At 34.6% G+C, this 121478-nt stretch overlaps 14 protein-coding genes and 2 pseudogenes across 16 annotated transcripts; 5 read left to right on the top strand and 11 right to left on the bottom strand.

Annotated features, from left to right (window-relative positions):
• Nucleotides 1-15871: 15871 nt before the first annotated feature.
• LOC110682589 lies at nucleotides 15872-16912 on the bottom strand. The gene has a single exon (XM_021858944.1). It carries the CDS (start codon nucleotides 16910-16912, stop codon nucleotides 15872-15874), a length of 1041 nt encoding a protein of 346 aa, XP_021714636.1.
• Nucleotides 16913-17813: 901 nt separating this feature from the next.
• Nucleotides 17814-19148, bottom strand: LOC110682588 (glutathione S-transferase T2-like). The gene has a single exon (XM_021858943.1). It carries the CDS (start codon nucleotides 19146-19148, stop codon nucleotides 17814-17816), a length of 1335 nt encoding a protein of 444 aa, XP_021714635.1.
• Nucleotides 19149-21447: 2299 nt separating this feature from the next.
• Nucleotides 21448-24876, top strand: LOC110682343 (probable WRKY transcription factor 15). The gene is made up of 3 exons (XM_021858672.1): nucleotides 21448-22362; nucleotides 22461-22586; nucleotides 24367-24876. Exons 1-3 carry the CDS (start codon nucleotides 21617-21619, stop codon nucleotides 24524-24526), a joined length of 1032 nt encoding a protein of 343 aa, XP_021714364.1. The 5' UTR covers nucleotides 21448-21616; the 3' UTR covers nucleotides 24527-24876.
• A 2453-nt stretch (nucleotides 24877-27329) lies between these two features.
• On the top strand, nucleotides 27330-33969 carry LOC110682340 (tRNA-dihydrouridine(16/17) synthase [NAD(P)(+)]-like). The gene is made up of 4 exons (XM_021858671.1): nucleotides 27330-28132; nucleotides 29329-29435; nucleotides 29763-30501; nucleotides 33501-33969. Exons 1-3 carry the CDS (start codon nucleotides 27704-27706, stop codon nucleotides 30472-30474), a joined length of 1248 nt encoding a protein of 415 aa, XP_021714363.1. The 5' UTR covers nucleotides 27330-27703; the 3' UTR covers nucleotides 30475-30501; nucleotides 33501-33969.
• On the bottom strand, nucleotides 30572-33486 carry LOC110682341 (annotated as a pseudogene).
• A 229-nt stretch (nucleotides 33970-34198) lies between the features above and the next one.
• Nucleotides 34199-37063, bottom strand: LOC110682587 (probable 2-oxoglutarate-dependent dioxygenase At3g50210; the record flags this gene model as incomplete). Its single annotated transcript, XM_021858942.1, has 11 exons — nucleotides 34199-34796; nucleotides 34973-35062; nucleotides 35159-35239; nucleotides 35408-35454; nucleotides 35548-35567; nucleotides 35675-35836; nucleotides 35934-35990; nucleotides 36154-36221; nucleotides 36382-36445; nucleotides 36567-36685; nucleotides 36857-37063. Coding segments are annotated over 11 exons (1107 nt in total), but the record flags the coding sequence as incomplete, so codon positions are not given.
• A 1461-nt stretch (nucleotides 37064-38524) lies between these two features.
• On the bottom strand, nucleotides 38525-41285 carry LOC110682586 (protein DETOXIFICATION 19-like). Its single transcript, XM_021858940.1, has 7 exons — nucleotides 41091-41285; nucleotides 40164-40711; nucleotides 39982-40068; nucleotides 39742-39798; nucleotides 39429-39667; nucleotides 39224-39342; nucleotides 38525-38650 (listed from the first exon to the last, which is right to left on the bottom strand). Exons 1-7 carry the CDS (start codon nucleotides 41283-41285, stop codon nucleotides 38525-38527), a joined length of 1371 nt encoding a protein of 456 aa, XP_021714632.1.
• A 3978-nt stretch (nucleotides 41286-45263) lies between these two features.
• Nucleotides 45264-49577, bottom strand: LOC110682585 (probable 2-oxoglutarate-dependent dioxygenase At3g50210). The gene is made up of 6 exons (XM_021858939.1): nucleotides 49408-49577; nucleotides 49271-49290; nucleotides 46298-46344; nucleotides 46059-46139; nucleotides 45857-45946; nucleotides 45264-45680 (listed from the first exon to the last, which is right to left on the bottom strand). The coding sequence occupies exons 1-6, from the start codon at nucleotides 49575-49577 to the stop codon at nucleotides 45552-45554; spliced, it is 537 nt and encodes a 178-aa protein (XP_021714631.1). The 3' UTR covers nucleotides 45264-45551.
• A 67-nt stretch (nucleotides 49578-49644) lies between these two features.
• LOC110682584 (probable 2-oxoglutarate-dependent dioxygenase At3g50210) lies at nucleotides 49645-53054 on the bottom strand. The gene is made up of 6 exons (XM_021858938.1): nucleotides 52588-53054; nucleotides 51561-51676; nucleotides 50433-50551; nucleotides 50111-50174; nucleotides 49842-49909; nucleotides 49645-49735 (listed from the first exon to the last, which is right to left on the bottom strand). The coding sequence occupies exons 1-6, from the start codon at nucleotides 52616-52618 to the stop codon at nucleotides 49645-49647; spliced, it is 489 nt and encodes a 162-aa protein (XP_021714630.1). The 5' UTR covers nucleotides 52619-53054.
• Nucleotides 53055-55539: 2485 nt separating this feature from the next.
• On the bottom strand, nucleotides 55540-59672 carry LOC110682339 (probable 2-oxoglutarate-dependent dioxygenase At3g50210). Of its 2 annotated transcripts, none has more exons than XM_021858669.1 (12): nucleotides 59530-59672; nucleotides 58732-58847; nucleotides 58025-58143; nucleotides 57865-57928; nucleotides 57586-57653; nucleotides 57208-57266; nucleotides 56944-57109; nucleotides 56815-56834; nucleotides 56691-56737; nucleotides 56481-56561; nucleotides 56310-56399; nucleotides 55540-56219 (listed from the first exon to the last, which is right to left on the bottom strand). In XM_021858669.1, exons 1-12 carry the CDS (start codon nucleotides 59561-59563, stop codon nucleotides 56091-56093), a joined length of 993 nt encoding a protein of 330 aa, XP_021714361.1. In that variant the 5' UTR covers nucleotides 59564-59672; the 3' UTR covers nucleotides 55540-56090. The 2 variants fall into 2 exon arrangements, with proteins under 2 accessions (XP_021714361.1, XP_021714362.1); XM_021858670.1 differs by having other exon boundaries at nucleotides 57208-57271; nucleotides 57586-57645.
• Nucleotides 59673-62748: 3076 nt separating this feature from the next.
• On the top strand, nucleotides 62749-68346 carry LOC110682338 (probable inactive receptor kinase At5g67200). Its single transcript, XM_021858668.1, has 2 exons — nucleotides 62749-64289; nucleotides 67260-68346. The coding sequence occupies exons 1-2, from the start codon at nucleotides 62882-62884 to the stop codon at nucleotides 67826-67828; spliced, it is 1977 nt and encodes a 658-aa protein (XP_021714360.1). The 5' UTR covers nucleotides 62749-62881; the 3' UTR covers nucleotides 67829-68346.
• Nucleotides 68347-70503: 2157 nt separating this feature from the next.
• LOC110682337 (SUMO-conjugating enzyme SCE1-like) lies at nucleotides 70504-73903 on the top strand. Its single transcript, XM_021858667.1, has 5 exons — nucleotides 70504-70691; nucleotides 70809-70892; nucleotides 73016-73168; nucleotides 73261-73374; nucleotides 73502-73903. Exons 1-5 carry the CDS (start codon nucleotides 70623-70625, stop codon nucleotides 73562-73564), a joined length of 483 nt encoding a protein of 160 aa, XP_021714359.1. The 5' UTR covers nucleotides 70504-70622; the 3' UTR covers nucleotides 73565-73903.
• Nucleotides 73904-75466: 1563 nt separating this feature from the next.
• LOC110682336 (soyasapogenol B glucuronide galactosyltransferase-like) lies at nucleotides 75467-77819 on the bottom strand. Its single transcript, XM_021858666.1, has one exon. It carries the CDS (start codon nucleotides 77118-77120, stop codon nucleotides 75672-75674), a length of 1449 nt encoding a protein of 482 aa, XP_021714358.1. The 5' UTR covers nucleotides 77121-77819; the 3' UTR covers nucleotides 75467-75671.
• Nucleotides 77820-78864: 1045 nt separating this feature from the next.
• Nucleotides 78865-90061, bottom strand: LOC110682582 (annotated as a pseudogene).
• Nucleotides 90062-92870: 2809 nt separating this feature from the next.
• LOC110682335 (RNA binding protein fox-1 homolog 3-like) lies at nucleotides 92871-104814 on the top strand. Of its 2 annotated transcripts, none has more exons than XM_021858664.1 (10): nucleotides 92871-93348; nucleotides 93805-93867; nucleotides 102273-102357; nucleotides 102483-102554; nucleotides 102844-102919; nucleotides 103150-103201; nucleotides 103323-103435; nucleotides 103554-103623; nucleotides 104151-104236; nucleotides 104439-104814. In XM_021858664.1, exons 1-10 carry the CDS (start codon nucleotides 92986-92988, stop codon nucleotides 104479-104481), a joined length of 1023 nt encoding a protein of 340 aa, XP_021714356.1. In that variant the 5' UTR covers nucleotides 92871-92985; the 3' UTR covers nucleotides 104482-104814. The 2 variants fall into 2 exon arrangements, with proteins under 2 accessions (XP_021714356.1, XP_021714357.1); XM_021858665.1 differs by having other exon boundaries at nucleotides 92872-93348; nucleotides 102847-102919.
• Nucleotides 104815-105093: 279 nt separating this feature from the next.
• LOC110682334 (plant UBX domain-containing protein 2-like) lies at nucleotides 105094-107080 on the bottom strand. Its single transcript, XM_021858663.1, has 2 exons — nucleotides 106894-107080; nucleotides 105094-106778 (listed from the first exon to the last, which is right to left on the bottom strand). Exon 2 carries the CDS (start codon nucleotides 106755-106757, stop codon nucleotides 105261-105263), a length of 1497 nt encoding a protein of 498 aa, XP_021714355.1. The 5' UTR covers nucleotides 106758-106778; nucleotides 106894-107080; the 3' UTR covers nucleotides 105094-105260.
• Between the last annotated feature and the right edge of the window lie 14398 nt (nucleotides 107081-121478).

The raw sequence follows: 121478 nt of genomic DNA, 5'->3' as shown, positions 1-121478 counted from the left end.
TTAAAGTTTGTCTCACTTAAAATGTTACATTTTTCATGACTAAGGGTCTGTTCTCATACGTTGAAATTCAGTTCAGTTCAGTTTAGTTCAATTAAATTCAGTTCAGTTCAACTCCTAATTTCCTTCTCTTATAAAATATTAATTTCAATTCAGTTCAGTTCAGTCAATGAGAACAAGCCCTAAATTGAATCAATTTCACAAAAAGGTATGGGCCTCTAAAGAAAAATATTGGTCTAGTCTCATCGGTACGAAGTACAATTTAATATTTCTACTATTTTGGTAAGAAGAGGAGTTAGCGAAATATTTGATTTGAAAAGGCTAAAAAGGAAAATATTTGCAAATGTGATAGTGAAACATTAATTTTGTTTGAAACTTAACAATAATCATTCTTTTTAGTTACATAGCTACAGTGCCTACAATACATATTATATTATTATGCCATAATGCCAATGTCCTTAGCCGTATTACAAATGAAGAAAACTTTAACCAACAACTATCTACCATATACACAAGCAATGAACTATGCTAATTCATAACTATTAATTGCCAAATAGATCCATGTTTATTTTTTTTATAAGCTCGAAAATATGGAACAAAACAAAATCTCAACTAACTAATAGAAAAATCTATTTAAACAACCATCGGTCAATCATAATCATAATCACAATAACTTAACATGAATACACTTATTTAACTTTGCTTAATTATTATCATCCCCTCAAAATATACTTGTACACCAATTGTATTGAATTTACATTACTTACATTATTGATAACAACCCATTAGGGCATATAACTTAAGAAATTTTCAATCATCATAATCAATATCGCACTTATCTTAGTTCTAAAGGCTTTTTAATTTATGTGCTGGTAGGAAAAAGGTGAACATGTAGAAATACAATATTTTATGATTAACTATGTAAAGATTATAAACAAGTAGTACTAATATATGATCAACAACTAGAACGAGTAAGAGGTCTACTTATTCAACGGACTGGGTCAGAGGGATGGGCCGGCCCTGAATTAGCCACATAACAGCCCAATCAAGTAATGGGCCCATTTAACTTTTTTTTTTAGGAAAAGCGGATGGTGCCTTATATTATTAATTTGTCCATAAGAATATATGGGTCAACCTTACAAGGACTATGGTTTTTCCATATTTGTTCGACACCAAAAGGCACAATGCGAGCTAAATTATGAGCAACCGTGTTGCCGTCTCGCTTAACATGACACCAAGAAATAGAATCAAACTTAGAGCTAAACCATAAGACATCCTCAAGTAATGCGTCTAAATCAGAAAAGAAAATAGACCCCTTGCAAAGCCTTCCTATGAGAACCTCACAATCGGACTCCAGTATTACGTGAGGTAGATTGTACCGTTTCGCCAGCCGTAAAGCCATAGCAGCAGCTTTACATTCTGCTATCACAGGGGGCCAGTAAGCTCGAATCCTTCTTGTTGCTGCAAAGATTACATCTCCCTTCCAATCTCTCGCGACGACGCCTAATCCTATCCAACCATCGTCTCGGACAGAGGCGTCACAATTTAGTTTTATGGTACCTTGAGGAGGAGCAACCCAAGTCTTGGAGCTTCTGCTTTTCTTCTTAACTGCTGGTCCGTATATTTAACTTGACACAACCAAGTTCTTTTTGTTTGGATTTGATTAAGAAAACAGGCAAAGTACTTCTTATGAGTAGTGATCAATTTTGTTCAGGTGGAATAGGATGGGCCATGAAAGTTTATATAGGGTCCATTATTCCATGGGCCTGGTTTACCATGATGTCATATCGAAAGCTTACGGATTTTTTTTTTATTATTTAATTATATGCAGCATCCAAGATGTATGTCAATCTAGCCTTCTTCCTCGTTACTAGTAGTACTCAATTTAGCCTTCATTTATGAATATATGCAAGAAGTAAAACAAGTTAATTAAATTATAAAATTAATTAAAAGTCAACTTGTTGCGTATATTGAGAAATAGTGAAAGTTACTAAATATCAATACCGATCGAGAGTATGTGACACGTGTTTGAATTATCTCTCTATTTGTAGTTGTAATTAGAGGTGTCTATTCCGATGTTCGAATCGAGATTGATGTAGTCGGATCTGGTCAATTTTTAAAGTTGAGTCATACCAAATTACTATATGCATAGAATTATTTTAGGTTGATTTCGAATCGGATTAGATCGGGGTGTGCTTTTGACATCTCTAGTTGTAATGCGTTAAAAAAAAAGTTGAAATGAGAAAAATAAAAAGAATTGAAGGACTGTTGTTTAGTGATGCCATAACGTTTATAATTCATATGTAAGGAAATACAACGATGTACGAGTAGTTACATTAGATTTTGTAAAATTCGTCTTATTAGAGGTATTTTGATTTATAGAACTGATTTGAACTATATTGTTTATGAGAGAAGGTTTTTCAAGTTCAACATGTCAGCTGCCACATGACATTATAAACATGACATGTCAGGACTTGAACTCAAGACCAACAAGTTTTAACTTAAGAGTCTTACCATTTTAGCCATTTATGAATTGTGTTTTTTTTTTATCCAACAACATTATAGTTAACTTGAATTAGTTAATTTGTGTCTTATATATACTATTTGTTTCCATTATGTAATAATTGAGTTTAACAACTAAAAGATGTTTATAGCAAGTTTTAATTTGAAACCAATAAGGGCCTGTTCTCTTACGTTGAAATTCAGTTCAGTTCAGCTCAGTTCAGCTCAGCTCAGCTCCTAATTTCCTTCTCTTATAAAATATTCATTTCAATTCAGTTTAGTTCAGTTCAGTTCAGTTCAACCGAGTTCAGTCAATGAGAACATGTCCTAAGTCTTACTATCTAAACAGTCGAATTTGATTAGCAAATTAAACAAATACAAACTAGCAAATCGAGGCATCGCCCGTACCACACACTAGTTAAGTTTTTAAAATTCTACATTAATGGTCAAAATTTGAATATAATATCATATTATCAAGCATGTAATATAAACAAATAGTTAAATCAGTGCAGTGTACAAGTCATTCATATTAATATTCCATCACAATATTAATTAAGGAGAGAGACAGATGATGTAAGCTTATTTCTTGGATGAAGAATGCCAGTTCCACTTGGGTTAAGCAAGCATATTAAATATGAAGTGACCTACTCATAAAATAAATGTACAACATTCGACAAAATTGAACATGATGCATGGTGTTACACGAGTAGCCAACTCCATCACGTATTCTCTTTGCGCGCTTTTCCAAATTCGGCGGCATTTCCACGACGACGACGAAGACTTGTTTATTAATCTGGCACTGCCATCGTATAAATACTCATTTCCTTGAAACAAAAACATATGCGAGCAGTTTGAAATTTCACAGCTTTTGTTTTACGAATGCTTTGCCGTCTTTGACTTGAGATTTTTGTCTGATGACCAAATACAAAGTTTAGTTAAGGCAAGTTTTGTCATGTTTATAGTGCATGGATCACGTGGACCTTTTGGTCATATCTATTACACATTTAATTTACACCTCCCTCAATCTCCATCTCGATGTCAAGGTTGAGCCACCCAACATGTTGCGCACTTGACTACGCCTTTCACACACTTGATTAGTTTATTCACGGGGCCCGGGGACCATTATTTTTAATTACTCCGTATATTAGTACTCTGTATATGATATAATTAGAACAAAGAAAAATATAATTAGTTAGAAATAAATCGATTACATAGTAATAGATATTAGAGATTTAATTGTCGTGATGGTATGTACGATGAAAAAGTATGATTTTATATTTATGAAAAAGTTTATATCACATTTGATAGCAAAATTATTCTTGAACTCGATCTTAATAGTTTATTTATATAATCTAGTGTAATGTGTTAGAATAATTTTTGAAAAGACAAACACTTATTCACGGTCTATAATACAATAGTGATGTATTTCTTTTGTTACTAAATATCGTTACTTGTTTTCATTTCATGGTATCTACTTGAACTGAGTTGATCTGATTGGAGCTGAAGTGAAACGAATTGTTTATAAGAGAAGGAAATTAGGAGTTGAACTAAACTGAACTGATTGGATCTAAACTAAATTGAACTGAAGAGAACATACCCTTAATATATGTATCTTTAATTGTACTCGTAAAAGATAAAAAAATATATATTACGAAGATATATGTTGATTATTAGACGAATCCAACAATTTTCATTTGTAAGTAATTTTTTTTATAATACCCCGCGCGTGTATATATATATATATATATATATATATATATATATATATATATATATATATATATATATATATATATATATATATATATATATATATATATATATAAGAATCTTCCCTACTAATGTCTCCCTTCTTCGGCACGAGAAAAGCAAGAAGTCAACCATATCATACTACTAAAGCTAAATATGCGCTGTAATAGTTGCTTTTCTATTCACCAAAATGACAAATGTTATGAGATGAGGCCAATGCTTAGTACAAATAAATAAATTTCGGCTTAACTAGATAATCTATAAATCTAAAATCAAGAAGGTTTCTAATAAAGCAAGTTAACTCCTTTCCTTAAGCATAGCATAAGAGGTTCACACTAGACATTGGCGCATCTACTTTCCTCAAAAACAGAGTAAATCAATTTACTTGTGTTGTTGTGCAAATGATATTAAGAAGTGTAGTCTAAGAAATAAAATTAAAAGTCGAAAATTAGGTATCAAGCGTCATAACAAAGAAAGGTATAAAAATCAAAGTTGCATATATATTCAATCAAATGATTATACTTGTTGAAAATTGATTATTTAAACTTGTATGTATGTACGAGTAAAAAAAAAAAAAAAAAATTGTTAAAATATATCGTAGTCCATATACAAAGTAAAGTAATAAGTTTAATATCCACACCTAAAATTTTAAAATCATGTATGATATTCTCTAGTATAGAATGTGTTCGCTTTGCTTCTAGAAAAACGAAAAATAACACTATAATCCCATGCAAACTTCATAATTTTGGGGAGTATTATAGTGCATGATTATAATCCCATACAAACTTCATAAATTTAATTACAGTAAAATTGCAATTAATTATAACATGTTATTTTACTTTGATATTAATCCCAAGTTAATTAGTCTCATGCATACTTTTTCTAAAAAGGGGAGCACAGGAATTCAAACTCTATAATAACAATAGTAGCTTATGCTATTTGACTTTGATATTATTCTTGCTATCCTTCCTTCTAAATCCCAACTACAAAAATTTCATGGGTTGAAATGTTGAAGAGGTTCAACCAACCTACTATAAATCGATCAATTAACCAATCTGCCAAACCTAATAAAACAATAAAAAATAATAATAAATAAATAAAATTGACTTTTGTTTCAGAACTCTTCAAATATCTCAAAGCATGAGGATTGAATATACTCCATTATTTCCATATAATGGCCTAATATAGTAATATCTGAAATGACTAGAATTCATAGTACATGCATTAAAACGAATGATACATTACGGAGTACTAGTCTATACTCTATAGTAACGCAAAGAAATAGCACCAGATGTCACACTCTGATCTTTTACTTTTTTTAACCTAATTTTTACTATATACAAGTATAATAAAAATAGGTAGTGTTTCGGGTGAAAACAATGGGACCTTGTCGAAGGTCCGATGAAGTGGAGAAGACTGGATTCGGTCCAAGTGATGTTGGGCCGAAGGTTTTCTGCACAGTAAACACACGTAAACTAGCCTCGGGGTGTTGCCGAGGAAGGCTCCTCCGATGCTAAAGTCAGTACAGTGTGTAGAAAGAGAACACTATGCAAGAGAATTAATTGCTTGAGGCTTTGCTTGAATGAATGTAAACAAATGTAATATTGATGACTTTTATACCTTTGCATATATGGAGAAGTTGGGCCTTAGCCCAATTGGCTTGCCTTGAGGACTGATCTTTGACTTTAGCACAATTGGAGAGATGAACCTTGACCTTGGGCTTTTAATTGGATCATTTAATGCCTAGGCCCAATTGGACTAAATTGGACCCAAACAACTTGCCCCCCATACCCGATTTGGAAGGATGACGGGTCGGGTTTGATTTAATCAGAAAAGGAGGGAAGTGAATGATTTAATTAATCCAAAAATTTGAATTTAAACCGTAATTAATGAGATAACAACAGTTAAGGCGGATAATTGTGGAAGTTGGACGGATAATGGGCAGTTTAATCGCAAGGTCGTGTGTTTAACGGTTACTTAGTGGGGTATTTAAGAGAAATTGAAACGTGGACTCCCCGTATTCCCATTTCTGGAGATATAATTAGAGGCGCGTCATCTCTCCTCACTTATTCACCAACACAAACCCAGAATTCTCGAGAGAACCCAAGAACCCGCATCAAAACTTCGCAAATTCCCCGAGCATTAAGCTTAGAAACTGAGACTCGCCACTACCAATTCGTAAATCGGCAACTTTCGCTTCAGATTAAGGTAAATTCCTTTGATTTTAGTTTATTTTTCTTCGAATTTGAACTCCTTCCCCTTTTTTCGACTTTTTTCTTCGAAATTATCAATGGCGAGAGGAGTTAGGGGTAGAGCCCGTGCTCCAAGAAGAGCAAGGCCAATTCCCGATCCCAGGAACAGGATTGGGACCTGGAATGGACAAAGAGCAGAGTCTGACCCTGCTGAAGGGATTAGGGCGACTCCAATTTCCTCGGCTCCTCCTCAGAGAACGGAGGGGCCGAGCGCTTCTGGACGGGACGATGAAGTTCCCGCTGTCCTTTGGGATATCCTTCCCGGGTTTTCAGAGTGGGAGGATGCCGAAGTAGCTTCGGCCATGATAAAGAACCGCCCCTACTCATGGTGGGTGGAGAATGCCGAACAGTATCGGTTTTCCGAACAAATTGAGTTGCATTACGGCATCCTTGAAGCTGATGGGTATTGGTGCCGAATGCCCGTGGCATCCGATAGAATCCATCGTCCACCCCCGGGGTATGTGGGGGTGTACACAAGACAACTTCAGTATGGGCTGAGGTTCCCTTTGGACGTATTCGTCCGAGACTTGCTGATCCATTACAATATTTCCCTATGTCAGCTAACTCCTATTAGCATCCGAAGGGTGATGACATACTTATGGGTCTGCAAGTTCTTCAGGTATGTGCCGAACATGCACTACTTCAAAAAGCTTCATCAGCTAGTGCCAAATATTCAAAGTGGGCACGGAAGTCATGGTTCTAGGTGGTACCGGATTGAGTCTCGGCCCCAGTACCTAACCATGTGGCCGAACGAATCTTCAGACAAGGACTGAAGAGGTCAATGGATTTGGGTTAGGGCACCCACGGACCCGGGCCACCCTTGCGTCTTCAGCGCTCCCCGGTACCTTGCTGAGCCTGATCCCGACATGGGAAGTTTAGGTCCCCCCGCAGATAACGGCCTAGATCCGAACCTTAATCAACAGAATATATTCGGCAAGCTGCCGAACCGGGGGGGCAGCGGCAGAATGCAGCATATCCCGGAGACTTGGCTCCCCGATACGCATTATGTTTTCCAAGAGAACATGCTAGCAGCTGTCGGCCTCAGCCGAAAGTTTAAGGATGGTAAGCTTCTTCGGCTGGGGCCGAGGCCTTTTAATTATCTCTTTTTCTCCTCTTTCACTTCGCTTTTTTATGCTGTGCCGACCTAACTGAACTGACCTTTCCCCTTTTCTTTTTCAGAGCGGGACGAGACCAACGTCGGCATTAACTACGCTCGTCTTGGCGTCAACCGAGAACGAGTTGTAACTGATCGGGCCCCCTCTATCACTGAACCGAGGCATAGAGAAGTTCATCTAGACTCTTCCCACTTCCAAATTGAGGCTGTTGCTCTGTATCAGAGGCAGAAGCCTTGGTGGAAGAAGAGAGATCCCTGGTTTCAGCTGCTGGACGAAGAAGCTGAAGTTGCCCGTACGGCCGAAGAGGTTGCACGGGTTATTGAAGCTTGTGAAGGAGGAGAAGGGTCCTCAAGGGCTGCTGAAGAAGAAGCTGCAGCTAGGGCAGCTGAAGAAGACGAGACTTTGCTGAAGACCTCGGTGAGCTTTCAGACTTAATTTTGTCTGTTTCTGTTTGTTGTTTTGTTTTGTTTTTTTTTTACTCACATTCTTCCTCCCCCCCTGTCTTTTACAATCTGAAGAGAGTAATAGACACAGAGAAGGGAAAGCCCCTGTTCGTCCCGAAGACCAGATACAAGAAGAGTCCTCAGACTCAGACATGGACGAGCAGCCGCTTCAGAAAAGGCGCCCCCATGACTTTCAGCGGAGGCCGATGACCATCGGCGTCGAAATAAGGGAACCCGAGGAAGGCAATGGATCGCCGAGGGTTCCCTGGACACCACCTCAATCACCTCCAAAGACCCCTCCGCCACCTCCCGAGATGGAGGTGGATCAGAAAACTCCCGAACCTAAGGGAGGGGTCCAAGAAGAAGTTCAAGAGAGTGCTGCTGAGCACAAGAATGAGGATGTCGTGATGCCCAGTGCTGAGGGTTTCACGGCAGACATTGCAAGAGAAATTGCCAAACTGAGCGTTTTTGGAAAACAATTTCCCAAACAAGACGCGTGGCAAAATTATTTACCAAACTAAGCTTCCAGGGTAAAACGCCAACCAGGGTGGCGTTTTACCCTGGGCAATTTTTTTTTTTTTAATTTTTAGTCAAAGGTAAAACGCCATCAAGGGTGGCGTTTTACTGCTGGGCAAATTTTTTTAAAAAAAACATTTACACAAAAACGCTAACACCGTTGGCGTTTTACTTTTAACACAAAAGCGCTAACGTCGTTGGCGTTTTAGAGTCGGGTATTTCTAACAGCATATATCGTTGTTCTTCATTATTCAACCAAACCCCCAAATTGCAAACCCTAACCCCGCGCATACCAACTTCCAATTCTCCATATTTGAAGCAATTTCATCACATTCCGTAGCTTAGTTTTGCATCATAGTCAATAAAAATTAATCCTCCTTCTTTGTTCAACACTGTTACGCCCTACTTTTATCGAAATTGAGGTATGTCTTGAATTTAACTATTTTACTTGTGTATGATGTTTTTTGGGAATTTATGTTTGTAATTTACAATGTATGTACTATAGTGTTGTTCAAGTATGCGAAATATGTATAACTACATAATACATTGTTGTTTAATTATTGAAATTAAGTATAGTTATATGTATGTTGTATAATTTCGTATAATTTATATGAAGCATTTAGTTGTTGAACTACATATATGAAGCATTTAGGGAATTACGAACTACATTGTTGAGTTAAGTACATTTAAATGTATCTTACATTGTTAGATTAAGTAGTTAAGTTAGTATGTTGTTGAACACTGCTTTGTATGTACGCTTTGCTTGGGGATTTATTGGAATCATTGTGGTTTTAGTTGTGCATATGTGTCACCTAATATGTGGTCTGATGTTATGTAGAACATGGCTTCACAATTGATTGTTTTGTTATGCCGTTGGAGGGGTGAAATTTTGTGTGTCGGACCCAATGTCGAGTATAGAGGAGGAAAAATGGAACCGCTAGCATTGAAACCTTGTATGACTTACAATGATTTGTTGAAGAAAGTTTATACTATAATTGGTTCAAAGCCAACAAGTGTTGAAGTGAACATCAAAATGAGGTTTGAAAGTGTTAGCGGGATTCAAATCTTACCTGTTTTGAATGACGACCATTTGGAGGTTTTGAGGGGTGTCGTTGCAATGAGGTCTCTTCCTACAGATTTGTATGTGGAAACGGTGCTTGTATGTACTCAACAACCAACATTTCTTCCATCATACAATGCAAGCTCTCTACAAATGCTTGCATATAACATTCCATCATCTGAATATGGACTGGGTTCTTTCAGTAGAATGTTACACAACGATCAATTTGACATTCCATTCAGTTCACAATTTACGGCGTCGGGGTCAATGCAGCAACCTGGTCCATCTACCTCAAACAATGACATTTCATCATCGATGCAGTTGCAAAGTTACTCTCCCACGCAAGAACATATTGAAACACCACCGTTTCAGACTTTGGTGAATGCTGAACTTGTTGTAAACAACGAGTTGTCTGTTCTTGATATGTATAATGACACAAACGACGAGGGTGAAGACGGAGATGAAGAAGATGTTATAAACAACGATTTTTCTGTGGATGATGTTGTTGCTAGAACTCCATTACCTTGGTTCAGTCAAATAAACGAGATGGTCCTGGTTTCTAAGCTGCATTCGGGTTCATGTTACTGATCGAGAGGGCCTATGTGTTATATCTGACCGACATGCGGGGATTATTGCTGCGATGACTAACCCGGATGTTGGATTTCATGAGCCACGGGCCTTTCACAGGTTTTGCGTTCGACACATGGCCTCTAACTTGAGGACCCATGTGAAAAACAACGACATGAGAGACAGATTCAAGGCTACTGCATACCAACACCAAGAAAAAAAATTGGTTGAAGATATGCGTTCTATCGGCGAAGCTTGTGTTAAGTCCCTAAAGTACATCACGGATGTGCCGTTTCACAGATGGTCCTTGTTTCATGACGCTGGTCGGAGGCATGGTATATGTACTACAAATTTCTCAGAAACTTTTAACAATGTGTTGAAGGGAGATCGTTTTCTGCCAATCATGTCCCTTGTCGAGTTAACTTTCCACAGAGTTAACAAGTACTTTAACAGAAGCAGAGATAGTTCACTTGCTAGGCGTGCTCACGGATATGCATACTCACCTAAGGTCACCGCCATTTTGGAGAAGAATAATAGAAAGGCAAAATACCATACAGTGGATGTTTATAGCCGTCAGCTTGGTATATACCAAGTAAAAACACACCGAGGAGAAAGGATAGGGAGAAAAGGGGGTCATAAGCATACCGTTAACTTTAATTTAAGAACATGTACATGCAACAAACCGATGATATTTCACCTACCATGTTCTCATGTTCTAGCCGTGTGTCTTAAGTATTCAGTTTCTGAGGAACCGTGGGTGGACAGTTTCCTACGATCAGAGGCGTGTGCAAATACTTATGCCCCACAATTCTGGCCTATTCCTTGTGAGACGACGTGGAGGTCATACAGAGGGCCTAAAATCATTCCTGATGAGATCATGGTCCGAGGACACGGTCGCCCACCGTCGAAGCATATACGAAATGAAATGGATGAGACAAACCGTCCACCAAGCAAATGTAGTCGTTGCCGTCAGGAAGGACACAATAAGAGATCTTGCCCTTTTCGAACGGACGGTGACTGGTAGTGGTGTTAGTTTATGTATTATTTTTATACCATGTTGTGTGTATGTGTTCAAGTAGGATGTAGCTGACTTTTTGTTTTACATTGTACGCTGAACAGAGATCATGGAGGGACAGGATCAGGGGCAGACACGACATGACCCTGGACCAGCTGACCCTTCAGTGCTGACACTTCAGGATACCCATCGTAGCCGTGACATATGGGAGCAGATAGTAAGTTTTCATCTACCAAATATTTATTGTGTTTGGCATTTATTTGGTTCACTGATCAAACAATTTATTTTTTGTTCTTGTACAGGGTGATCCAGCACGTTGCTTGGTTTACAGGCACCACGTTGCCACCACGGTGGTAGATTGGGTGGTCGACCCCCGTGTGCTACAGTACATCGATTTTGTGGGTTTCGGCGGATTTCATAGGATGGCCTTCATACCGATCGATCGAGCGCTTATTACTGCGCTCGTTGAGAGATGGAGACAGGAGACTCACTCCTTCCATCTACCAGTTGGGGAGGCCACCGTCACGCTCCGAGATGTGGCGATACTTACACGGCTCCCAGTGCATGGTAGGGCAGTTACAGGACCGATTATACAGGACCCTCGTGGCCTTGTTGAGAGGGTGTTAGGGGTGAGGCCTGAGGCGACCGATGTTAGAGGCACAGGGTTAAGACACATATGGTTACGAGAGATATTTGGGGTGTTGCCTCCTGATGCTGATGATGGGGTCGTCCAAAGATACGCTCGAGCGTACCTGTTCATGTTGATAGGATCATTATTCAGTAACAAGAGTGGTAGTCACATACAGTTGATCTACCTACAGCTGTTAGAGAACAACTGGGAGGGTATACGTGACTACAGCTGGGGTAGTGCGTGTCTGGCAACCTTATATAGACATCTTTGCAGAGCATCCCAGCGTAGTAGATGGGAGATCAGCGGTCTCTTGATTGTGCTTCAGGTAGTCTTGTACTTTCATACCATTTTCTACCTATTACGTACTAAACATTGTCTAGACTAAACTTTTGTTTTTTTTATTACAGTTATGGGCTTGGGAGCACATCCACGTTGGTAGGCCAGCTATGCCTGCTAGGCGTCGACGCGAGGAGGAGGAGGAAGACGATCAGGAGCATGCATATGAGGCGCCGCCACACCCACCACCGGACTTAGCATACGGTTGCCGGTATGTATGACTTATTGTTAAGTTATCCACATATGGTTTTAATTTTCTATTAATTTTGTCATGAACACTGTTATTATACATGTAATCAGGTGGCTAGGGCGGAGACTTACTCGTGTGCATGCAGCAAGGGGTCTGCCGTATTATAGAGATGCATTCGACAGACTGAGCGAGTCTCAGGTTATAGTTCACTTTAAAAACTAATTTAACACCGTGTTCATTATTTTAATAAGTTAATTATGATGTTAACGACTGCTTGTTAATGCAGATGACGTGGGATCCGTATGTCCCTCACTTAGTCGATGCCATGCCCCAATATCTTCTTGATCACCAGATGGAGTGGCGTGCCATGACAGTGCTCATCTGTTTTGAGTTGGTGGAGGCTCACCTCCCCGACAGAGTCATGCGACAGTTCGGCCTTTGTCAAGCCATCCCCGCCCCGTGTGACACGAGTGTCCAGTTGCACAGGACAGACCGACGAGGAAAGGGGGAGGTTAACTGGGCAGTTCAGCATGCCCCTTACATTGACATGTGGGACCAGCGGCTGCAGCACGTCGCGGATGGTGCGCCTGTCCAAGGCCTGATGGAGTATCACGATCCATACATGGTATGGTACAGGAGCATTACCCGACGCTTCATCAACCCTAACTACACCCCACCCTCAACGCATTACCACCCAGCTTTTGGAGACATCAGTGGATATGTGAGTTTTTTGTCATTTTTTCTTTTCCTCCAATTTATAGTTTCTTTAATTATTAAAATGGCTGATTGTTGACTAATGCAGGCGTCTGATATGCTTGTTATACATGATGCACTAGAAGTCTTGAGCATATCATATCCCACCATACCGCAGTTGGATGACATTCACGCAATGACTGTGAGTAGCTTACAGAGACATGGTCATGGCCATCTTATCCCCCAGGGCCGGAACCAATCACACCGCCGTTCACACCGTGAGGTAGGCAGCAGTAGTAGGGGACAAACTCACACGTCCCCTACAGGGTCCCCCTGTTTTTTGATGATCAGGAAGATATCGCCATCCACATGTCTGCGCCATACTCATCTCAGGAAGGACCATCTTCCAGCCAACAGACTCCTCCCCAGACCTCTGCCCCAGATCCTTTCACAACGGTATCTCAGTACTACCGTCGTAGAAGACCGCGATTGGATAGACAACACTTACATACAATAGATGAATCGGGATCTTAGAACTTCTTTTGTTAGTTGTAATCAGATTCTATAGTACATTGTATCCAAATAAATATTATCAATTTTACTAACCTTTTTAGTTCATTTTCTGTACATTATCAACTTCACCATACGCATTCATTCTTTTCATTGTATTGGTTGCTGGTGTTGTTGTTGTTGCTGGTGTTGTTAATGTTGCTGATGTTGTTGCAGTTATTGTTGTGGTTCCTGTTGTTAAGGTTGTAGTAGTTGTTGTGATTGTTGTTGATGCTCTTGTTGGGGTTGTCGCTGTTGCTCTTGTTGGGGTTGTCGATGTTGTTGTTGTTGTAGTTGTTGTGGTTGTTGTTGCTGTTGTTGTTGCAGCTCCTGTGGTTGTTGCTGTTGTTGTTGCAGCTCCTGTGGTTGTTGCTGCTGTTGCTGTGTAGCTGTGTTTGTGTGCAGAGATAAAACGCCAACCATGGTGGCGCTTTAGGGGGGTAAATTATTTTCAAAAAAATCACTCAGGGTAAAACGCCAACGGCGTTAGCGTTTTTGTGTAAATGTGTTTTTTTAAAAAAATTTGCCCAGCAGTAAAACGCCACCCTTGATGGCGTTTTATCCTTGACTAAAAATTAAAAAAAAATAAATGCCCAGGGTAAAACGCCATCCTGGTTGGCGTTTTACTCTGGAAGCTTAGTTTGGTAAATAGTTTTGCCACGCGTCTTGTTTGGGAAATTGTTTCCCAAAAACGCTTAGTTTGGCAATTTTTCCTGTTGCTGAAGTGCTTATAATTATACTCTACATAACTTTTTAGATCATACTGTTAAGTTGAACAAAAAAAAAATATATATATGAATATTATGTTATTAACGTGGGCACGTGGCTAAGGGTTACTCTTTAGAGTTTCTAAGTAAAAAAGAGTAGAGGATAACATGATCGGTAAAGCAAAGCAGAGAATATGTCAATAATTTAGACTAACAAGAATATAAAAGAGCACAACAATATAAGAAACACAAGGCCTATTTTTTTATGCAGATAAAACCATTCAATGCCCACCCTAAGCTAATGCTTATGTATTTTTAAAATTATATTTTTTTTTTAAAAAAAAGACAATTAAATATAAGCAAAAGACAAGTAAGTGACTATTGATTGCCAAATACACTAGAATGTGTGAGGTTTTACAAGCTCTCAACAATATAGACAACTAAAATTATATGTAATGTTTATATATATCCCTTATACTATAATTTCCACCAGTTTCCTATGTTTTGGAATTGATTTTATTTGATAATTTCGCGATTCATTTAGTCAACTGCCATAAATTAGTAAATTTTATTAGGAAAATGCTATATATAGCCCTTAGGGCTACATATAAGCATTATATTTACACTTGAAAATCGTAAAAAGTTAAGAAATCATCAAAATATAAACACTAATTACATTAATTTACACGTGTTTTTGTCATGAATTTCTAATTTTATACAATTTTTAAGAGTTTATTTAATGCTTATATATAGCCCTTAGGGCTACATATAACATCCATTTTATTATTATCATTCAATTCAGTTTATTTGTTTGGTAATAATTTTGATTTGATACTTTTTTTTTATTTAACGAATTTTCCTTAATTATTATTCCGTAGTTTATTACCCATGGTTCAATTAAATTTTTGGTAGAGACATTTTAAAGTACAATTTGTCACACTCCCCCTTTTTTATTTTATTTATTTTTCATATTTGTATTTTAAAATGCTTTTTATTTGATATCGATTTAGGTAATCTACTCCTCTTTATTTCTTTTCCCATAAATAACTAAGGGCATTAGAGCATACACAATGGTTGCCCAACCCCATCTTGGTTATTGATTATTTTATTATTTTATCCATCTTCCACCTCACTTATAACCACTCTTATAACCATTTAATAACCAATGTATGCCAATAGTTAACCATAATATTTTGGTTATACATTTTCTCTCTCCTACTTTTACCCAACCCCACCACACAATTTATTACTTAAATTCTATTATTATTAAATAATGCATTTGGTAATAATCATTCAAAATTAATAATTATTTATTAGCATACATTAATTAGATAAAATCTCAAAAATTTAAAAATAATGCAATTTTGATATTAATTAGTATGTAATTAGTCGTTAATTAAGACACAAACAATAATTGTAACCCTACTACATTCCACAATAATAAAAATCATACATATATATTCTATCAAATGACAAAAGTCTTTGAAAGATAATAACGAACCGCGAACAAGTACAAACACAATGATATAATATTGCGATTACACATCTATTAATGCATATTATTGTCCCTACTTTGAACACCGAATTTGAGCCACATATGTTCAACTAAGTCTTTCTTCAATGCTTTATGCATAGCTTCATCACGAACACGTGCTCTATTAGACATGTAAGTTTCCAAACTTGCAATTCGGTTGTTGCTATTTTGGAACTGAAAAGGCTCTTCATTATTTTCATTACTTGAAGACGCATTTGTAGCTTGATCATATTCATTTGGATCGTAATACGTTTTATATGTATCTCTTTCATCCTCAACAATCATATTGTGCATAATAATACACGCTATCATTATTTTTCCTAACATTGATGCGTCACGAGCTAGCGCTGGATTCCGTATTATTGCAAAACGAGCTTGTAATACTCCAAAAGCACGCTCAACGTCCTTTCGTTTAGCTTCTTGTACTTTGGCAAATAGACCTTCTTTTTCATTTTGTGGTAGTGATATTGTAGGAATGAATGCCGCCCATTTAGGATATATACCATCAGTGAGATAATATCCCATATTGTATGTGCGACCATTCACAACATAGTTAATAGAGGGTGCACAACCTTCAAAAACATCATTAAACAATGGGGATCTATCAAGAACATTAATATCATTACGACTACCTGGTGTCCCAAAAAAGGCATGCCAGATCCAAAGATCATATGATGCCACAGCTTCCAAGATTAATGTGGGTTTACCTGGTCTTCCAGAAAACATACCTTTTAATCGAAGTGGACAGTTTTTCCACCTCCAATGCATACAATCAATAGAACCTAACATGCCAGGAAATCCACGACGTTCACCAATCCTTAGTAGTCTTACTAGATCTTCTTCATTGGGCTTTCGAAGGTATTCATCACTAAAGTAAGAGACTATTCCTTCCACAAAATGCTGAAGTGAATCTCTTGCAAGAGATGCACTAATCCGAATGTAGTCATCCACAGAATCAGCGGAGGTGCCATAAGCTATTAGTCTCATAGCCGCGGTGCATTTTTGTAATGCAGAGGCACCAGGTAAAGTAGTCATTCCATAAACGACTGTGTCCATCCTCACGATCCCTTGGAACGGGAACCCTTGGTGGCCTTGGCACTTGATTAAACATTTGATATACTTCAACTGGATTGGACATAAAAACTTCATCCATCATTCGATCGAACTGGCGATTGGCTTGCCTTCGTCTTTCATATCGTTGGGTTTGGCTATTTTCTGAATTGGAAGAGGAATTAGAAGAGTTGGAGCTATCGTCAGATGACATGTTTTAAAACCAAATTTGATATGAGAATGGAAGGTAGAAGTATAATAGGGGGAAATGGATGGTTGTTCAAGGGAATCCCACTCTGATGTATCCATCTTATAGAACAAGTGTGTATGATATGTAGTAATTTTTTTGTCTTATATGGTAAATTTGAAGTCTTGCATGCATGCAATGATTCATAAAGTAGTTAATAATTTTTAAAAGTAATGGAGATGCATGCCTTTGCATTGTCACTATCACCTTAACATTGTTATGTACGTCAAAGCAAGTGATGCATGCTACTATTTCCTTTTCAGTGTTAAGTACATCAGTGAACAAAATTCACTATTACCTTTTCAGTGTTAAGTACATCAATGTCTAGTATTTAATATTTGCTTTTCAGTGTTGGGTACATCAAATACTTTACAGTGTAATGTAAATCAATGTACATCTTTTGCAGTGATATATCAAAGTGAATCAATAGGTTTAGTCAGATCAATAATAATTATATGTTATTATATAAAAACTTTAATGTATTGAATAATATTATTAAGCTTATAATACGATTATAAGAAGAGACATGTAATTTAACTTAATAACTCCATAAGTATTCAAACTACAAATCAGACCTTAAGTACATAAAAAAGAACAATAAAAAAGGAATTATTTGAAATCAACCAACATTACGACAATAATCAACCATACACTAATACATTAGTCTGAGGGGAACAACTTCTTCAACAAAGTGCTCCTTAATTCTTGATCTTCCGAAGATAAGTTTGGCTTTGAATCGAGGTGTTTAAATAACTCCATATTAATTTTTCTTTGCTTCCTTGCTTCTTTCTCCCTTTCTAGTTGCAACCTTGTAAGTTCAACTTCATTTTCTGATTGCCTTAGAAGGTTCATGTTCTGGGCAGTGTCCAACCATTGTTGCCATGCTCCACTTGGCATGTTTGGCACCTTGCTCTTTCCTTTATTTTTACTAGATTCGTTGCTAGAAGGAAAGCCTGAATACCCAATATCACCACTGGTTGGTGTTTCTGGGTTTGATGAAGAGGAGTAGTTTCCAGCTTCATTGATACGAGATCTCTTTGAGTCACTTCCTTGAGTGGATGTCTTTTCCTTGCATTTTTTAACAACATCTTCACTTGGTTTCCATGCTTCATGTTGTTTTAAGATGTCCCAAACATGCTTGTCTTGAAAGGTTTTAGAGCATAATGAAGACTTTGTTTTGTCGTTAGCATATATACTATATGCTAATTTCATAACATCTTCATCATTCATACCACTTCCCTTTTTTGATTCAGCATGAGCATGTGAGCCACAAAATTTAGAACATGAAGCATTAATCCTTCTCCAACGGTTTCTAAGTTGCTCCGTACCCCTCATTTTCAACAAATCTTCTCGTGTTACCCGATCAGTACCTTCTTCGAAACACCTTTGTTTGTATAGTCTAACATTATTATACATTTCTTCAATTTTCCTCCAAAAAACATCCCCCTTTTGGTTAGTGTTAGTTTTTTTATTTTGACTAACCTCAAGCCAAGCCTTCACAAGAACCACTTCTTCAGCTTTTGACCAAAAAATTTTCCTTCCATCTTGATTGCCTCCTTCATTACCTCTTTCATTACCTTCGCCTTCTTCAACTTCTGGTTCATTTTCGTCATCTGATGCATTCGATGTGTATGAACAATCGAAACTCGAAAATGCACCATCACCTTGTGACATAGAAAAATGTTGAGACATGGGAAATGTTGAATCAATTTGAGAGATTTGAATATTTTCAAAAGATGGGATAACATTTGGAGAATTTGAATAATTAGGATTTTGTGGTGGTTGAAAAGGAAACGGAGTGAAAGTACTTGGATTTGAGAAATTGAGATTTTGTGAACCGTAATTCGGAAAATTTTGAAAATTTGTATCTAAATCTGAGTTGAGATCAATTGGAAGATTAGAATAGTAAGGTTGAGGATTTGGATTATTTTGGGGCTGTGATGAGTTATGAGATTTTGTGGATTTTTTTTTTCTGTTAGATTTTGGAATGTTCATCTTAACACAATTTGCCAATAAGAAGAGTAATTTTCACTTAAAAAAAGTTGTTTCAAAATACTTCAATATTGGGCTCATTTTATAGAGAAAAATAAAATAGAGCCGTTGGTGTATTTTTTTTTTTTTTCAGAATTGTATTTTAAAAATTATGGCCGTTACAAAAATTACAACGGTTATAAATTCAGAGCAAATCTCAACCATTGATATTTGTATTACGTGTCAAAATCTTAGCCATCCATGTCAACCAAAAAGCAAAAAAAAAATTGCATGACCAAGCTATGATAACCGGTTATTGAAATAACCAGGTTATTAATATTTTCCACCAAAATTTTCTCTCTCCTCATTATTTTATTATTTTCTCACAATCTCTCTCCTAATAACCACCCCAAGTGGTTATTTGCTGTGTCTACTCTTAGTGTTGTTTTATCTTGCCTTAATAATTTGGTCAAATGTTGACCTTTTATGTTCAAATCTTTGTGGGTCATTTGGCGGAATAAATTTTGTCTTTTAAATTTATGCACTCTCTTCGCGTTTTAATAAGTGTTATAGTTTGACTTTTTCCCCTATTTACATAATTGTTTTAACTTGATTAATTTACAAATATTAGAAAAAAAAATGTTATTGTATAATACATTGTTGGATTTGTAAATTTGTTATGATGTATGCTTTTATAATATCAATTTTCTTATAATTTAATTCAGGAAAATGCTATACATCAACCTTAGGGCTTTACTATATAAGTATTAAATACACACTAGAAAATCATATAAGGTTAGAAAATAAAAAAAAAATATAAAACTAAAAGGACTGCTTTTATTTACTGAAGTGAGCTGAACTGAATTGCTTGAAACTGAACTGAATATTTTATGAGATAAGGAAATTAAGAACCGAATCGATCTGAAAATAAGCTGAAAAGAACATACTCTAATTACAGCGATTTATGAGTGTTTTGTCATGAATTTCTAATTTTGTACAATTTTTCAATAGTAAATCTAATACTTATATATAGCCTTGGGGCTACATTATCCGCATTTACTTCTAATTGATTAAGCAAATTTCATCTGGTTTCTTAATTGATAGTATATTTTTCAGCTAGACACGCTTGTTGACACTACATGACTCTACCTGTTGATATCATTAATTGTTACCAATCAGTTCCTTATTGCCTTCCTTTTTTTCTTACCGTTATACTCATAAAAAAAATAGAAGTTAGGAGGACTACTCCCTTCGTTTGCAAGTGTTATACTTCCTCGTTTTTATTTTATTGCACCACTAGGATTTTTACACTATTCACTTAAACTTCTTTGACCATCATTTGTGATTTATCCATTCGGAAAAATATAGTCATGTGGGATCTAGTTAGATTCGTCTCGAAATCTTCTTTTCAAATATCAATTTTTTATAATTTTTACAAAAGTATAATTGAAGCTATTCATAGCAAAAAAAAAAATGCGTTGGCAAGCGTGAAACCCCTCACGGTGCAATAAAAAAAAAACCAGAGGAAGTATGTTTTTTAAGGATCTATTCACATTTACTGTACTGCGCTAAATTGAACTGGTTGGAGTTGAAATGAAGTGAACTGAAATGAATATTTTATGAGAGACAAAAATTAGGAGCTAAACTAAACTGAAATTAAGCTGAAATGAACAAACTTTAAATGCGGCCCCTTTTTTTTTTTTTTTTTTTTTTTTTTATGTGTTACAGTCTTACAAAGTTACAAATGCATTTTTGACAAACAACAATACATTTTTAGAATTATATTCCGCTCAAACTCATTCTCATTTTCTTCTTATTACTCCCATTTCTTCCCCTTTAATAAATACTTTATTATTTCAATAAAACTTTAATGGAATTATCTTATTCTATAAATTTTTTAATATCTCAACTAACTCACTTATCACATATATTAAAGACAATTAAATGATACTCCATATTTTAAATATTGTCAAGTCAAAGTATAACGCTTAAAGAAAACGAAAGAGTACAAAAAATTAATTTAACCACGGAATATATATATTTTTTTTTCAAAGTCAAAATATGTCATTTAACCAACTATAATAATAGTGGAAACAATATCAATTACTCCGTATGAAGTACTCCATATTTTATATACCGTATAAAAAATATGGTACACCGTATAAAAAATCAAAAACATAGGGATATGATATGAATCTGATCGTTGATAATTCATACCTAAGTTTGACAAAACCAAATCAAAATTGGTCTTAAAGTATGAGGTCAGTCATCCAACAGTAGACCCCCCCTTCTTTTTGCCTTTTTTAAACATAGCCGATGGCATCTAATTTGACCAAAACTTAGGACAAACACATATCCATCATCAATAAAGAAAAAACAAACTCCATCAAATACTCTCCCTTTCTTCCCTTTTTTATCATCAATCAACAAACACATAAACGTTACTCTTCCTTTTTATTTATTCATTTTTTTGAAGGAATGGTTTTTGAAAAATGGCAGTAGATCTAATGCTGGGTTCATCTTCTTCAAACCTCTCACTTTCTCTCTCCTCTTCAAATCATCATCAAATGGAAGAAGCCATTGCTCATGAAACTTCTGCCGGCCTTCAAAGTGTTCATAATTTCCTCCATCTTCTCTCTCCTCCTAATAATAATAATGATAATAGTAATATGGAGAGTGATTCGAATTATCAAGCCGTAGCAGACGACGCCGTTTTCAGGTTTAAGAAGGTTATTTCTCTTCTGGGTCGGGCTCGGACGGGCCACGCCAGGTTTCGTCGGGCACCCGTTGCTGTTGACCATAAACCACAGCATCCGCATCAAAACGGTGTCGTTTTATGTCCAAAGCCACTTCAGCAAATTCCTCCTCCGCCGATGAAGATGAACGCCTTGAACGGGTATGATTACGCGACCAAGGTGGTAGCACCGACGGCTACGATTAATTTCTCGTACTCGGCGGGGAACTCCGTTAAGTCAACGTTGACTGCTGACGTGGATAATAAGCAGGATATTTTGATGAATAATAATCACCATCATACAATTAATACTCCTCCGTGTGCTGCTGCTGCGAATAGTACCAACACAACGACGTCGTTTCAGATGACGAATTATTCCGGGATGGTTTCGTCGGTGGGAAGACCGCCTCTTTCTCATACGTCGTCGTTTAAGGTTAGGAAGTGTTTTTCCGAGAATGGCAAGTGTGGTGGGCCCTCTGGTCGTTGCCACTGCTCTAAGAAGAGGTAACTCATCTTTTAATTTTTTCCTAAATTAAAAGATTATAAAATTGTATTTTTGTTAAATAAATTAATGAATTAATTTATTGATTAAATGGAAATAGGAAAATGAGGCAAAAGAGAATCGTGAGAGTACCAGCAATAAGCGCGAAGATGGCAGACATACCACCCGATGATTATTCATGGAGAAAGTATGGTCAAAAACCTATCAAAGGATCCCCACATCCAAGGTACGGACCATTATATTCCCACTATTTTTAGTGTTTTTAATGCACATCTTTGAATACCAATATTCGATTTTCATTACAAAACGTTCGTATTTTCATTGATGTTGAATTGTACTTATACTCCTTGTGTTAATTGTTAATTGTCAATTAAGAGTATGTTATGGGAGACTTGTGCAAATACAATGTACATTAATACTATAAGATTGGCTAATAATTTTATTTTAATTTTAAAATAAATGGGTGCTCAAGAAAATAAATAATGATCAAAGTTCGACTTTGACAATAATGGACGAGGGGCTCGACTATAAATTTTGGTCAAACTACAATAAACAAACATAAACATAATGTTTTTTTTTTTTAAAATAAATAAATTAACGGGGTACAGTAATAATTTTTGAATGGGAGGAATAGCTAAAGTCTAAAGAAAATGCAATGTCTAGTGATTGGTATCCAATGTAACTTTACCTAAAAAGGTGTACTCCTTATACTACAATCATTTCCAACAAATTAAATAATATACAGTACTCGTAGCATTTCAATCCTTTAAGACATTGTTAAAGGTTATACGAGTACCACTTTTGTACTCGTAGTTTTGTTCCATGTTATTATTATACAGACCTACTGCCTAGTAAATATAATGTCTTTAAAAAATACGTAATTAAGTATGCAATTTATGTGTCTTACTTGTATGCTCGTAAAACTTATTATATTTTTCGTGAACATTAATCTTAAATCAAATGAGTATAGTTCTTCTTTGTTAGTCTATTTGGTAGGTCCTATTTTTGTAAAATAATTTCATGCTGATTAACAAAGCCACAAAGTGTTTGGACTCTTATCAATCCAAAAAAACCAAAAACCATTACATAAAGAGAGAGAAAGAGCGAAAGAGATTGATTAATTTCAACTCTTCCAATCAATTAGAGCAATTGTTTACGAAGAAATCTTTTTTCTTGTAATAAAAGTCCAATATGGCTGCGAACGTAATGCTTGGAGTACACACGAAAGTCTGACCAACCACATATTCTTTCTCATCTGAATAATGACGGGTTTGACCCTTCTTTTCACAAGGACAAACGCTTTGAATTTTAGCAATTGTTGTTTTGACTTGTTTACCATGCATCTTGATTCATCGATTATTCAACACTCTTCGACATTATATCGTAACTACACTTGACTTTTTTTTTTTTTTTGATCAATTTCATTTGGGTTGCTTAGTCAACTTTGAATGGCTTATGACCCACCATGCATGTATATCATGTGCTGATTGTCCGCCGTTTCTTTCCATCCAAAACTAATTGTCATGTAATTTAGATGTGCTAGATCGATTTTAAATTAATTGTTACCTTTCCAAACATACGATTGTGCAATGTAACACACAACTTATCTTGTACCAAAAGATGTGGGATGTGCTGTAGAGAGACTCAGAAGTTATATGGTTTTGAGTCTTTTATTAACCTTTCTTTAATGATTTTTTTTTAGTTAAACAGTTCGATCCTTAATTATTTGTGACTAAATTAAGGTAGTTTATGATTTATATATGACAACTAATCTTGAAAATGCGTTTACAAAAGTCTTCCCAATCCAATTTTCATAGGGCTATAATGTTTCATTATTGAAAATCATCTTTTTATTTTCCTCATAGTTTTTCATGAGGTTGTTTACTTTATAAAGTGCATATTCCTAAAAAAAGCCAATATTGTTTTATTTAATTATCTTTAATACTTCATTTTTTGTATGTTCGCTGTTACTGATTAATTGTACTTTTTTTTTGTGTGAATAACAGAGGATACTACAAGTGCAGTACAGTGAGAGGGTGCCCAGCGAGGAAACATGTAGAGAGGGCTTTGGATGATCCAAATATGTTGGTGGTAACCTATGAAGGGGAGCACAACCACTCTCTTTCCGTCGTCGAAACCTCCAGCCTCATCCTCGAGTCTTCTTGAAGATTATTCATTTGATCATAGCTTAGTAATTATGGAGTAGTTATCAATCAATTGAACAAGATAAAAAAACGATGCATGGTAGTAAACTCTCAGATCTATAGCATAGCTGAAGTATTATCTAGTCATCTTGCTATCATCTCGAAGGAGATTATAGTGGATTAGGTTAATAGTAAGTATGTAATACTTTACTTAATTGATTGATTACTTCTTTTTTGTACACATTTGCATGCATGAGAAACTTCAACTCCTCAAGTATAATATATAGACACAAATATGGTGGGTTTGGTAGATTCTAATTTAAGATAGAGGTGAACAAAAAAATAGGGTTCCTTGGCATCTTGTGATAATTATTTTTATTTCTTTTTTTCTTTTTGGCATATTGTATTTGTTTATATATTGACTAGTACTTTTACTTAGCTTGTAGTCTATTTAATTTAATTATATTATATTATATTTTATAAGAAGGGAAGATGTGAGAATGTGACTTGTGAGCTTGAAAATAGACCAATAATATTGACTACGTACTTATATAATACGTGGTTTGACCAATTCTTTATTTGTTTTCCACGTGTGATTTTGATTAATGGGTAAGATTTGTTTTAGGGGGTGTTATATACCGCCATTCAAAATGATCAAAACCGCCAGCATTTAGTGTGAATTGACTACCATACCCTTAGTACTTCACCACTATCTTCCCTCTTGCCAAACACCTTGACACCACCACCCCAATTGATGACTAACACCACCACCACACTGACCGGCGACGACGACCACCACCACAACCACCCTGACCGGCGACCTACCACATCCCCCTCAAAGATGACCCACCACCTTCCCTCTTTGGCGGAAAGGTGGTGGTTTTTTTTTTTTACAATCGTACCAACCGGAGCTCAAAATCGGTTACCGGGCACGATAACCGGTTTTGGGCTCCGGTTACCATGGAATCGGTTAAAGTGCACGGTAACCGGAGCCCAAAACCGGTATCCGTGCGCAGTAATCGAAGCCCAAAATCGGTTACCGTGCACGATAACCGGTTTTAGGCTCCGATTATCGTGCACGGTAACCGGTTTTGGGCTTCGGTTACCGCGGTTTCCTGAAATAAAAAAATATATATATTAAACCACCATCTTCCCGCCGGTGAGGGAAGGTGGTGGGTTGTCATAGAGGAGGGTATGGTGGGTTGTCATCGCCGATCAGAAGGAGTTGTGGGTCGCCGAGAGGATAAGGAGTGGTGAAGTAATAAGGGTACGATTGTCCATTCACACCGAATGCTGGCGGTGATGATCATTTTTGTAGGCGGTGTTAAGCAATTCACTTGTTTTAACCATGGTCATACCAATTGTATCAACGAAATCCCCAAAATTATAGAACCATAGTTTGATTTCACCACCAAAAAAAAAAAACCTAGTTTGAAAGAAATAATTTATTCAATTTAACTCTTTTTGCTTGTATGTTGAGTCACACTTTACTTTGATATCACTTAAAAATTGTCTTCTCCATCTATTATAATCTCTTAATAATTTTTTTTGAAGTTAAAATTAAAGTAAAATTTGAAAATTATACGATGTTTACAATCTAAATCAAAATTTAACAAATATGTAACATAGTTCATTCCATAGCACTTGTATTAGAGTTACTTTTTCATGTCCTCTTTTACAATGTTGTTTCATAAACATTTCACCCACAACTCTATCAAAATGTTCTGGTTTTCAAGTTTTTTTTTTATTCAAGTAATTATAAACATAAATTTGACATATTGTATATAGAATGTGAATACGCAGATGAATTTGTATATAATTTAATAGAAACAACAAGTCAAATTTGCACAACGAAGTATATATTAAGACGCGATTGAGATATTGTAGCCCTACGTTTAAAATGATGCTATTAGTACTCGTAATTACCTAGCTTATTGCTCGCCTATACAGCTACATTCCTACTCCAGCAGGAATCTTATTTAACGGTAAAACCATTATTATTTGGAGTATGAAGAAATGAAGTGCATCAAATTATGCGTAGGGCTTTAGATAATGTTGATTTAAGTCAAAAAGGGAGAGAGTTGATGCTTTCAAGGATGTGATTTATGTCTTTTGCTTTGGCTTTAGATAATGTACATTTTGCTCTCAAATGATTATCTATAAAGTTCCATTACCTTCATTCATACTACTTTTTTTAAAATATGATTTCCTCTAATAATTTGAGGGGTTTTAAAGATTCTTCATGGACTCTGGAATTGACTCAGGGTGTTGATCTTCTTTCTATGCTTTGCATTTGCTATACGTACAACTAACAAAAAGAAAGTTCCAAGTGTATATAACACATCAACTAGTAGGGAAAAGTATGACTACTTGAATTATATTATTGATTTAAAATAATTATTACGGTCTAATTAGATTGGTTGTTCTTCCTCCAATTCTTTATAGTTGTAACACATATTTTATCAAGTTATTTTAAAAAAGTAAACATCACATGATCTAATACACTTAAAATGAGGTTAAGAGATTGCTACTTGCTAGGAGGATAATCAGGTGGGCCATGAGTTTTAAATAAAGGTAATAATACTATTTTCACCATAAAACCTTTCTTTTATGGTGTGTTGCAACTATTGTGACATTTTCATATTACGGAAGTATTGCAACTATAAAGAACCGGAGGAAGTATACTCTATCACGTCCCCTTACATGAGCTTGAAATATGGATAAAGCTTGGGCTCCCTACACGGCGCAAAATAAATCCATTTAAAAAGAAGAGCGAATGAGATTTGAACCCTTGGTCTCAGGTGGATGAGATTTGAACCCTTGATCTCATTATTATGCTGACACTTAATATCGTGTTAAAATTTTTATCTCAATCATGAATATCTTGGGGTCAAAATATTACGGCTAAAAGAAAACAAATACTCACTGCACTTGTAAGTTGTAAGACTTGTACTTCTCAAAAAAAAAAAAAAAAAAAAAAAGTTGTAAGACTTGTAAGTGGACCTTAATATTGGGCTTAGAGGTGAGTAATGAATGTTGGGCTTTCTTTAATGGCTTGTACACATGATTGGGCTCAAAACAACCTATTGGAAGTTGAAAAATCATCAAAGAAAATCCCTCAAAAAAAAAAAAAACAAAAAAATCCTGAATAAACCGCTGCTTTCCCCCGCAACCAGAAACTGCCGGCAATGATCTGGTAATGAGATTCTCTCTCCTCCGCCATTACCATCACCTTGTTCAACTTCCAAAGCTCTCATTCATGGCTTCTCTAACCACTCAACCACCACCGCCGTCAACGTCCCAAGAAGAGAACCACGATGAGCTCCTCTGCTCTTCCGGCCCAACACTGTCGGAGGTGAGAGAAGATAAGGTAGAGGAGAAGGGATTCTCTTTGGGCCAGCCCAATGGGTACTTAACCGGAGAAGCTCGGATAGAGCGGGCTTGGGCCCATTGGAAGAAGTTGGGCCGGCCTAAATTGATAGTTGCTCCCATGGTTGATTGCTCTGAGCTTCCGTTTAGGATGCTTTGCCGGAAGTATGGAGCTCAGGCTGCTTATACTCCAATGTTGCATTCTAGAATCTTCTCTGAGACTGAGAAGTATCGCGCTTCGGAGTTCACTACTTGCCAGGTTGGGGTTTTTCTGTCTCTCTATAAAATTAGGGTTTTAGTGAATTGTTGAAATTGATAGTTGGTTATGATTTAAAGTTTGTGCAATTTATCACGCGATTTGCAGAAAAAAACTAGTTCAATTTGATGCAATGAGTACTTGGTGAAATTTAGGAATTTGATTGATTTGTATCATTGGTGCTTTACTGCTTTGTTAGAATTGGCATTTGCTAAATGGTTGATTATTGTAGGATAATATGTAGAACTTTTTGTTGCAGTGTTAAGCAAGAAATTCTTGTGAATAAATTATGCAGAACATTGTTTCGAAAGAAAATTATGCAGGTTTCTTAATTAGAGTAACTTGCCAATTTATGAAGTATAAAGGATTTTGAGAACTTAGTTGTCTCAATTTCTGTAAAGGAAAGGTCTTCAGTACTTGGTTGATCCGCATTGTTTCTTTCGGATTAGTTGCCGGACTTTGGTTTATATGTTGCTTATCTAGGAAGATCAACATGTTTTGGGTTCTATCAACTACACTGTTATGTAGAGGAACTTATTCGTCAGCCTTGTGATTCGCATTTGGCAGTTGGAACTTGTTTCACCGAGTTTATTGCTGTATTAGCGTAATATGCATGAACTTTGCACGCGTTGGTCTGTTCCTCTTCTATTTGTTGTCAGATTGGTATGATTGTCTCATTTTCTCAATGGTGCATCAGTGCTTGTCAAATTTTTTAAGTTGTTGACAACTTTCTATACTTCTATTTGCTGTTCTTGTCATTGGTAAAAGCATCAAAACTATTGTGATCATCTTTGAAATTTTAGAAGCATATAAATTCTGACAAGTACTACGTATTACTTCATCATTAATACCTTCTAAAAAGACCGCCTATCATTCTAGTCAGTGAACTAGTGAAGTTACCCTTCATGAAATTTTAGAAGCATATAAATTCTAACAAGTACTACGAATTACTTCATCATTAATACCTTCTAAAAAGACTGCCTATCATTCTAGTCAGTGAACTAGTGAAGTTACCCTTCATGAAATTGACTACCAAATCCATATACTTGCAGCCATTCACAATCATAGACTTGTAGTTCTTAGTCTTCTTACAAAGTTTATTTGTTGAAATATCAGAGGGATTACATTAGTCACTGACCTCACAGTTTTCAAATTTTACTTAAATTCATTCACTAATTTGCGTTTGGGTATACATGTAGGAGGACCGCCCATTGTTTGTCCAGTTCTGTGCAAATGATCCAGATGTTTTGCTTGAAGCTGCCCGAATGGTGGAACCTTTTTGTGACTATGTTGATATCAATTTGGGGTAAGAATTGTTGATTGACCACTGCTGGGTTTATACTGCTGCAGGAATGATTATTTTGTGTTCTGTACGCTTATATGTAACCATATTTCAATGAAAGGGATTATCTCACTCCTTTTTAAGTATACTTGTAGCTTTTTTTGGTTTTCATTTTTTGAGGTATAGTTGTAGTTTTTTCTTTTTACTTCAATATTTCATTTTATGGGCAATAAATGCCTCCACAATTTGGAAAAATTGAGATTTTGCTGCTCTAAAAGAGTTTAGTTATTGGACTTAACATGTATTAGCGTAATTTTCTCAGTGAAACCTCAATGTGTGCTTTGTATGCAGCTGTCCTCAGCGTATTGCTCGAAGAGGTAATTATGGAGCATTTTTGATGGAGAAGCTACCTCTTGTAAAATCTTTAGTGGAAAAACTGGCTCAAAACCTTGAAGTTCCTGTTTCTTGCAAAATCAGAATCTTCCCAGATTTGCAGGATACAATCAACTATGCAAAGATGTTGGAGGAAGCTGGCTGCTCTCTTCTAGCTGTTCATGGTCGAACTAGAGATCAGAAGGACCAAAAGAAAATCCGGGCTGACTGGAGCGCAATTAGAGAAGTCAGAAATGCAATCAGAATCCCAGTTATTGCCAATGGGAACATTAGACACATGGATGATGTCCACAGCTGTTTGGAGGCAACAGGTGCAGAAGGGATACTCTCAGCTGATGCTCTCCTTGAAAATCCAGCCCTCTTTGCTGGCTTTCGAACCCCTGAATGGGTAGATGAAGGTGAAGAAAGCTGTAAAGATGGAAGGATAGACCAGGCAGAACTGCTAGTTGAGTATCTGAAACTTTGCGAAAAGTATCCTGTGCCTTGGAGAATTGTCCGAGCACACGTGCACAAGATGCTGGGGGAGTGGTTTCGGATGCAGCCGCAGGTTAGAGAAGATCTTAATGCACAATCTAGGCTTACATTTGAGTTCCTATATGGCTTGGTGGATCGGCTTCGGGAGCTAGATGTTAAGATTCCACTGTATTTGAAGGACAGTACTAATACATGATCCAAATCCATTGCAAAAGTTCAAGGTGCGTATTTATTTTTGTAAGAATCCAATTCATCTCTATTATACAATGTGGCCTAGGAAGAAAATGGAGGCTCAAATGTTTTTTGTGTAACATTAGCTTACAATAGTTCACTATGGGGAATAATGTCATTAGATTTTCTCACATTGCTTGATGTATCTAATCAAAACATTGATTCCAACAATCCTATTTACAAATGTTTGATTATGTAAGATATTGTGTTTTTTTTTTCTTCCCCGTGATTCTAGTCATAGAAACATATTCATATACTTGTATTACCATCGTCTCTCTTCTCTTTATTAATTTTGTGCAATGAGCTGGGCCATAGTTTTATTAGGTTGGCACTTGGCCTGAAGTGGTTTGGCTTTGGGCATACTAAGCCCATTCTTGACATTCATGTCAACCAATTCAGGACTTGGTCTTTCCCACTCAAAACACTGCAGTAGCAATCCCAATGTAAGCCCAACCATTCGCATGGCCATGCCCTCTCCCGGGCAAGCTCTCCTTCCTAACCCAAAAGGCATAAATTTATACTTCATTTTTTCTTCATCCTTTTCCACCCCTTCAAACCTCTCGGGCCTGAACTCCTCAGGCTGAGACCAGTACTTTGGATTGTTATGTATGGCCCAAATGTTTAACAATAGCATAGTGCCATGTGGAATAGTATATCCCCCAACAACGCACTTCTCTGATGACTCGTGAGGGACCAGAAGTGGAGCTGCAGGGTATAGCCTTAGAGTCTCATATAATGCAACGTAGATAGGGAAGATGACTCAAGTCCGATTCTTCAATAAGTTGATCATATCCTATTTGTGTAGCAATCTCATGTTGTGCTTTCTTGAGAACCGGCGGATTGTTGAGCATTAATGATAATGCCCACTCAATAGTCCCTGCTGAAGTGTCTGTGCCCGCCAATAATAATACCTAACTCACCATGAAAAATGTTGACAATTAGTCTTTTATATTGTTGGAAAGTGGTATTAGTACCATATAAAGAGTGCAAGAAAATGGATTGGATATGCCAAATGGACATATATACTTGAAAAAAGTTTGTAGTGAGAGATTGCTATATTGCTAGTATTTCATCAGCAATTTCAGCTATTATCCAATGAATTTATCTATACTTAGTAGGGTATAGTTTACGTGTTGCCTTATTCTATATTCTCTTTGTTTCATAGATTTAAGTAATATATACTAAGGCATATGGTCAAGGAAACGGAGTTGGAGCAGTGTTCCACTCCGTTAGCTACCAGATGGGGTACCATGGTTGATCTTCACGGGGCCCACCTGGGAGAGAAGGGGGGGGGGGGGTGGAATTGCTTATTCATGCCTTTAAATTAATTTTTAAGTGTTAAATATAGTATTTGGACCTGGTTCATTATGCATCAGCTGGAAGTATAGGTGATGTTTATTGAAAAAGAAAGGATTGAATGCAATCTAACATGATTTAGTAAAGAAGGATTGCTGTGCAATTTCCAATGTTTTTTGTGCATGCCATTGTGTTATTTCCGTTAATTTAAGTTTTATATTGGACAGTATAGTAGTCCTGTTATCTTATTTACTGTATCTTATTTTAAAATCTGCTCGTCATGAGAAAATAAATAGTACGGGAAGGGAACTCACTTGAAACAGGCCTTTGATCATTTCATCTGTGTAAAACTCAGGCTCTGTTTTCTGTAACAATAGCAGAACTTGAATTAGTGTCTTCTTCATTCTGTTGGGCGAAAAACCTAAACCTGCAGAACTTGAACTGAGAACAGATTGTTTGTTTTTCTTCATCAAATCATTCAAAAACTTTTCTTTCGCTTCAGCCAAACCCCTGAATTTCTCCTGATATCTCCTCTTCATCCCAAAAAGCTTCAAAAATGGAAACATGTCAACGACGGTAAGACTTCCTTCAATCCTCATTATCTCCTCCACTACCTCCCTAAACCTTTTCCCTTCACCTCTATACCCTTCCTTTGCTAAAATTCTCATCATCATTTTCTGGGTCATCTCAAACAGAGCCTCCCCAATATCCACCACTTGATTATCTCTCTCAGATTCTGTACTGATCCGACGCATAAGGGACTTCACCTCCTCAGAACGTATTCCTGAGGAGAGCTGCATTGATTGGAGAGAGAAAATCTGGACAGAGGAAATTCGCCGGAGATTCCGCCACAAATTTCCGTAAGGTGCCCATATCAAAGTTTTGCAATTGTAGCCGAATATATCACCAGTCAGAAGACGGGGGCGATTGGCAAATATAACATCATTTTGACGGAGACATTCCTCTGCCCCTGATGGTGAACTGACAAGGAGGACTCTCCGTTGTCCGAAGTGGAGGAGAGTGATTGGCCCCACCTTATGGGAGATTTTGGACAAGGTTAGATGAAGTGGGTCTTTGAGGTGGTGAAGGTGGCCGAGAATGGGGAAAGAAAATGGGCTGGGAGGGAGGTTTCGGAATTTGCTGACCATGCATCCGACAAATAGCCAAGAGGCTAGTAAAATGGTAACAGATGAGATTACAAAAAAAATACTCATGGTGTTGTGACTTGTGAGGGATTGTGGAAGGAACTGGAGATAAGTGGTGGTGTTTTAGAATATACAAGTTAAGTGGAGGATGATGTATGTACAAAGTCTTCACTCTTAAATGGCCGTGGGTGTAAGTCAGCAATTAGGAGAGTTTTTAATCTTGTTTAATCGATAATTTACAGATTACAAAGTAATTCCTAGATTTGATTGATTTTTTGTGAATAAATTATTATGTGTGGAAGTTTGAATTAATGGGAGTTGGTTTCAGTGTATATACGACTATTACAGTGAGTTGAACTGGTAATTGCTTGAATTAAGAATGACTGTTTCTTTTCTTCTTCTTCTTCTTCTTCTGCTTTTGGCAACTTTTCAGCCTCCTAACGGACTTTATCTTTTTTCCTTTTAGGAATCCTTCGTATCCAAGACATTTTTGTCCACAACGTCAAAATTTCTGATTTTGACGTGTTTGTTTACTTGACTGTTTTCACAGATTTTTTTTTGAAGAGGGAGTTGGTGGCTCACACAAGACAATGTCAATATTATGTCATCCTTTGGCTAGATCTCGACTGCATCCTTGCGCTGGTATGTACGACTGCTCGCTCATCTACTTGAAAGTTGATCCATGGCTTATCTCCTTGGTTTGTGGTAATGGATGCTGAAACTCACTTGATAAATCCTATAACTGAACAATTGCGGACCTTGAAGAATTTTGTGAAGGAAATAGGGGCCAAATTTATGTAGGATACAGACCTCTTTGAGAGTGGGGATCTTTATTTACCCTTCCCTCTCACTTTCAAAGGTTTTGACTCGTAAGACCGCAAATACTAGATCAAGAAAAACTGTGAGAGTTAGCAGTAAGGTCTGATTTTAATTCTTTTTCTTGGCCTGATTTTAATTCTTTTTCTTTCCTTAAAAATTAAAATAATAAATATATACAAAGTGTGCACCTATCTTTTTCATATCCTCTTCTCTCACTTGACAAACCTTGACATGCATCTATCATTTCCCCTTTTTTTTTTTCTTGACTCGCTTCCCCTTCCCTTGACGCCCTATATTCGCATGTCTTTGATATTAATTCAGATAGAAAACGTATCAATTCGCCACTCTTGATTATTTTATCAGGTTTTTGACGCCCGTTACTCCTAATCTAAGTAATTAAGCAATAACCCTTGTTCACTCATGGCACTAAAGTTTTGAATGCGACTCCTAACGCACAAAATAATTCCGAAGTATATTTTTATGTATCAACTTTCTAACCCCAAAACTATCCCAACTTATAACACTATGTAAAACCCACAACCTGGAGGATATTGGTATTACCATGGGCTTATTTTATTACTCCGTAAGACTGTAACTAATAAAACAATTAAGCGTACGATAAAAAGCAAGAATGTACGCGTGGCTAATTGGCTATTCAACTAGCAAAGTAGTACAACATAAAATCCTTGTTTTTCCACAAATAAATAAATAAAAAAAAAAAAAACAAAAAAGCAAAAAAACTCGTCTTGATATACTCCGTATGTTGAGAGTGAGGGATAGCTCAAATGGTTAAAGCTCCCCTCCCGATTTCAATAGATCTTGGGACCGATTTTCATCACCCGCTCTTGTGGCTCTCTAAACAACAAAAATAAAAATAAAAAATATTGTACTTCATTTGTTGAAATGGATAGGCTTTTTTCAATTTAGCAACAAGATAGTCTCCATAAATAGCAGTGCCAAGTTTCTTTTTTCCACCACTTTTTTGCACGCAAATGTCCAAGGCCTCAATAGGTTCTTCATAATTAGTCTGCCCATTCAACACAAAATTCTTCATTAGTGTAATTGTATGAAGACTATGAATACAATAATTAGTCTCCACAAAATTCCTCATTAGTCTGCTCATTAGTGAAAGTCTATGAAAACAATAGTTTTTATGCATTAACATTGTGTAAAGAATCTAAAGATGATTAAATAGAGGCTAACCTCATAGAAGTAAACTGCACTAACACGATATTTTGGGGACGCGTTGATTATCCGATGAAAAGCAGGATTGTACAAACCATTCGACAAAATCTGCAATTGACAATATTGATAGAAGTAGTTTTTTTTTTATAAGTGAGTTATATTTCAATTTCAGGCTTATATATTAATTAAAAGATGATTAAGGACCTTTAGCATATCACCAATAATGCAGATAGTTGCTCCTGGAATTGGAGGGGCAGAGATCCACTCTCCAGAATTGTTCATAACCTTCAATAACATTTGATGTTATTTTTATTTTTTTTTGTAAAAAAAAAATAATTTTAAATAACAACTACTCCGTAATAATAATAAAAAAAATACCGAGTTATATTAAGCAACGATTTTACTAGTTTGATCTCTTATACGATAATTTTTCACGGATTATAATTAAAATACCTCTATAGCTGATATACTTTCATCTTGATTGACCAATCCTAAAAGACCTGTCCATCAAGAGCATTATGAAATATGAATCAATGGTTTGATTGCTGTCACATATAAGCCAATAATTTACATATTCTCAAACAAAGACGTACCATAATCTGTGTGAGCTCCACTAAGGTCATGTACAGGATCATTATAGTAGAAGGTAAATGTTAGTTAATTTAACAAAATTAAAATGAAATTCAAAACCCAACAAGAAGCTAAGATCAAGTTATGTACCATCCCATGCATTGTACTTCTCCACCTGACCCCTTAGAGATCGAAGGATAACCTATCAACCGTACAATCCAAAATGGATCACCAGCAATCTTACCTTCAAACTCGTTGCCTAATCCACCCAAAGCCAATGCAATACCTCTCATAATCTTTCTACAAAGTTCTGTTGTTATATATACAAAGCAAATGAGTTTAAAACTTTAAGTCAAAGTCAAGCAAATATACACAAATTTTTATCCTATATAGGGGTAGAAACATGCATGTGGAAACATCAATATACTGCTTCAACACCTTTTTAAAGTCAGGAGGATTAGATGGCCTGCATTAAAAGGAGATGTTATATTAGATGATTATATAGAGTGATGTAAATTAAGTACATATCTAATTCAGTTTTAAATTATCATTAGTCATGATGAAGTTGTTTAAGCAACTATATGTAACAAAAACAAATCCAAGGTATATGTATATATTTTGCCACATACCATAAGTTAGGTCCTTCCATTGGTTTCCCCATATCTCCATACGTTCCATCTGCAAATTCTTTGTAATACTGTAATAACAATTAAGAACTTAAGATAATTATTCTACATATAAAGTAGCTATTAGTAAATAAAACACAAAGCTAACTCCTATCCATAAGTTTGATAATCTTTGGTTAAGCACATTGCTCTTGACCAAACAACATAACTCGACGATCAAAAGTTACTTACATCAATAGCTTCTTGTACATCAGGAAGACCATTGGTATAAATTTTATCAAGCTCTTCATATCCTCTGCATTCAAATACCCGAGTCACGATTAATAGCTAAGTGGGTATATGCCTTTGATATGATGAAACTAGCAAGTAAAGACCATAAGTGAATGAAAAAAGCTTAAGTATGTATGTCACTAAACCTGTATCCAGTAGCTGCACTCATCTTGATTTTGTTTTTTTCTTCAAGAGGCATTTCAAAGAATTGGCGTGTGACATCTCTTACTTCCTTTAAATGAGAGTCCGGGATGCCATGACCTCTCTATTCACCAAATATAGAACCATTCAATACTTCATATAAAATAATTTAAGTTCAACAAAAAAAAAAAAATTAGGTGAAGAGTTAAGGGCCTAATTAGATAAGACCGATGGTTTAATAAGCCAGCAACAAAATAAAATGACGCTATTAAAAGACTACTAATGGAGTACCAACCAAGTAGAAAAGGCCATGTTCTCTACAAGCTTTGTCCAACTGTCTAACAGCTTCGCGTACACCAGCATCTTGAGCCATATTTGCATCATCAGCCTTTGCAACCAAAGAACTAATATCTGCATTATACGGAGTATAATTATCAGCCAATATAATAAGCAAATTTAAACTAAAACTTCCACTTTGAATTAAGAGAATACAAACACATCTTATAAATTATACTACCATTTTAACTAGGAATTCAAATAACACAGATCACATTGCAGCTATTGGTGAACCCGATCTAAATATATATGGTAGTAACGTATTTTTATGGAGTACAATTTTAGCAATATCATACGTATTACGGAGTATAATTTAAGGTTATAAACGTCGAGGTTTTTAATATAAAAAAATGCAACTTTTAGTAACAGTGAGAATCCATATATATTCCTTTTTTGACAAAATTAACTTTTATTAATAAGCTATCGATTGATATTTTCCTTTTTCCTTGGAAATTACGAAGTATTCAATAAAACCTTTTATGAAAAGTCATTGCGGTAACGGTAATTTTTTAATCGTTGTTAAGGTGACTTTACTCTCTCAAGTAATAGGAGTAAACACTTAAAACCTTTTATGATACAACAACATTAAAAATTTGGGTTAGTCTCAAAATAATTTGGAATTGGCTATACTATTATTTCTTATGATTATAAATATTAAAAAAGTTATTAGAATTGCTATTTTCTTGAAAACTATTAGAATTGCTATTAATCTTAAAAATCCCTCTCAATAAATTACAAAAACAATTAATTGACCATCAAAATATCAATGACGGATTAAAAGAAAAAAGGTTTGTACTTAAAATAAAGCAATGAATATAATACTCCGTATTATCTATAATAGGGAATAGATTAAGCTGGAAGTTCATGATTGACTTTAAATGCAAAATTTTCCAATCAAAGTGTGAGACCTTGAGAGTGAGAGATCGCACGACTCTTTTTATCGTACACGAACAATACAACTCTAAGTTGTTTATAGTCTCAGCATCATAAGCCTTATCCACAACACACTCGTGGAAAACATGTGCTTTTATTATGGGGAGAGCTAGAAAAATCGACATTATAAGGAAATTAAAGCCAACCACTTAATTTTAAATACAATTAAATACATAATAAATGAATTGTCGTCAAATGCACAAAGTTTGGCATGTGTTACTACATAAAACAATACTATACAAAGACGCAAAGTATGGTGTACCATCATCTATGCAAAATATAAAGGTACCTATTATGTACCATAATAAATTTAATCCACGTTCCGTTGGACCTCTATGAGGACATAATCGTATAGTTGGAGTGGCTTTGTCATGTTCAGTTGTTCTTGTTTGTTTGTAAGGGGTTTCCCCACTTTTGTACCACCACCAAAAAAAAAAAAAATCCCATTCCAAGAGTGGTAAATTTTTTTTTTTTTTTTTTGACGGGAAGAGTGGTAAAATTTTACTAACATAACTGTGTTCATACAAAAAGATTGGTAACGGTGATTCCTTAATTTGGTGCATGTCATTAATTCATTTCAGCAAATACACGGAGTTTAGACCTATATTTTTGATGAGGACAATTCATAATTGTAGTTTACATTAAGTTCATGCTATAATCATACCAAGTACATAATTGCGTATTCCACAGGCATTTATGGAACTGAATTCTCATTGCCGCTAGTTGAGAGCTCAAATGGTGTCCATTTCCGGAGTCGGGTAACCAGGAAAAGCGAACTAGATTGCAAGACGAGGCCGCATATTAAACCAATCCAAAGGCCCTAAACCACAGATTTGTGACAAAGAAGATATGGGGGTGAATCATTAATCTTCGCTCTACCTTCGTATTTTTAATTGAAATGTTTTGACTCCTTAAATCCAACTTGACTAATGTTTGTGATTTAACATACAATAATTTAGTATTTTGTAGGTATTTGTTGAAATCGTCTTAATGAATAGTTCATTAATATTCAATTATAATAAATTTAACTTTTTGATAATTAAAATTAGGGTAATGCTAGATGTAGCCTAAGAGCTATATATAAGCATTAAATATACTCTTGAATTATATAAAATTAGGAATTCATGATAAACACGCGTAAATCAGTGTAATTAGTGTTTATATTTTGATGATTTCTTAACTTTTTACGATTTTCAAGTGTAAATTTAATGCTTATATAGTTATATGTAGCCCTAAGGACAATATATAGCATTTTCCTTAAAATAATTATTGTCAAAGTTTTGTATTGACATGGGTGTAAAAGAGAATCGTTTCATTAAAGAAAAATAAAATGGAGTGAATTAATAAACAAAAGCAGTTGCAAAGGAAAATTGTAAAAATAAATGGTAATTACCTTGACATAGATCTGAAACTTGAAGGCAACTAAGTATGCAACGGGCATACCAATGAGGTAGAATGTCCCCAAGTTTATGTACATGACTAAATGCTGCCAACCACATCCCCTGCATACCCCTGTTTGTGCACAAAAAACAGCATAAAATATGGATGAAATAAATGAAGGATGAGGAAGAAAATGTGTAATGAATCTAAAGATCGACCTGATAGTATGCCTTGAATCGAGTCCAAAAAAATCGAAATACAAAGCAGAGGAGTCAAGGAGGCAAATGCTTTGATTATACTGGCATCGCCACTAAAGAAGCCTGCCCAAATATCATGTCCCAAGCCTAGAACAAGAACCACAAAAGCGGCTAGGAGAATCGACAACTTCAGTGTCACACCCATTGCATGTTTCGCTTGATTTGCTTTCCCGCCTCCAAGCTCGTTAGAAACTCTCGTACTATCATGGTAATTGTTAAGAATTGTAACTTTAAAAAAAAAATTGAGAAAAATTTATATTTTTTGCATTTATACCTTGCTGCAGCACTCAGCCCGTAAGTAACCATGTAAGCTATTGTTTCCGTATTCACACTGTTTAGATGAGATGAGCACAACTATCATACTATAATGATTCATTCATACTCCCTCTGCCCCTTATTTTTTGCCCCATTTGACTTATCACAGTCTCCAAAAAAACGTCTTTAACAGAGGGAGTATATAGCAATGACTCTTATATTAGAAAGAAAAGACAGAGAGAATAGAATCAATTTGTACCAGATTGCGACGAGTGATGTGGTTGTTTCAGAATTTGGCATGAGGCCAGCCAACAACACCAAGATTTCAAATGCCCAATACTCCAAACTGAGGATTAAAATTGGTGTCCAAAATAAAAACATCTATAAATCTAATTGTACGTAAGTTGCAACACAGGATTATTAGAGCAATAATGTACTCACCAAACCATAGCAGCCGAAGGTAATGCCAATTTCAAGTAGACGAAGACATGGTGAAACGATTCCTTGGACAACCCTCTCCAAGTATGCTCGAATTTTTTAGCAAAGCTCACGTATATGACCAAAGTTATAAGCGATAACCAAAACGTCAAGAAGGTTGCCAATGCTGCTCCCGTATATCCAAGGGTTGTGAAATGAACCAAAATATAGTTAAGGACACAATGTAACAGTAACGGAACGAGTGAGAATGAAACCAAGGGCAAAACCACAGATTGTGCTTGGAGGAACCTTAAGATGTTTTGTAAAAAACCAAATGCGAATATTCCTGGTATTAGAAATCTCATGTAATGTGCTGCTTCTTTAGAAATGTTAGGATTTTGATGGAGTAGTACATTCAATATAGGCTCAGTGAACCACCATATTGTAGATATGATTATGGAGAAAATGAACGAGATCATACATGATGCTTGAAGATAAATCCCTAGCATTTTGTACAAGTTTGCACCAAACCCTTGCCCACATAATGTCTCTAGTGCACCACTTAAGCCAATCTACAATATAATGGCAAAGCTAACATTTTTAAATGTGGTTCAAATCAATTAAAATTAACTTTTAACCAAATAAACAAATCTATTATACTAAATCATTAAAAAAAAACATATATATACGATCACGAAAGGTTTGAGTAAGGGAAGATTACAATTAGTCTTCCATAGGACCTCTCACCATGAGACCGGAAGATTAATGATAAATTATTGCTGAAAAGGCCTTAAGATTATACCACAAATGTCATAAAAGCTTCTACTTTCGTTTCAAAATAATTGGAACACTTTGACTTAAGTATATATATTTTACTATAGTTTCTAACAATGTCAAAAAAAAAACGTTAATTAATATTCCAAGAATCAAAAGAGAGAAGGGAAATCTAACCATGAAAGAAAATCCGGTGACAGTAGCCCAAGAATTGGCAAGAGTAGAGCTAGCCAGTTGTAGTTGACCGAGATGACCAACAAACATAACCGAAACAATTGGAACCAGATTGTAAAACACATTTGTGAGAATCATTGGCAGTGCAAATGATATTTGTTCCTTGGCTTCCTTCACATCCACCACTTTCTTCAACATTTTTCTTACATTTTCTCTCATCTTTCACCCTTTAGTTTCGGCACTACGTACTACTCGTACCGGATCGGAGTTTATTGCCTCAATTATAGTTTAATACAGAGTAGATCATAGTCGATTCATGTTAATGTTAAAAGAAAAATAAAACAAAACTTGAGATTTGATTTGAATACATACGTAAAAAGAAAAAAGTTGTCTAATTACTACTACAAATCAAGTCACTAACATGGAACTTCTTGGAACTATTTTATGGGTGATTGGGTCAGGTTTGGTGAGATCAAGTCGGGTATATTCTAAATTAGAGTCATGCATGATAAATTACTGTGTGCATACAAGAGTTGAAATTTTAACTTTTTTTTTGGTAAGCTTAGAGTGGGTCAATATTGTAGAGCTAAGTAATCCACTTCAAGCACTACATACTCTTCGGGCATGTTTACATTACTGAATTGAGCTGAGTTGAACTAAACTAAATTGATTGGAGCTGAACTGAACTGAAATTAAGCTGAAGTGAATAGACCCTTAATATTGAATCTCACATTATTAATAATAAGAGTTCACATGATTATTTTATATATATATATATATAGATATATATATATATAACGATCAAAGATAAGCATATAAATATATAGCCGTACAACATAATATATTAATATGGGTTAAGTATTAACACAAATATGCTATTTATATGGCAAATAATAGCATGAAAAAAGACAAAAGAGTGATGAAAAATGTTTTTCTAGTGGTATAAATAAGTATATAAATTGTCATTAAATATTAGTATACCACTATTACATATAATGACTATAAATAGTAGTACTACAACAATCTACTCCGTAATACTCTAGTAGTATAAAATACTTATCTAATATTTCGTAGTACATTATAAATACTATTACAATGATAAAAAAATTACTATAAATTATATAAATTATCAGTTAATCCTCCTATATGCATCCCAAATAAATACTATAGCAGTTATGCGCCTACTCGTCTAGTGGCACTCCGTAATATGTAAGGCAATTTGTCTGTCCAAATAGTCAATAATCTAATTGAATCAAATACGAGTATATATACAACGACAATTGTTTTGTCAATATCTAGAGAGACAATTTAATACGTACAATCTAATATATATATATAAAGGGGAGTTTTTTTCCCGAGTTTTTAGAGAGCCACGTAGGATTTAATTTTCTCAGCGCGCCATGTAGGATTATAAATCTTAGTAGTAGCCAATTAAATAAGAGATTATTAATTTATTTTAGAATTAAATAATTTAAATGTCATGTAAGCAAAATTGGCGAATGAGATTTTTAAGTTTAAATTAATTAAATATTATATATTATCTTTTAATATTAGGAATTTTATCTAAATATATAACAAATTTTAGGCTCATAAATACACAAAAAAAAATTATTTAAAAAAATCAAACAAATTGTGCATCGCACGGGCTTCATCTAGTATAAATATTACATAATACTCGTATAATGTGCAAAAACAAAATGCATGTTATAGAAAAAGACAAAAAGTAAATAAATTTTCATTATTTAACAGTCACCACAATATTGTACGGCAATCTGACAATGAGGTTTAGTAAAATAATTAAATAAATAAAATTAAAATCTGGCAATAAAAAGTGGATCACCAATTAAAATACAATAGGAATGAAAAGTAAAATAACGTCCAGTGTATTTATCAAGTAACGGTGGTATATTAACGTGACTTTACAAACATGCCCAATATAAAATGAGGTTATATAAACGGAGGGTTGAGAGAGATTTAGAAGTGTCTCGCAGGGGTAGGTTGGTCATTTCATGCGGGATTTAAATTTTGTCATTTTAGATTCAGTGGTACAAAATACACTCTCAGTGGTACAAAATATAATTTTAGTGGTATTTAAAAAAAGGTTCAAATGTCTAATTAGGTTGTCAAATAATACCATTACATCTCAGTGGTACAAAATACACTCCCAATGGTACTCAATGCGGTTTTAGTGGTACTTATAAAAATTCTTAGTGGTACAAATATACTCTAAGTAGATGTGGTGCCAATTTTTTTTTTGTCGTTTTTGCACGTGAAATCATTTCTGACTCCAAAAGTGGGTCCTACCTCACCTTTTTTTCACTCTCTCTATCTCTCTCTTCCTTTCTCCCTCTTGCTAGTACATTTGCTATATTATTTTATGTTGTGAGATATTTTGTTTTGTCTCACAACCCTTGAAATATACTCCCTCGTATAAAATATATGGAGTACCTTATTTCACTTTTACTTTCTTTAACTACTCTCTAACTTGTTACTTCACCACCCTCCAAACAACCACCACGTCATTTTTTGTTAAAAAAAATTGCTTTACTCTTCACTAATTAGTACAAGCTAAGCGGTGAATGGACGAGTTTTAAGAAAGCAACAACGACACTGGAGAGGTCGTAAGAGCATACAGAGTCGATGAATGCTCTAAATTTTTATCTTTTTTTTTATAAGAAAAAAATATCGTAATTATAGAAGGAACGCCTGAAATTTTAGAATCACTCTTGGAACATTTTAAAATTTTTGGTGTTCAGGGGGCGAAACACCTAGATTTTAGAATGTTTTGGGGAAAAACGTCTGAAATTTTAGAATGTTTCGGAGGAGGTTCTAAAATTTCAGGTGTTCCTTCCATGGAACATTTTGAAATTTCATATGTTTGTCTTGAACAACTGGAAAAAAGGGTAAAACAAGTACCTAATCGGTAGTCGCAACACCCTTACCTTTCCGATTTTCCGACATCGCCCCTTATAGTCGGTTGCAGCCGCTAGGGATAAGGAATTGTGGTGGCTTTGCTTAGTGGTGACAAAATTGTGGTGGTTTGCTTGGTGGTGGTGGTTTGATTGGTAGTGGTTATAGATTAAATTCTTAAGGTGAAGAGAGAGAAAAGTAAAAGTGAAAATAATAGAGAGAAAGATTGAAGAGTTATTTAAGAAATGGTTACTAAAGGAAGTTTATATAGAAGTAACGTAAAGGTGTTATTCGGTAAAAACTGGACGGATTTAGTTTTTTTTTTTTTTTTTTTTTTTGAGGAAAAGTAAAACACTTATTTATACGAAGAGGTCGAGAGGGTATGTATTAAAAATAGATCATACATATTCAGATCAAACAATTTCATAATTTGACAAAATTACATATGATAGTGTTTATACGATCAGAAGAATCTGCCAAAATCAAATATGATAGTGTTTATTCCTTTTATATTACGAGTAGTATATATTTTATGCAAATATATAATATATTACAAGGGTTATTTTGCTCTTTACAAGCGGTCACATGGTATGGTCAATCGCACATAAGACTCGTTGCCTTATGAAAGATTTTGGACAAGGCTAGATGAAGCGGGTCTCTGTGATGGTGAAGGTGGCCGAGGATGGGGAATGAGGAAAATGGGCTGTGTGGGAGGTTTTAGAGTTTGTCCACCATGCATCCGATGAAATGTTAAGAGGCTAGTAAAAGCCTAATAAAAGGTAGCGAACGAGATTGCGAAGAAAATACTCATGGTGTTGTGACTTGTGAGGGATAGTAGCCGGAGATAAGTGGTGGTGTTTTAGAATTTAATTTACAACTTAAGTGGAGGATGATACATGTATAAAGGTTTGAATGTCATTCTCTAAAAAATTCACAAAGTATACTTTTCGTTAAATTAGACAATTATATCAGATCAGACCTAATAAGTTTAAATACTCCGTATAAGTTTAGATCATATCAAATAAACAAAAATAAGGTAAACTCAACAAGCCATGAGATTAGACAGGAAGACAGTTCTCATTTATCTAGTACGCTTCAATAAATAGAAAAACATAATAATATCCATTGGATCTAAATAGGCTCAGATTATAACATGCTCCATGCCCTTTTTCAATCTTGACACTAAAGTTTTGAATGTCACTCCTAACCCACGAAATAATTCACAAAGTATATTTTTATGTATCAACTCGCTAACCTTGACTGAGGTAGACACCTTTTATTTATACTAATATTAAATAGAAAGCATAATATAGTAGTATCCATTAATTCCAAAACAATTCCAACTTATAACACCATGTAAAACCCACAACCTAGAGGATATTGGTATTACCATGGGCTTATTTTATTAAGTAATAAAACAATTAAACGTACGATAAAAGCAAGAATGTACGCGTGGCTAATTGGCTATTCAACTAGCAAAGTAGTACAACATAAAAGATAAAACTCTTGTTTTGCCTAATAAAAAAACACTTTTGTCTTGATGTACTCTGTATGTTAAAATGGATAGGCCTTTTTCAATTTAGCAACAAGATAGTCTCCATAAATAGCAGTGTCAATTTTCTTTTTTCCGCCACTTTTTTGTACGCAAATGTCCAAGGCCTCAATAGGTTCTTCATAATTAGTCTGCCCATTCAACACAAAATTCTTCATTAGTGTAATTGTATAAAGACTATGAATACAATAATTAGTCTCCACATAATTCCTCATTAGTCTGCTCATTAGTGAAAGGCTATGAAAACAATAGTTTTTATGCATAAACATTGTGTAAAGAATCTAAAGATGATTAAATAGAGGCTAACCTCATAGAAGTAAACTGCACTAACACGATATTTTGGGGACGCGTTGATTATCTGATGAAGAGCAGGATTGTACAAACCATTCGACAAAATCTGCAAATAATTATTAAAACTTAATCAACAACATTGAAGAAACAAGAAAATTAAGTGAGATCGATCTATTTCTGTTATAGGCTTAAATTTTAATGATTAGATGATTAAGCACCTTTAGCATATCACCAAGAATGCAAAGAGTTGCACCAGGAATTGGAGGAGCAGAAATCCATTCTCCAGAATTGTTCATAGCCTTCAACAACATTTGATGTTAATTTTGTAAAAAATTTAAAAAATAGCAACTAATAATCAAACAAAATATTGATTTGTATTAAGCTATGATTTACAAGTTTGATTCTTATACAAAAAGTTAAACTTCGGTACTTCACGAAGTATAATGAAAATATATACCTCTATAGCTGATACATTTTCATCTTGATTGACCAATCCTAAAAGACCTGTCGATCAAGAGCAATATGAAATCAACGTTGTCACATACTTCTTGTGTCTTTATGTTTTTGGTTTATTTGATTTTTACGGTCTCCAAGTAGAGTCTTAAAACGTATATATTTTTATGGAAAATTATTATTGGTACACCTCAGGTTTAGACTTTTATCAATGAAACATTTGCTTAGTTATAATTATCAGTGGTACACCTGTATTTGCAACTAATTATCTACCGTAAACATTTTGTTAATTAAACATTTTTTTTGGTGTTTAGAGAGCCACAAGGACGGGGGTGAGAATCGATCCCAAGATCTCCTGGAATCGGGAGGGAAGCTCTAACCACTTGAGCTATCCCTCACTCTCTTAATTAAACATTAATAATAAGTTAATGATGCAATTTTGACCAATTTTAACCCCTTTCCTTTTTTTTCCCTCCTATATTTAAAGTAATCCACCCACCTTTGTTATTATATAATGAAACACCCTCATTTGCTCTGATTTATGAAGCTTCTTCTTCATTTGGCTAATTTGAGTACCAAATGAAAATGAAGAAGAAGAAGAAAGCTGCATATATGAGAGCAAATTAGAGGGCTTCGTTTATATAATGACAGAGGTGGGTGGGTTACTTTAAGGGATTTGTTAAACATCGCCCAAAAATTACTACATAAAGCCCACAAAATTCACTTGGTTTGACAAAATTGCCCTTGACCTTAAAAAAAAAAACACTCACACTCTCATCACTCACACTCTCATTGCTCATCTTCTTTCAACCTCTCTTAAAAAAAAAATATTTCAAACAACGGCAATGTCGAGGCGGAAAGGCAAGGAATTGGCGGCGGCGGCGGAGGGAAGGATGTCCCAAGGAGGCAAGGTACAATTTGTAAAAAAAAAATAAAAAAAAAATAAAGGGAAAAACCGCCGTGACGGCGGTGGGGCGCCCTGGCTGGACGCCCAGCAAGCGGTGGTGGCGCCAGCTGCAGACGCCGCCACCAGTTGGCTGGCGCCTGGGCTGGACGCCATAGCCACGGTTGTGGCGTTTATTCAAGGCGCCGCAGCCGTGGCTGTGGCGTCCAGCCCAGGCGCCAGCCTACTGGTGGCGGCGTCTGCAGCTGGCGCCACCACCGCTGGCTGGGCGTCCAGCCAAGGCGCCCCCCCCGTTTTTTTTTATATATTTGTTTTAAAATATTGTTTTTAATTTTTTTTTTTTGTGTAATATATTTTTGAATTGTTTTTATATTTTGTTGTTTATTTTTATAAATTTTTTCAATTTCGTTGTATTTTTTCTATGTTTATATTTTGTTTACAATTATTTGTATGTTTTTAGTTTATTTGATTTGGGAGTGGTAGCTATTTTTCGTATAAATTTTTGTATGTTTATATATTTTAAAATTATATGTAGAATTCACTGGGTCGTCATGGTGCGGGGAAGAATGTAGAGCTTCTTAGTAGAAGCTATTCAGTGGAGAGGTCGGGGCATAGACATGTCAGATCCCGTGGTATTTCGGCCTCAGCTCGTAGAGAACGGATCCACCGTCGGGATGAGGATGACGATGACGATGATGATGCTGAGGAGGGTGACCAGGAGGAGGAGCAGGAGGAGGGCGCAGATGAGGATGAGGATGTGGACGATGGAAGTGGACCGTATGATGATTACGGTCCATTCAGTCAGAGGGTTGATGACATGTACGAGACACATATGGTGGAGGTGCGTAAGGGTAGGGGTGGTAGGTTTGTTAGTAGATCTGGCACATCATCTGCGTCCACTGTATCTGGGGCAAGCAGGAAACGGTCGAGGGCAAGCAGGTTTGTTACAATAAATACATTTAACGGATAATACATTTAATTTCTATATTTACACAGAATTAACACAAAAAAAAGCATAATTATATATAATCAAACTTAATTTTTATAAAAACCCAATTCGAATTTTCAAACTAAATTTAAAAATATACCATTTCGAATTTTCAAACTTAATTTTAAAAAAACCTATTTCGAATTTTCAAATTTAATTTAAAAAAAACCCATTTCGAATTTTTTTAAAAAATCATTTTCGATTTTTTTTTTTAAAAAAATTAAATAAAAAACAACAACAAAATCAAAAAAGAATAAAAAAAAAATTAATTTATAAGGGTGGCGTCTGCCAGGGCTGCCACAGCCACTGGACTGGCGCCTGGCAGGGCCGCCTCAGCCAGTAGAGTGGCGCCTGGCCAGGACGCCAGTCTGGTGGTCTGGGCGTCTGGGCTGGACGCCACTCTGGTGGTTCTGGCGTCTGGCTTGGACGTCCAGGCTACGGTTTAGGCGTCCATCCTAGGCGCCGGAGCCACTCCGACGGTAAACCGTGAATTTTAACGGTGACTTACCTCGTTTTCCGTCGACGACGACGTACCTCCGGCGTCCCCCGCATCTCCGGCCTGCCCTCCGGTCTCCCCCGGCGAGCCAGTACGGCTCCACATTTTTTAAACCGAGATTATTTCAATTTTAGAAAATGGGCATAATGGTCACACCAAATCATATTTGTGGGCTTTATATGGTAAATTGCGGGCGATGTTTAGCGTTTCACTACTTTAAATTTAGGATGAAAATTAAGGATGGAGTCAAAATTGCAAGTCATTAACCATTACTAACGATTAATTAACGAAAATCTTACTATAGTTAATTAGTTGAAAGTATAGGTGTACCACTGATAATTAAAACTAAAGGAGGTGCATCATTGATAAAAGCTCAAACCTAGGGTGTACCAATGACATTTCCCTGTCTTTATTTTCATACAGACAAAGTTTATAAAAATGTGATATTAATAAAATATACAATGAAACGAATCTAACAAGATTCCACATAACTATATTATTTCTTATTACATTAACGGTACTAAAAATAAAGGAAGAGGATGAAGTGGAAGCCAATAATTTACATTTCCTCAAACAATTAAAGACTTACCATAATCTGTGTGAGCCCCACTATGGTTATGTCCGAGATCATGTATATATGGTAATAGAAGAGGTAAATGTTAGTTAAATTAGTAAAACTAAAATGAGATTCAAGAATCCAACAACAAGCTAAGATTAGGTTTGTACCATCCCATGCGTTCTGGTTCAACATCTGATTCTTTTAAAACCGGTGGATAACCTATCAACCGTACAACCCGAAATGGATCGCCAGCAATATTACCTTCAAACTCGTTGCCTGACCCGCCCAAAGCCAATGCAATACCTCTCATAATCTTTCTACTAATTTCTGTTCGCATTGTTATATATACAAAGAAAATAAGTCTAAATCAAAGTCGAGCGCATACATATATACAAAATTTTATCTTATATGGGATAAGTAAGGGTAGAATTCATGCCTGTGGAAACGTCAATATATTGCTTCAACACATTTTTAAAGTTAGGAGGATTAGATGGCCTGCATATTAGAGAAGTTAGCGTTGCATTAGATCAATTACTATATAAAGTGTGTCATGTAAACTAAAGTAAGTTAATCTTGAGAATGTATACAATTCGCCACATACCACAAGTTAGGTCCTTCCATTGGTTTTCCCTTATCTCCATACGTTCCATCTGCAAATTCTTTGTAATACTGTACTGACAAGAATTTGAAAACAATCATTCTACAAATGAAATGTAGCTACTAGAGTTGGAGTAGTAGACATAACGCAGAACTACTTTTTTAACTCCTATATACAATCTTAATTATATTTTATTAATCACATTGCTTTCAACTAATTTAACAACATAATTTGACCATTAAAAAGTGAGTAAGTATGAAATATTTACTTACATCAATAGCCTCCTGCACATCAGGAAGACCATTAGTGTGAATTTTATCAAGTTCTTCATATCCTCTGCATTTTAAGACCCAAATCATGATTAATATAGTTGATTAAGTGGATATATATTATTTATTTATGTATAATATATTCGCTTAATTCTAACTTTAGTTTACATTTTTACATATATATATATATATATATATATATATATATATAATATATTATATATTTATGTATAATATATAATATATAAATATATCAACTTAATTAGCAAGTAAAGATCATGCATCAATGAAATTGAAAAGAGCTCAAGTATACATGCCATTAAACCTGTATCCAGTTGCTGCAGTCATTTTGATTTTCATTTTGTCTTCAAGAGGCAGATTGAAGAACTCGCGTACGACATCTCTTACTTCCTTTAAATGAGAGTCTGAGATGCCATGACCTCTCTAATCAACAAAAATCGAACCATTCAGTAGTATAAAATACTTCGTTTAAAGTAGTAGTCTAAGGGTCTGTTCATATTTATTGAACTGAGCTGAATTGAACTGAACTGATTGGAAAAATTAAAAGCATAAAAATATATGAAAACTTTTATGAAAATTAATGATAATATATATAGTGGATTGTGGAAAATATAAAAGTGTTATAAAAATAACTCTGTATTTTAAATTATTAAATTTTGTAATATTATATTATATTATATTATATATATATATATATATATATATATATATATATATATATATATATAAAGTATTCTTCAATATTTTACTGTGACCATTTAGAACGACGAATATAATTTAAAATAATAATAATAATAATAATAATTATTATTATTATTATTATTATTATTGTCATTGTAATATGCTAAAACATCTAAAACAAAAAATTAAGAACTGAACTGAAATGATCTGAAAATAAGTAAATATGAACAGGCCCTAAGGCCTTGTTGTTTAATTTGCAGCTTAAAAAAAATAATATTTAGTTAAAATAATTTTCATTAAATAAAATAAATACAACATATGTATATTTCAGCAATAAGTTAAATACAACAAAAAATTAAATGATCCCCGAATCCGGATTAGCCCAAAGGGTGAACAGGGTAGAATACCAAAAAAAAATAAAAAAAAAATAATATTTCAGCAATAAGTTAAGTTTCATGAATTTTTTAACTTTAAACAACAAATATAATAGTGAATAATCAATATATATAGTGTAATTTTACTAATAATTTTAGTTTAGCAATAATAATATTTTTTTTTGAAACTTAGCAACAATAATTTAATTACAGTAACATAAAAACAGCAAATCTAATTCAAATTCGCAAAGGAAATATTAGGTGAATAATTGTGCTAGGGCCTAATTAGACACGATCAAGGGGTTAATTAATAAGTCAATAACAAAATGAAATAAATCTCTTGCAAGACTAGTGCATCTAAATAATGGAGTATGTACCACATAGAAAAGCCCATGCTCTCTACAAGCTTTATCCAGCTGTTTTACAACTTCGCAAACACCAGCATCTTGAGCCATGTTTGCATCATCTGCTTTTGCAACCAAAGGACTAATATCTGCATTATCATTATGTATGTCATTAGAACTATGAAATCCTCTACTCTCTCCCTTCTTTATTTATAGGCTTATTGCTCTGTATTGTGTGAGTAATAAATGAATTTTATTACAAATTAAACCAAAGTACATTTAAATTAAAAATTAAGAGGATATTACCACATTCTTTTTAAGGGATACAAACATTTTAACTTGGTATTCAAGAACACAACACATTGCAACTCTCTGGTGAATTAAATCTACAATTTAGAAAATTAAAATGATTGTTCTAAATCACAAATAAATAGTTCTGTCGTAAACATGGTTTGTTTTGCTTTTCAATGGCCAACTTTTACAATAAATCTCTCTCAAAGTATAGTGTTAGTTAATTAATTAAATTATACAAGTATTAAAGATAACATTATGATTATTTTATTGTTATGTATATACAAGTAATACGACTATACATAGTATATACTAGCAACTTACTTTTATGAAGGACTAGATCAGCAATATAATAATAGTATATACTAGCAACTTATTTTTTATGAAGGACTAGATCAGCAATATTATATAATAATTTGAGGTTATAATGTCGAAATTTTTTATTAAAAAAGAAACGTTAAGTTTTTAAGTTAGACATGGAAAAAAATGCAAACTTGTAGAAGCAAAAGAGTATAAACTCTAAAAAGCTTCGGAATGAATATTTAACATCTTCCTTTGAAGTATAATGGTATTACGATATAGCTGTGTAAGGGTAATTTTTTTATTTTTTTATTTATCATTATTAAGGTGACTAATAACAGTACTTTCTTAAATTCTATACTGTCAAAATATCAAGGAAGGATGAAATTAAAACAAATGAACAAAAAGAAAACCTTGTACTTAAAATAAAGTAACAAAAAAGAGCAATGAACATAATACTTCGTATTACCTATAATAGGAAATGAATCTAGATGGAACATGATTGATATCAATTCCAAAATTTTGTACTGGGAGTGTGATTGTGATTGTGATTGTGATTGAGAGCGAGAATGGAGTGAGGGTGAGAGAGAGAGAGAGAGAGTGCATGAGTATTACAACTCTAACTTGCTTTTATAGCCTCGCCTTTATAGAGTAAGTACTACCCACTACCAGTATGGGTAATACTACCCAATATCACAATATATTTTTTTATTTTTTTTCTTGTCCCTTTTTTTCCCTTTCCTCTTCATCTTCTTCCTCCCTTAAACCCTTTCGGCCTTTCCCCACCTTCATGGATAGCTCTCATTGCTGGCCAAACCTCCGCCCACCACACCTTCACCTCCAACGGCAAGAAACCCACCCCACTAGCTACTACCTTGGTCGAACATCCAAAAACACGCAACTATCTCCGTTAAAAATCGCTCAGTTATTATTAATTTTTATACTGTTATTATTGGTTTATGTATCGTAATTCTTGATTTGTATATTGTTATTCTTAATTTGTATACTGTTATTAAGAGGAGAGAGACTACATTTTTACAACATGGGTAAATAACACCTGAAATTACATTTTTGCCCCCTGGTTTGAGCCCAACGAGCCCATGCCTGGTAGTGGTCTATCACTACTCTCATAGTATACTTGTCTTATTTTTGGTAACGTGCAACAGTTTGTGCACATTAGATAATTCAATTAATTCATTATCTATTTAATGGTATTTAAATTAGGTGGTTGGTTTTAATTGCCTTACTGTCCATTTTCTAGCTTTCTAAGCTAGAATAAAAGCACATGCTTGTCATGTGTGTTGTAGATAGAATTATTGTAGATAAGGCCTAGGGAAAAGAAAAAAAATAAAAAAAGTATAGTGTGGTATTGGGTAGTATTATCCATACCTGGTAGTGGGTAATACTTACTCGTATTTGAAGGCACGATGTAATTACATTACATGATAATAAAATTATCATAAAGTAATCGCAATCGGGCAATGAGGTAAAACTTTTAATACGAGTACAAACTTTCATATGTGGCTGGCTAATCACAATTTACTTAGTCAAGGGTTATTAGGTCGGTTAGGGGTTATTTGGTCAAGAGCTGGTTACTGGATTAGGGGTTACTAGGTCGGTTAGGGGTTACTCGGTCAGGGGTTTTTTGGTCCGTCAAGGGTTACTCAATCAGAGGCTATTTGGTCCGTCAAAGGTTAGTTGTGTGTGAGCTGGACACACACAAAACCTGCTAGATTTTTAAAGATGAAAAAAAAAATTAGAAAAGTATATTAAAATGGACTTTTATTATTATTATTATTATTATTATTATTATTATTATTATATTATTATTATTATTATTATTATTATATTATTATTATTATTATTATTATTATTATTATTATTATTATTATATAAGCCTTTAATTAACTTATTGTATGGTACACTAAAAGTATTTAGTTCGAGTTGCCATTATATAATACGAAGTATAAAAGTTAACATTTTTATAATTCAATTTTGTCCTTAAGGACACTTATAATATATAGATTAATCATATTTGTCTCATGTATCCATTAAAATCACCAATTATACATAAAAATACAATTATATTCATTATAAATTAAAAAGTTTCCTTATTACTACAAGTACTATAAAATTTAGGAAAAATATACTTTAATAATATCAACAATAGGCGATTTACTTATAATAATCCCAACTAAGGTTTATAATCTAATAATCCTAACTATGGGGTTGTTTGCAAACAATAGTCACAATGACCGATAACTTGCTGAAATAGTTTTTTTTTTTTAAATAACCACGTGTCAATGTATCACTAGTGCAAAAAAAAAAATTAAAAAAATTCCTAGCCACCCCACAAACCCTAACCTTGCCGGAATCAGGCCAACCACCAACTCATGACCACCAAAACCACCTCCCATCCAACTCACTGTGTTTGTGGTTTTGGAGGTCGAGGATAGGTCAAAGGTGGTTGGTTGTTCGGTTTCAGTGGGTAAGAGGGGTGGTCGGCCGGTTTCTGGCGAGGCTATGGGTGGGGGTTAGGGTTTGACGTTGGGGATAGGTGGATGGGATTTTTTATGTTTTTTTTTAAAAAAAATTGGACCAATCACATATCGACACGTATCATGATAATCTGTTATAACAGGTTGTTGATTTGGTGTTGACCAGTTAGGATTATTAGATAATAAACTTTAGTTGAGATAATTCAAAGTAAATCGCCCATAGTTGAAATTATTAAAGTTCTTCAAAAAAAGTTAAAAAATTATTAAAGTGTATTTTTCCTAAAATTTATTAAATTTATTTCAAATTGACTATTAGTGTAATTTATATTGCTTACCTTACTCGGCATCGAATCCTAGGAAGATCCAAAATCTATGCTGCCACCAACAGCCCAAGAAGAGAACCCCGATTACCTCTTTTCACGTATGGGACTTATTGTTTGTAGCTCCTTTACAAAAGTCGGTTTTGTTGTTGTAGGCCATTTTGCCTTTTAAAAACAATTTAATTTAATTAATTGCTACTTAATATAATTCTACCGCCATTTTATATTATTACCTCTATTTTATATTATTTTACAACAAAAATTTATGAGATAAAAATATTTTTTTATTATAAATAATTAATAAGAAACAGAAGTAATGTTGATAATGATTAAACATCTTTTGATACATCGTATATCAAATCATTGTAAATAATATAAAATAAATGTAGTATTCAATATTCTAGCCATCGTTTAAATCGCAACATGCACCCTTGATTTTAATTATAATTTCTGTTGTTATGAGCACATGCATTAAACTATGCTGCTGAGTGCACACGCCTTGGTACTATTACTACTATTACGGCAAATATTGTCTAATAAAAACGATATTTTCATCTGAAAATTAAACTTAAAAAATTCATACCAAATCTTGAATGAAAACAATTTGTGAAGAGAATTATTAATCCAATTAGATCACTAGTACAGTAACAATTTGTGAAGAGAATCATTAATCCAATCATCCAGCCCAATAACATAAGATATTTTTTTTTTCAACACAAAAGAAGCATGGATTACTTGGGCAAAGCCCATAATATATTCCAACCTAACATTCAAAGAAATGAATAACATTAAAACTTTTTTTTTTTTGGTGTTCCACCCGTTTCATCCTTTGAAGGGCTAATCTGGATTCGGGGATCAATTCTGGATGGTTAGGTTCCAATCCCCTCCCGATTGTTGTTGTGGGGGATTGAACACGAGTCCTTCCTACCAATTGTAGTCTCAATCACCACCACACCAACAACCAATTGGTATGAATAACATTATAAGTTTATAACATAAGATCATACTTGTAAATAAATATCAGGAACTCAGGCTATTTGTTACGAGTACCTCTTTTTGGTCATTTATCAAATGGGATGGCACAATTTGTTCTTTCTTTAGGTACAATATGACCATTAAACTCTAATTTTTATTCTGTACCTTTTTTTTTTTTTTTAGTACCGAAAATTAGTTGTGACTTTACCAATTAAATGTTCCCCGTAAACAGCTTGCCCAAGTTTTTTGATCCCCCCGGTCTTCTGTACACAAATGTCCAAAGGCTCAATTGTTGCATCATAATTTGTCTGCGAATACAGGCACACCATCATATGTTCATTTAGCTTTCACTAAACAAGATAGAGAATAGCATATAGGAGATATAAAGAGAGTCCAACCTCATAGAAGTAGGCAACACAAACACGATATTTGGGAGACTTGTTGATGACCTGATGTAAGGTGGACTCGTATATTCCATTGGTAAGAATCTGCACAAGCCTACGTATTCAAATTCGATATAATAGATCTGAGATTCCATGACCACAAATAACAAAGAGAGGGCAATATACCTTCAACATATCGCCAATGTTGCAGACAAATGTCCCAGGAATCGGAGGAGCCCAAATCCATTCTCCTGAATGATTCCGAACCTTCAACACATTTGAGGTGGAACGAGCATAAGTAACACACAAACAAGAGCTTAAAATATGAACTGGGAATTATGTAATCATGTTAAGTCTACAAGTTTGAAAGGCTGGTCCCTTGTACACTAAATGTACCTGTAGTGCTGTTATGCCATCATCTTGATTGACAAGCGTCAAAAGACCTATTGAAAATCATGCTGAGATCAATACCATCACATAAAAGCCATAAGTCTCTAACCTTTGCAAAGAATAAACTTACCATAATCTGTGTGAGCTCCACTGAGGTTTCGTTTAAAAATTGAACACAATAACAAAACAAAGACATTAGACAGCAAATAATGAGTGAAGAAATGCAAGAATCCAAAGTAATGTTATCCTAATAATTTACCATCCAATGTCATTTTCAAGTTTGTTATGCCCATTTTCCCTCGAGATCACAGGGTAACCGATCAAACGCATGACCCAAAATGGATTGCCTGCTATACGACCTTCCAACTCATTGACTGATCCACCTAAGGCTAGGGAAATACCTTGGATAATCTTCCTAGAAAGTTCTGTTTTCATGCCAATAAAAAGAAACCTTGGTTGGATCGAATACAAGCAAATGCACAGTATTGGTCTCGAGAGGAGAGATATGAGATAGAAAACATGCCTGTGCATAGGTCTGTATAATGCTCCATCACTACTTTAAAGTTCTGAGGCTTGGATGGCCTGCACTAAGGGGAGTAAATCCATTTGTCTTACAATACCTCGAGTAAGAGCACAAAGCTTAGAAGTTCAATCTGAGCTGATGGATATTTGTGATGGATCCTCAAGATTGTAAATATATGATCTTAATGCACTACTCTGTACTAGAATACTCAAGCTACATGCACGTTCAGTCACTTCCACACAACACACAACCCGTTTGATTCCGAAATCAAAAGAAACATGGAGTAAACCAATGTCGAGATTAAACTTATATAAGTACTATCTATGCATTTGTCATAGAAGACAAATTTCAAATAAAAACCATGGTGTTTGCACATACCATAAGTTTGGTCCTATCATTGGTTTCCCCATGTCTCCGTACATTCCGTGCTCCAATTCTCTGTACAACTAGAACAAAAAGAAAATTATGAGAAATGAGTCCTCCAATATGTCTATTTTCACTTCACAGTACATAGAAAATCACAATTAAAAAAATAGAATGAGTCCATGCATTGAGGTATAGTCAAAACGAAACACATTCTGTTAAGCAAATTCCAATTAAGAGTAATTATATTGCTCGATTGCTTCATCAACGAGGGATTATAGAACATTGACTTACATCGATAGCTTCGTGCACATCAGGCACACCCTTGGTTATATTGTCTCCAACTTCTTGATAGCCTCTGCATTTTAAGATTCAAAGTAAAGATACTAGTACATTGAGTGAAGCTCTTTACAAAGCTGAAAAGAGTAAGTATACAATAAATGAAATTTATAACCTGTAACCCGTTGCAGCAGATAACTTGATCTTGAGTTTTTCTTCCAGAGGAAGTTCAAAAAACTTATGGGTGACTTCTCTGACTTCCTTTAAAAGGGAGTCCGGGATGCCATGGCCTTTCTAATCAGCAAAAAAAACCAGAACCATTCAAATATTCAATACTGTAACATAAGATTGTTTGTTGTAAAAGCAAATTTCCGACTCTGATTGTGGTAAAGTTTTACTAACATCGTGCTCATACAAAAAGATTTGGTAACAGTGTAACACAGAAACCGGTGATTCCTAATTTTGGTGCATGTCTAAAAGCGGAAAATTCATTTCAGCAAATACATGGAGTTAAGACCTAATGCCTGATGGAAATTTTTGATGAGGACAATACATAATTGTACTTTACATCAAGTTCATGCCTATAATCATACGGAATCAATAAGGACATAATTGTTCCTTAATGAGGATCATTAGGTTCATGTTGATAACATTAACTCATCTTATCTGCAATCACACATTTCGACATAGTAATTACAGTTCCCTGGACATTAAAAGGAATTGTTTGGGATCATCCAAGTCTTTGACTTCTCGGCAGTGTGATCATCTATCACATGTGCACGACACGAAGTTTTGGCAAATTGGAACAAGTCTAAGGGAAGGCAACAACACTAAGCTAATCTTATAAAAACTACTCGAGGAGTGTATACGAAATTTGAATACCACATAGAAAAAACCAGCCTCTCTGCATGCTTTATCGAGTTGTTTCACAACCTCACATACACCAGCATCCTCAGCCATGTTTGCATCATCAGATTTCGCAAGCAGAGGACTAACATCTGCATTGTGTCAAAGGGAAAAAAAAAGAATCACTGAAATTCAAATTATGATCACTGACACTTAGATATGATAATATCTCTACCACTTTATACTCATAAGCAACTAGCAGTCTACCATAAAGATCAATTATAACAGGGCTCCCTAGTTTAATCTATTTCCATTTCCAAAAAATTGATTAAAGTTGTTTGTCCCTTATAATCTACTATCTTAATTACTCTGTTCATCCGTTCCATGAAGTTACTATCGGTTTTTTTTTTTTTCTTGATCACACAACTTTAACCATTAATATCTTTATGTACATGTTGCGTGATATTGTGTGCTTTGCCTTAGACATAAATTACATAGCAAATTTTTTATTTTTCTATGTGTAATTCGCGAATGATGAATAAAACCTTGTAAAATGGATGGAGTACGCCCACAAAATGGACATATGCACCACCATTGAAATTATAATTTAGCATCTCAAGTATGCCATTCATTTCATATACGTAGTACAAGTAAATGAAATGGTTTCTTGTGGACAATTTAAATCGAGAATAATTCTACTCGTATTATTCTAACAATAATTTCATTCATATGACAGAAATTACTGTACACGAAGTATATAAAAAAACAAAATAAATAATAAATAAATAATAAAAAAGAGTAAATTAAGATAGAAAGAGTGATGAAGGAATATACCTATGACAGGAATTGATTTGAAGTCAGTTGCCATTGAATTAAACTTAAAACGTCTTTCCTCTATCTGCGCTGCTGATTATGTTTGTAAACAAATCTATATTATTGGCAAGGTAGCAAGCATCGTTCGTATCGTCAGCACTCGATAATGCTATCTACTATTGGACACGTCATCGTCTTTTGCAAATAATTAAGCGTCTTTTTTAGGTTGTTAATCAATATAATTACTCTTTTTTATATTTTCTATTAACAACATACAAAGTAATTGTAATTTTTAGTGGTTTGACTTGGCCGAATCACTACTTAAAAAAAATGTACTCCGTAAGTGTTTGGCAAAATAGTGGTTAATGTAGTTTTTATGAAAAATTAGAAATATTAGTTTTTGAAATTAGAAATAGCTTTTGAGGTAATTGTTGAAAATTTAATCTACAGTGTTAAATATAAAATATTGATTTTTAAATGTAACAGCTAGTCAACCGCTACTTTACTGAACACTTATATCTAAATTATCTATCTTCACAGCTAACAGCTTGTTGACAGCTGACAGCTACCTTCACAGCTATATTTTGCCTAACACGTCCCCTCAACCTTTCAAATGCATCAATTTTTTTTTTTTTTTTTTATACAAAAGTTTTAATATAGATATATCACTTTTCTTCGTAAAAAAAAATCTATCACTTATATGAGTCCGTATTTTTTTTCTCTTTAATCTCCAAAACTTGCTTAAAAAATTTGTGATTACAATTAGTATTATATACTCCTGGAGTACAATGGATCATGATACTCCTTACAAATATGTTTGAGTTATTTTGCGTACACTTTTTGTTATTTTGCTTAAATGTTGTGTTATTTACTTATTTTGTTACAACAATATGTTATTTACTTATTTACTTCAACCTCCATTCATGCTATTTTTAATTTACAAAATAACAAGTACTTATTTATAAATAACATGTATATAAATTGAAATAATAATAAGTTATACATCAAAATAACATTAGCAGCTTTGAGTTTAAAGAGAATCGAACACTTCAAGAGGTATTAAATTTCTTGACATGAACACATTTGAATCCTTAAATGGCTTCAAATCAATTAATTTCTAAGAAACCCAGATTATTGGAAGAAGAAAAGAGGAGAAAGAAAGTGTCTTTGATTTAGAATTGGAGTAGTGAGAGGAAGAGAGAGAGTGAGAGGTTGATTTTTGGGAAACCCAGAAAATTGGATGAAAAAGGGAAGAGAATGTGTGTGATTTTGAATTGGAGTAGCTGAGAGAGGAAGAGAGAGTATGGGAGGAAGATGACTGAGAAAAAAAAGCAAAATAACATACATTTATTTAAAAATAACATATATATAAATTGAAATAATAAGAAGTTAATATCAAAATAACATGAATTTATAAAATCTGAAGTACCATGTGCACGGTACTCCAGGAGTAAGATAGAAATTGCGTCTACGAGTATTAGTTAACAAATACGAAGTAAAACTTAAAAGGACCCCCTTTTTTTTAAAAAAAAAAGACCTAATGACAATAAGGATATTGGTGTATAGTATGGCAATTTATTCATTTTAGGTCATGTAAATTTAAAAAGGACATAGGTAGCTCACAGCCTCACAATCATTCACTTTTTTTAGTGGGTTAGCAACTTAACACTTCAAATGGAGCTAAAGTAATTATAAGGCAATGATACTTTATTTCTTGTCATTATGTAGTGGAGGTGGTCTTAACCTTCAAAGATTAGCAGCTAGAAAGTTGAGTAGTAACTTTAATCTACTTTGATTGTTTTTGTAAACTTTACTCTTATTACTAACTTTTGCTTTTCATATTGCCCATGTACTCGTAGAAATTGCACAAAGTAGAAGAAAAAAAAAAAGAAAAAAAAGGTGAGACTTGTGTCTTATTAGCTCATCATAAGTATACAATTAGTTAAATGATCACGAGTTGACGATGTGATTTCTAGAGTAAGAAGCAATAAAAAGTAAAACTCTATACTGGTAAAATTGCAGACTTAGATGAGAGTGATATGACCAAATCATAGACATAACCAAAAGATAAATACATACGAGTTATTTATGGTGCAAATAACAAGAGACGGAAGGAGTTTTAAAACACGAGTTTAATACTCCAAGGTCTCCAACACTACGTAGTCCGTATTGTTTGTTTGCACATTAGATTGAGTAGCGGTGGACTAATGCAGTGGTGTGTGTTTTTTGGCCCAACTTGAGTCTAGTACTCTACATGAAAGAAACCAATCTCAAAATCAAATCAGCTCTGTGGTAGCATCATTTTCAACTGCGTAATCCTAGCAAAACAGTGTTATGTTTGAAAAACAAGACTAGTTTCTAGTTTAGTGTAGTGTAAGTGTCAACAAAGTCTTGTATTGTCATCCCATGTGACTCCTCTAACCATTTCAGACCCTTCCAAAAACTGTGTTCCGCCAGCTGCTCCCCTCAATCTCCTCTTTCTATTTCCAACCAACAAACTCTCACCTCCTCCCAACACTCCCAACAACACTCCAACCTCTCCAACTCAAAGTTACCCGCTTCCCAATTTTTTGTTGTCATTAGTAAATCTTGGACACCGTCTAGACCGTGTAATTAGATTTATCTCAATGTATTTTCAATATTTTTTTATTTTTATTTTTTATACTTTATATTTTACGAGAATTAATACAGAATGGTGTATATTAGTTAATGTATCAGTCAAACCGTTACAACAAATATTAAAGGAAGTATGACACATACACAAGAAAGTACTACATCTCCTATTTGTTTGCCCTATTACATTTAGATAAGTCAAATTTACAAAACTTTAACCCTATCATTAATATATAAGAAATAATATAATCATATGTAATTTGATTGAATTTGTATAAGTACACACATAGTACTTTTATAGTATTATGGCCGGTTCTGATTGACTGAATTGAGCTGAGCTAAACTAAACTGAACTGATTGGAGCTGAATTGAACTGAATTAAATATTTATTAAAAACTAAACTGAAATATATTTAAAATAATCTGAAGAAAACAGGCCCTTAGAATTTACCCATAATGAAAATATTTTTGTTTAAAATGCATCTTAAAAAAACCATAAGTTGAATGAAGCAAAGATACAAGGATGCCTAAAAAAAAAAGAAAAAGGATAGAGGAAGTAGCAATAAGATTATTTTAATCATCAAACATGCACATTATTATAGGACGAGAAATTCTTCTCAGTGACTCAGTCCCCACACCCCCCATACTTCTCTGATAGCCTGATATACCAATACCAGTACTATCATCTCCTCGCCTTTCATGGCTTTAACATCCCAACATTCTCAACCTCATCTTTCTCTCTCCTAACCTTCCAAGTTCCAATGCACCCTCTCACCCTCACCCTCTTCCTCCTCCTCTCTCTCTCCTCTCAAACCACACCTCAAGCAGTCCCAGTCCCCCCAAACGACGCAGCCTCCCTGTTATCCTTCAAATCGAAAGCCGACCTCGACAACAAACTCCTCTTCTCACTCCACGAACACTTCGACTACTGCCATTGGCAAGGCGTCAAATGCCAACAAGCTCGCGTCGTCCGCTTCTCCCTCCCTAACTACTCCCTCCGCGGCACTTTCCCCCGCAACACCCTCTCCTCCCTCGACCAACTCCGCGTCCTCGTCCTTCGCAACAACTCCCTCTTCGGCCCTCTCCCCTCCGACCTCCACTCTCTCTCCAACCTCCGCTCTCTCCTCCTCGACCACAACTCCTTCTCTTCTTCCCTCCCTCCCTCCATTTTCTCTCTCTACAAACTCCGCGTTCTCGACCTCTCCTTCAACAACTTCTCCGGCTCTCTCTCTCCTCTCTTCCTCCACCTCGACCGCCTCACCACTCTCAAGCTTCAGTTCAACTCCTTCAATGGCTCTCTCCCCAACTTCAACCAGTCCGCCTTGCTCTTCTTCAATGTCTCTGGTAATAACTTCTCCGGGAAGATTCCGGATACTTCCACTCTCTCTCAGTTCACTCCTTCTTCGTTTTCGTTGAACCCTAATTTATGCGGCGACATTGTTAATAAACCCTGCGATTCTCGCTCTCCTTTCTTCGATTCTTCTTCTGCTATGAACCAACCTTCTTCTTCTCCTTCAAATTCGTTAACTGCTTCCGAATCACTCCTCTCTCCTCCAGGAATGAAATCACACCGGAAGAAAACAATCATGATTCTAGGGTTTTCATTAGGTGGTTTACTCCTAATATCGTCATTGTTCTTCATGCTTTTAGCCGCGAAGAAGAAGACGACGCTGATTCCGAAAACAACCAAAGATTACGCCGGAGATTTATCTTCTTCCGGCGAAGTAATGACTGAACAATCGGAAGTAATTAGGGTTAGATTTGATTCACAAAGTAACGAATTAGAAGATGAAAAATGTATGAAGAATGAACAAGGTAGTGGTGGAGGGAGGAGAGAGAAGAGCGGGAATCTGGTGTTTTGCATAGGAGAAGCACAACTGTACACCCTAGAACAGCTGATGAGAGGTTCGGCGGAGATGTTGGGAAGAGGAACAATGGGGACCACATACAAAGCCAAGCTGGATAATCAGTTAATCGTGACCGTTAAAAGGCTTGATGCGATTAAAATGAGTGGTGTTGATGGTCAGATGTTTGAGAGGGTTATGGAAATTGTTGGTGGTATGCGTCACCCGAATTTAGTACCTGTTCGAGCTTATTTTCAAGCTAAGGAAGAAAGGTTGATTATCTATGATTATCAACCTAATGGCAGCGTCTTTAATCTTATTCATGGTATGATTTTCAACTTAATTTCTCTAATTTTTAATTAGGCATTTGAATGATTTAATTAGGGTAATGTTTGTCTGATTTGTTGTTTATTATTGTTGTTACGGTATATACCGAGTATATAGAATACAGAGTATTTTGTACGGAGTACTGTATAATTTTGTTTGTACGAGGGAGGGATGAGGGGTCTCATAATCTCATATTGTTGATTTGAATTTTGATATACATGTATAAAAAAGATCAACGATTCAACGTGGTACGAAACTAAAAAAACAAAAGTATGATGTAATTTTAATAATTTTTATATTACGAAGATGTGTATAATTTTGTCATTAGTAAATAAATTAATACTCGTACTTTTGGTGTGGTCTTGTGAGAGCTGTGATGAGCCTGACGATAAAGTGTTAGTTTTTTTAAATTAATATAATTATTTTACTTGTTGTATTAATAATCTGTCATAAGCATATTATAAATTAAAAATTTTGCAAGGTAACACAGGTGGCTTTGAAAGTTGAGAAAGTCAGATAGTGGGAGGTGGTAAAATCGGAGAGTGACTGACAACAGTTTTACTACTAGCGTTTTGATTTGAAACTCGTGAATATCAATGCCTAGTGCCGTTGATCGCGCTTCTCTTTTCTGACTTGTTTGTCAACTTGATTCCTAAATTTTATAGACTAACAGTTTTGGGTGGCTCAATTAATTTGCATTGTGTATATAGTCCCCTTCGAGTGAGTGCGCTTCTTATTATCTTGAAAAATCTAGTACTACGTAATTTACTTGTATCATTATCATTAATCATTATGTAGTTAAATGGAGACAATGGAGTATGTCAAACATACTCTGTTTTATAAGAGGAAGTCAGGCCCATTCGGATGACAATCAGTCTTGTTCGGATTGTCTATTGTGCATTCAGGCAAAAGTTACCTTAGTTGAAACTAACAATTACTGTGCTCATATCATCATATGTGATTGTGTTTGGACTGTTACGCGTTACTCAAATTTTACAATACAAATATATGGTAACATTGCTACTTGAGTCAAATTTTATATTGAAGGTGGGCTGTTAAGTGCATTGTTGTAGGTAAAAACTAAGCTAACTGTTAAGGTTGCAGAACAAGTTTTGAGCAATTGATTAGTTAACTATATCTTTCTGATTAGCTGAATAATGGAGATTTTTTAATGTGTGAGAATTGCGGGGGGAAAGGTTCATTAGTTGGTAGAAAATTGGCACTCATGCAAGGTCTTGTTTGTATCCCATAAGCTAGTTTTCTTAGTATAATGTCTAAAGCTGATTATATCTCAAGCTATGTAAAACTTTTGCTGTGGAAAGTTGCATTTATTAGCCAATATTCTAGACTGGCCAAAGTTTGTTTAGTTTTTATCAGATATCTCTGATTATGTTATAACTGACTACATTTTCAGCAAAATCTTTGTCCAACACATACAGATTTTGTTTTTCTCCAAATATGGTGCACTTAAATTGATTTTTTAAGGTCAAGTCATAAGTGAATCTTAGGCTTTAAGCTAGCTTTTTGTGGTGTTCTATCAACAACAACATGAGGTATTCTTAGCATAAAGAGCATTAATGATTGGTCTTATCAAGGAAGTTCATAAGGTATGACTACAGGCCACACAAAATGTGTGGTCCCTTCCCCTATTCCAATAAAATATTAAGTTATTTTTGAAATAAGGTCTTACTCCAATAAGTTAAATCATAAATGGAGTTAGTTAATTAATCTTTCTCCTTCCCCTTAGATTGGTTATGCTTTTCCATGAATAGAACCCGTAATATATTGACATCTTGTCAATCTGCCATGCAGATGGTCTTGCCGTTGATCTTGGAATAGCTAGTTTTTCAGAGTGAAGCTGAAAATTAGATCCAAGAATATAACCCAAATGTGAGAAATTTTGATACGAAAATCATGTGTAAAAATAAAAAAAGGGTGGGTTGGTTGTGGTCTTGTGTTGTTTTGTTCCAAACAAACAATTTATTGCTAACAGCCAATTGAACATCAGTGTAGCAACGAAAAATTGTCAGTTGTATCACTGAATATTGGGTCTTATTTTAAGCTCTAGCTAGCAACATGTTAAGCAATGAAGGAATTGAAAGACATTGATTAATGGAAAAGATAGGACTGATAAGTTAGTATTGCCTCTATTTCCGATAAAGATGACTATGCCATCATCAAAACTGGTACTTAAGTAGGATAAATAGCAAATGAAATCAGAAGGCTCTTCTTTTATTAATTGAAGACTTAATTCATTGGCTTGATCAGAAGAAAGGTACTTGATCCAAATGATTAAATCGTTGACTCAATCCCTAAGCTCATTATTGTAATCGACTTGTGGTTTGCTCTTCTCCAATTGTATGCTGATGTCACTTATGTTTCTGGCCTTGTTATAATTGTGGATAGTATCTCTTGCTTCCTCTCTTAGCCATTAAGTGTTTCCAATGGGTTGCTCTTTGTGATCCCTTTGAAGTTTTTTTTTAGGACCATCTCTTTTGCTTTTCTTCACTTCTGTATTGATCCTCTATATGTTGGAGGCCTTGGAAAGCTTGTTGTCTGGTACTTTTGATTGGCGAAAGTATCTATAAAAATGGAGGAACTAAGCTGAATATTTTGTGACATTTTGTGAGATTTTGTTCTGCTGTTTCTATTAGGAAGCATGATAAAATTATTTTTGTGCATTTAGAAAAATGCAATTTAAGCATGTTAGGGCATTGATAAGATAAATAATGGATGGATCAATTTCCTTTACTGATTATGTTTACTGTTTTTTTTTTTTCTCCTTTACTGAAATTTACTGTTCTTATTTTTTAATTTATCATTCTACTCTTGTTAAGTGTAGTGCTAGTAATAATGTTGCTGATAACTTGTTTAGTACATGCCTCATGCCTGATTGGGTCTTGATGATACAGAAATCAGATCTTTCTGTTGGTCTATTTTGTTACTTATAGTTGCTGGAATTCTGCAGGGTCAAGATCACCGCGAGCAAAACCTCTTCATTGGACATCTTGTTTGAAGATAGCTGAGGACGTAGCTCAAGGCCTTGCTTACATCCACCAAGCATCCAAGCTCATCCATGGCAATATCAAGGCCTCTAATGTCCTTCTAGGCACAGACTTTGAGGCCTGCCTGACAGATTACTGTCTTGCTTCACTATCAGCATCTTCTGATGATGAAGATCCTGATTCTGCAAGATACAGGGGTCCTGAGGCCCGGAATTCAGCCAGGAAGGCAACTCCTAAGACAGACGTTTATGCTTTTGGTGTTTTTGTGCTTGAGCTTCTTTCAGGAAAACCCCCCTCTCACCATCCATATCTTGCACCCCATGATATGCTCGATTGGGTGAAGTCAATGAGGGGCGATGATGACTGCTTTGTAGACAACCACCTTGCAATGCTCGTTGAGGTGGCCAGTTTATGCAGTTTGACATCTCCGGAGCAAAGGCCCCCAATGTGGCAAGTGTTGAAGATGATACAGAAAATAAAGGCCAGTGTTGGCTCTGATGATACTGTTGATTCCACACCAGGATATTCATAGTGATTTATACGAAGTAATCTAATTATTAGGTGAAGTTGGATGAGCTTGTGGGGCAAACTGCAGACTGAACTATAGAACTGAAGAAAGTCGAACTGCAGATTAAAGACTATAACTCAAGAGACTTTGACATCCAAGGGGGTATGTATTTTTTGCAATGAAAACTCGATAAGGTCAGTAGTGGTTCAGATGTTGGAAGATATCAGACATTTTGATGAGAAAAGGATCGGTAATACCAGTACAGAAATGAAATGAAAGGTTACGCTGCCTTGATTGTCAAAAACATTAAACTCCCCCACCCACCCAAAAGAAAATGAAAGAAATGTTGGATAATTGAATGTATTAGTATCAAATTTTGATTTAGCTATTAATCTGTAAGATTGACCGATGAAAGCATCCTGTATCTGCATTTTTGTACTTCCCTGTGGGAATAACTGAATATGATCATGATATTCAGCACATTTGTCCATGAAACTTACATATAACTGGAGGTTTAATATATAGTTCGTGTTAAATTGTTACTCGTAGTACTCCATCTTTGTTAACAATAACTCGTGGAAAAAATTAAGTCGATATTCTCCATACTTGTATCAAATGATGAGCGCTGAATATGATGGTTGTCTAATGCTGATTTGAGTAATAGTGATAAAGGGTGTACGAGTACATTTTATTTCCATCATGCTTTCAAAATAGTCTCCAACCAAAATTAATCATAAAAATGAAAAGGAGTTCAGTCAATCGAATATCATGGGCAAATTTACAAAGCATGGAATATTAGATATTCGGTACAAAGAATATTGTTACGGACTAGTTTTGTTTTTGTCTAAAAAAAAAAAGAATATATTAAAAGGCACTAAGATAACAAGAACAAGTCCATTTGATCACGTGAAACAACCAATTAGCGTAATTTCCACGCGAAAGAGCTACTGGTACCCAAAAACAAAAAATAAATAAATAAAAGTTTTTTTTTTTTTTTCTTTTTGACGAAAAAATTAAGTAAAAGTCTACAGCTACTATCCACTAAAAAAATTAAATAAAGTGGAATATACTTAATTTATGGACCAACAATTACGTTGACCGGAAGAACTCATACAACTTCTTCTAAAAGTACTCCATACAATTTTATTATGGATTTTTATTATTATAATATTATTTTATCAGCTTGTGTGACTGGTCACACCGATCCCTAATTGAATAACTTCTGATCAATAATTCCGTTTAGCCAAGTATGTTTAGTGGAGTTGATGGGGAATTCACCTTGTGATTTAGAGGTCACAAATTCGAGCTTTTTTAGGGAGATAAAGTGTGAACGAGTTACAAGTATATTACGGAGTACATTAGGGTATATATGCATACATCATACCCTTATTTTATGCCACTAGGTCAAGACTTTATAGGTAACTAAAAATCAAGACTTTATGTGTCGTTAAGTATTGATCGTCTTTTTATTCCTACATGTGTTTATCTAATGTTAAGGACTATTTGTGTCTTTTTGAGCCCGAGTTAAGGTATGTCAAAGGTTGGAGCTAGTCTCTTCTAAGTAGCATAGCGAACTTATTCCATCTTCTGTAATCTTTACATTTGATTATTAAACATATGTAAAATAAAAAAAAAATAAAAAAAAAACACACCCACACAACCTATTTTATTAACCACATGGAACTCCACATAATAGATTAGAATAATGGTCAATTGTTCAATTTACAAGTATCAATTTAGTATGATATGGTAGCCCGCATTTTATCACTCCATATATCATAATGAAAAATTAAAAAAAAATGGTGACAGTTTTCGCTCTAAAATCTAGTCACAAACAACTAATTTTATTTTAAACTCTCCCGTAAGAATATCTTCAATGGTTGCATAAAAGAATCTGCTTGTAATTTCTAAATAATATATAGGTATATGCTAACCATTGTGGAGCTACATAGGTTGTAACTAAGTAATACCAAACTATATAGATCAGTCCCAATACACATATATTGGTTTGTTTAATATTTTTGTATTTATTTGTTTTTTTTAACAGTTTATTTATTACTCCATCCGTTTTTAAATACTTGCTTCATTTTTATTTTTTGCACTATTCATTTGTTCTACTTTGACTAATGTCTGTGATTTATACATAAGAAAAAATATAGTCTTGTAGGTACTTGTTGGAATCTATTTCAATGAATAGATTATTAATTTTCAGTCATTAGAATTTATACTTATTGGTAATTATAGATATTAGTGATCAAAGATCAGCATCGACATGCGTGTTCAAGAAAAATGGAGCAAGTATTTAAAAACGGAGGGAGTACAAAGGAGCTAGATTGCCATTGTAAAAGTTGTAGCTTAAATCATCATTTAGGTTGAAGATTAATCATATGACAACTCAAAACTACATGTAACTAGCCATTGTAGATGCTGAAGGCCTACTCACATTATTGATCTGAACTGAAATTAAGATGAGTGAACAAGCCCTAAATCAAATATAAAAGATAAGTTTCTCATTTATTAATGATATACTTATACTCTAATTAAAATAAAAATTACACTCCCTAGTTGATAAACCTTTTGGATTCTTATTAACCTTTTTAAATTCCTTCTTAAAAAAAATAAAAAAAAAAATAAATGGTGAAAACAAATCTGGACCGTACAAAACGTAGAGGTAAGCTAATTAAATAGGGTCGACCTTACAACTTCCAACAGAAGATTAAAAAAAAAAAAAAAAAAGTCGTGATTGTGCCTCCCTTTCTCTTTCCCTATTCTCGTTGTTGAGAGAAGAGAGAGAAAATTAAAATTAACAGTATTCACTATGTCTGGCGGCATTGCTCGTGGTCGTCTCGCTGAAGAACGAAAACAATGGCGGAAGAATCACCCCCATGTTTGTCTTCTTTCTGTTTACTTTCTATTTTTAATTTTCTTTTTTTTAGGGTTGATTTTTGTTTTTTTTTTTTTAAAATTTTGTGATGATGAATAATTTTAATTTTTTTGTAATTAGGGTTTTGTGGCGAAGCCAGACACTCAACCTGATGGTTCCATGAATTTGTTAATTTGGCAATGCATCATTCCTGGAAAAGCTGGGGTAAATCCCCTACGTCTTCCTGTTTTATTATTTTCTGCTTTTCATTATTTTTTGGTTTAAAATCAGTTGAATTGATTCCTCAATTTTATTATGTTTCATACTTTGTGAATTTCGAGGGAGATTTGTGTTTATTACTCCGTATATGGCATTTTTTGGATTTTTTTTTTTTGCTGTTTATTTGGCGATTGATATTTACTGTAGCGTATCATAACTTGTGATATAATTCATGATTTTTGTATATTGTTTGTTTGATTTTCTATGTAAGGAGTGAAATTGTGATGTTAATTGCGGAAAAGATGAGGTTAAAATTTGGATGGTCACCATATAAATCTCACCCCCTAATCACTGGAGGTTTTTCAATAGGCTTGTTTGATTTTAGATTTCATAGGATCACAGTTTAAGGGTGGTTGCAGCCCAATTTTCCGATATGTTTATCACCGCCGTTGATACAATTACCACCCCACTTCACTCAACCTTTGATCAATTCATTGTAAAGCTTGATGGCAGTTCTTTGAGTGGAGCTATGTGTGGAATTTCAGAGGTTAAAGGGAGACGAGTAGAACAGGTCTAACCTTAATTGTGGAAAAAAAAATTGTTTGGGTTTGGAAATGTATATTTAATTTCCTGTAATACCTTTGATGACCGTATCCTGATCTAAATATCGAATCATAGGATGTTGAGGACATTAGAGGAAATTAGGGGATAAAATTTGGAAGGATTGCTGTTCTTAAAGGAGGAGATGGTTACGAAGGATTTGAAATTAGAAGAAGGTGCTGGCATATTTGGTTTGTCATGTGAGAAAACGAAAAAAGTGACGGTGGATAAGTGGATGGTTGTTTTGGAGGAGAGAAAAATAGGTGGAAATAGTGTATGGTAAGTGATGGAGGGAAAATGAACCTAAAGAGATGATCTACCTTTGTAAACGATTTGTGTCTGGTTGTTTTCTGGCAAATAATAAGCTTCATCTTTGTTCTTGCTTCTTACTCCATATTAGTTATCAACTTATCATTGCCTTAAAATAAAACATTAGTACTTGGGTTTTCATATGTGAATAAATAATAAGGCTAATCCTGCAAGTAGCAAGAGTGAGGTGGTTTTTGCAACATCTTAAAGTGGACAGTCCAAGAAGTCAGGAGCTGGTGCAGTATTCTTTGTGTTCATATATACTCGCTCATCAGATATTTTGTCAAACACACAGTTCTTAAGGGATTTACTGGCTTGAATCTGTGAATTCATAGGAGCATAGTTCCTGAGTATAAAATCTTTGAAAATCTTATCCCTTGACTGAACAAACATGTTGAGTTAGTGACACCTGAAGGGCTTGTATCTTTGAATAATTGTATTTCATTTGTTCGAGAGAATCCAACTGTCAAGCAAGTTAGTCCTTTGAACCTTGCCAGAACCTCATTGAACCCGTTTCTGAAGGGATATTGGATCTTCAATCTTGTAGCCACCTGTGGATCATTGAAGCTGTCATCAATTAAGCTGTAGCTCCATTTTTTTATATTCACTGCCTAAACTCCTAATCCTGTTGGAATATGTATAATTTATTAAGGGTTTGCACCTGTTGATTTTATATTCACTGTCCTAATATTTAGGTTTGCACCTGTTGATTTTATGTTTCTGAAGGGATATTTGGTGTTTTACCATCCCTATGACTGGTCTTTCCTATGTTGGAGGAATACCTTCCAGGAGGTGTTATGTATTCTTTCAATATTTTTTTGTTGTGATTTAGTAAAATTGTAGCCTTGAATTGAATTTTATTCTCTTTCATCTTTAAATTCTTCGTAGTTTAAACAGGTTTTTTTTTATTAATTTTTTTTATTTTTTTATTTTTTATATGGTCGGTTTTTCCCCTTTTCTATTGGGTCAGTCTTCAACGAAAGCTTCTTCCATTAACAATTTTCCTGCATTTTTTATTATTCACTTTAAAACTTAATCCTTGGCTTGTGATTTGTGGTTTTCCGACCACGTGTTTGCTGTCTGTGAACTTCTCATTGGTTATTTATGTGTATATGAAGATTGCCGTACTTGTCTAGGAATAATTGATAAAGATTGAGATATGCCATTCTTGCTATTTTTGTCATGTACTGCCTTTTCTTATCATAGCTTTTTTATTACAGACTGATTGGGAGGGTGGCTACTATCCGTTGACTATGTATTTTTCTGAAGAGTACCCCAGCAAACCACCTAAGTGCAAGTTTCCTCCTGGTTTCTTCCACCCTAATGTTTACCCATCTGGGACAGTTTGCCTATCGATTCTGAATGAAGATTGCGTGAGTATTGATATTCTTGATTCTTTGTTTAGCTGATTATTTGATCTCTCTTAGTATATCTGGTTTTAATGTCGCATTGTCTCCCATATTAGGACTGGAGACCTGCAATTACAGTGAAGCAGATTCTGGTTGGCATTCAAGACTTGTTGGACCAGCCTAATGCTGCAGATCCTGCACAGACTGAAGGTTATCACCTTTTCATCCAGGTGTGTATATCATCTTCTTTGTGTGTCTTTAGACTTGAAAGGAAAGATTAAAATTTTTGGATGAAGTCGTCTGGTCTATGTTTATCATCAATGAAATCAAGTGAAAAAAGAGCTTTTGTTACTGCAGGACACAGCAGAGTACAAAAGAAGGGTTCGCCAGCAGGCTAAACAGTACCCAGCTACCATTTGACAATGGACTTCATACTGGTAGAGGATAGTTGGTAGTCGTATTGTAACTCGTAAGGAGTGGTAATTGCAATTCAAGAGCTGTCCTTTTCTAAGCATTATGTATAAGTTATGACTTATGTTCATATGTAGTGATCCTGGTAGTCCTTATTTATGAACGTCGTTTGGAATATTTTGTTTCCTTTTGGTCAAACTCTTAACACCTTTTACTACGGTGAATGCTGATGGTCTTTGTGTGGTTGCCGATTGGATTCGGGGATATCATGATATTCTGCGTTTAAATGTGATTAAACATGTTGGATCTGCTCTCATTTTAAAAGTGAAAGATATTCACTCTTTATAATTTTGTTGTATTTACATATATACCTTATTTTGTTACTCTCAAGTCACGTTTATATTTACAATTCAGTTCATCCTTTTAAGTGGATGTTCATATGAATGAAGTTCCTCCTTTTTCAGAGGTGAGGGCCTTTTAGGTGCTTTGGCCCATGCGCGGGAGTGCATCGATGAGTGCAGCAGTGGTGGAAAAAATGAAGTATTTTCATGCATGCAAGGTGATGGTAGATTCTATCATTCTATGCTTGTTTGATTTACTTATGAACCACCCCTTCTGCCTAGCAATGCTCTTTTCGTTTTTTCGTCTATGGCTTCATATACTCTCTCTCTCTCTCTCTCTATCTCTCTCTCTCTCTCTCTAAGTAGGGTTCCATCGTATACAATTAATTAGCTATTCCCATTCCGTTTATTTTGTACATATCACTGATTTAAAATTTGTAGTACTCGTAGTATGAATTTGAACAATTCAGTATTCACCTTTGATATGCTTGTACTAACTTTCATAAAAACAAATTTTTTTGTGTAGAATGTTGTTTTTTTTTTTTTTTTTTTGGAATGGTGTAGAATGTTGTTAGATTAGGCTAAATGTGTTTATTCAATTTATCTTCTTACTGCAATCATTACAAATGGAAAAATTTAAAAAAATTAATGGTTTAAGTTGTGTGTTGACAATGAAATACAAAGAGAATACTTGTTGGATCTTGAAATACAAAGAGAAGTATTAGGAAGCAAAATTGTCATAAGAATGTACTCCTCATATGTTGTAGTTTCTTTTTGATATATTGTTTTATTTGGTTTTCTATTTATTAAATACTTTCTCTGTTTTTTAAGTGCATTTGTTATAAATAATAAAATAATTTAAATGGGGTTTAAAATAAGAGAGATAAATAATAAAATATATATCCCATAATGTAAAATTACTAAATATAAGTGATGCATTTCATTAAAAACACCTATAAAAAGAGTGTGATACATTTAATTAAAAAAAAAAAAATCAGAGGAGAAGTACAAGTAATACTTATCTTTAATACGGAGTACAATACTATGGAGTTTTATTTTTTGGTCAAATCCTTCCCTCAATTCTTTGTTTTGGGCAAGGATTCTGTTTTCACACGATCGCACCATTTGTCCTCCCACTAGTTATATACTCGTACTTCGCAAGTCTTTACCACTTTGCAAGCTGAAAACTTGTTTTCTTGTCCTCAAAAATTAATATATTTTATGATAGAGACATGATAGAAACTTTCCTATATCTTAACTTGGAGAAGCTAGGCTGAGCTTCATACAAAAATTACTTTTTCTACTAATTAGTAGTCTTCTAACAGTTGAATTTAGAAAGAACACAACCAGTCTTTTCATTTTGGCATGTTTGGTAAATGGCTTTTTGGGGTTTTTATGAGGTCAAACAGCCAAAAAATGTGTTTGGTAATTAACTTTTTAGCCAGTAAAAAAGCTGGCTTTTAAGCCAAAATGAAAAAGCTGCTTTGAGTAGCTTTTTTGTTGGCTTTTGACTTGTTAGCCCACAAATTATCTAATAAACAACCAACTACCAATAATTAATTTACCAAACACTTTTATAAACATCCAGTTTTAACAGCCAATTTCAAAAGCCATTATAAACAGCCAAACATACCAGCTGGTCAAACAAGCCAACCGCCAACAGCCAATTGCCAAACAAGGCCTTTACCAATCTCATATCACTAACCCCATTTGAGTGATAATCTCTCACAAAACGACTACGAATGGGGGTGACGGAGGAAGTGATTAGACAGCAATTACACTGCCTTGGAACGTCTCGTTTTCAACTCATCGAGGAAGGCCAGTAAGTTAGCCTGAGACGAACCACCATTCTTGACAGCTCCTTTAGATGTTTCGCTAAGCTTCTTTGCTCGTTGCCTCATCTCCGCTGCGATCTCGCTACTGTCCATCACAGCTCGAACAGCCGTCTCCACTTTCTCTCTGCTTACAAACTCCTTTCCAGTGTCTTCTAGATTGCACCACTGAGTCACCCCTACAGCAACACCGATCTTCAGCACATCCACCACCAACCTCTCATTGTAGAATTGCTCGGCGAATTGCGGCCAAGTTATGATTGGTACACCAGCAATAGAAACCCCTTCTAGTAAAGTGTTCCACCCACAATGTGTTACCATCCCCCCAATAGCTTGGTGTTGTAATATCAACTTTTGTGGTGCCCAACCTTGTATGATCAACCCCTTGTTACTTGCTTCCATTTTCTTCCTGAACTCATCAACTGACCACTGCTCATCTTCATTACTCTCCTCTGTTTTCTCTGCTTTCTTTTGCTTAACAGCCCAAATGAAGTCATGGCCTGATGCTTCGAGCCCGGCCGCGATTTCATGAAGCTGTTCATCAGGAAATAAGGTCAGGCTACCAAAACTGATATACAACACTGACCTTGGTTTCTTTTGGTCTAGCCAATCGAGGCAAGTCTTCCAACAATCAAGCTCAGCCGAGGAAGCCTTGTCATCTTCCTTCTTATTGCAGAAGAAAAGCGGGCCAATGTTCAATACCTTGATCCCAGTGAGTTTGTTGTAGCATTCTTCATACTCTTTTTCTGCTTCACCAAAGGTGTTAGCCAACACCCAAGTGCTCTTGAGCTCGGCCTCTCGGATAACATTCATCAAGTAGGTAAATCTGTTTGGGATCCGAACCCATAAAGGGATTTGAGATTTCCTCATCTCTATTTTGTGAGGCAGTGAAGGCAGCGTCACGAAATCATCATCATTTTCAACTTGTTCATGTGGTGCATTGAACTTAACACAGAGACCACAGCACGAAGAGAAAATGCTGCTAGTCAACTGGAACACCCTTGGCACCCCGATTTCAGCAGCGAAATCTGAGGTCCAAGGGTAAAACATATCAGAAACAATGCAATCTAAAGGCAGTAAATCTCTGATCAAGTCTTGAGTTGCACTACCAAGCATGTGAATGCCGGTGAATATTTTGCTTCTCATATCATCAGAAGCGATCTTGCTGAAGTTTTCGATGCCGGGAGGGAGACCGACATCGGCTGCCGGAAAAGGAAGGGCATGGATTGTGATAGGCAGGTTGTTGTCTGAGGTTTGGAAAAGAGGAGCATTAGCAGGGGTGGTGATGATGATGCATTCAACACCATGAGAAGCTAAAGTTTTGGCAAGGTCTGCCATTGGAAGTATATGCCCTGGTGTTGGGAATGGAAGGAAGATGATTTTCAACTCCATTTTTTTTTTTTTTTTTTTCACAAATCACAATATCAAGGTTTTTGGATAACTTATTTTTTCTCTGTTTTTAAGGAGGGTTTAAGGTTTGGTGACTAGTAAAGTGTAAAGTGTTACGAGTATATATAAAAACTAGCCACCTATTTAGACCTTTCGTACTTATTTACAGGAAATACTCCTACTCGGTAATCGGTAGTATTTGTATTTTACACTAAATACAAAGCTTGGGCGAAGAAAACGAGTTCAAGTTTGCAACTTTTAGAGTTTTTTTATTTTGATTATTTTAACACAACTTCTTTAGCATTATCTCGACCGCTCGGCGGATTAATTACATGTCTTGTAGGGGTTCATAAATCCGGACTGAAAAAATGGACCGGACCACCCTGGACAGAATTAATCGGTCCGGTCTTCGGGTCTTGAAATTCATTTATCCGGTCCGGTTTAAAACCCTTTAAAAACCGGTTTTGAACCGGATTGATTTTTTTATTAAAAATATGTGTGAAACCTTAAATAATGGTTATCCTTAATAAGCTTAGAAAACTTTAAATTTATAAGCTTTTTTGCACTAAACATATAAAAAAAGACGTAAAAATGATGTTACAATATAGTTTTTCCAATACTTTTTTGTGCTTTCCTAAACTTTATAAAAAATTTAGTATTCTTTTTAAAAAAATTCTTAAATCGGTCCAAAGCGGTCCGGTCCGGGTTTTGGACCGATTCTTTCGATCTGGTCCAGGTTCGGTCCTAACTTAATCGGTCCGGTTTCCGGTTCTTAAAATTCTAATTTTCGGTCCGGTCCGGTTTTGGACCGATGAACAGCCCTACTTGTGATACTTGTGATTTTATGGGTGACTAGGGTACGTGTGTAATTGGAAAAAACAAAAAATTGAAGCCATCTGTATTGTATGTAGGAAGTATAGTAGTACATTTACTAGTTTAGGACCCGTGCCATGCACGGTCTATTAAAAAAAATTTAAAAATTGACAAAACATACACATAATATAAAGCGTAAACAAACAAACAATTGACGTAATATAATGTTGCAATGACCATTTTATTATTGTTAATAATAAAGTATTTGTCAAGAAAAAATCATTAAAGAAATAAAAAAAATACAAAAAAATAGAGATAAAGATTAATGTTTGAATTGCACATCATGTGTTATCATTTGCGTTGCCTTTTATTTCTATCATCTCCGGTAGTTGTTCTAGAAACTTGATCACTTATTATTTAATCGAGGAAGATAACAATTGAATGAGGTCGTCCTTCTACATACAATCACTGCATAAAAAGGGTAAGGATCAGTATATCTTATGTAAAATTAATAAAATAATGATAAAATATATGATTGAGAAATTTATTTAAAAATGATATGTCAAGATTATATAGAATATATTTATTCTTGCATTGTTTGTAAGTAATTGAACAGTTTTTGGGTGTCTCTATAGAAATGTTCAAATACTTTAGAATAAAATACACATCTATATCATATATGTATCAAGGGAATAAAAATATTCTAAATTAGTGAGACATAAATACTTTTACACTTCAAAAGATACCAAATAATTTCATGATCTATATGCACGCATCACGCATCACGCATCACTTTTAAGGGAATAAATATTCCTTGTTAAAGATAATAATGATATATGATTCTTTCAAAAAAAAAAATATAATTATGATATATAATAAAATCATAGTAAAAATATCTCCATGATATGATTATTGTATAATAAATTTTCCATATTTAAGTTGACCATGAAATAAGAGGAAGTAAATTTAAGAAATAAATAAAGTAAACTTTAAATTTACACAAAGATAAATTACGTACCTCATTATGCAAATTTTGAAACACCTCTTTGTATACTACATTGTGTGTAGTATGATATATTTTTCCTTCTTTGTCACATATCAAAACTTTTAGTCCACTCTTCTTTGTGACTCTTGAAACCCCAACATATAGTTGACCATGACTAAATACTGGTCTTGGGGAGATATAGGCCAACATGGGAAAGAGATTGACCTTGACTTTTGTTAATAGTCATTGCAAAACAGACAACTAATGGATATTGCCTTCGTTGAAATTTAAAAGGCAATTTTATGTCAGTTGGGGTTAAAAGCATGCGAGGAATAAATACCTTATGTCCAATGTTGTTTCCTGATATGATTTTAGCCTCAATTATATGGTTATCCAGTTGAGTAATCACTAATCTAGTGCCATTACATAGACCATTAGGTTGGTCAATATTTCTAAGTAACATAACTGGAACCCTAATCTTTAGTTTCAAGGTATGATTCGGAAGTCCTGAACATTTGATGGTATTTAAGAAATCCGATGTATACAACTCTTGATTACCCCTCACATTTCTATCTGATGCACAAATATTATCTGAGCTAAGATAAATTTTCTCTTCTCCGGGAATAATAGACAATAGATGCTCATTAACCACCTCTACACACTCATTTGTTGGCACAAGAATAGCTCTCTTTTGAAAGTATTTTGCGTCATCCAAATTATGTGATATGAATGGATACACACTTTCAACAATAGATGCAACCGGACTATTAACTTCATCTTTAATCAATAACTCATCAGGAATTTTTATAATTGCCTCCCCATCATTAGGTTCTCCTTCTTTACCATCTCCAATCCACTCTGAAAATTCTTTAATCTCATTTAAATTCAAATGTGAACTTCCCACTTGTAGTCTCATATTTTGAGTTAATGATAGTACACGACAATAATCCCATATGTATGAAGAGTTGATAGATGAAAATACAATATCTTGTCGACTTCCTTTGGGAATAACCGGTAAAATTTGTCGAAAGTCTCCACCAAAAACAACTACCTTGCCACCAAATGGTTGGTCCATGCTTTTTGGATTATAGAACCTCATAATATCCCTCGGACTTCTATCTAGGGCTTCAAAACAAAATCGATGAACCATTGGAGCTTCATCCCAAATAATAAGTTTTGTCTTGATTAAAAGATCGGCCAACGGGGATCTCTGTTTAATTTCACAAGTTGTATTTTCAGTTACATTTATTGGAATAGCAAATCTAGAATGAGCAGTTCTACCTCCTGGAAGAAGAAGAGATGCAATTCCACTTGATGCAACATTAAGTACAATTTCACCCTGAGATCGTATAGCAGCCGAAAGTGTTTTCCACATGAAGGTTTTTCCTGTGCCACCATAGCCGTAAAGAAAGAAAACACCTCCTTCATCTCTAGCAAGAGCGTTCATTATTTCATCATATACCCCTTTTTGCTCATCAGTTAGACATGAAGATAGTCTTTTATGCTCTAAATCCATGGACGTTCTATCGTAACAAAGTTCTCCTTGAATAAGCTTATTTAGCCCATGAGAAACCAAATCATGATCTGGTAATGGCATCGGAGGAAATTGTGAAAGACTACGACCATTACTTTGCAATAAATTCTCTATAAGTGCCAAAGTGTGGTCCTTTAATTGCTCTTCACTTAACATCAAGTCTAACAAAAGTAATTTATAATATTAGCACAAAAATGGTTGACTTTATTTGCATGCATAATATAATTGAAGTTTTACAAAGTAAACATATTTGCTTACACGAAACTTTTATTACAGTAGCCTAGTGATGCTATAATATCTTTTTTAGAATGGTCATGATCTTGGTGAAATATTTATAACGATTATAATCTTGATTACACATTGACTGATTGACAATAGCTATTAATACAGATTTATCTTCTCTTTAAGAAACCACTATATTTTTTTAATCCTATGGTTTTTTAAGAAATGAATTGTAAACATGTTTTACATATCTTCTCATAATAAATTCTAATATTTTACATATTTCCCTATAATGAATTCTTATCTTACGGTTTCAAATAAATTAGTTTATATTTTTATATTACATTGATATAGATTATCTTATAAGTTTGAAACATATGAAGTAATGAAAATAACCGTGCATGGCACGGTATCTAACCTAGTTAAGAGAATATATATTAAAACACGGTTATTAGACTATTGAAATAAGCAAAATTTAATAACATTATTTAACAAAACCAAACAACTTAAAAATATATATTGGACTAATGTCGTACCAGTAATTTGAAGAATACTTCTTTGTCTGAAAAGTACATCATCTGCAAGGAATTTCCATATTTTCTCGTACACAAATTCGGATCTTGACATACTTCCTGATATTAATAAAGTCACAAATAGGGTTCTTAAATATTGTGCTGATCCCCAAAAGCTTGCTTCAGTTATACCATCAATGTATTCTTTGTCATCCTCTAGTAGTCCAAGAGCATAGCAAGCTTCTTTGAATGTTGAGTACAATACACCATTGACAGTTCTAATATCTTTATAACATGTTGGACCTTTAACTATATTCAACAAAGAACTGAGGTAGTATAGCTCTCCACTATCGGGAGGAACATAATAAATTCTTCCAATAGAATATCTTTGATCTCTTTCCCTCCATTCCTTCCTTCCCTTTTTGTGCCACACAAATTCTGTAGGGAACTCACAATAAGTTAAATTTCTTGCTTTCTGAGACTTTTTATTGCAATCCATCCATTTTAAAAACATTGAACTATTGATCCCGGACTTGTTCATGACGTCTTCAAGTGGCTCGTCATCCTCAAATACAATACTTTGTTCATCAGGGAGATGAAAACTCAATCTTTCAACTGATGGAGTTCTATAATGAATATCATAACCTAGAATTCTCCAAACCGCCTCACATGGAGAAATGTACCTGTTTTTATTTTTCCCATTTATTTAGTGATTATAATTATAGTGAAAGTAAAATACTAAAATAGATATAAAATTGGAAAAAAAAAATAAAGAAATAAATATCAAGTATGAATTATAAGTACAAAAGCCTTGTAATAAATTATAGTGAATTTACCTGCAATCATAGTATGCTTTTATCTCATCTTTGTCATTATTATTTCCATCGTCTCCTCTTGTATGACTTAGAGATGCGGTTACTCGATCATGTCCTTTGCTAATATATTTAAACAAATATTTAATAGCACGGGATTGATTGCACCACTCAACATTTATATGAGCTCCATATTTCATGAGTAGTGAAGGATTATAAGGGACGACATACCGATTATCCAACAAAACTCCATTCTTTTCAACTGTTCTACCATTATTCCTTCTTCTATACATAGGATATCCTTGATCATCCACTGTGGTTCTATCAATGAATTTTTTGGGAAAATGTTTTGAGCACTTTCCATCTTTCATACATGGTGAGCGGATATTATGTGCACCACATGGACCATGAAACATAGAGTCTCTAACTAAGATATATAAATCTAGGTATGTTTCCTGATCAGGTATTTCTGCAGATATAACCTTATCAATGATCGGCATTAGGAAACTTGTCTTCTTGGCGCAAAAACAATACGATATGAGCATGAGGTGGACCACGTTTCTGAAATTCAATTGTGTAGACCACTGCACATGTAATGAACTTCATTATCAATTTAATTATTAAACTAATTAATATACCTTAAAGTTAAGATAAGTGAAATGTATAACATTATATAATTATAATATTAATTGAAGTATATATTCTTATAGTGGTTTGGGTTGGTATACATAATGGTGTCATATAAGCGTGATCATTATAATATATACTATAAAAAATATTATTCATCATTTTATCTACTTATATATAGTAATTTAATACTAAAAATCTTTGATTCAATTAATACTATATGTGATCGATTTCATGCATGTTTCCATTCATTCAATATAATAATAATTCACTTTCTTTTCTCTAAGCTAATTGTATAGTTATCTACACTAAAATATAGTAGTAATACATAATAGTAGATAATCAAAAATCTTATTGCTTGTTTCCAATTTTGCATTTACAGCTTGTAGGAATATGTATGTCTAATACTATTTTTTGTCGTATATAATATTTTTATGGTAACAATAATGCAAAAAATAGCATAAGATACTGTAATAATGACAACAATATATATATATATATATACATATATATATATACATATATATATATATACATATATAGATATACATATATATATATATATATATATATATATATATATATATATATATATAATTGACTTTAAAGTTTAAACAATGATGTTAATACTCACAAGCTTGTGCTTTTCCAAATATTTTCCCTTCCTTCAAATCACGAATCAACTGATCTAGTTTGATTTTGAAAATTCTGCAAAGAATGTCTGGTCGATCTTCAGGTTTAAGACCTCTCTTTTGTACATATCTTAGGATTTCGGGCCATTTTGGATTGCAAGTGAAAGTGATGAACAAATCAGGATATCCATACCATTTACAAATAGCCATGGCATCTTTGTAATTTTCAGCATTATATCTAGCACAACCAGTAAAAGATGAAGGTAATATCATAGGTTTTCCTGTCGAAGAAGAATTAGTGTTTTGTCGTGGCACTTCTTTGAGATTCTTATACTTGTCTACTCTGAGCTGTTTTTGATGAGTTCGAATGTAACACATCCTTTCAGATTCTATCATCGTGAAACCATCAACACAAAATTGTTGGAATAATTTCCGAGACCATAAAATAGTGAAAGCCTCATCTTCTCTCTCGTGTATTATAAAAGCAAAGAATTCTCTCATGGTCAATTTCTTTCTTTTTCGATTGATGCTAGTTGAGTCCCTTAATTGAATACCAAGTCTATAGTCATCCTCTCCATATGGAAACAGTAAGGGATATTGTAGTGGAAGATAAGATGGATGTAGCTCATTTATACGTTGTAATTGACCGCTTTTTGTCTCAACTATTATATCTCTTTCTCCAACTGAACTTCCAACATCTCCAACAATTAGAGCTGCTACTTCGGATTATAAGTCCTTCTATCAGTCTCCCTTCCTCCATGAGTCTAAGCTTAACAGCCTCCTGATTGTTCGACTCAAATCGATCTCTAGCCACTCTAAATGCTTGAGCTAGTGGATTATATTCATCAAACATTTGTCGCAAATCTTCAACAATTGTATCATCCAATGCATTATTTCTAGTACTATTTGAACTGCATAAAAAAAAATAAGGATAAGCGTTATTTATGCTTATAGATTTTAGGTGGTACATTATTGTATATACTTTTCATCATTTACTTTATGATTCATGTCTTTATGATATTGTAATAAAAAGTGCTACTACTATATTAATTTAAAGGAAAATATTTTACTATAATTTATACATATAAATGCATGTTTAATATAATCCACGATTATCATCATAAGATACATACCTGAAAGCATGCATTCTATTAGATACTTCATTTTCTGTATCATAAATATATAATTGTGAAAAATTTGGAGACGACCCCGTCATTGGCAATAAACTCCCTATTCGATGGTAATTCTGACCATACAATCTAAAGGTAAATGGACCTCGTCCTCTGTTCACAGATGAATCAATTTTGCCACCCATTGAAGTAAAAGCATACATCATATTATATGGTCGAGTATTATCTTGGAAATTCTTGCTCCTAGCATCGTGATTTGTATATAGGTCTCGAAGTATTTGAGGTGGATCTTGAAGCTTAGGAATTTGAACCTTTCCTTGCATGCAACACTGAGAAAATTTTGGGTTTGTTTTTCGATCTTTTCTTACTCTTTCTTCAAACCACATGAATCCATTACAATATTCGCAAGTATACATTAGATATCCAATGTCCCAATAGTCTACAAATTTGTTGAATTATAAGGACACAAATATATACTTGTATTTAATTAAAAAAAATGCAATTAGTTTAAGTTTTATGAAATACATACCTTTAAACCCAATAACATCTCCAAGTTCATCGTCACCTTCTATGTCATTATTTATGTCATCCTCATTAAGTTCATCATTATCATCAATGATCCCATATCCTATTGTGAAATAGTACATTAACAAACTATAAAAATATATATGATGTCAATAAAAATTAATGCTTGGCCTATACCTTCTAAGTCAAAATTTGAGTTATTTTCACCATCAATATTCATATGGCCATTGATATTATATCCAAATGATGTTGCTATTGCGTTGGGAGCCCGAACTTGAGTTTTCCTTGTAGATGATTCACCATAATCTTGGTAAACTACAAAATTGAGGTTTGATTACCATGACACACAGTACAATAGTATTATTATTATGGAGTATATCATTTTCTGAAACAAATGATGGCTACTGACAAAAAAAAAAAGTGATAAGACCTACCATTTGATATATCATTTAGTGGTCTTCTTGAATGGCTTGGTGTTCGTGTTTCATATGATAGTCGCACTCGCTTTTCTCTTAAGATTGTTAATCGGTTCATTCTTGCACTTTTTGTAAGCAATTGATCCATTTTTTTGGTGTCTCTATAGAACAGGTCAAATAATAATAATAATAATAATAATAATAATAATAATAATAATAATAATAATAATATATACATATATATATATATATATATATATATTCTGAATTAGTAACACATGAACATTTTAAACTTTAAAAGATACGAAATCAATCAATAATATATGCACTATCCACAATATGCTAAAATTGCACTGCAAATGACCAAAAAGTGAGTCAATTATATTTATGCATACATTATATATGATCTGTATATATATTGAAAGATAAATTAGGATTCTTTGTTACAAACAATTATAACATATAATTCTTTCAAAATAAAATATAATTATGATATATAATTAAATTTATAGTAAATAAAAGTATTATATATAATAGTTGATATAATAAAATATAGTAGTGATATATACTGAACCTTTATTTAGTATTTTATTCAGATTTAAGGGCTTCCAAGTTGTCTTGAGAATATTCCTCTAGCCACACACATCAACTATCAAAAGTACATTTCAATTTTAGACTATGGGCAACTCTATTGAACCACCTTCCCCCTTAACAAAAGAGAAGGAAACAATCTGACATATAAGCAAATTGATCAGTGAAGTCAAGGATGCAATCGAATTTGGGAGACTCAGACTGATCTATGTAATATTTGTGTTTGGGGGTAGGGGTTAAAAGTAATTACTTCTTATTGCTGACAGCTTTATAGCTGTAATAATTGATTTTAATGTGATTGTTTTTAGTGGCTTTTTGAGATAGAATAACTTATTCATTTAGGAATATGGTGATTGCATACAAGAGCAGCTAACTATGAAATTTCGATGTAAAAAAGGTTGGATTCAGACTTATTTATTTGCTTATATGTAGGGAGGCTATAGTGACATGGATTAACATTAGAATATTTGAAAGATACGAAATCAATTATCTTCTAAATACAACACTCAATTCAACTCAACTCTATAAAATTAGTATATAAAACAAATATAGCTAAACCAAAGCCTTAAATTAACCAATAAGAAAATTAAAACATCATCAAACCAGCAAAAATCACAGTTGATGTATTATTAAAAAATAATTCAAAAACCTTACATAAAAACTACTTCAAAACAAAATCACTTAATTATCATCTATCTTAATAACATTATTCAATTGGGTTTTAAGTAATTCATGAGTTATTCCTTTATTCCTTCTCTGTCTTGATAACAATCTTTTGTTGAGTTTTATTAGTTGAAAACTCAGATGATGTGAGATGTCCTTCTGATAGTTCTGAACATGTGTCCTCAATCTCTTCAAAGCTTCTCTTTTTGTTCGGAGTAATATAGATAGGTGAACAATTATCATCCGTCTTCTCTTTGTCACTGAGAGAATTATCCTACGTAGTTGAAATAATAATTAATAAAGTACGTTTAAAAAACATATATAATGGATATCTTGTTGAAAAACATAAGAAAATCTTTGTATATAGTCTATAATATCAATACCATTTCACTTTGGATGGGATCCTTGCAAATATTGATAGACTTTGAAGTCACATCTATTTCTTCATGCTCCACAAACTATGTCATTCAATAGAATATGGTAAATACATATTCCGTATATAGTATATATATATATTGTAAATGAATAAAGTTTTTGTGCAATTAATAAGTATCTTATTCAAATTGTCTGCATCTTCGAATAGTTTTATGAGGTTCATATCATTAGACAATTTAGTCACTGTGAATAAAGGAGAATTTTGCTTAAGATTATAATTTGTAATTTTAACCTTAAACAAAAACTTTCTTTTCAAGAGTTCTTCTAAATCTTTAGGTATTGAATCACTATCTCCATCCTGTATCATGAAAAAAAAATTAGATTATTAGAGTTATGATAATGCATGCATGTTTCATTTGTACTTTTCAGAAATTTTATTTGCTAAAAATTAGATCAAGTTATATTTTGTAAGTTTTATGAGGTTCATACCCATTTATTTTTATATGAAATATAGTAATAATTATGTACGAATTATGTATACCTTTAATTGACTTTCTCTTATGTATAAAGCGGATTTTCCTAAAACTTGCACCACCTCTCGATCAAACATAACAAACGAAGCACTTCCCAATTCATCAACAACTCTTACTTGTAGTTTAAACCTTGGAACATGCTCTACATGATTATTGCACTTATCACACAAAAATTTTGTAAGTTCATTAATAACCGAACTCTGAACTTTCTTATAGTCCTTCTTACATGCGAGGTAGAACCAACCATTTTTGAGATCAATAGAGTCAATTGTAGCCAATGTCACACAGTTACAAACCTATGAGCAAATTAAAAAAAAATTAAATATCGTAGGTATTTAAGCGATATATGATTAGATATATATAATATATAAGCATGTAATTGAAGTATTTGCTTACTTCTTGTATTTCATGTATCTCATCAATAAGTTTCCTCTCTGACTTGTTCAAAAACTCGCTTTCTTTTCCTTGAGAGATATGACTACTTATTTGTGCCACCATTTCTGAAGAAGTCTTTCCTCCACCATCAAAACTGAATAATAATTTATTCATATTATTCACGTAAGCCATTTTATAATTGTATAAGAATATTATTATTTAATTTTGACGTAGAAAAATTACATACCTCTGTTTGAAATCTTCTATCTCAGTGATGTTGGAATTTATATGAAGTTTAGTGACAAACAGTGAACTCGATATTCTAACAACACCTACATTGTGTAGAAAGAATTCAAAACACACACATATAAAGTGAAAATAAATCACTATAATGAATAAAAAATTTAAAAAGTAAATATACCTTGAAAAGTCTTGATTTTTGCAAATTGAATGACAATAAAAACTTGTCGATTTGGATGCTCGGCTAAATAGTCTCTTAGTTGGTCAGCATATGTATTCCACAATGTGCAATCCAAGACATTTTTTCTATAACAAAAAAATAAAAAAATAAAAAAAAAATTAGGTGTGTCATGAATTAAATAAAAATCTTAATACTGCATGATAAGATATGACTAAAAACAATGTATTTATTAATGGAAAAAAAAATTATATTCTACTTACTGCAAATCCTCCAATTGGATGTTGATCATCTTTTGTTGATTACCATCTCTTAAAAATGTATTGGTTGATGAAATTCCGGAAAGATATCCAATGTAATCTTTTTTCACGATTAAAATAAATAAATCAATTATGTGTAAAAATAAAGTAAGACAAACATATATTAAAAACTTAATTAATCATACCAACTAAAATATTGGTGTCCAAGTTGTTTGAAACTATTGAATTGTAAGGTTTCAAATCAAAATCACGAATGGGAATGCTTGCTCCTTCCACTTGATTGACTGTAGTTAAGTGTTTAAAAAGAATTTTGTATTCATGTCCCGTGGGTTTATACAACCCATTATTAAATCCAACTCCAAAATTTGAAATGTTATAAACTTGTCCCTCTTCTAGTTTAGTTTGAAATATCACAAGTAAGGACTTCTTTACGGAAGCCTGGATCTTTCCTCCCTAATTTAGATAACAAAAATAAATTAAATTAAAAAAAAACATAAATATTGAAACTCCGCAAGATGCTAGCACAACTTATACACATATATAAAAAATGATGACAAACATTAGATTACATACCTGTTCATCTAGTAAAACCATCTCTAGAGAATGTAAATCGTTTGCATTATTAAAAGATGGATTAGTCCATAAGTAGATAACCCTAGCCTGTATAGTAATATTTTCATTCGACGGATTGATATTTTGTATAAGCTTTAAACTTTGTGCCATTAGAAAAAATAACGTTTAAAGTTATTTAGTGGTTGTGATTTAAAAATTCACATTAATGCTTTTTTATAATGGCCGGTTAGGTAAGATGTTTTTGGTTTGGGATAAAAATAAAAAGGTAAAAAGAATTAGAGAATATTGCATGATTTAATCATATAAGGAATGAATATCAACCGTATGTAATACGAAGTATATATTATAGTAAGAATATAGTCATGATTAGCTAAGATGTTTTTAAGGGAATATTACATATCAACATACAATGTTTTGTTGAAAGAATGTTTTGTTACCAAAAGTATATTATATTATTATATATGCATGATTATTTCGTTTGATTTGCTGCTTTTCTAGGAGATTAGTGTTTGAAATTAAAGATTGATTGATGTGCTTGAATTATTAGTTCACATTATGAGATTCTTCATGTATGTTAACATTCACGTAGGTGATTGCATTTGTCAATGTTCATTAAAGGGAAGTTTGCAAATCAACCTTATATATATGAGTAGCTTGGATTTTGTTTTTTATTTTTTTAAGGGAATATTGCATATCAATTAACAATAATAATATGATTTGCTAAGATTTGAATTTTTTAAAGGGAAGTTTGCAAATCAACCTTAATATATATGAGTAGCTTGGATTTTGTTTTTTTAAGGGAAGATTAATATCAACCGTAGTACATATGTTAGGACAGTTATAATAAGATTTATGGTGATTATTTAAATATATTGTATCTTTTTAATATATATTTTTTTAGATTACCGTAAGATTATATTTATTATTGATTATTATTTACATATATATATGCAAAATATCTTCTTTTTGGAGCAAAATTTGGAAAAGCTGATATTATTACTTGCATGAGTTGCATCTTAGTGATCTTGCAGATCGAAATTGAAAGAATGCTTTGTTACCAAAAGTATATATTATTATATATGCATGATTATTTCGTTTGATTTGCTGCTTTTCTAGGAAATTAGTGTTTGAAATTAAAGATTTATTGATGTGCTTTTTGGAATTATATTCGTTTGATTTGCTGCTTTTCTAGGAAATTAGTGTTTGAAATTAAAGATTGATTGATGTGCTTTTTGGAATTATATTCGTTTGATTTGCTGCTTTTCTAGGAAATTAGTGTTTGAAATTAAAGATTGATTGATGTGCTTTTTGGAATTATATTCGTTTGATTTGCTGCTTTTCTAGGAAATTAGTGTTTGAAATTAAAGATTGATTGATGTGCTTTTTGGAATTATATTCGTTTGATTTGCTGCTTTTCTAGGAAATTAGTGTTTGAAATTAAAGATTGATTGATGTGCTTTTTGGAATTAATTTTTTTTTATTTTAAAAAAAAATATATACTAATGACACACCAGGAGATGACACGTGTCATTGCTGGTGTGTCTTTTAGTATATAGTTATTGATTGATTGATGCTGAGTACAAAGACCATTATAAGCTATGTGAAAAATCCCTCATTTAACTCGCACATTAGAAAATACACTCGATTATATGTAGTTTTACATGAAATTGGGGTGGTCATATTTTTTTTGAAAAAAAAGTACATTAGTATAGATCAAACCATTAAACATTATACTATCTCTGTTAATGGTTATCTGCAACTTTAGAATTTTTTATATCTCACGAATAATACCCCAAAGTTGCAAAATAACCATTAACGGAGGTAGTAGTAAAAGCACAAATATGACAATAGAATCACATAATTAGTAAAAAGTACATGAAACACATAAAATTATAGTAAAATCACAAATGAATATGTTAATTAGAATTACATAGTTTGGAAAATGAGTGATAGCTTAAAGTGCAAAAACTTAAAATTATAGTTTGGAAAATGAGTGATAGCTTAAAGCACTTCGCAATCTTAAAAAAGTGTAATGATTATCATCTATTAAATTACATACAAGTATACATGCAATCAGATGTAAGGGCTTGTTCACATTTAATGAACTAAGCTGAACTGAATTAAATCGAAGTGAACTAATTGGAGATGAACAGAATTGAACTGATTGGAGATGAACTGAACTTAACAGAACTGATTGGAGCTGAGATGAGCTGAACTTAACTGAACTAAATTGAATTAATTGGAGCTGAATTGAAATTACGTAAATGTGAACAGATCCTAAGTTCTACTAACTTTAACTTACTAGTAGGGGGAAAAATCAATAATGTTACTATTACAAGTTTACAACCCTTCACATTTTCTATAGTTCAGATTTTTATGTGTTTGTAATCTTCCATAATATTGACAACTATCACGTACATTACTCTACTCATTTGCTTCCACATTTCGTATTTTTAAAGGTGTTTGTAAAAAGTTTGGATTCCTACTTGTATACTAAGAGCACTCCCAGCAGTGAGGAGAAAAGCCCTCACGAGTAAAAATAAGGGTGTAAAAAAAAATCCGAACACTACATCAGTGAGTGAAAAAACACTCACCGATGAGTGAAAATAAAAACCCTCAAGAGTTGAGGGCTTTTGGTGATGAACAGTAACATGTGGCCCCCACTGCTTTTGTTGTTTTTTTACAACGGTTATATTTTGTATTTGAAATATAACCGTTGTAATTATTTTTAAAAAAAAATAAAAATTCACCAACGACCATAAAAATTTTTTCTCTATAAATAGACATGCATTTTGATATACTTTCAAAAAAACCCATAAATTAGAGAAATTAACATATTTTTCCAATTTCTTCTTGTTATTATTATTATTATAATTATTTCTTATAAAAAAAATTTCCAGTTAGTATTATTAATATTTTTAAACGTAATTATAAATTTTTATTAAATTATTTTTAAACGTAATTAAAAAATAGTGGAGGAGAAAGTGATGAGAGGTTTTTTTTCTCCTCATTGCTGTGGTGAAAAAAACATTTGATGAGAGAAATTGTATGGGAGGAGTGAGAAAGTGGGTAGAGAGAGATTGAGAGGTTTTTTTTTTCCTCACTGCTGAGAATGGTAAGTAATAACAAAACTACTTATATATCCATCCTATATATATAAAATCAAGGGAAAAAAAAAATCACTTCAAATCTACCTCAATTCTAAAATTGGTCCTAAATCGTGTATTAATTTTCATAATTTCAACTTTTTTAGAGTCGAAGGAGATAATAGAGGTCAAGGTGTCTTCTATGAATCCCATAAGATCTCAGACTACTAATCGACTATGAACACCCCTCTTGTAATTGAGCTAGTCAAAGTCATCACACCATCACTAATGTACTCAAAAGCGTGTCTCAAAAATCTCGAAAATTGGTCTAAAGTCATGTATTATAGTTAACCTTTAATTTAGCCTCAAAAGATCATTTTCAAAGCAAGGAAAGTTAGACATTAAGGATCGTTTGGGTGGATCATTGGGAATGGAGTTAGAATCCATTACATCTAATTATTTTGTTGGGTTGAAAGTTTTATTAATGAAATATCATATCCAAGGGGTTCTAATTCCCCCATACCCATGGAATCCCATATCCAGTCATCCCCTGAAAATTCACAATCCATTCTATTAATGAAATATATAATTCATTCCAACGATTAAACCAAACAACTTTAAACTATTATGAGCTTTAGAATCTATAACTCTTTGGTATGAGATTTCGTACCAATCGAATCCAACTCGATGAACCAAACACCCCTATCGTTCCGGATCAACCCAAGGCCTATTTGGTAGCCGAAATCATTAATTTTAATCCCTCTCTGCTCTTTCTCTGAACCTTCCATGGAAGAAATGTCATCATACTATTATACCCCACCACCACCACACCCACACCAACCTCCACCACCACCACCTTCCGATGTTCACTCCGCATTCTACAAAACTCACTACCACGCTCCTCCGCAGCAACATCCGCCTACAACGGCGGCTCTACATCACTCTCACCACCTTCCCCCGCCATCTCTCCACCCTTCCTCTTCTTACTCCCACCATCCACAACCCCCGCATTCTTCTCACGACGAAGTTCGCACCCTTTTTGTCGCCGGACTTCCTGAAGATGTCAAGCCTCGCGAATTGTACAATCTCTTCCGCGATTTTCCTGGCTACTTGTCCTCCAATCTTCGTTCTCCTTCCAAGAGTTCTCAGGTATTTTTGAGTTGTAATATTTGCAATTCAATTTTTTAGCTTATAATTTTTGGGGATGAATCATGAAATTTTGAAGATTGGATATTTTTTTAGGGTTTTGATTTGTAATTTGGGAGTGGAAGGAATTGGGGTTAAAAGGGATCACACAAATTGTATATCTTTCTAGATTGATTATTGGGGAATTCATTAGCTTCGAATGATGATCAATTTCAAGATTTTCAACAATAATTTTAGCATTGATTTGTAAGTTCTTAAATTGGTTGAGTAATTTCATTGATAGATAACTTGAAAATCACTCATCATCTGACTGGGGCGGCTAGTGTTCTTGTGTATTCTTATAGTAAATGCATCACTGACTAACAGTTCTATCCACAATGAAAGTTGAGAATGTTAATATTGAATGAAACTTGACATTAGTTTAATAATAGCTATGAACAATTTGTTTGTTGGTGGCAGCCATTCGCTTTCGTCGTGTTTGCGGATCAAAAATCTGCAGTCACTGCAATGCATGAAATAAATGTAAGATTTTTTTATTTGTTCATTTATTTTAACAGCAATTACATTGATATTGATATTAACATGGTGCATACAAGTAGAGTTGTCAAATGTTGACCCAACCTGAAATACCGACTCAAACCCAATTATTAACCGAACCATCTCAACCCGAAAAAATGGTGACCCAAATCCGACCTGAAACCAACCCTACACCCGAGTATGTGAGACCCAGACCCGAACATGAACTGACTTGAAGATGACCCGACCCGAATGTAACCCGTAAATTATTAACCTGAACCGAACCCGACTGGAACCGAAATTGACTCAAATTCGTTTTAACTCGTCAAAACTCGAATTTAACCCGACTTGTTACTAACCTGACTTGAATTCAACCTGACTCGTTCCTAACCCGACCCGAATTTAACCCAACCTGTTACAAACCCGACCTAAAATCAACCCGACTTGTTATTAACCTGACCCAAATTCAACCCTACTTGTTATTGACCCGACTCGAATTTTACCAGACATGTTACTAACCCGACTCGAAATCAACACGACTTGTTATTGACACGACCTAAATTCAACCCAAATTGTTCCTGATCCGATTTCAAATAACCTTAAATGCAATTTAGACCACCTAATTATTGTTGATCATATCATTTTGTCTAGGGAGACCAAGTCGGTCCACGCCAACAAAAGAAAGGAGCATCATCCTCAAATTTAAGAGTTAAATATAGTATATATTTGTTGTGTGGTCAAAGAAGATAATTATCTTCCTAAATTATAGACTATAGTTCCCTAGTATATTGCCATATATATTATAGTCAAAGGAAATAATTAGTTTGATAAAAATGATAATTATCAATTTATACTTAGTTGAACCGAATATGACTTGACTTGGAAATGACCCGACGTGATTGTAACCTGCAAATTATTGACTTGAACATAACCCGACTTGAATCTGAGAATGACCCGACTTGGAAATGACCCAACAACATTATAACTCGCAAATTATTGACTTAAATCGAACCCAACTTGAACCCGAGAATGACCCGACTTGAAAATGACCAGTCTTGATTAGAATTTGCAAATTATTAACTTGAACCGAACCTGACTCGAACCCGAGAATTTACCCGTTTTAACGCTTAAAAACCCGAATTAAACCCGACCTATTGATCACCCGACCCGAACACAACCCGACCTGTTATTAATCCGACCTAAACCCGATAAGAAGTATGACCCGACGTGACCGACTCAAGCATGACCCAACCCAAACCCGACCCGCATAGGTTATGGAATTAATCCGAATTGACCCGATCCACTCTTACTGACCAAAACCCGACCCGTTTATCCAAATTGACCGCTCTACTCGAAACCTCTAAAATTTTTCAAACAAGTGTGGATATTAGTCTTCAATTTTGGAATTTTTTAACTTTTTTCACCCTGAAATAAAAATTGCCGAAATGTATACCATGGTCCCTAATACCCTTCGGGATTCCAATTGGCCAAGTGAAACCATCCAATTTGCCTTTAAACTTCTAATTTACCAGTTTACAACTTGTACCGATTTCATTAAATCAAGCATACCACGAACATTTATGACAACATATATTGATCATATATGGTTCCAAACGGCATTATATGACCCCGGGATGTATCCCCTAAAATCTAAATGCTTTTCGACGCCGGCCCCCGAAACATTCGAAATTTCTAAAAAAGCGTGGATATTAGCCTTCAATTTTGGAGTTTTTTTTTTTACTTTTTTCGCACGGATATAAAAATTGCCGAAATGTTTACCATGATCCCAAATATCCTCCGGGAGTCAAATTAGTTAGGTTGAATCATCCAATTTGCCTTTAAACGAATCATTGGCACCGATCTTATTAATTCAAGCCTTCCACGAACATTTATGACAACAAATAATGATCACATATGGTTCCAAACGACATTATATGGCCCCGAGATGTATTCCCTAAAATTTCAAGACTTTTCGACACTAGGTCTCGAATACTCCAAAAATTGTCAAAAAGAAGCGTGGATATAGCCTTCAATTTTTTTTGACTTTTTTTCGCCCGCAAATAAAAATTGCCAAAATGTTAACCATGGTCTCTAATATCCTTCGAGAGTCCAATTGGGTGGGTGGAACCATCCAATTTGTCTTCAAACGGCAAATTTACCGGTTTACAACTAGTGTCGATTTCATAAACTCAAGCCTACCACAAATATTTATGACAACATATAATGATCATATATGGTTCCAAACTACATTATATGAACCCGAAATGTATCATCTAAAATCCAAAGGCTTTTCGACCCCGGGCTCTGAAACCTCCAAAATTTCACTAAAATCGTGGATATTAGCCTTTAATTTTGAAATTTTTTACTTTTTTTCGCCCGTAAATAAAAATTGACGAAATATTACCATGGTCTCTAATATCCTCCGAGAGTCCAATTGGGTGGGTTGAACCATCCTATCTGCTTTTAAACGACCAATTTATCAGTTTACAACTTGCATCGATTTAATTAAGTTAAGCCTACTATGAACATTTACGATAACATATAATGATCATATATGGTTCCAAACGGCGTTATATGACCCCGAGATGTATCTACTAAAATCTCAATGCTTTTCAACAACAGGCCCCGAAACCTTCAAAATTTCTTAAAAACCATGGATATTAGCCTTCAATTTTAGAATTTTTAGACTTTTTTTATCCGGAAATAAAAATTGCCGAAATATTTACCATGTTTCCTTATACGCTCCGGAAGTCCAATTGGGTGGGTGAAACCATCCAATTTGCCTTTAAACGACCAATTTACCGGTATACAACTTGCTCTGATTCATTAACTCAAGCCTACCACGAACATTTATGACAATAAATAATGATCATATATGGTTCCAAACGACATTATATGACCCCTAAATATATCCTTCATAATTTCAATAATTTTCGACACCGGGCCCCGAAACCTCCTAAATTACTCTAAAAGTGTGGATATTAGCCTTTAATTTTGGAATTTTTTTACTTTTTTTCGTTAGGAAATAAAAATTGTCGAAATATTTATCATGATCCCTAATACCATATGGGAGTCCAATTGGGTGGGTGGAACCATCCTATTTGCCTTTAAACAACCAATTTAGCGAATTACAACTTGCATCGAATTCATTAATTCAAGTCTATCATGAACATTTATGACAACATATAATGATCATATATGGTTCCAAACGACATTATATGACCTTGAAATGGATCCCCTAAAATCTCAAACCTTTTCGACACCGGGCCCGAAAGCTCCAAAATTTCTCAAAAAAGTGTGGATTAGTAGCCTTCAATTTTTTTTAATTTTTTGACTTTTTTTCGCTCGTAAATAAAATTTGCCGAAATGTTTACCATGGTCCCTAACATCCTCCGGGAGTCCAATTGAGTGGGTGGAACCATCCAATTTGCATTTAAATGGCAAATTTACCAATTTACAAGTTGCACCGATTTCATAAACTGAAGCCTACCACGAACATTTATGATAACATATAATGATTATATATGGTGCAAACACCATTATATGACCCCGAGATGTGTTCCCTAGAATTTTAATACTTTCAAAATTTCGCAAAATGTGTGGATATTAGTCTTCAATTTTGGAATTTTTGACTTTTTTAAGCTCAGAAATAAAAATTGCCAAAATCTTTTACCATGGTCCTTAATACCCTGTGGGAGTCCAATTGGGTGGGTTGAACCATCCAATTTGCCATTAAACTAGAGGTGGCAATCGGGTCGTGTTGGGTCATTTCGATTTCGGGTCAAAAACCCCTGAAAAAAAATTTTGTCTATTATGGAGTCCAATTTTGGAATTTTTGACTTTTTTATCCCGAAAAAAAAATTTGTCGAAATGTTTATCATGGTCCCTAATACCCTCCGGTAGTCCCATTGGATGGGTTGAACCATCCAATTTTCCTTTAAACGACCAATTTTACTAGTTTACAACTTGCACCGATTTCATTAACTCAAGCCTACCACGAAAATTTATGACAACATATAATGATCATATATGGTACCAAACGACATTTAATGACCCTGAGATGTATCCCCTAAAATCTTAATGGTTTTCAAAAACCGGTCTGAAACCTCCAAAATTTCTAAAAAATCATGGATAATTAACCTTCAATTTTAGAATTTTTCGACTTTTTTTTACCCAGAAATAAAAATTGCCGAAATGTTTACCATGTTTCCTTATACCCTCTGGAAGTCCAATTGGATGGGTGAAACCATCCAATTTGCCTTGAAACGACTAATTTAACGGTTTACAACTTGCACCGATTTCATTAATTCAAGCAAACCACGAACATTTATGATAACAAATAATGATCATATATGGTTTCAAACGGCATTATACGACCCCGAGATGTATCCCTAAAATCTCAAACCTTTTCGACACCGGGCCCGAAACCTCCAAAATTTCTGCAAAAGCGTGGATAATAGCTTTCAATTTCGGAATTTTTTGACTTTTTTTCGCCCGAAAATAAAATTTACCGAAATGTTTACCATGGTCCCAAACACCCTCCGGTAGTCCAATTGAGTGGGTGGAACCATCAAAATTGCCTTTAAACGACAAATTTACCAATTTACAACTTGCACCGATTTTATAAACTCAAGCCTACCACGAACATTTATGATAACATATAATGATTATATATGGTACAAACGCCATTATTTGAGCCCGAGACGTATTCCCTAGAATTTCAATACTTTTCGACACCGAGCTCGAAACCTTCAAAATTTCGCAAAATGTGTGGATATTTAGTCTTCAATTTTAAAAATTTTTGACTTTTCTTAGCTCGGAAAAAAAACTTGCCAAAATGTTTTACCATGGTCCTTTATATCCTCCGGGATTCCAATTGGGTGAGGCGAACCATCCAATTTTCCATTAAACGTCCAATTTACCGATTTATATTTTTATCGATTTTATTAACTCAAGCCTACCACGAACATTTATCACAACATATAATGATCATATAAAGTTCCAAACGACATTATATGACCCCGAGATATAACACCTAAAATCTCAAGACTTTATGACACCGAGCTCCGAAACGTCCAAAAATTCTCAAAAATCGTGGATATCCTTGAATTTTGGAATTTTTTTGACTTTTTTTCTTCCGAAAATAAAAATTGTCGAAATGCTTACCATGGTCCCTAATACCCTCTGTTAGTCCCATTGGATGGGTGGAACCACCAAATTTTTCCTTTAAACGGCCAATTTACAACTTGCACCGATTTCATTAACTCATGTCTATCACGAACATTTTTGACAATAAATAATGATCATATATGATTTCAAACGACATTATATGACTACTAGAATTTCAAGACTTTTAGACACCAGGCCTCGAAAACTCCAAAATTTCTTAAAAAGCGTGGATATTAGCCTTCAATTTTTAAATTTTTCGAATTTTTTTCGCTCATAAATAAAAATTGCCGTAATGTTTACCATGGTCCCTTATATCCCCTAGGAGTCCAATTGGGTGGGTGGAACTATCCAATTTGCCTTTAAACGACCAAATTACCGGTTTACACCTTGCACTGACTTCATTAAATCAAACCAACCACGAACATTTACGAAAATATATAATGATCATATATGGTAAATGTTATTATATGACCTTGAGATGCATCCCCTAGAATTCGAGACTTTTCGACATTGGGCCCTAAAACCGACAAAATTTCGCAAAATAAGTGGATATTAGACTCCAATTTTGCAATTTTTTGACTTATTTTTGCCTGCAAATAAAAATTGTCGTAATGTTTCCAATGGTCCTTAATACCTTCTGGGAGTCCATGTGGCTGGGTGCAACCATCCAATTTGCCTTTAAACAGCCGATTTACCGGTTTACAACTTGCACCGATTTCATTAACTCAAGTCTACTACGAACATCTGACACGAATTCCGTGTCCGTGTCCGCGTCTTGTCGTGTCGACACGGACACTTTGGGTTTTTTGCCGAGTCCGGTGAACATACGTGGATATTAAACTTTAATTTTGGAATTTTTTAACGTTTTTCGCCCGGAAATAAACATTGCCGAAATGTTTACCAAGGTCACTAATACCTTTCGGGAGTCCAATTGGACGGGTAGAACCATCCAATTTGCCTTTAAACGACCAATTTACCGATATACAACTTGCACTGATTTCATTAATTCAAGCCTACCACGAACATCAATGACAACATTTAATGAGCATATATGTTTCCAATCGGAATTATATGACCCCTAGATGTATTACCTAAAATCTAATGAATTTGCAACACCGGACCTCGAAACTTCCAAAATTTCTCAAAAAGCGTGGACATTAGCCTTCAATTTTGGAAATTTTTTACTTTTTTTTGCCTGGAATAAAAATTGCTGAAATGTTTATCATGGTCCCTAATACCCTCCGAGAGTCCAATTGGTGGGTGGAACCATCTAGTTTGCCTTTAAACGGTCAATTTACCGGCTTGCAACTCGCATCGATTTACCGGTTTACAACGACCAATTTAATTAACTTGCACCAAATCCGATTTAAACTGAAATTGACCCAAACCCGTTTTAACTCGTCAAAACTCATATTTAACCTGACTTGACGTGCATTCAACCCGACCTGAATTTAACCCAACTTGTTACAAACCCTACCTAAAATCAACCCGACTTGTTATTAACCTGGCCCAAATTAAACCCGACTCGAATTTTACCGGACTTATTAGTTACCCGACCCAAAAATTGAACCCGATCTGTTACTAACTCGACTCGAAATTAACACAACTTGTTATTGACCCGACCTAAATTCAACTTAAATTATTCTTGACCCGGTTTCAAATCACCTTAAATGCCATTTAGACCACGTTATTATTGTTGATCAAAGCATTTTGTCTAAGGAGACCAAGTCGGTCCAGGCCAGCAACAGAAAGGAGCATCATCCTCAAATATAAGAGTTAAATATAGTATATATTTGTTGTATGGTCAAAGGAGATAATTATTTTCCTAATTATAGACTATAGTTCCCTAGTATATTGCCATATATATAGGAAATAATTAGCTTGATAAAAATGATAATTATCTATTTATTGTTAGTTAAACTCGAATTTGACCCGACTTGGAAATGACCCAAGATTGTAACCTGCAAATTATTGACTTGAACATAACCCGACTTGAATATGAGAATGACCCCACTTGGAAATGACCCAACCTGATTATAACCCGCAAATAATTGACTTGAACCGAACCCGACTTGAACTCGAGAAAGACCCGACTTGAAAATGACCCGACCTGATTATAACCCTCAAATTATTGACTTGAACTAAACCCGACTCAAACCCGATAATGACCCGACTTGATTCTGACCCGCAAATTATTGACTTGAACCGAACCCGACCCGAACCCGAGAATTATCCTAACCCATTTTAACGTGTGAAAAACTCGAATTAAACCTGACCTATTGTTCACATGACCTGTTATTAACCCGACCCAAACCCGATAAGAAGTATGACCCGATGTGACCGGACTCCAGCATGACCCAACCCAAACCCGACTCAAGCATGATCCAACCTAAACCCGACCCGCATAGGTTATGTTTTTAATCCAAATTGACCCGACCCACTCTTACCCGACCCAAACCTGACCCGTTTACCCGAATTGACAGCTCTGCATACAAGTACTTGTTAAAAGTTGCAAGTATTGTCAACATGAAGATGTTAATTGATAGTGACAAGTTCAAATTTTGACACCGAGGGATGAGTGATTGATTTATTGATTATGTAACTTTTGAAATTTAGGAACATAGAATACCTGTTTGCTTTTTAAACAGTTTTCTCTTGTCATATATTCTTTGTGAAAAGAGAAAAAATCGTTTTACCAACAAGATCCCTGGAGTTCGATGTTGTTAGTTGAATTATGACTTCACGGCCTGTTTTTATAAAGAATTTTGATACTGAATGCTTATGTAAATGTTCATGGAAACAACAAACTCACTTCCAGGTAGTTGGTAATCTTTGTATTCTTCATTGATTATTATTAATAACTTTACACCAGTGTAGATCCTTCAGTTGGTCCAATGCTAGTTTGGGTAGTTTGAGGTGATGATTTCCAGATGGTAACTTTGTAAAGATCATACATTTAATCCATGCTTCTATCACTTCTTAATTGATCAAGATTTGATATTTTGAAAGTATGTTTTAAGGCAATCTAACAAGATCCCATATGATTATTTATCTTATGTATAAGTCACAAAAATACGGTAATAGAAGAGGGTGAATACTTTTAAAGTCCGAATGGTGCAAGTATTAAATACAAGAGGAAGGAATGCTTTAGAATGTCTGTATGAATTACACTGTTAAGAAGCAATTGTTTATTTGTATGAAGCACAATATTGAGCGCTCTTGTTTCTTATTGTTTGTGTTAGGGCATGGTCTTTGATCTAGAAAAAGGATCAACCTTATACATTGACCTTGCAAAATCTAATTCACGATCTAAGCGTCAAAGGACAGGTTTGTAGTGCTTATATCCCTCTTTTGATCTTGTATAACCAACATTTGTTGTTAGACTTTTGGTGACGAATATCCAACAAAACCTAAAATTTTAATTAGCAAAATGTTAATTGCTTCGTGGCCAGATGATGAAGGACCTGCTTCAGATAAGAAACATAAGGGATCTCCTGCTCTTTCAAGAGGCAGTGTTGAATTGGGTAAGATAGTAATCTATTACATTTATTTATTTATTTATTTATTTATTTATTTTAATTCACTCTAATGTTACTTTTAATTAGTGGCTTCATCCCATAACATCGACCAGACTGCACTGTGACACATATGCTGAAAAGGAATTTAGAAACCTTGCAGAAGTTATCTCCATAGATTTTGTATTTTTGTTTCACAATTCTCATTTCTCTTTACACAGTGCTAGTTTGTCACATGAGAGCACGCTCGTCTTCAAACTCACTTTGCACATTTTTTTTTTTCACGTTTGGGCACTAGCAGGTATTGGCAGCTTTCACATTCATGGGATGGGTAATTCTGCTTACAACACGATTGGTTATCCATCTGCACAAAGGTCAATTGCACTACTGCACATCTTTATTACTTGGATACCAAAATGCCTTTGGCCTTCTAAGCACCTATGCATTGCTTGCCTTTATAATTTATCTCTTTAAGTTTGGAGTAAATTGGCTTGCTTAATTTTTGTTTTGTGCCCTGAAGTTAAGAGTGACTTGATTTCGGTTTCGGGTCAACTTCTGATACATGTTGTGGTTGTCTGACCTATGTTTCCCTTCTGTCATTTAGTCGTAGGAGCCATAGTAGCAGAGGCATCAGTGAAGCGAATGCTGCCAAATCTGTAAGTTGTGCTTGGATGCTATACTTGCTGTTACGTCTTTCTTTCTCTATGTTGATTGGTTGCTTTTTTTTTCCCCCCGATGCGCTGAAAGAGTTCTGAAATTGTTTTCATTTTGTTACAGAGCCATAGTTCAGCTTCCCATATTCCACAAGATAACCCACCATGTCCAACAATTTTTGTGGCTAATCTAGGTCCTCGTTCTTCAGAACAAGAGCTTACTCAAGTTTTTTCAAGGTTTCACAGCCCTACTTCCTTTTAAATTGCTGATGCTCTTCACTTTCTAGTTCCCCCTTTTCCTTTACGTTATTATTGTTGTTCTGGTTGTAAGTATGTGATTGTTACTCTCTTACAGATGCCGTGGATTCTTAAAGCTGAAGATTCAGGGCACATATGGGGCTCCTGTTGCATTTGTTGACTTCCAGGTCCTCTAGTTCTGTTGTCTGTTTACTCTTTACTGTGCCTCAATCTAGTGTTGGTTTTGATCGAGTGATGCTCAACTTGTTTAATTATAAATTAATTTGTAGTCAACAATTTGATAAATAGTATGCACCATGAGAGTCCTCAGCCATTTAATAGCCGATCCACAGATTGTAGCTCAGGAGAATCCATGAATTGCTTGGCATAGCTTAGAACTTGCTGCCTTAGCTTTAGGCCATTGAAAATAGGGGTGTCTATGTGAGGTTATAGGCCCTGGCTAAAGTCAAGTCTGCTTCTTCGTAGAGACGTAGAGTGACTGGGTACCCCAGGTCTTGGCTAAAGGCTTATCATGAATTCAAGGTGCTACGGGGGGCCTTAAATTTTTCTGTGTTTAGTAAGGCTGTGGAGGGTGTCATTTTACCCGAAGCTTGCAGGCCCTTGGTTTCTTCTTTTTTAAACCTAGAAGTGCTTTTTTTTTTTTTTAATAATTGTAAATTCCTATATTTACTGGGGCAAGTTCATTATGGTGCAGGATACTGCCTGCTCAACTGAGGCTTTGAGTCAACTGCAAGGCACAGTCCTTATCTCGTCTTCATCTGGTGACGGATTGCGTTTGGAGTATCCTTTTTGTTCCCATTTACGCTTCCTCTGTTCTCTTATAATTGCAATCGGGAGTAGGGGGTGGGGGCTAGGGCTGGGGGGTTGGGGAGCTATTTTAGGAGCTTGTATTATGAGTAGTTGTAATTAAAATGGTATGGACATTGTAATATTGTATATACATGGTTTCTTCCAGAGATTTGTTTTGCTTAACAAATTTCAGATATGCTAAATCAAGGATGGGGATGCGAAGAAAGCCCAAGTAGGTTGAAGTTGAATAAATCTCCTAGAGTGGAGAATCTGGAGATGTCAAAGGATTTGCTTGTTTGATTTCATAGAGGTTTTTTCTAAGAAAATTGTGTTACTTATTGAAATTTTGGGTGTCCATCAGCATATGCTGATTGTAGTTGGTGATCTATTAACTTCATTTGTAATCTTGTTAAGAGGTGTATTAAAAAATCTTTGTTGGTGTATAACTTCTACGGAGTATTTGTTTTTTGTATAAATACAAGTATGACTAGCCTTTATTTGGTTTGGTTATTACTGTTTGACATTTGGGTATAATAGAGTGGAATCAGAGTAAGAATGGATTGGAAGACTACCCCCTGTCAATCACACAAGCTATTATTCGAGGTAGCATAAGCATATATTCAAAGTTATTTCCGAGGGGAAGCAATTTCGTGTTTTTTATTACATGAGTTGATGAAATCACTTACTAACAGAGCTAGTTAATTTCACCAGTGATATACTTATTAAGAGATGAGCTTGCACACTTATTTCTTGAGCTGACTTGATCCAACATAAAACCTCAATTCAAACTCATAAAATTCCTTGATTAAGTTAAGCAATACAACAATACTGTGAAAACAGATGAAAAGTTAAAAAAATCCTGTATACCAACACAAATTTCAACCTTATTTTTGTCTGTATGGAAATCTATAAGAATACAATCATAAAGTTCTGTAACTCAAATCAATTTTACAGTTGTATGAAACTAAAAATAAAGGTGGATAAAAACAATCTTTAAGCATACAATCATAAGACATCAAGATGTGCTGCTGCTGCCAAGAGGTTCACTTATTTCAAGTAGTTCATTTGTAAGGCCGGTGAATACCATGTTATCAGTCTCGATTGGCTTGAATTTCACAAGAGCAGATGGAACTAAATCCTCTTGCTCGAGTGTCAATGCTCTCTCTCCCAGTGCAGGAAAACACGGGATCACACGCCGTTTGAGTGGCACAGGATGTATCAGCTCAAATTCCAATCCCTGTTGCTTCAATGCCGAGCTAACAAACTCGTAGAGAACGCTAGTTGGCTCCTTGGGTGAAAAAACACCTTGCAGAACCACTCCATCAGGAAACTGAACCCTGATGATAGTTCTTGTATACCTCTTCCGAGCAGCTTGAGCTTGTTTCTCCTTGAATGACTTGGGGATCAAAAGCTGAGAATCAGCCATTTTTTTCTTCCTCATTTCGGCTTCTCTCCTCACCTCTTCAGAGGACAGCTGATAGAATGAGTCTGGTAACACAATTCGCGCTGCAACACTCTCAGAGACAGAAAAAAACACTTTAATTTCTCTATCAATGATCTTAGGCTCATTCTCTTTCACCTTCTTTTCCACTTCAACCTTCTCATCAACCTTTACTAAAGGCGCAGACGACACACTTCCATCAGGTTTTGCCTGTTCCATTATGTTTACAGTCTCTTTAATCTTCAGAAGGCGGTCTTCGGAAGGAGTATCCATCACAGACCACATTTCTCCACCCTCTTCTTTCAGTTCAAATCCAACCTCTTCTAGCAACTCAATTCCTCCTGTAACTTCACCGATAGCCTCCCTAATCTTCGGATTACCCATCCTAATCTTGCGAAATTTGGGATTCTCTGGTTCCTTCACTATGTTCCTCAATAACCTCATTACAACATCAACCGAACTATCTGATGGATTTCCTGATAAATACACACTAACACAACCTCCCAATTTATTAGTCGAATCCGCCTTGTTTTCATTACCATCCATTAACACTGAATCCGAACCCAAATCCAAATCCAATTCAACACCATCACCGTTCTTGCTAGTCTTAGCAACAATACATGATTCAATATGTATTGACACATCTTCTTCAGAAGTAAAACCAGAACCACAAATTGGGCATTCGAACACATTAAGCGAGTACCCATTTTTGTTTCTTTCACCACTTGTTATCAACGAGTCAAATGGATCAAACCCATCTTTAGAAGGGCGACCTTGTTTTGAATCTGGGTTCGAATTAGAACCCTTTTGACCTTCAAATGAGGTGGGTCTAGGATCAGAAACTGGCGAATTCTTCTGAGGTAAAGGTTTGGTTTGAACAGATGATGGGTTTTGATTCCTGTTTGGATTGACAGATTGTGAAGGGCGAGTGAGGTTAGGATTTGTTGGTCCAGAAGAAGAAGAAGAACCCAGAACTCTGCCTTGGCCCTTGAATTTGCCAGAGGAAGAAGATGACATTTGGGTGTTAACCTTTTTCATGAAACCCTTGAATTTGTCTTTCATGTCATCCATTTTGTTTGGTTTCCTGCAGATCTGTGTGTGCAGATGACAAAGGGGAAGAGAGAGAAAATGGATGATGTTTGATGAAGGAAAAAAAAAAAACTACCAGTTATTGGAATGAGCAAAAAAAAAAATTAAAGACGCGTACAATTAATTATGTAGGAGTACTCCTTATGTATTGGCTGATTAACCTGATTCGGAATTTTCTCGCTCATGCCCAGAAATTTCAATGTCTGGAACTCTGGAAGGCAGGATTGCAGGAACTTGTTCGTTGACCCTGAAAATTCAACCCTAATAGACCTTTAAATTTAATTTGGCCGTCTGATTTTAATCATAGTAATAGAATTTTTATCGTATGAGAACAAAGGGCAACCTGAAAAACTAGAAAATATTTCATACTAGTTAATCAATTTGATAAACAAACGACAAAATTGTAAATAAATCAACAATTTATATGTAAATATAACTAAAGTAGAAACCGCTAATATCACTGTGCCTATGTGTCAGCTTTTTATTAAAAAAAATTCCCGCCAAAACTATAAATGGCATCATTTTTTTAAGCATTCTTTTTTCTTGTTTCTTTTCAAGATAAAGCTAATGTTTGAAGAAGATCTGTGTGTGCAGATGACAAAGGGGAAGAGAAAGAAAGTGGATGATGTTTGATGAAGGAAAAAAAAACTACCCGTAATTGGAATGAGCAAAAAAAATTAGGAAAAATGAAAAAGAATAATCCCACCTTTATTCGATCTTCCGAAAACAATCCCGCCTTCAGTTAATCAAGAAATAATCTCACCTTACACCCTCATCTTTTTTAAACAGTCCTTTTAACCTATAACCCGTTCTATTGGTTAATTTTTTTTTTTCATTTTTCTTAAATCTTTCTCCTTCCACACAACCAATGTACCAACTCATTACCTCAACCACGAACATTTATGACAACAAAGAATGATCATATATGGTTCTAAACGGCATTATATGACCCCGAGATGTATCCCATAGAATTTCAAGACTTTTTAAATTTTCTCAATAAGCGTGGATATTAGCCTTCATTTTTGGAATTTTTTGACTTTTTTTAGCCCGGAAAAAAATTGCCGAAATGTTTACCATGATCCCTAATACCCTCCTGGAGTCCAATTGAGTGGGTGGAACCATCCAATTTGCCTTTAAACGACTAATTTACCTGTTTACAACTTACACCGATTTCATTAATTCAAACATACCACGAACATTTATGACAATAAATAATGATCATTTATGATTCCAAACGGCATATATGACCCCGTGATGTATCCCATCGAATTTCAAGACTTTTCGACACCAAGCCCCGTAAACTCCAAAAAATCTAAAAAAGCGTGGATTTTAGACTTTTTTTCGCCCAGAATTAAAAATTGGCAAAATGTTTAGCATGGCCCCGAAAACCCTCCGGGAGTCCAATTGGGTGGGTTGAACCATCCAGTTTGCCTTTAAACGACTAATTTACCGGCTTCCAACTTGCACCGATTTTAATTCAAGCCAACCACGAACATTTATGACAACAAATAATGATCATATATGGTTCCAAACCGCATTAAATGACCCCGAGATGTATACCATAGGATTTCAAGACTTTACGACACCAGGCCCCGAAACCTCCAAAATTTCTCAAAAAGCGTGGATAATTAGCCTTCAAATTTGGAATTTTTTGACTTATTTTTGCCCGGAAATAAAAATTGCCGAAATATTTAGCATGGTCCCAAACATTCTCCGGGCGTCTAATTGGGTGGGTAGAAACATCCAATTTGCCTTTAAACGAACAATTTACCGGTTTACAATTTGCACTGAAGTCATTAATAAAAGCCAACCAAGAACATTTATGACAACAAAGAATGATCATACATAGTTCTAAATGGCATTATATGACTATGAGATGTATCCCATGGAATTTCAAGACTTTTCGACACCGGGCCCCGAAAATCTCAAAGTTTCTCAAAAAGCGTTGATATTAGCCTTCAATTTTGGAATTTTTTGACTTTTATTCGCCCAAAAATAAAAATTGGCGAAATTTTTACCATGGACCCTAATACCCTCCAGGAGTGCAATTGGGTGGGTTGAACCATCCAATTTGCCTTTAAACGGCCAATTTACCGGTTTACAATTTGCACCGATTTCATTTATTCAAGCCAACCACGAACATTTATGACAACAAATAATGATCATTAACGGATCCAAATGGCATTATATGACTCTGAGATGTAGCATATAGAATTTTAAGACTTTTCGACACCGGGCCCTAAACCTTCAAATTTTTTCAAAATTTGTGGATAATAGCCTTCAATTTGGGAAATTTTTGACATTTTTTCGCCTGAAAATAAAAATTACCGAAATGTTTACCATGGTCCCTAATATCCTAAGGGAGTGCAATTGGATGGGTGGAACCATCCAATTTGCCTTTAAACGGCCAATTTACCGGTTTACAACTTGCACCGATTTCATTAATTCAAGCCTACCATGAACATTTATGACAACAAATAATGATCATTTATGGTTCCAAATGGCATTATCTGACCCCAAGATGTATCCAATAGAATTTTAAGACTTTTCGACACCGGGCCCCTGAAACCTCCAAAATTCCTCAAAAAGCGTAGATATTAGCATTCAAATTAAGAATTTTTTGACTTTTTTTCGCCCGAAAATAAAAATTGCTGAAATTTTTACCATGATACTTGATACCCTCAAGGAGTCCAATTGGATGGGTTGAACCATACAATTTGCCTTTAAACGACCAATTTACCGGTTTACAACTTGCACCGATGTCATTAATTCAAGCCAACCACGAACATTTATGACAACAAATAATGATCATATATGTTTCCAAACGACATTATATGACCCCGAGATATATCGCATAAAATTTTAAGACTTTTCGACACCGGACCCTTAAACCACCAAAAATTCTCAAAAAGCGTGGACATTAGCCTTCAAATTTGGAATTTTTTGACTTATTTTTGCCCGAAAATAAAAATTGCTGAAATATTTACCATCCCAAATATTCTCCGGGATTCCCATTGGGTGGGTGGAACCATCCAATTTGCCTTTAAACAAACAATTTACCGATTTACAACTTGCACCGAATTCATTAATAAAAGTCAACCACGAACATTTATGACAACAAAGAATGATCATACATAGTTCTAATTAAACAGTATTTGACTCTGATATGTATTCCTTAAAATTTCAAGAATTTTCGAAACCGGACCTTGAAGATTCCAAAAAATCTCTAAAAGCGTGGATATAATTAGTCTTCAATATTGGAAATTTTAAACGTTTTTTTGGCCGGAAAAAAAATTGCCGAAATGTTTAACGTGTTCCCAAATACCCTCCGTGAGTCCAATTGGGTGGGTGGAACCATCCAATTTGCCTTTAAACGAACAATTTACCGGTTTACAAAGTGCACCGAATTCATTAATTCAAGCCAACCACGAACATTTATGACAACAAAGAATGATCATATATGGTTCTAAACGGCATTATATGACTCCGAGATATATCCCATAGAATTTTAAGACTTTTTGACATCAGACCGTCAAACCTCAAAATTTCTCAAAAAGCGTGGATATTTCATTTTTGGAATTTTTTGACATTTTAAAGCCCGGAAAAAAAATTGCCGAAATGTTTAACATGATCCCTAATACCCTCCTGGAGTCCAATTGAGTGGGTGGAACCATCCAATTTGCCTTTAAACGACTAATTTACCGGTTTACAACTTACACCGATTTCATTAATTCAAACCTTCCACGAAAATTTATGACAATAAATAATGATCATGTATGATTCCAAATGGTATTATATGACCCCATGATATATCCTATCGAATTTCAAGACTTTTTTTTACACCGGGCCCCGTAGACTCCAAAAAATCTCAAAAAGCGTGGATATAGCCTTCAATTTTGGAATTTTTAGACCTTTTTTCGCCCAGAAATAAAAAATTGGCGAAATATTTACCATGGTCCCTAATACCCTCCAGGAGTCCAATTAGGTGGGTTAAACCATCCATTTTGCCTTTAAATGACTAATTTACCGGCTTCCAACTTGCACTGATTTCATTAATTAATTAAAGCCAACTACGAACATTAATGACAACAAACAATGATCATACATGGTTTCAAACCGCATTATATGACCCCGAGATGTATACCATAGGATTTCAAGACTTTACGACACCAGGCCCCGAAAACTCCAATATTTTTCAAAAAGCATAGATATTAACCTTCAAATTTGGAATTTTTTTACTTTTTTTTTTTCCCGTAAATAAAAATTGCCGAAATATTTACCATAGTCCCAAATATTCTCTGGGAGTTCAATTGGGTGAGTGGAACCATCCAATCTGCCTTTAAACGAACAATTTACCGGTTTACAATTTGAACTGAATTCATTAATAAAAGCCAACCACAAACATTTATGACAACAAAGAATGATCATACATAGTTCTAAATGGAATTATATGACTCTGAGATGTATCCCATAGAATTTCAAGAATTTCGAAACCGAGCCCCTAAACCTCAAAATTTCTCAAAAAGCGTTGATATTATCCTTCAATTTTGGAATTTTTTGACTTTTATTCGCCCGAAAATAAAAATTGACGAAATTCTTACCTTGGTCCCTAATACCTTCCGGGAGTGCAATTGGGTGGGTTGAACCATCTAATTTGCCTTTAAACGACCAATTTACCGGTTTACAACTTGCACCGATTTCATTTATTCAAGCCAACCACGAACATTTATGACAACAAATAATGATCATTAACGGATCCAAACGACATTATATGACTCCGGGATGTATCATATAGAATTTCAAGACTTTTTGACACCGGGCCCCGAAACCTCCAAAATTTCTCAAAAAACGTGGATATTGCCTTCAATTTTGGAAAATTTTGACATTTTTTCTCTCGAAAATAAAAATATACGAAATGTTTAACATGGTCCCTAATACCCTCCGGGAGTCCAATTGGGTTGGAGGAACCATCCAATTTGCCTTTAAACGACTAATTTACCGGTTTAAAACTTACACCGATTTCAATAATTCAAGTCTACCACGAACATTTATTACAACGAATAATTATCATATATGGTTCCAAACGACATTATCTGACCCCGAGATGTATCCCATAGAATTTTAAGACTTTTCGACACCGGGCCCCGAAACCTCCAAAATTTCTCAAAAAGCGTAGATATTACCCTTCAATTTAAGAATTTTTTGACTTTTTTAGCCCGAAAATAAAAATTGCCGAAATTTTTACCATGATCCCTGATACCCTCAAGGAGTCCAATTTGGTGGGTGGAACCATCCAATTTTTCTTTAAACGACCAATTTACCGGTTTACAACTTGCACCGATTTCATTAATTCAAGCCAACCACGAACATTTATGACAACAAATAATGATCATATATGGTTCCAAACGACATTATATGACCGCGAGATGTATCCCATAAAATTTTATGACTTTTCGACACCGGGTTCCGAAATCTCCAAAATTTCTCAAAAAGCCTGGATAATAGCCTTCAATTTTGAAATTTTTCGACTTTTTTTCACCCGGAAATAAAAATTGCCAAAATGTTTACCATGGTCCCTGATACACTCCGGGATTCCAATTGGATGGGTGGAACCATCCAATTTGCCTTTAAACGGCCAATTTACCGGTTTACAACTTGCACCGATTTCATTAATTCAAGCCTACCATGAACATTTATGACAACAAAAAATGATCCCAAATATTTCTCAAAAAGCGTGGATATTAACCTTCAAATTTGGAATTTTTTGACTTATTTTGCCCAGAAATAAAAATTGCCGAAATATTTACCATGGTCCCAAATATTCTCCGGGAGTTCAATTGGGTGAGTGGAACCATCCAATTTGCCTTTAAACGAAGAATTTTCCGGTTTACAACTTGAACCGAATTCATTAATAAAAGCCAAACACGAATATTTATGACAACAAAGAATGATCCTACATAGTTCTAAATGGCATTATATGACTCTGAGATGTATCCCATAGAATTTCAATACTTTTCGACACCGGGCTTCGAAACCTCAAAATTTCTCAAAAAGCGTTGATATTAGCCTTCAATTTTGGAATTTTTTGACTTTTATTCGCCCGAAAATAAAAATTGACGAAATTCTTACCTTGGTCCCTAATACCCTCTGGGAATGTAATTGGGTGGGTTGAACCATCCAATTTGCCTTTAAACGACCAATTTACCGGTTTACAACTTGCACCGATTTCATTTATTCAAGCCAACCACGAACATTTATAACAACAAATAATGATCATTAACGGATCCAAACGACATTATATGACTCCAAGATGTATCATATAGAATTTCAAGACTTTTCGACACCGGGCCCCGAAACCTCCAAAATTTCTCAAAAAGCGTGGATAATAGCCTTCAATTTTGGAATTTTTTGACATTTTTTAGCTCGAAAATAAAAATTGCCGAAATTTTAACATGGTCCCTAATACCCTTCGGAAGTCCAATAGGGTTGGTGGAACCATCCAATTTGCCTTTAAACGACTAATTTACCGGTTTAAAACTTACACCGATTTCATTAATTCAAGCCTACCACGAACATTTATGAAAACAAATAATGATCATATATGGTTCCAAATGGCATTATCTGACCCCGAGATGTATCCCATAGAATTTTAAGACTTTTCGACACCGGGCCCCAAAACCTCCAAAATTTCTCAAAAAGCGTAGATAACAGCCTTCAATTTTGGAATTTTTTGACTTTTTTTCGCCCGGAAATAAAAATTGCCGAAATGTTTACCATGCTTCCTGATACCCTCAAGGAGTCCAATTGGGAGGGAGGAACCATCCAACTTTCCTTTAAACGACCAATTTACCGGTTTACAATTTGCACCGATTTCATTAATTCAAGCCAACCACGATCATTTATGACAACAAATAATGATCATATATGGTTCCAAACGACATTATATGACCCCGAGATGTATCCCATAAAATTTTAAGACTTTTCGACAACGGGCCCCGAAACCTCCAAAATTTCTCAAAAAGCGTGGATAATAGCCTTCAATTTTGGAATTTTTTGACTTTTTTTCGCCCGAAAATAAAAATTGCCGAAATGTTTACCATGATCCCTGATACCCTCCGGGAGTCCAATTGGGTGGGTGGAACCATCCAATTTTCCTTTAAACGACCAATTTACCTGTTTACAACTTGCACCGATTTCATTAATTCAAGGAAACCACCAACATTTATGACAACAAAAAATGATCATATTTTGTTCCAAACGACATTATATGACCACGAGATGTATCACATAGAATTTTAAGACTTTTCGACACAGGGCCCTGAAACCTCTAAAGTTTCTCAAAAAGCGTGGATATTAGTTTTCAAATTTGTAATTTTTTGACATTTTTTTCGCTCAAAAATAAAAATTGCCAAAATGTTTACCATTGTCCCTAATATCCTATGGGAGTCTAATTGGCTGGGTGGAACCATCCAATTTGCCTTTAAACGACCAATTTACCAATTTACAAGTTGCATAATGTCATTAATTCAAGTCTACCACGAACATTTATGACAACATATAACGATCATATATGGTTTCAAACAGCATTATATGACCACCAGATGTATTCCTTAGAATTTCAAGAATTTTCGAAACCGGGTCCGAAGACTCCAAAAAATCTCAAAAAACTTGGATATTATCCTTCAATTTAGGAATTTTTTTTTTACTTTTCTTTGCCTGGAAATAAAAATTGTTGTAATGTTTACCATGGTCCCTAATAACCTCCAGGAGTCCAATTAGGTGGGTGGAACCATCCAATTTGCCTTTAAACGACTAATTTACCGGTTTACAACTTGTACCCGATTTCATTAACTCAACCTTTAAACGAACATTTATAAAAACAAATAATGATCATAAATGGTTCCAAGCGACATTATATGACCACGAGATGTATCCCATATAATTTTAAGACTTTTCGACACCGGGCCCTGAAACTTCCAAAATTTCTCAAAAAGCGTGGATATTAGGCTTCAAATTCGGAATTTTTTACATTTTTCGCTCGAAAATAAAAATTGCTTAAATGTTTACCATGGTCCCTAATACCCTCCGGGAGTCCAATTGGGTGGGTGGAACCATCCAATTTGCCTTGATACGACCAATTTACCAATTTACAAGTTGCACCGATTTCATTAATTCAAGCAAACCAAGAACATTTCTGACAACATATAATGATCAAACGGTATTATATGACTCCGAGATGTATCCCTTAATTTTAAAGACTTTGCGTCATCGGGACCCGAAATGCCGAAGCCTCCAAAATTTCTTTAAAAGTGTGGACATTAGCCTTTGATTTTGGAATTTTTAGACTTTTTTTGTCCCGAAAATAATTATTGCCAAAATGTTCACCATGGTCCCTAATATCCTCAGGGAGTCCAATTAGTTGGGTGGAACCATTAAATTTGCATTTAAACGATCTATTTACCGGCTTATAACTTGCATCGATTTCAATATCTCAAGCCTACCATGAACATTCATGACAACAAATAATGATCATATATGGTTCCAAACGGCATTAAATGACCCCAAGATGTATCCCCTAAAATTTCAAAACTTTTCGACACCGGGCCCCGAATCCTCCAAAATTTCTCAAAAAGCGTGGATATAGTCTTCAATTTTGGAAATTTTAATTTTTTTTTTGCCCGGAAAAAAAATTGCCGAAATGTTTAACATGGTCCCAAATACCCTCCGTGAGTCCAATTGGGTGGGTGGAACCATCCGATTTGCCTTTAAATGACCAATTTACCGGTTTACAACTTGCACCGAATTCATTAATTCAAGCCAACCACGAACATTTATGACAACAAAGAATGATCATATATGGTTCTAAACGACATTATATGACTCCGAGATGTATCCCATAGAATTTAAAGACTTTTCGACATCGGGCCTTCAAACCTCAAAATCTCTCAAAAAGCGTGGATATATTATCCTTCATTTTTGGAATTTTTTGACTTTTTTTAGCCCGAAAAAAAAAAATTGCTGAAATGTTTACCATGATCCCTAATACCCTCCTGGATTCCAATTGAGTGGGTGGAACCATCCAATTTCCCTTTAAACGACTAATTTACCAGTTTACAACTTACACCGATTTCATTAATTCAAACCTTCCACGAAAATTTATGACAATAAATAATGATCATGTACGATTCCAAACGGTATTCTATGATCCCATGATGTATCCTTTTGAATTTCAAGACTTTTTTACGCCGGGCCCCGTAGACTCCAAAAAATCTCAAAAAGCGTGGATATAGCCTTCAATTTTGGAATTTTTAGACTTTTTTTTCGTTCAAAAATAAAAAATTGACGAAATGTTTACCATGATCCCTAATACCCTCCGGGAATCAAATTGGGCGGGTTGAACCATCCAATTTGCCTTTAAACGACTAATTTACCAGCTTCCAACTTGCACCGATTTCATTAATTAAAGTCAACCACGAACATTTATGACAACAAACAATGATCATACATGGTTCCAAACCTCATTATATGACCCCGGGATGTATACCATAGGATTTCAATACTTTACGATACCGGGCCCCGAAAACTCCAATATTTCTCAAAAAGCGTGTGTATTAACCTTCAAATTTGGAATTTTTTGACTTATTTTGCCCGGAAATAAAAATTGCCGAAATATTTACCACGGTCCCAAATATTCTCAGGGAGTTTAATTGGGTGAGTGGAACCATCCAATTTGCCTTTAAACGAAAAATTTACCGGTTTACAACTTGAACCGAATTCATTAATAAAAACCAACCACGAATATTTATGACAACAAAAAATGATCATACATAGTTCTAAATGGCATTATATGACTCTGAGATGTATCTCATAGAATTTCAAGACTTTTCGACACCTAGCTTCGAAACCTCAAAATTTCTCAAAAAGCGTTGATATTAGCCTTCAATCTTGTAATTTTTTGACTTTTATTCGCCCGAAAATAAAAATTGACGAAATTTTTACCTTGGTCCCTAATACCCTCTGGGAGTGTAAATGGGTGGGTTGAATAATCCAATTTGCCTTTAAACGACCAATTTACCGGTTTACAACTTGCACCGATTTCATTTATTCAAGCCAACCACGAACATTTATGACAACAAATAATGATCATTAACGGATCCAAACGACATTATATGACTCCAAGATGTATCATATAGAATTTCAAGACTTTTCGACACCAGGCCCCATAACCTCCAAAATTTTTCAAAAAGCGTGGATAATAGCCTTCAATTTTGGAAAATTTTGACATTTTTTAGATCGAAAATAAAAATTGCCGAAATGTTTAACATGGTCCCTAATAGCCTCCGGGAGTCCAATTGGGTTGGTGGAACCATCCAATTTGCCTTTAAACGACTAATTTACCGATTTAAAACTTACACCGATTTCATTAATTCAAGCCTACCACGAACATTTATGACAACAAATAATGATCATATATGGTTCCAAACGGCATTATCTAACCCCGAGATATATCCCATAGAATTTTAAGACTTTTCGACACCGGGCCCCGAAACCTCCAAAATTTCTCAAAAAGCGTAGATAATAACCTTCAATTTTGGAATTTTTTTGACTTTATTTCTCCTAGAAATAAAAATTGCCGAAATGTTTACCATGGCCCCTGATACCCTCAAGGAGTCTAATTGGTTGGGTGGAACCATCCAATTTTCATTTAAACAACCAATTTACCGTTTTACAACTTGCACCGATTTCATTAATTCAAGCCAACCACGAACATTTATGACAACAAATAATGATCATATATGCTTCCAAACGACATTATATGACCCCGAGATGTATCCCATAAAATTTTAAGCATTTTCGACACCGGGCCCCAAAACCAACAAAATTTCTCAAAAAGCGTGGATAAAAATTGCTTTTTACTTTTTTTTACTTTTTTTACTTTTTTGGAATTTTGGAATTTTTTTACTTTTTTTCGCCCGGAAATAAAAATTGCCGAAATGTTTACCATGGTCCCAGATACCCTCCGGGAGTCCAATTGGCTGGGTGGAACCATCCAATTTTCCTTTAAACGACCAATTTACCTGTTTACAACTTGCACCGATTTCATTAATTCAAGGAAACCACCAACATTTATGACAACAAAAAATGATCATATTTTGTTCCAAATGACATTATATGACCACGAGATGTATCATATAGAATTTTAAGACTTTTTTACACAGGGGCCCTGAAACCTCCAAAAATTTTCAAAAAGCTTGGATATTAGCCTTCAAATTTGTAATTTTTTGTCATTTTTTTCGCTCGAAAATAAAAATTGCCAAAATGTTTACCATTTTCCCTAATACCCTCCGGGGGTCTAATTGGGTGGGTGGAACCATCCAATTTGCCTTTAAACGACCAATTTACAAGTTGCACTGATGTCATTAATTCAAGCCTACCACGAACATTTATGACAACATATAACGATCATATATGGTTTCAAACGGCATTATATGACCATGAGATGTATTCCTTTGAATTTCAAGAATTTTTGAAACCGGGTCCGAAGACTCCAAAAATTCTCAAAAAGCTTGGATATTAGCCTTCAATTTAGGATTTTTTTTTTACTTTTCTTTGCCAGAAAATAAAAATTGATGTAATGTTTACCATGGCTCTAATACCCTCTGGGAGTCCAATTGGTTGGGTGGAACCATCCAATTTGCCTTGATAACCAATTTACTAATTTACAAGTTGCACTGATTTCATTAATTCAAGCAAACCAAGAACATTTTTGACAACATATAATGATCAGACGGTATTATATGACTCCGAGATGTATCCTTAAATTTTCAAGACTTCGCGTCATCGGGCCCCGAAATGTCGAAGCCTCCAAAATTTCTTTAAAAGCGTGGACATTAGCCTTTAATTTTGGAAATTTTTGAATTTTTTTTCGCTCGGAATTAAAAATTTGCTAAAATCTTTACCATGGTCCCTAATATCCTCAAGGAGTGCAATTGGATGGGTGGAACCATCCAATTTGCCTTTAAACGGCCAATTTACCGGTTTACAACTTGCATCGTCTTCATTAATTCAAGCCTACCACGAACATTTTTGACAACAAATAGTGATCATTTATGGTTCCAAATGACATTATATGACCCCGAGATGTATTCCCTAGAATCTCAAGGCTTTTCGCTACCGGGCCCTGTAATTTCCAAAATTTCTCAAAAAACGTGGATATTAGCCTTTGATTTTGGAATTTTTAGACTTTTTTTGGCCCAAAAATAATTATTGCCAAAATGTTTATCATGGTCCCTAATACCTTTTGGGAGTCCAATTAGTTGGGTGGAACCATAAAATTTGCATTTAAACGATCTATTTACTGGCTTATAACTTGAATCGATTTCAATAACTCAAGTCTACCATGAACATTCATGACAACAAATAATGATCATATATGGTTCCAATTGACATTAAATGACCCCAAGATGTATCCCCCTATAATTTCAAGACTTTTCGACACCGGGCCCCAAATCCTCCAAAATTTCTCAAAAAGCGTGGATATTATCCTCAATTTTTAAAATTTTGACTTTTTTTCGCCCGAAAATAAAAATTGCCGAAATGGTTACCATGATCCCTAACAACGTCCGGGAGTCCCATTGGGTGGGTGGAACCATCCAATTTGCCTTTAAACGACCAATTTACCGGTTTACAACTTGCAGCGATTTTATTAATTCAAGCCTACCACGAACATTTATGACAACAAATAATGATCATATATGGTTCCAAACAACATTATATGACTTCGAGATGTATCCCCTAAGACGACTCAATCCCTAGAATTACCTTAACCCGTGAAACCCGAATTAAACCCGACCTATTGTTCAACCGACCTATGAGTAACCTGACCTAAACCTGACCCAAACTCGTTAATAAGTATGACCCGACGTGACCCGACTCAAGCATGACCCAACCCAATATGATTCACATAGGTTATGGGATTAATTTGAATTGACTCGACCCAAACCTGACCCGTTTACCCGAATTAACAGCTCTAGCGTAAGAGTAATGGGTTGGGCAAGAAAATATGTTGTTGTTGTGGTTTGTTGTTGACGGTGAGACGAGGTAGTTTGGTGGTGGTTGTTAATTATTGTGGGGCAGCGTTGGAGTTCTCTAAAGGAGGAAGGGAAAGGTGGCTAGTAAGCCATGGGAGGATTAAGCAGGCGGGGAAAGAGATCAGTTTATCGGAAGAGGAGAAAAGCTTTATTTTTAATTTTCTTTTTTTAACAATTTGACCAATAAAAAATTGACGCCCGAAAATTTCAATGCCTGGAACTCTGGAAGGCAGGATTGCAGGAACTTGTTCTTTGACCCTGAAAATTTTACCCTAATAGACCTTAAAATTTACCCTAATAGACCTTAAAATTTACCCTAATTTGCCCGAAATAATCCGACCTTTGGGGAGTCCGCTAGAAATAATTCCACCTTTGGATTAATTTTAAATACTCCGACCTTTATACTCAATCTGCTCATGTTGATCCCAAGTGACCGGTTACTTGTTAAACATGTATTTTTTTTGGTTTAAAGTACATGTGTCACTGTGTAATTTTTCTAATATTATTAAATTAAAATAGATTGAATTTAACAATTAAAAAAAAAAAAAATCCGGCAGCCACATCCGATCCACCTATTCCCAAGCCCCAGCCACCAATATCCATTGAATTACATTCACCCATCGTCTCACGATACAGGATGTGTCATCATCGTCGCTACTATCGGTGGTCTGCGCGGCGAAATCGAGGTGGGGGAAGCCGAAATTAGGGCGGGGGAAGTTAACAGAAGCCGAAATTAGGGCAGCAGAAGGGGAGGGGGTCGGAGTCAGTACAGGAGAAGAGGAGGGAGGCCAAATTTGGAACGGAGAAACGAATGAGAAGCCGGAATCAGGACAAGGGGACTTAAAGATGTCGGAATCGGGACATGGTTTCCAAAATCGAGGGTGAGGGATAATAATTGTTCATCGGAGTATCCCGAATGAAGTGGAGATTGGGTTTTCTAGGGAGGGTGTTGGTGGTTCGGGGAGGAGTGTCAAGCGGCACCGGACATCGACGCTGGGTTGAGGAATTAGGTGGCCGGAGTCGCGAGGATGGGGAGTAAAGTGCCGGGGAAGGGGTTTTTTTGGCTGGTGTGGTGGTTTTCTTAAATTAACTTGTTATGACAAGTTACATGACCGGGGACCATTTTGAGCGAATTGATATCAAAGGTCGAATTATTTAAAAATAATCCGAAGGTGGGATAATTTTTAGCGGATGCTCTAAAGGTCGGATTATTGCGTGCAATTTTTCCTAAAATTTTATTTGGCCGTCTAGTTTTTATCATAGTAATAGTATTTTTATCGTATGAGAACAAAGGGCAACCTGAAAAACTAGAAAATACTAGTTAATCAATTTGATAAACAAACGACAAATTTGTAAATAAATCAACAATCTATCTATAACTAAAATAGAAACCGCTGACATTATCACTGCCTATGTGTGAGCTTTTTATTAAAAAAATTCCCGCAAAAACTACAAGTGACATCATCCTTTTTAAGCTCTTTTTTATTTTATTTATTTATTTTTTTTCCCTTTCAAGATAAAGCTAATGTTTGGATAACCTAAATTAATTACACATTTTCATAAAAACTTATTATTATTTTTTTACTAAATTGACTAACAACACAATTTTCTT

The sequence above is a fragment of the Chenopodium quinoa genome, unplaced genomic scaffold, assembly GCF_001683475.1.
Source record: "Chenopodium quinoa cultivar QQ74 unplaced genomic scaffold, ASM168347v1, whole genome shotgun sequence".
Lineage (NCBI taxonomy): Eukaryota > Viridiplantae > Streptophyta > Magnoliopsida > Caryophyllales > Amaranthaceae > Chenopodium > Chenopodium quinoa.
Note: the sequence above shows the minus strand (reverse complement) of the source record. Positions and strands in the feature narration are given on the sequence as shown.

Excerpts from the sequence above, each read along its gene's own strand:
- LOC110682335 (XM_021858664.1), top strand. The coding sequence starts at position 92,986 with ATGGAAGAAATGTCATCATACTATTATACCCCACCACCACCACACCCA. Across the intron at positions 103,624-104,150 it reads TTGCATTTGTTGACTTCCAG|GATACTGCCTGCTCAACTGA; the intron begins GTCCTCTAGTTC and ends ATTATGGTGCAG. Across the intron at positions 104,237-104,438 it reads GGTGACGGATTGCGTTTGGA|ATATGCTAAATCAAGGATGG; the intron begins GTATCCTTTTTG and ends AACAAATTTCAG.
- LOC110682338 (XM_021858668.1), top strand. The coding sequence starts at position 62,882 with ATGCACCCTCTCACCCTCACCCTCTTCCTCCTCCTCTCTCTCTCCTCT. Across the intron at positions 64,290-67,259 it reads CGTCTTTAATCTTATTCATG|GGTCAAGATCACCGCGAGCA; the intron begins GTATGATTTTCA and ends GGAATTCTGCAG.
- LOC110682334 (XM_021858663.1), bottom strand. The coding sequence starts at position 106,757 with ATGGATGACATGAAAGACAAATTCAAGGGTTTCATGAAAAAGGTTAAC.
- LOC110682340 (XM_021858671.1), top strand. The coding sequence starts at position 27,704 with ATGAGATTCTCTCTCCTCCGCCATTACCATCACCTTGTTCAACTTCCA. Across the intron at positions 28,133-29,328 it reads CGGAGTTCACTACTTGCCAG|GAGGACCGCCCATTGTTTGT; the intron begins GTTGGGGTTTTT and ends GTATACATGTAG. Across the intron at positions 29,436-29,762 it reads TATGTTGATATCAATTTGGG|CTGTCCTCAGCGTATTGCTC; the intron begins GTAAGAATTGTT and ends CTTTGTATGCAG.
- LOC110682585 (XM_021858939.1), bottom strand. The coding sequence starts at position 49,577 with ATGCGAACAGAAATTAGTAGAAAGATTATGAGAGGTATTGCATTGGCT. Across the intron at positions 49,291-49,407 it reads GAACCAGAACGCATGGGATG|TGGGGCTCACACAGATTATG; the intron begins GTACAAACCTAA and ends ACATAACCATAG. Across the intron at positions 45,681-45,856 it reads GTGCAGTTTACTTCTATGAG|ACTAATTATGAAGAACCTAT; the intron begins GTTAGCCTCTAT and ends TTGAATGGGCAG.
- LOC110682336 (XM_021858666.1), bottom strand. The coding sequence starts at position 77,120 with ATGGAGTTGAAAATCATCTTCCTTCCATTCCCAACACCAGGGCATATA.
- LOC110682586 (XM_021858940.1), bottom strand. The coding sequence starts at position 41,285 with ATGTTGAAGAAAGTGGTGGATGTGAAGGAAGCCAAGGAACAAATATCA. Across the intron at positions 40,069-40,163 it reads CCTTCGGCTGCTATGGTTTG|TTTGGAGTATTGGGCATTTG; the intron begins GTGAGTACATTA and ends TTTAATCCTCAG. Across the intron at positions 39,799-39,981 it reads ACATCACTCGTCGCAATCTG|TGTGAATACGGAAACAATAG; the intron begins GTACAAATTGAT and ends TCATCTAAACAG.
- LOC110682584 (XM_021858938.1), bottom strand. The coding sequence starts at position 52,618 with ATGTTCCATCTAGATTCATTTCCTATTATAG. Across the intron at positions 50,175-50,432 it reads ACTGCAGCAACTGGATACAG|AGGATATGAAGAACTTGATA; the intron begins GTTTAATGGCAT and ends CTTAAAATGCAG. Across the intron at positions 49,736-49,841 it reads ATGGAAGGACCTAACTTGTG|GCCATCTAATCCTCCTAACT; the intron begins GTATGTGGCGAA and ends TCTAATATGCAG.
- LOC110682588 (XM_021858943.1), bottom strand. The coding sequence starts at position 19,148 with ATGAACATTCCAAAATCTAACAGAAAAAAAAAATCCACAAAATCTCAT.
- LOC110682339 (XM_021858669.1), bottom strand. The coding sequence starts at position 59,563 with ATGGCAACTGACTTCAAATCAATTCCTGTCATAG. Across the intron at positions 57,929-58,024 it reads TCTGCTGCAACGGGTTACAG|AGGCTATCAAGAAGTTGGAG; the intron begins GTTATAAATTTC and ends CTTAAAATGCAG. Across the intron at positions 57,110-57,207 it reads TTATACAGACCTATGCACAG|AACTTTCTAGGAAGATTATC; the intron begins GCATGTTTTCTA and ends GCATGAAAACAG.
- LOC110682337 (XM_021858667.1), top strand. The coding sequence starts at position 70,623 with ATGTCTGGCGGCATTGCTCGTGGTCGTCTCGCTGAAGAACGAAAACAA. Across the intron at positions 70,893-73,015 it reads TCATTCCTGGAAAAGCTGGG|ACTGATTGGGAGGGTGGCTA; the intron begins GTAAATCCCCTA and ends TTTTTATTACAG. Across the intron at positions 73,375-73,501 it reads GTTATCACCTTTTCATCCAG|GACACAGCAGAGTACAAAAG; the intron begins GTGTGTATATCA and ends TTGTTACTGCAG.
- LOC110682343 (XM_021858672.1), top strand. The coding sequence starts at position 21,617 with ATGGCAGTAGATCTAATGCTGGGTTCATCTTCTTCAAACCTCTCACTT. Across the intron at positions 22,363-22,460 it reads TGCCACTGCTCTAAGAAGAG|GAAAATGAGGCAAAAGAGAA; the intron begins GTAACTCATCTT and ends AAATGGAAATAG. Across the intron at positions 22,587-24,366 it reads AAAGGATCCCCACATCCAAG|AGGATACTACAAGTGCAGTA; the intron begins GTACGGACCATT and ends TGTGAATAACAG.
- LOC110682589 (XM_021858944.1), bottom strand. The coding sequence starts at position 16,912 with ATGGACACAGTCGTTTATGGAATGACTACTTTACCTGGTGCCTCTGCA.